We start from the raw sequence: 144,179 nt of genomic DNA, 5'->3' as shown, positions 1-144,179 counted from the left end.
CAATACAAATACACTTCAAACACAGATGTGTCTATTAAATACTTTATTATTTTGCTCTGTTGAGCTCAGTATCGTGCATTTTTTCTTTAGCGTTTCTTGTTGCCCTTTGTGACTTTGTGACTGGATTCTGGTTTCTCACTTTGCGATTTGGCTTCAGAAGTTCCAACAGAGGTGCCTGGAGTCTTGGGTGCTGCTGTATCATTCTTCTTGCTCACTGTAAAAAATACCAAAATAGTCAGAGATCAGGAAAAAGTTAGTTCATATGATATTTCTACATACATGTAAAGGTTAAGTGTGTACTATCTGTGACACTAGCAGCACCAAACGGAATTGCATACATTTTGTTTCTGAACATATAAAAGCATTGCATTATTGCATTATTCATTTTGTCAGTCTTATTTTCTTGAGATAATGAGAAAAATAAGCCATTCAGTGTTGCAGAAATTACAGTTTAATTTTAAAGATACTAAAAATAACTCCCAACAAATGTTAATATTATGTAACAAGCCCTTTTGACATTTAATCATGCGCAGGATATGAATTATAGTTATCTACAGTGTCATTAAATTTTCACTAGTTAAAATGCTAATTCTTAATATCAGCAATATAATTACTACTAGGGAAAATGCTCATTCTTTATATCAGTAATTCGGTTTGCACTAGTAAAAATCTTAATTCTTGATATAAAAAAAATTACATAATTTCTAGTGGAAATACCCATTGTTGATATCAAAAAGTGTTTCAACTAGTAAAAAAACATAATTTTGATATCTTTAACTTCATATTCACTAGTAGAATTTAACAATGATCTGTCATTCACTCCTATTAAAAATGCAAATACAGATATCTATAATTAATTTCTTACTAGAAAAAATTTCAAATACACATCAACTATGTACTTAACTAAAGTAACTAATGCTTTCTTCCTATTTATACACTGGGGGCCAAAAGTTTGGAATAATGTACAGATTTTGCTCTTATGGAAAGAAATTGGTACTTTTATTCACCAAAGTGGCATTCAACTGATCACAGTGTATAGTCAGGACATTAATAACGTGAAAAATTACTATTACAATTTGTAAACTCCTTCAAAGAGTTCTCATCAAAAAATTCTCCATGTGCAGCAATGACAGCTTTGCAGATCCTTGGCATTCTAGCTGTCAGTTTGTCCAGATACTCAGGTGACATTTCACCCCACGCTTCCTGTAGCACTTGCCATAGATGTGGCTGTCTTGTCGGGCACTTCTCACACACCTTACCGTCTAGCTGATCCCACAAAAGCTCAGTGGGGTCAATGGGTAGACAGTTGTCCTTTGTCTTTGAAGACTGTAGTGTACACCTTTGTATGAAATCTTCAGTTTTTTCGCAATTTCAAGCATTGTATAGTCTTCATTCCTCAAAAAAATGATTGACTGATGAGTTTCTAGAGAAAGCTGTTTCTTTTTTGCCATTTTTGACCTAATATTGACCTTAAGACATGCCAGTCTATTGCATACTGTGGCAACTCAAAAACAGACACAAAGACAACGTTAAGCTTCATTTAACGAACGAAATAGCTTTCATCTGTGTTTGATATAATGACAAGTGATTTTCTAGTACCAAATGATCAATTTAGCATGATTACTCAAGGATAAAGTGTTGGAGTGATGGCTGCTGGAAATAGGGCCTGTCTAGATTTGATCAAAAATGGCTTTTGTCAAATAGTGATGGTGCTGTTTTTTCATCAGTAATGTCCTGACTATACTTTGTGATCAGTTGAATGCCACTTTGGTGAATTAATGTATCAATTTCCTTCTGAAACAGCAAAATCTGTACATTATTCCAAACCTTTGGCCCCCAGTGTAATTACTTTACAGATAAAAAAAAAAATAGCATTTTTGATATTTATTTTGTATTTTTTAGCATTCTTCATTCTTTTACTAATTCAATTGTGGATGTTAGGAATGGGCATTTTCACTAGTAACAATGTTATTATTTATATATATATATTTTATTTTTACTAGGTAAGAAGTACATAGCTGATGTGTATATTTGGAATTCCAACAAGTACGAAATTAATTATAGATATGTAATTGTGTTTTGAACAGGACTGAAGAATATTGTGAAATTCTACTACTAAAAATGCAGTTACAAATATCAAGAATTATTATTCTTTACTAGTTGAAATTTCATTTTTTATATCAAGAATGGGTATTGCCACAAGTAATAACGTCATATTAATTATTTAAATCTATAATTCATATTCTGAACATGATTAAATATCAGTTCGGCTTGCCATAGTCTTATCTGTTTTATAAAGTTTAATGTGAGTGCTGTATCTGGCACACTTACCCTCGGTTTCCACACTGGGTCGAGCCTGTAGCTGCCTCTCCAGATCTTTGATCTTGTCTAAAGCTGCCTGCAAGTCTTCCTCAGCCTTTAAAGCCTGTATCTCTGCACTGATCGCACGAGCCTCAACCTCTCTGAAAAAATGCCATTTATATAGAGAAAGACTAAAGATCTAATTTAAGAGACCAATTCACAGTACTGATACTTACAGAAGTTCTTGCTGAAGCGTTCTGACTGTTTCTAAAGCACTGAAGGCCTCTTGGGCATTCTCAGTGTGAGGAGATACAACAAATTCTTCAGTCTAGAAAAGAGTATTGATGTTTAATTCACCATAAAATCATGATGGATTTTAATTTCACAAAAGACAGTAAAGATCAAATTTGATGCTTTGAGTGGACACCATGACTTGCACAGTTAACTGCAAATATTCCAGTGATAAAGAGCTAAAAAGTGTATTTGTCATAGGGACAAATTCTGTAACAATATGCCGCAAAATACAGTTTCGTTGCCGGTAGGAAATATTAACGGTCTGTAAATTTTCTGAAATCACACGCTATTGGCAGGTATGGCTAAAAGTTAATTTTGAACTGCTCATGTGGAGATGAAAACTGCTATACTCACCCCTGTGAGCTGGACTGTGTCCTCTCCCAACATCTGCTCAGTGATATTGCCATCATGGCCTATGAACTTGAGGACCGAACCTTCTTCCTTATCCCTGCTAGCTTCTACAACCTGGTCTTCCCCCTGCAAAGGTGATACGGCAACATTTAATAAAGCAAAGCATAAATGAATGGTTGAGTTAAATGTTATTTGGCACTAATTAGCAGTGTTTCTTTCAGATTTCACACATTTTTCACATCTATGTTCTATCTAGGTCTGTGGAGTAATTATGAAACTGGCCAATGGCAAGCTAGCAGCTTATATGAAAAAAAAAAAAAAAAAAAAATAATATATATATATATATATATATATATATATATATATATATATATATATATATATATATATAATTATTTACATATTCATCAGCTCTTTGGAAATAATAAGGTCCACTGACGTGTTCTATTTCCAACAGTTGTTCTTCATCCTCCTTTTGTTGAATAGGTAGCTCTGGTTGTTCCTCTATCTAAGAGCACATATACATTGGTATAGGTTTCACAGTCATCCATCCATCGGATTGACGTGAAACCAAACTCATTATGAATGGTTGGTTAAATGTCAGTATTATAGCTGTTGTGTTCTACCAGAGATTCAATGCTGCTGTCCTCTAATGGGACGTCACTAATAGACTGTGGCACCATTTTTCCAGATAGTTTCAGCTCCACAGGGCCTCCCTTCACATATGACAGTAGTATCCGACAGGCGTCCGTCCATTCACCACACTCCTTCTGAACACACAAAATGGCAGCAGAGGATGCCATGGCATGTCAGACGACATAGATGTTTGACTCATTGCAACCAGTGTTGGAAATGTTACTTTTAAAAGTAACATGTTACATTATTGCCGTATTTATAATAAAAAAGTAACTAATTACACTACATTGTTACCTTTTTAGAAAAACAGTCATTACTTTTGCATTAATGTGTATCAAAAAGTGTCTTTTACATAGTTTGCATGCACCAACTTTATCCTGTCTTTTACATTTAACTTCTTCAACTCTGCGACCCACCAGTGGGTCCAAAAGGGGGTGCTATGTCACGCTAAAAGTTTACGCTTAAAACGTTCAAGTCTCCGAATACATAAGTCGGGCATATGTTGTATCGTTTGAAAGCTTAGAATCTGACCTTTTCATAGATAACTATTACTTCTGCATTTATGTTACATAAAATAACAAAATAAGGCCTGAAAACATTTGCGTTGCAAATCAGCGCCACCTAGAGGTCATGTGGTAGGAATATAAATATGAATAAAAAATCCTTTCAAAAAGCACGTAAATAGACAAATCATATATAAAATCAAAGCTCTTATCCTCAGAAAAGCAACTGTTTAAGTTATTTTGTTGCCCTATTATCACAGTTCAAAGGATTTTCAAAAGAATCACAAAGTGAAATATGATTTCTGTAAGACATCAAATACAAACATCTCTTTTATGTGCCGATCACTGCAGCTGTAAGCCTCAAATAGCTAAAAATTTTATATCTCCTTTACCTTAGGCAGTTAAAAAAAAAATAGCCATTTATTACTTGTCTGTGAGCTTGCTTCTGTGAAATCCAATGTTATATCTTAGATGTTAAGAAACAAATTATGCAATCCAGCAGGAAAAGCATGCTAAACAAATCATCAGAAATATATATTATCAACGATTTGTGATAAAATGTTTTATATCATTGCAAAAGGGAGGATCTCCATGTTCTAATGACACCTAGATTGAGCTTCTAGTCCACTCAGAGGCCGAGATATTCTATAAAAAAAAACACTGGGAGTGGTGCATGAACTAAAAATTAGACTGAATATCTATGGAAAAGCACATCTGTGAGGGCCAAAATGCATTACAGCACTACCTATATTTCATATCGGCATTTTTATCGGAAGGTTATAGAAGAAAAAATATTTTTTGTAGTACTTGCTGCCAACTAGTGAAATAAAATAAGAGTTTTTGGAGGGAGATGGAGTGTACAGAACCAGAATTACATGCTTACACAGTTAGGAAAAAAAAACAAAAAAAAACAAAAATATATATATATATATATATATATATATATATATATATATATATATATATATTTCAGAAAAATATATTGGATTTCAGAAAAAATGTGACCAATTTTTGGCAATTAGTCCACAGTATGTGTAAATGGTTATCTTTTAAATTTGAGTGTGAAAAATTGCAGGCGGCAGCCCAAAAATATAGTTGAAAATTTGAAATTACGTGAATACTTACAACTGTGAAATGCAAGAGTTTGGCTCGCCATATCACTCTGACTGACCAGAGAAAGTTCATCTGCACTATGAAGGCCTGCATGACTATGTTATGGGAAAGAAAGTTTTCCATTGTATTCATCAATAAATAAATAAACAAAAGGGGCTGTTCATGCCGAAAATGCTTTTGTATCCGTATGCGCTGTTTTTCAGTTGTTTTTCTCTGTAAACATGTGATGTCTTTGACGATTGCGCTGTGTCTCGCACAAAAGCACCTCGTTTTTTGGACTCCATGTCAAGTTAAAAAGAACACCTGCGTTCTGTTATATTCCTTGCGCTGCGTCTACAGTAGCTTGTTTTAACGCAACAAAGAGGTTGGTCTGATCAGCCCTAGTACCTAACACTTCTTCTTTCGGCTGCTCCCGTTAGGGGTCTCCACAGCGGACCATCAGTGATCGGCATATTTGATTTGGCACAGGTTTTACTCCGGATGCCCTTCCTGACGCAACCCCCAGTGTCAGGGGGACTCTCATGCACACCTACGTGGCAATTTAGACTCTCCAATTCACTTAACCTGCATGTTTTAGGAACTGGAGCACCCGGAGGAAACCAACGCGAACATGGGGAGAACATGCAAGCTCCACACAGAAAGGCCCAGTTGAGCTGGGACTCGAACAAGGGAGCTTCTTGTTGTGAGGCCAGCGTGCCACCCCCCCCAACACCTAACACTATTATGTTGTAATTTCAAACAGTATCTTTAATTGTAACTTAAAAAAGTAATCTGATTACATAATGTGTGTCACTGCTACACAAGGAAGACTTGTTTGGTCGCATTAAGAATATGAGAGGGATTGCTTAGTACCTGAAGCTTAGCAAGGTGATACAGCTCATTCTCAGTGTCATTCTGAGTGGAACTCTTCCAGATTGCCTCCTCCACAATGGCCTGACAAGAGCTGCAGAACAGTTAGGCGTAATTAATTCCTGCTGTTTGATCTTCTGACAATACTGAGTTCAGTATTGTTACCTTATGATATATCTGGAAAAGTTGTCCAGTTTTACAGAGAGGTTCCTAGCATCTTCCTCTAACTTCTCAACAGACACATCCACTATGATGTTCAGTTCAGGCATGGAATGAGATGCAGCTTCCTGGTCATCCGAATGTACTGGAACCATTAGTAGCAGAAGGTCTACCATCCAGTGAATCAGCTGAGTGTGAATAGAACTAACCTGGCAACACAAGACAAGATCATCTGATATGACTCATGGTGTGGAGAATGCATGAAAAGTTACCCAGGCCTGTTCTGTACCTCTCCACGAAGCCTCATATTTTCACAGTCGAAAAAGTTTTCTTGTGAGAACAGGAATTGCTTCATTGTCTTGAAGACATCATTGATTTCAATCCTATCAGAGACAAACAGGGCAATTGGACATGACATCTTTTTAATATATAAGCTCTGCTCCAAAATCTAGTAAGCTTCCTACCTAGACAGCTTTTTTGCATATGTCCTTTGCAGAAAAGGCAATACCAAAATGCATTGCGACAAGCTCATTGAAAAACTTTAAAAATAGTTTTAATAGATAAAATAGTTTAATAGTTCAATGTAATTTAAAATGGACTATTTGTGTTTGTGTGTGCTACATGTATGTATTTCATGCTTATTTAAGTTTTGTGTAGTTAGCATAGCACCTTGCTAATGTCAAACCAGAGACTATTTAGCAGAGATGGGCCACTTCTATTAAAATGAATGGGAGAGATTGGAACGCCCAATGGATGTAGAAAGGAAGTCCCGCCTTACAGGTAAAATAGCCAGTCACCTTTTAGATACAATCATCGCCTGTCAATCAACTCGAGAACACGTGTGCAAATTAGCTATACAATCCGGGAAACTAGCATTTTTTAGCGTAATCTGAGATATAGAAGCACAATTTATGATACCAGTGTGGTCAGATTTTAGTGCTGATACAAATATGTTCTCTGATCGTAATCTTGACCAACTTTTTTGGAGATTTAGGTCTTTCCTTATTCAATTAGAACTGCACTTTCATGACTGGAAATAGCTTCCCAGTAGCATTCAAAAGATGGTTGCCAGTGGACTGACTTTCTAGAAAGACTTTAGTCAAACTCTATTGGAATCAATTGTGAGTCATGTCGATTCAAGTGAGTGGTGCTTTTTGTTTTGTGTGCATGCCACGCAGAGATGCTGCTTTTGTAGAGTGTTCCAAATCAGCCACTTATGTGGTTCCATTTCCATTAGAATGCTGCCTTAGGGGCTGTTCACACACCAAACGCATTTTTGCATCCATCTTTGACCCCAAAAAAAGTCTCAAGACACCTGCATTCTGTTCAGTTTGTTGTGCAGCATCTAGCTTTTTTTAGTGCAAGAACACATTTGGTTTAAACAGCCACAGAAGGTGACTGCCTATGAAGACAGTCAACAGCAAGACAGCACACTATGTTTTGGAACAAGGCTCTAATGCTCAAGGTTTTACCTGGTGTGGGGTATTTTCTTGGCTCTCTCACGTTCTGACTGTGTGTAATCCACTAGCAGTAGAGCCTCCTCAGACAGATTTATCAAGCTACATAGAGCTTCCTTCAACTTGATCCAGTCATCAGAGGGATGCCCTTCTGGCAGTCCACTCATGGACTTTAGTCTTCCGGACCAGAGCTCCATATTTGCAATAAGCAACATTAGTGTTGTATGGATCCCTGAATAAAAAAGCAATACCAGACATTGATATCCACTGGAGAAACCAAACAAGTGTTGGAAGACTATGTGAAACCAAAGACTCCTGGATCTCACCATTTTCTCCATTGATACGGATTCCCAGTTGCTTGTGGAGCTCAGTGATGGACTTTGCCAGTTCCCTCATGGACTCCTGACCTCTGGGTGGCCCTCCGTCTGAAGTAGGGTGTCTCCTAAAGAGCTGAAGACAAACCTCAATCCAGGACTCTTGTAGATCTGTTAGCATTTCAAGTGTTTTCTGAGCAGACACTAGGTCCTCCCCTCCGTAATGCTCACACTGCTCCATCAACACCTATATATGGATAGATATGATTTTCATTCATTTTTACATTTCAAAATTGGATGGTAGTTCAATTACAAAAAGACTGAAAATGAGAAAGATGAAGAAGACAAGAAAAGAGCTTTGCTAACCGTTGACCATTTCTTCAGGTCATGAGACAGCTCCTCTTCTGAAGACTTGTCAACTTTCCAATTAGGGTTCCTTTTGTAGAGTAAGAGAATAAAATTAATTTGAAATAAATATCTAAAAGTATCAAACAAAATCCACAGACTGAACCATTTTGGGGTTTTTTTAACGGCTGCAACAGAAACTGATATTTTGATGTTGGCTTCACAAGGCTTTGCCTGAAAGTTTAAACAAGTTTTAAAAAAGTTTGAAGGTTATAGATAGACTGATAGACAGACAGACAGTTGGAGTTTAAATGGCCCATTAAAAGATTACATCGATGTAAGTCTATGGGATTTCTGGGGATTTATGATTGTCTGCTACTCAAAAAAACATAAGCCAGGTCATTTAGAAATGACAAAGCAACCCAATTCAGAACAGGCTGAAGGACTGTGCCAAATTTGGTGGATGTACCTTGAAAGCTCTAAGAGGAGTTACAATAAGAAAATTTGGTCTTAGTTTAGGGATTTTGAAAAAAACCTTAACCAACTGTAGAATAACAGTATGTTGGCTTTGTCAAGCCAACATAATAATCATTAATCATAACATGCATTTTGAATTACAGTATATGCACTTTATTCAAGCAAAGCTTTAAAACGTTGAGTAATTTATGCCAACAATACATTAAATAAGTTACTTTACCACTGAGGGCGCACCATTTATCAGTATAAATCGATATTGAAGAACTTATAACCAATTCATCCGAAAACTGTGAATACTGGTATAAAATATCACTTAAATGGATTGTCAATCACTAATCAATTTCCTCACTGACCTTATCTTATCTTCACAGAACTTGTGCCACTTGATAATGTTAGCATGGAACGATTTAATGGTCTCGCATTGATTGTTTTCAGCCTTTCTAAGGTTCTCCATGAAGGTCGCTAGTTTTTCTTTCCATTGGTCAGTCAACTCCAAGATGTGGGATACATCCTCAGAATCCTAAGGAAAATGAACATGGATATAAATGTTGGTCAACCATCAAAGTTCCAGTGTCTTTGGCTAGATGAGGAAAGAGTTTGTACCTTCGCTGTTAGAAAGACAATGAAGTGATCGGCAATCTTGGCCCAGGTCTGCTCGCTAATATTTAGCCTTCTGACAAGCTGAAGTTGATTTATCTTTATTATCTGAGAGAAATATATGAGATATTTAGACAAAATAAGGTCTGTGGTTAACATTACTTGAAGAGACTTCAAAAAAAGAGGAGGTCTCCAAAAGTCACCTTGACGGAAAGACTGTAGGCGGCTTTTCTCCAAAGGTCCCTCTCATCGGACAGCTGGGACATTTGTCCCTCGAGTCTCCTCCGCTGCAACTCATAAAGATCATGGTACTCTGCTACAATACTGCAGAAAAGCAACTTTATTTAAATGTGGTAGCTAAAAAGTTACTATTTATCAGTGTGAAGTTGAATTAAACACTATTTGCACTGATAAACAGGTAATATTCTCTGATCTGACCATGTAAAAATTCAGTATTTTTATTTGTTTACACACTCTGCGTTGCACTGTGATTGCTCCAGAGCCTTAGCAAGCTCCTCTTTGGCTTCTTCCGCCTCTTTGGACACACACTCATCGTTTTCTTTAATCATACTCAGCTCCCTGTTACGGATAAAACAAAAACAGAGTTGTAAAAAAAAAAGACTGCACAATCAAACAAAATTTTTAAAATGTAAGTGGTGCTTGTTTAAACGCACAGAAAGTCATTTATGAGTGTACTGTAAATGAGTATCAAACTTGCGTATTAAGCTTTGCAATGGAGCTTTTGAAGTGAATGATCTCTTCTGTGAGTCGCCGGTCTAGCGCCCTCTGCGCTAAGGTTTCTGTGTGCAGGCCCTTCACCTGCCGAGGGATTCGGTCGAGTAGTGCCACATACCTCTGCCTGGGGAAAAAAAGAGGACTTGAGGTCACTTTCTATTGACAAGAAATTGGGAATAAAGAGATAAAACAGCGATAGAGACCTGAGGTTGGCGAGAAGCTGACCCCTTTCGGCACATTCGACGCTAACTTGTCGGATTAGCTCGTGGAACACTATGTTGTAGATGCTCTGCTCGGTTCTGACCAGCTCCAGTAAATTTTCCATCTGAAAAAGGATAAGAATTAGAAGAACTGATATTTGTATACTTTTATTAATTACATAGCTCATGAATACTTGATTGCAGTTGGTCCATCGCAGTATTCTGTGGTCAAATATTGTCATACTCAAGGGCGTAGATTTGGCTTGAAAACTGGGGGGTTGCAGCATGAAGCATTTACTGTTTTGATTACAAGGAAGTACAACCCCCCCATTATTTATTCCATGATCAATGAAGGCAAGGAATTTACACCCCTGCAAATAATGACGGTACTATTCACTGATGTTCCAGTCAACTGATTTCCGACAGTAACTATGCTAATTTCGATTTACACTGCAACTTCTTAATATCAACTTAAATCAATATTTGATTCCCATTTATTTGTCTGGTAAGTATAAAAATAAGCGGCATAATGTAGTCAGACAATCACTGTCACAAAATAAACCCCTTAAAGGGATAGAAACAGCATTAAAGTTATCCATACGACTCCAGTGGTTAAATCCATGTCTTCAGAAGCAATTTGATAAGTGTGGGTGAAAAAAGGATCAATATTTAAGTCATTTTTTACTATAAATCTCCACTTTCACTTCCACATTCTTCTTTTTTTTTTTTTTTTTGCCGATTCACATTTTTTGCGCATATCACCACCTACTGCGCAAGGAGGAGAATTTATAATAAAAAGGACTCAAATATTGATCAGTTTCTCGCCCACACCTATCATATCACATCTAAAGACATGGATTTAACCACTGGAGTCTTATGGATTACTTTTATGCTGCCTTTATGTGCTTTTTGGAGCTTCAAAGTTCTGATACCCATTCGCTTGCATTGTTAGGACCTACAGAGCTGAAATATTCTTCTAAAAATCGTCGTTTGTGTCCTGGCGAAGAAAGAAGGTCAAAATCATCTGGGATGGCATGAGGGTTAGTTAATAATGAGAACATTTTCATTTTTGGTTGAACTATCTATAAATGGTTGGTTATACACCCTGATCACCCTGTCAGGGTTTATTTTGCGATAATGACCATCTGACTAAACAGTATCTCTAACATATTGTATTTGGAAATATCTAATACTGTTATCTCACCTGTGAGATTTCGGTTAGCTCTTGAAATTCTTGATTGACACCTGCTTTTTCCAGCATGTCGTCCATCACCTTCATTAGCTGTATCACCTCAAGTCGACCACTTGGCTTCCTGGTGATCATACAGAAAACATGACATATTATTTTACATTAATCATGGGGCCTTTTAACTGTACGCAAGAGGAATGCGATATACAAAGACCATATACAGTATGTAAAGGCAACTATAACTTACATTGATGGAAAGATTCTTAGGTTCTTTTTCTCATCTTCTAAAAGAACTGTGAATTTGCTGTAAATCAAATCAAAAGTAAGTAAAGCAAAGAACTACTGTATATGTGCAGTAAAAGAATATATATTCTTAGTGGCCACTGACTCACTTACTCATCATAACACTGCAATCCCTTCAGACCTTTGTTTTTTATGATGTGATATTCTTCAGGGATTAAGGTGTCCAGTGAACTCATATCCTTTAATCAAAGACATAACATGAAGTTAAAAGGATAGTTCACCCAAAAATTTAATTAATGAAATCTCATAATTTACTCACCCTCATGCCATTCCAGATGTGTATGACTTTCTTTCTTCTCTGAACACAAATGAAGATTTTTTAGAAGAATATTTCAGCTCTGTAGGTCCATACAATGCAAGTGAATGGTGGCTAGAACTTTGAAGGTCCAAAAAGCACATAAAGGCAGCATAAGAGTAATCCATATGACTCCAGTGGATAAATCCATGTCTTCAGAAGCGATATGATAGGTGTGGTTGAGATACAGATCAATATCAAATAAGTCCTTTTTTACTATTAATCTCCACTTTCACTTTCATTGAACACTTTCTTTTATTTTTATTTTTATTTTTTTGCCGATTCGTTTTCTTCGTGCATATTGCCACCTACTGGGCAGGGAGGAGAATAGTACACTTTAACTTAAATATGGATCTGTTTCTCACCCACACCTATCATATCACTTCTGAAGACATGGATTTAACTACTGGAGTCGTATGGATTACTTTTATGCTGCCTTTATGTGCTTTTTGGTGCTTCAAAGTTTTGGACCCTTTCACTTGCATTGTATGGACCTACAGAGCTGAGATATTCTTCTAAAAATCTTCATTTGTGTTCTTCAGAAGAGAGAAAGTCATACACATCTGGAATGGCATGAGGTTGAGTAAATGATGAGATAATTCTCATTTTGGTGAACTATCCCTTTAAAGACAAAGAATTAAGCACTTTAAGCACTTGCTTTATGATCTCCTTGAAGTTGAACAGACCCTCGTTCAGACACTGGTGGTAGAGGCATCCGATCCCTCTGAGATACCAAGGCATCACATAGAAAGGAAATGTCCCTGTCCAGATTCAAACAAGAAGGGAGTGAGCAATAGGCTTGGCCTCTGTGTATTATGTATAAATATATGTTACGTGTCATTACTCATTCCAACCTTCCAGCTCCAGTTAAAGAGGTCGGTTGGTTGAGAAAGTATTGGTATTTCTTGCGAATGGATGAATGGTGCCACAATGGATCAGGCCGGTGTAGTAAACAAACCTGTTGCAAGAGGCAAACATCTGTTTTAAATATTGGTCCCTGGGTCACTGAGTGGGGACATTAAGGTGCAGGTCTTTGAAAAGTTAACAGGATATTTTTTGACTCAAGTGTCACAAACCTTGAAGTCCTTAGGAGTTTTGGTTAATTTGGGGGGTCCGAGTCTGTCTTGAGGACATCTAGTGGATGCGAGAGTTGCAAGGAGCTCATCTGGTATTAAATCATTATAAGCTGGGTGCACTTGCAGGCTACTGTTTTCTTTTATAGGTGTCCTCTCTCTTAACTGAGGTAGCTCTGCTACTGCTAGACAAACAAACATTATATAGACAAGCAAACAAATCAAATATGGATGGATGGATGGATGATGGAAAGAAAGAAGGAAGGAGGATAGGAAGATGGATGGATGGAAAGAGGGAGGATAGGATGATGGATGGAAGGAAGGAGGATAGGAGGATGGAAGGGAGGAAGGAAGGAAGGAAGGATGGAAAGAAAGAAGGATGGAAAGTAAGAATATGGATGGATGGATGGATGGATGGATGGATGGATGGATGGAAAGAAAAGCATGGATGGATGGATGGAAGGAGGATATGAGGATGGATGGAAGGAAGGAAGGAGGATAGGAGGATGGAAGGGAGGAAGGAAGGAAGGATGGAAAGAAAGAATATGGATGGATGGATGGATGGATGGAAAGAAAAAGAAGCATGGATGGATGGAAGGAAGGAAAGAAAGAAAGAAAGAAAGAATGAAAGAAAGAAAGGAAGGAAGGAAGGAAGGAAGGAAGGATGCATGGAATTTTTCACTGTTGGAGTTTGAATAGTCTTGGCCCATTTGAATATTACGTCACTGTAAGATTTTTCGTAGTCTGTTATGCGAAAATCGTAAGTTCGTTCAGTTAGAAAAGACAGAAACGGAAGTCAGAACAGGCTGAAGGACTGTGCAAAGTTTGGTGGATGTAGCTTGAAAGCTCTAGGAGTTACAGTAAGAAAATTTTGTCTTAGTTTACATGTATATATATATATATATATATATATATATATATATATATATATATATATACACCAATCAGCCACAACATTAAAACCACATGCCTAATATTGTGTAGGTCCCCCTCGTGTCGCCAAAACTGCGCCAACCTGTATCAGATGCTATTTTTATCACCATAATTGTACAGACACTTTGTCAGTTCGAACCAGTCTGGCCATTCTCCCTTGACCTCTCTCATCAATAAGGCAATTCCGTCCACAGAACTGCTGCTCACTGGATGTTTTTTGTTTTTGGCACCATTCTGAGTAAACTCTAGAGACTGTTGTGCGTTAAAATCCCAGGAGATTAGCAGTTACAGAAATACTCAAACCAGCCCATCTGGCACCAACAATCATGCCACGGTCCAAATCACTGAGATCACATTTTTTCCCCGTTCTGATGGTTGATGTGAACATTAACTGAAGCTCCTGACCCGTATCTGCATGATTTTATGCATTGCGCTGCTGCCACACGATTGGCTGATTAGATAATCGCATGGATGATTGTTGGTGCCAGACAGGCTGGTTTGAGTATTTCTGTAACTGCTGATCTCCTGGGATTTTCAACGGAGAATGGCCAGACTGGCTTGAGCTAATAGAAAGGCTACGGTAACTCAGATAACCGCTCTGTACAATTGTAGTGAGCAGAATAGCATCTAAGAATGCTAGACTGAGATGCGGGTTGGTGCTGTTTTGGCTGCACAAAGGGGACCTACACAATAAGTAAACTATGCCAACTCTGTAGAATAACAGTAATGTGTTGACTTTGTCAAGCCAACATAGTAGTCATTATACGTACGTGCATTTTGAATCGTATGCATTAGTATATTTACGCAAAGCTTTAAAAGTTGAGAAATGTATGCAATACATTAAATAAGTAGGTTACTTTACTATTGGTAAATAGAATATTTAGTCTTCTCACTGTATTTGACTGGAGAATGACTCCGTTTCTTCATCCTGCGACTTTCTGGTCGATCAGGAGAAGACTGTCTGGACTTTACGGACACCGACATGTCGAGGCACTTAAACTCGCTGGACACGATTCACATACGAATAATCCTGTAAAACATAGACGTTTCCACCGTTATCCATAATTCTGTGTCTCAAATAAGTGGGGAAAGGCGCACCCAAACACGACTGCCTAGTTCAATACAGTTGCTAATAAAAGTGTTTCCATGGACGCGTCGCGTCATGAAGCTAATTTCCCCTCAGAGTTACAAAATGGAAAAACGATACTATGATATGACAATAACAGGCTACATTGATATCATAGTTTTTGTTCTCTCGCTAACATTTTTACTATGTTACTGAAATAGACTAGACATATTTATAAGTCGTCTTATTAATAAATAATTTGGTGTGAAATGCCATGGCAGCCAAACAAACTAGTGTTTTGAAGGCATAGAAAAGGATACTAAGTGTTTAATGTGGGCAAAGTTCATTATAAAAAGTTAGAAAAGATACACTGTGGTCTAATTACAAAGTTTTATTTATTAACATTAACATCTGATGATTAGACAGTTGAATAAAACATAGGCCTACTAGATGCCATATCAACAAAAGCTGGGGCAAGACTTTCCCTGTTGAAAAGAATAAAATAACGCTAAAACCAGCCTAAGATGGTTTGCTGGTCTTGGCTGGTCTCCCAGGCTGGTCAGTTGTCTCCTTTTAGAGGGGTTTTGGGTTGAAGACCAGCTGGTCTACCAACAACCAGCTCAAACCAGCCAACCAGCTGGGATTTCTTCAGTAGCATTGAGTCTACATTTCCATTTGAGAAGAGATTTCAAGTTAAAACACCATTTTAACATTAGATAAATAATAATAATAAATTCCATAGCACATCCCCTACTCACCCCTAACTCTAACAACCACTAACCTCATCTTCAATAAAATCTACAACATTCAGTCTATATATTTTATTTTATACACATCGATCCCTGATGATAATCCCATACATATAGATTTTCGTCTAATATTCCTCAAGTGAAAGAGTTCACAGATTAAAAGTAAAACCATCTTGTCTTTTATTAACATTTACGACTGAGACAAATAACCACCCAAAACAGTTTTCCCAATATTGTTGGATTGAGGTAGCCAGGGCTCTTGGGAGCAGGTCACTCTGAGTGCACTTCAGTCTTATTGGAGGATTTTGTGGTAGGGGTGTAGGGTGAGGGAAGACGTGAACGCCCGGATGTCTGTTATCATGGTGGCTTTGGCGAGGATGGGTGAGGCAGGGAGAAAGGTCACCTCGGACACGTTCCCATATGAGGAATTCTTCATTCCTCCATCCTGAGTCTCTGCGGCTGATGAGGATCTCGAAGTCTGATCATGTCCATGAGTTTCTTTCTCCTCCACTCCAAATCCGACAACCTGCCCAGATCATTGAGTGATTTAATAAAATACTTTTGTAATTAGTAATGAACTAAAAAGACCTTGTAATAAATAGACCCAATTAAATAAAAAATGTTAGTTGTTGTGACTTTTAGTCAATGTCAGCTGGCCTTAAAAGCATAGTTCAACCAAAAATGAAAATTCTCTCATTAATTACTCACCCTCAAACCATCCCAGATATGTATGACTTTCTTTCTTCTGCTGAACTCAAATTAATTTTTTTAAAAGAATATTTCAGCTCTGTAGGTCCATACAATGTAAGTGAATGGTGGCCAGAACTTTGAAGCTCCAAAAAGCATATAAAGGCAGCATAAAAGTACTCAATATTACTCCAGTGGTTAAATCCATGTCTTCAAAAGCGATCTTATTGATTTTGGGTGAGAACAGACCAAAATGTAACAATTTTTCAGTGTACATCTTGCCACGATCATGATTTCAAGCTTGATTACACCTACTAGAGCTTGACGCATGGGCAGAGTGCTAGATGGTGCTAGGAAGTTTAATCAAGCTTGAAATAAGGATCGCCAAGGAAACTGCTGATGTCAAGATTTAAAGTGGAAATTGAGTTACATTTGGTCTGTTCTCACTCAAAACTGATTGGATTACTTCAGAAGACATGGATTAAACCATTGGAGTCATATGAAGTACTTTTATGCTGCCTTTATATGCTTTGTCAAAGTTCTGGTCACCATTCACTTGCATTGTATGGACCTACAGAGATATTCTTCTAAAAATCTTAATTTGTGTTCTGCAAAAGAAAGAAAGTCATATACATCTGGGATGGCATGAGGGTGAACTATTCCTTTAAGGTCATCTATAGAGTGGAGTGGTGGTGGCGTAGTGGACTAAAGCACTGAACTGGTAGGCAAAAGGTTGTTGGTTCAATCCCCACAACCACCACCATTGTGTCCTTGAGCAAGGCACTTAACTCCAGGTTGCTCCAGGGGGATTGTCCCTGTAATAAGGGCACTGTAAGTCGCTTTGGATAAAAGCATCTGCCAAATGCATAAAATGTAAAATGTAAATCTATATGCTAGTATAGTTGGCAAAATCGACTTTTAGCAGATATTTAAATGTTAAAACATTTTCTCTCCCGGTAAAACGGACCAAAAATATTAATAACTCAACTTGCACTCAGGGGCGTATACAAATAATAAAAGCTCACACGACCAGCAATTTCAAAGGGTCTTGCAGTTGTTTAGGTTACAAACTTATGGCTTAAAATTGTAAAAATAAATAACATACATGTATACTTAGTTTCCTACTGCTTTCATTTCTGTGCTCCATGAAAAAAGATACCAGTTCGTCTTTGGTGAAAGTTTTCAGTACTTCAATCTGTTGGTTAGAGGAACATGGTGACAGGTTTTCATGACCCTGGGAACTCTGTAAATCATAACTATGATCAAAATATATATATATGGACCAATTTCTCACTTCTTTATAGATTCTCTCAAAGACATATTCCTGAGTGACGACTTCAGTCCAGTTCCTGTCCATTTCATCTCCAAGTTGAGTGTCCTCACATTCTTTTTGCTTGATCAGAGCAGTCACTTGAGTTTGAAAAGCCTTGTCTGAAAGGTTGGTCAACATCTCCCCAAAGCGGACTAGAAATTGTTCGATTTTACCTTCTACAAAGTCAGACCTAAGAAGATAAATTGCGTAAAACGTTCGGATCACTCCATAAACAATAGATCAACAAAGTGGAAAAAAATCCACATGAAGAATATGAAACTTACCTGAACCTGGTTGCCTGAGTCTCAACAGTAACGGAGAAGCCAAGGACACCGGAGGTGTTTCGGCAGGTAGGGTACACCTGATACCTGAAGGAAGAGTGTAAATTAAGATCTCGTATTTTAAATATTTAGACAAGGACATTCAGTCTGAAGGACAGATGAATAAACTATGACTGACCCGAGAGTTTCCTTTGTTCTCAGGAAATCAAAGCAGGGCTCTTCCATGTGCATCTGACAGACATAATTAATGAGAACATGCACTTCTAAAGATGACTGATCAATTCAGCTTCAATGAAGGTACAGTAGAACTTACCACAAGCAGCTCCATAAGTGTGTGTTCTCGCAAGTTCTTCAGCCCCGTCTGGAAAACATCAAGACCCTTTCAACATTCAACGTTTATATTTGAGCTTTAAACTACAACAAGAATAAAAGAAACAGCTTGTGACATGTCCTGATCTCACTATGTTGGTGTAATAAACAGGCAAAAATATTACCCCAGTAAATATTACCTGATAGTATACGATGACCTCTGAGTTAGCGTCCTCTTTATTGAGGGACTGGACTTTACATAAGTGGGGCTTCTGTGGTAACTCCACCACTCGAAACATTACAGGAGGTTCAACTGGAGGAGGTTTATATTGCAGCTTCCTGTAAGATGCCAGGAAATGCATATGATTACTGTAGGATTCAGTTCATCACTGAAGATTTGTTATATATTGCAAATATCAATGTCATAATGTGTCATATGTGGTTATTAAAGGGATAGTTCATCCAAAAATTGCAATTCTGTCATTATTTACTCACCCTCATGTCGTTTCACACCTGTATGACTTTCTTTCTAATGCAGAACACAAAAGGAGATATTTTCAGTACAATGGCAGTGGAAAGTGCCTTATTTTAAAGCTTAAAAAAGGACCTAAATGTATCATAAAAGTAGTCCATGTGACTTGTGTTATATTCCAAGTCTTCTGAAGGCCTACGATAGGTTTTGATGAAAAACAACCTGAAATTTAAGCCATTTTTCATTGAAAATCGTAATGTTGCACATTCATGAGCGCTATGAGAGAAGCTTGTTCAGAGTGGCTTGTGTTTTCTGCGCGGGAACTTGCACTGTTTAGCACTAAAAACAACGCAAGTTCTCGCATGGACGCGTGGGGACGTTTAACAAACGCACAACTTTCACTGTAACATGGGGATGGGAATCATAAGGAATTTTACGATTCCGGTTCCGATTTCTTGTAATGATTCCGGGTTCTTAACGATTTTTTTAAACTATCCTTTAATACTTTTAATTGGATTTACTGCCCTTAGCAGTCTGTTACCATATGATGAGATCATTTCAGATTTTAACAGAACAGATTCTTGCCAATGGTTTTTACACACTTTAATTTAAGATATTTATTTCATTAATTCATTCTTTTATAAAAAATCCCTCTAATTTCAACAAATCTTTAATTACACATTGTCATGTTAACAACTATCCAGTAATTACTCTGAATTATTATCTGATTATTATTATTATTATTATCTGGGTTATTTCAAGTTGGACATGGCGGAATTAATGACTTGCGGTTCAGTCCACTTTTGATTCACTAAAAAAAAACCAGCTGATAAGAGTCATTCGTTTAGTAGGTAGCACTGTATGTTTTGCGGTGTAGATTTAAAAGAACCGGCTCATAAGAGTCCTTCATTCAGGAATCGGACTACACTAGTCACAATGTATGTGTCCTACTGTAGATTCAAAAGAACCAGCTCATAAGAGTCATTCATTCAGAAATCGGACTACACTGATCACGCTGTATGTTTTGCTCTGTAGATTCAAATGAACTGGCTCATAAGAGTCCTTCATTTGAGATTCAGACTACACTAGTTCTGCAGTAGATTCAAAAGAACCCATTCATGAGAGCCACTCATTCGGGAATCGGACTACACTGGTCGCGCTGTATGTTTCACGCTGTAGATTCAAATGAACCAACTAATAAGAGTCATTCATTTAGGAATTGGACTACACCAGTTGCTCTGTATGTTTTTGCGCTGTAAATTAAAGAAGAACCGGCTAATAAGAGTCATTCATTTAGGAATCGGACTACACTGAATGCGCTGTATGTATCGCGCTGTAGAGTTAAATGAACCATGAACTGACTCACAAGAGTCATTCATTCAGGAATCGCACTACACTAGTTGCGCTGTATGTTTTTGCGCTGTAAATTAAAGAAGAACCGGCTCATAAGAGTCATTCATTTAGGAATCGGACTACACTGAATGCGCTGTATGTATCGCGCTGTAGAGTTAAATGAACCATGAACTGACTCACAAGAGTCATTCATTCAGGAATTGGACTACACTGGTTGTGCTGTATGTTTCAAGCTGTAGATTCAAATGAACCGACTCATAAGAGTCATTCATTCAGGAATTGGACTACACTCGTTGCGCTGTATGTATCGCGCTGTAGAGTTAAATGAACTGGCTCATAAGATCCATTCATTCAAGAATCGCACTACACTGAGTACGCTGTATGTTTCGCGCTGTAGATTTAAATGAACCAACTCATATGAGTCATTCATTTAGGAATTGGACTACACTGGTTGTGCTGTATGTTTCACGCTGTAGATTCAAATTAACCGACTCATAGGAGTCATTTATTCAGGAATTGGACTACACTGGTTGTGCTGTATGTTTCACGCTGTAGATTCAAATGAACCGACTTAGAGTCATTAATTCAAGAATCAGACTATACCGGTTGCTCTGTATATATATATATATATATATATATATATATATATATATATATATATATATATATATATATATATATACACAGATGCAATATCGCGTTGTAGAGTTAAATTAACCGGCTCATAAGAGTCATTCATTCAGGAATCGCACTACACTAGTTGCGCTGTATGTATCGCGCTGTAGAGTTAAATGAACCATGAACTGACTCACAAGAGTCATTCATTCAGGAATTGGACTACACTGGTTGTGCTGTATGTTTCAAGCTGTAGATTCAAATGAACCGACTCATAAGAGTCATTCATTCAGGAATTGGACTACACTTGTTGCACTGTATGTATTGCGCTGTAGAGTTAAATGAACTGGCTCATTTGAGTCATTTATTCGGGAATTGGACTACACTGGTCTCACTGTAGATTTAAATGAACCGGCTCATTTGAGTCATTTATTCAGGAATTGGACTACACTGGTCGCACTGAAAGTTTTGCTGCTGATTCAACGGCGGTGTAGCAGTGCTGCTGAATGGTAGTGTAGTAAACACTGAGTATTTCAGCACAGTGTTAAGTCCATTTCGGTAGAAGAATGCATGTTAAAGAACAATTAACAGAACCGTAAATTATTTTAAATGTGATATTTAAAAAAAATGGAATGTGAATAAGAACCAATTCTCAGTTCCTAACCCTACAGTAAATTACTTAAATTTCAGGATGATTGTATGCCTTCAGAAGACTTGGAATATGACACACAAGTCGCATAGTATACTATGTTTTTTTATATTTTAGGGTCCATTTTTAAGCTTTAATGTAAGTCACAATTAATTGCCATTGTACAGTATTGCAAAGACATTCATTTTAAACATTTCCTTTTGTGTTCCACCTAAGAAAGAAAGCAATAAGGTTTTGGAATGACACCTTGGAGAGTAAATTATGACAGAATTTAAATTTTTTGGTGAACTATCCCTTTAATACAAAATAAAACCATACAAATTTGTTCATTTTATAAATACTGTAAGTATGGTGAAAAAAGGAACAGAAAAAGAAAAATATCTATACTTACTCTATAAAATATTGCAGAAATTCCTTGGCTTCCTGTGTGTATAGATATTGTACAGCGATTAGCATCTTTAGTGCCAATAATTGTTCATGAGTAAATAAGTTGTCAATAATACTTACAGCACTTGTAATGTTCCCTTGTATGAGACCTTCCACAAATAACTCAGCCTTGAAGTGATTCACGAAGTCCATGAGATCAGCCACACTGAGGTCTGTCATGATGGCCTGATACTTTTGCATCACAGACCAGCGATGGGGTTTCAGGATCTGCAGTCGAACATCTCTGAAACACAGGAAATCAGATTAAAGCTTCAGATATGAGGTCAAAACTTGTTAATGGAAATTGCAGGTGGTTTGAAATCTGTGGTTACCCACTTTCCAAGTCGATCAGGTTTTATGAGTATGTTGAAGTAGGTCTTCTTTAGCTGCTCAGCAAACATGCTAAGCACATCTGGAGTGACGGTAAAGTCAGCCAGGTAGTCTACAATCAGGTTTAACAGCAACTAAAAGATCAAAGAAATACAATAAATAAGTGTTTTAATAGCAATTTGCTCAAAAGAAACTCATTGTGTACATTTTCATCTAGAAGATGTCATTTCTAGAGTGCCAAACGTTCCCTGTCAAAAAGACATTTACGAATGTATGAATTTTGTAAGGACATTTTCAAAATAGGTCAAAGGTTACAATCCAAAACTGTATTTTATGTAAATATACTTTGGTGAATTGATAATTTGGTATGGATTTTGTGCAACTCACTGGCAGTTTCTGGTTGAAGCCTTTGAGTCTAATGAACAGGCTGTGGTCTCCAGGAATAAGTGTATACTCCAGCTGAGCCACATTTGCATCATATGCCGGCTCTGCTAGATTGTGAGCCAGAATGTTCACAAAGAGATCAAACAGGACCAGACTGGTAAGGGTCACAGTCATGAAGAAGAATAGAAAATACAGGTTAAATGTAGTAAAATGTGGTAGGTCTATTATTTTCCTTTTTTTATGAGATATGGCTACGGTGGCCCAGGGGCAGTGACACAAGAAGTAGGGGTGCAAATGTATTGATTAATTTATAAAAAAAAAAAAAATACATTTTACATTTTCCGTAAGTAATTTAAAGCTGGCTCAGTGTCATACTTGAACTGTAGCTAACCGAAGTTTGCTAATTTCAGTGCCCATCCAAATAAAAGTGTCCCAAACACAGCCTTGACAACTCGGTTTACAACATCCCCAGCATGAGCACCAACACGAGCAACAACCCCAGCCCTTATTTCCGTTGTTTTGTGGCTTCATTTTGTTGTGTTGTGGTTTATGTCCTTTGCGTTTTGAACTTGTGTTTGCTTTACTAATTTTGTTTTGTTGTGGTTTATTTCTGTTGTGTTGTCATTTATTTCTGTAGTGTTATAGCTTATTTCTGTTGTGTTGTGGTTTAACTTTGTCGTTGTGGCTTATTTTCATTGTGTTGTGGCTTATTTTCATTGTGGCTTATACTTTTGTTGTGGCTTATTTACGTTGTGGCTTATACTTGTGTTGTGGCTTATTTTCATTGTGTTGTGGCTTATACTTGTGTTGTGGCTTATTTTCATTGTGTTGTGGCTTATTTTCATTGTGTTGTGGCTTATACTTGTGTTGTGGCTTATTTTCATTGTGTTGTGGCTTATTTTCATTGTGGCTTATACTTGTGTTGTGGCTTATTTTCATTGTGTTGTGGCTTATTTTCATTGTGTTGTGGCTTATTTTCGTTGTGGCTTATTTTCATTGTGGCTTATACTTGTGTTGTGGCTTATTTTCATTGTGTTGTGGCTTATTTTCATTGTGTTGTGGCTTATTTTCGTTGTGGCTTATACTTGTGTTGTGGCTTATTTTCATTGTGTTGTGGCTTATATTTGTGTTGTGGCTTATGTTCGTTGTGGCTTATTTTCATTGTGTTGTGGCTTATTTTCATTGTGTTGTGGCTTATACTTGTGTTGTGGCTTATTTTCATTGTGTTGTGGCTTATTTTTATTGTGGCTTATACTTGTGTTGTGGCTTATTTTCATTGTGGCTTATTTTCATTGTGTTGTGGCTTATTTTCGTTGTGTTGTGGCTTATTTTCATTGTGTTGTGGCTTATTTTCATTGTGGCTTATACTTGTGTTGTGGCTTATATTTGTGTTGTGGCTTATTTTCATTGTGGTTTATACTTGTGTTGTGGCTTATTTTCATTGTGGCTTATTTTCGTTGTGGCTTATTTTTGTTGTGTTGTGGCTTATTTTCATTGTGTTGTAGCTTATTTTTGTTGTGTTGTGGCTTATTTTCGTTGTGTTGTGGCTTATTTTCATTGTGCTGTAGCTTATTTTCATTGTGTTGTGGCTTATTTTCATTGTGGCTTATACTTGTGTTGTGGCTTATTTTCATTGTGGTTTATACTTGTGTTGTGGCTTATTTTCATTGTTTTGTGGCTTATTTTCATTGTGGCTTATTTTCGTTGTGGCTTATTTTTGTTGTGTTGTGGCTAATTTTCGTTGTGTTGTGGCTAATTTTCGTTGTGCTGTAGCTTATTTTCATTGTGGCTTATTTTCATTGTGTTGTGGCTTATTTTCATTGTGGCTTATACTTGTGTTGTGGCTTATATTTGTGTTGTGGCTTATTTTCATTGTGGTTTATACTTGTGTTGTGGCTTATTTTCATTGTTTTGTGGCTTATTTTCATTGTGGCTTTTTTTCGTTGTGGCTTATTTTTGTTGTGTTGTGGCTTATTTTCATTGTGTTGTGGCTTATTTTCGTTGTGTTGTGGCTTATTTTCGTTGTGTTGTGGCTTATTTTCGTTGTGGCTTATTTTCATTGTGTTGTGGCTTATTTTCATTGTGGCTTATACTTGTGTTGTGGCTTATATTTGTGTTGTGGCTTATTTTCATTGTGGTTTATACTTGTGTTGTGGCTTATTTTCATTGTTTTGTGGCTTATTTTCATTGTGTTGTGGCTTATTTTCATTGTGTTGTGGCTTATTTTTGTTGTGTTGTGGCTTATTTTTGTTGTGTTGTGGCTTATTTTCATTGTGTTGTAGCTTATTTTTGTTGTGTTGTGGCTTATTTTCGTTGTGTTGTGGCTTATTTTCGTTGTGTTGTGGCTTATTTTCGTTGTGGCTTATACTTGTGTTGTGGCTTATTTTCATTGTGTTGTGGCTTATTTTCGTTGTGGCTTATACTTGTGTTGTGGCTTATTTTCATTGTGTTGTGGCTTATATTTGTGTTGTGGCTTATGTTCGTTGTGGCTTATTTTCATTGTGTTGTAGCTTATTTTCGTTGTGGCTTATACTTGTGTTGTGGCTTATTTTCATTGTGTTGTGGCTTATTTTCGTTGTGGCTTATTTTCATTGTGTTGTGGCTTATATTTGTGTTGTGGCTTATTTTCATTGTGTTGTGGCTTATTTTCGTTGTGTTGTGGCTTATTTTCGTTGTGTTGTGGCTTATTTTCGTTGTGTTGTGGCTTATTTTCGTTGTGGCTTATTTTCATTGTGTTGTGGCTTATTTTCATTGTGGCTTATACTTGTGTTGTGGCTTATATTTGTGTTGTGGCTTATTTTCATTGTGGTTTATACTTGTGTGGTGGCTTATTTTCATTGTTTTGTGGCTTATTTTCATTGTGGCTTATTTTCGTTGTGGCTTATTTTCATTGTGTTGTGGCTTATTTTCATTGTGTTGTAGCTTATTTTTGTTGTGTTGTGGCTTATTTTCGTTGTGGCTTATACTTGTGTTGTGGCTTATTTTCATTGTGGCTTATATTTGTGTTGTGGCTTATTTTCATTGTGTTGTGGCTTATTTTCGTTGTGGCTTATTTTCATTGTTTTGTGGCTTATTTTCATTGTGGCTTATTTTCGTTGTGGCTTATTTTCATTGTGTTGTGGCTTATTTTTGTTGTGTTGTGGCTTATTTTCATTGTGTTGTGGCTTATTTTCGTTGTGTTGTGGCTTATTTTCGTTGTGTTGTGGCTTATTTTCGTTGTGGCTTATACTTGTGTTGTGGCTTATTTTCATTGTGGCTTATATTTGTGTTGTGGCTTATTTTCATTGTGTTGTGGCTTATTTTCATTGTGGCTTATTTTCATTGTGTTGTGGCTTATATTTGTGTTGTGGCTTATATTCGTTGTGGCTTATTTTATTGTGTTGTAGCTTATTTTCGTTGTGTTGTGGCTTATTTTCATTGTGGCTTATACTTGTGTTGTGGCTTATTTTCATTGTGTTGTGGCTTATTTTCATTGTAGCTTATTTTCGTTGTGGCTTATTTGCATTGTGTTGTGGCTTATTTTCGTTGTGTTGTGGCTTATTTTCATTGTGTTGTAGCTTATTTTCGTTGTGGCTTATACTTGTGTTGTGGCTTATTTTCATTGTGTTGTGGTTTATACTTGTGTTGTGGCTTATTTTCGTTGTGTTGTGGCTTATTTCGTTGTGGCTTATACTTGTGTTCTGGCTTATTTTCATTGTGTTGTGGCTTATTTTCATTGTGGCTTATTTTCGTTGTGTTGTGGCTTATTTCGTTGTGGCTTATACTTGTGTTGTGGCTTATTTTCATTGTGTTGTGGCTTATTTTCATTGTGGCTTATATTTGTGTTGTGGCTTATGTTCGTTGTGGCTTATTTTCATTGTGTTGTAGCTTATTTTTGTTGTGGCTTATACTTGTGTTGTGGCTTATTTTCATTGTGTTGTGGCTTATTTTCATTGTAGCTTATTTTCATTGTGGCTTATTTGCATTGTGTTGTGGCGTGGCTTATTTTCGTTGTGTTGTGGCTTATTTTCATTGTGTTGTAGCTTATTTTCGTTGTGGCTTATACTTGTGTTGTGGCTTATTTTCATTGTGTTGTGGCTTATTTCGTTGTGGCTTATACTTGTGTTGTGGCTTATTTTTATTGTGCTGTGGCTTATTTTCATTGTGGCTTATATTTGTGTTGTGGCTTATTTTCATTGTGTTGTGGCTTATACTTGTGTTGTGGGTTATTTTCATTGTGGCTTATTTTCATTGTGGTTTATACTTGTGTTGTGGCTTATTTTCATTGTGGCTTATTTTCATTGTGGTTTATACTTGTGTTGTGGCTTATTTTCGTTGTGGCTTATATTTGTGTTGTGGCTTATTTTCGTTGTGGCTTATTTTCGTTGTGGCTTATACTTGTGTTTTGGCTTATTTTCGTTGTGGCTTATACTTGTGTTGTGGCTTATTTTCATTGTGTTGTGGTTTGTTTCCTTATTGTGGTTTTAAATTGTGGTTGATTTTTTTGTGCTAAAATTGTGGTTTTGTGGCTTAATTTTGTTGTTGTGGCTCATTTCTGTTGTTGCTTAATTTTGTTGTGTTGTAGTGTTTAATTTTGTCATCGTGGCTTATTTTCATTGTGTTGTGGCTTATTTCCTTTGCGTTTTCAGCTTTTGTTTCCTTTGCTAATTTTGATGTGATGTGGATTAATTTTATTGTTGTGACTTATTTCCGTTGTGTTGTGATTTATTTCTGTTGTGTTGTAGCTTATTTCTCATGATGTTGCTTAAGTTTGTCATCATTGCTTATTTTCATTGCGTTGTGGCTTATTTCCATTGTGTTGTGGCTTATGTCCTTTGCGTTTTTAACTTGTGTTTGCTTTGCTTATTTTGTTGTGTTGTGGGTTAATTTTGTTGTTGTGGCTCATTTCATTTGTTTTGTTGTTTATTTCTGTAGTGTTGTTGCTAAATCTTGTTGTGTTGTGGCTTATTTCCTTTGCGTTTTGAACTTGTGTTTGCTTTGCTAATTTTGTTGTGTTGTGGCTAATTTATGTTGTGTTGTGGCTTATTTCTGTTGTGTTGTGGCTTATTTCTGTAATGTTGTTGCTAAATCTTGTTGTGTTGTGGCTTATTTCCTTTGTGTTTTCAACTTTTCAGCTAAATTTGTTGTGCACCCCTTGGCCACTGTAGACAGCACAGTGGAAAGTGAAAAGTACACTTTATATAAATTTGTAGATTTCAAATTATAATTTACATTTGTGGGTAACAACTCACTTTTTAGGAGATTCCTGTATGATTGGAGTGAGCAGCTGGAAGTGTGCATAAACTGCAGAAAAATACAAAGAAACAACAATTATTAATATTATACTTTTTAACATTAAATCTGTTTTCTATATTATTTCTTTGTTATTAAGATACCTTTGGGTGTTTTGAACTTGTTATCCTTTCTGTACCACAGACGTCCTCTCTCATTGTCAATTATTTTGACTGGGAAGTCCTTGTCAGGGCAGTCTGATATTTTAAGGGGGAAATCCGTGGCTGTGAGAGGGTACAATCCGAATTAATGTGCATTTCTAAAGACAAAGTGAAAGCTGCCACATGCACTAAAGAAAGGGGTGTACAGTCAGTGAATGCAGTATTAATGGTTTGTGAAAACACAACAACTAACCTATAAATTTGTTCTCTGCTGGGAGGTGAAGATCAGGATTCAGTGGGAAATCTCCAGCCCAAAGATCCCGCCATTCTTGGGGAATATCTGTGTAGGTAGAAAAGTCCATGAGAAACCAATATTTTTCTTTGTAGATGTTTCCCTTGAATAAGCTCAAAATAAAGTACTGGCCAAGGATAAGATCTGACAAATCCTACAGCGAAGAACCCAAAACCTCAGCACAAAATAAGTTTCTAAAAACACTGTCCTAATTTCACCTACTGTGAGTTCACTGTCATAATGTCCTTTTCCATGTAACACATTACCTTCAACACTATATTGTGTTCCAAACCACTTCTCCTTTAAGGGACAGTGACCCTCATGTTTGGGTGACAGCAGTAACACATTGGCCGTCTCTGGGGTCAAGTGCATCAAAGCAGCTTTGATGACCTTCAACAACATTGATATCAGAAGAAAAATTAGGCGCCTTGTTACAGAAAAGTACTTTCTTCAGTCTTAGGTTAAAATCTCACAAGAGAATGAGATCCTAAACTAACTAAAATCGCCATGGTTTTGCCGATACCAATAACTAAGGTGCTGTAAAAAAGCAGAAACTGACTGATAGTTTTTAAAAACAATATATTGAATGTGTTAAAAATGCCCTTACTGTGATAGGGTGGCCCAGACATAAATAAATAAAATTTCAGATCAAGTTTATTGTGCCACCAAAATCCCAATAATAACCACAAAAAAATACAAAAAAATAAATACAAATTATGATTTGTTCCTGATGCGGGACTTTTAACTATGAACAAGTCACAGAGGACTCTTAAATACACTAGATTTTCTCCCCTTTTCTCCCCAATTTGGAATGCCCAATTCCCAATGCGCTCTAAGTCCTCATGGGGGCGTAGTGACTCACCTCAATCCGGGTGGCGGAGGACGAATCTCAGTTGCCTCCGTATCTGAGACCATCAATCCGCGCATCTTATCACATGGCTTGTTGAGTGCGTTACCGCGGAGACCGAGAGCGTGTGGAGGCTTCGCGCTATTCTCCGCGGCATCCACGCACAACTCAACACGTGCCCCCACTGAGAGCGAGAACCACACATTATAGCGACCACGAGGAGGTTACCCCATGTGACTCTACCCTCCCTAGCAACTGGGCCAATCTGGTTGCTTAGGAGACCTGGCTGGAGTCACTCAGCACTCCCTGGATTCGAACTCGCGACTCCAGGGGTGGTAGTCAGTGTCTTTACTCGCTGAGCTACCCAACCCCCCTAAAGACGTTTTTCTAGCGCATGTTGACACAGAAACGCATTTGAAAAACAGCACAGATTGATGCAAAAACAAATTTATACTCATAGCGTCCTTGCACTTAATAATTCTGGATGCAGCGTCATGAACGCAGGTGTTTTGAGATGCAATAAATAAGTCACATACCTCTGGGTTGTACTCAAACATAAGCTGGTCTCCACACAGGAAGTCCTCTTTGGGGTAAAGCTGCATGTTCTCACAGATGTTCTCCACAAACTCAATTGGGCTTGTCTGTTTAAAAAGAAATATAAATGCAAGTCTTGTGAAGAAATGTGAATAGTAGAACTAATTGAGAGTAAAACTGTTCCTGTTAATCGTACCTGTTCCTGATATTGAAACTCATTGGTTTCAATCTTCTGGATTTCCTCATAGATTCTGAGTAAAAAGCATAACCAGAACACAGTTGAGTTTTTGGAGGGGTAAAACCAACAGAAATCAAGAAAATGATCAAAAACAGGGATGTTTCAGTGAGAAGTGCCATACCCACCTCTTCTGAGGACCGACAGACTTAAGCATCTTCAAATACTGGAAGACTATATGAACGATCTACATGATAAAACAACTTGTTATTAATTACAGTAATTAATAAAATGACTCTTGCTACTGCCTTTATGCCCAAGGGTGAAGCATTTTCTAAATGAAGCATAACTAGACACTTTATCACAATCTAAATAAGTGGCAAAAAATGGCCGTTTTTGGTGCCACTGGGATTGAGTCCAACAAAAAGCCATTTTTTTTCTGACCTGGAAGAAGTTCTGGAAGCCCTTGTCAGTCATTGTGATAGAAACACTGAAGATGGAGTAGGTGGAGTTCTGATCGAAGCCTGTCTCACTGTTCCCTCCAAACAAAGCCAGAGCCCAGCACCTACACATTCACACGGACGTCATTAAAATCTCATTCAGTTTAAATGGATTCATTAGGGTGCAGTTGAACATGTAAGTCCAAATAGAAAATCATGACTCACTTCTTTCTGAGTAAAGACAATATACTGCCAGCACCTTCATGAGCAATCTGCCAGGAAATGTAGTGCAGGGGCTTTACTCTAAATAACACAACATACAAACATCAATTGTAAAACCATTTTTAAATTAACCTTAACAAATGCTTGCATTATAATTTGTCCGTAGCAAGTTAAGATACTTTAAAATGGTGGCTAAATGTTAGCAAGACCTTAACTGACCTGTAATGTTTGCCCTGAGGTGGAAGAGCCCAGCTGATGCTCAGAGCATGAAGCTTTTTCACAGGAACGACTGTAAAAGTAAAATGTAGCTACCATCCAAATCTCCATCCAAATTTACAAACACTACAATATGGACTTTTAAAGGGGTCATAGCTAAATATCACAGATAAATACTGATATGTACCATAGGAATTCAAGCTGTACCTCGGTAAAGTTTATTGAAAGCTGGTGTATCAAAAGGATCCTGAAGATCAGAAAAGTCTACACGTGGCTGGCCACTGTGAAAGTAACAGTAAAGAATTACATTAAAAAAGTCAGTGGATTACACTAGATGATGTGAGTGGCAAAAGTTGACTGTTTATTTACTTGTTTTGAATCTTAATGAAGATCTCTCTCACCCATTCTTCCAGGGTGTCAAGTTTCTCTATTTGGAAGGAAGGACAGAGACAATGTCCACAATTAGACTCATATATGAGCTAAATATGAGGACAGAATATTATTTTATTTACTGATACATTATTTATTCTCAGTACCTTTGGACTGCACAGTGAGGGTCATGTAATGAGCAGAGTAATATCTCCTCCAGAACTCTCTCAAACGCTCATAAGTGTTAATGTTTTTTTCTTTGGGCTCATACTTCAGTGTTTGAGCATTTCCTGATGAAAAAATCAAAAGACACTCAAGTATTTTAAGGGCCTGCTCAGACTGATGCACATTATTGAACTGGAAAAGCTAGATGCAGAACAACAAATGAAACAGAACACAGGTGTCTCGAGACATGTTTTAAAAAGTGCAAGTTTTTTTTAAAGAGTCTGCACCACAGAGTTTTCAACTGTTTTCCTAAACATGAGCTAGACGGACATCTTTGATCATTGTGCTATGTCTTGCTGTTTTTTCAACACCTCCTGGCAGGAGCATCACGTTTCTTAGATGCTGTGTCAAGTTAAAAAGAACTTCAACTGTAAAAAAAACGCATCTCAAAACATCTGTGTTTGTCGACACCTGCATTTTTAGTGCAAGAACACAGGTATTTTAAGGGGCTGTTCAGACCGATTGCATTCTTGCGCTAAAAAAGCTACACATAATGCAACGAATGAAACAGAACGCAGGTGTCTCGCGACGTGTTCTTTTGAGGCAGCGTTTACACTGAACATGTTTTTGAGTCTGCCCACGCAGTGTTTCAACTGATTTCCTAAACATGCCCAAGACGGACGTCTTTGACCACTGCACTGCGTCTCGCTGTTTTTTCAATGCCTCAAGCAGGAGCGCCATGTTTGACAAGTTAAGAAAATAACTTATTGAAACACCAGCATTTGTTGACACCTGCATTGTTTAGTGCAAGAACGCAGTTATTTAAACCGAACATCAACTGATAAAAATGCATCTCAAGACACCTGCATTTGCGGTGCTGCGTCTAGCTTTTTTTTTCTAGGTGCGAACGTGTTTTTGCATCTGTCTGTGCTGTTTTTCAATTGCGTTTCTGTGTAAACATGTGCTAGACTGATGTCTTTGTCTGTTGCGCCGCGTCATGCTGTCTTTTAGCATCTCATGCAGGACCGCCAGGTTTTATAGATGCAGTGTCAGGGTTAAAAAGAACATCAACTTTTAAAAGTGTGTCTTGAGACACTTGTATTCTGTTCTAGCTTTTGTTGCGCAAGGATGCATTTGGTGAGAACGGCCTCTAAAAGTTCAAGTACTTAAAGTTTAAGTTGTAATTTGTATTCATCTGCGCTGTTTTTTCAATTGCTTTTTTGTGGTGATGTGGGCGTCGCCGATTGACGTCTGTGGAGAGCGAGGCCAGGAGAGGAAGAACGGTAAGAATTGACACCTGTGGAAAATTATCTCTAACAGCTGTTCTGTGTTACAGTGAGAGCTAAAGAGGGATAAAAAGAGTGTCCAAACTGCCGGAGGGAGAGAGAGAGATGCACGCAGCCGATTTCTTATGTGTGTGCATTTGTTAAGCTGAAAAGCAATCCCGTTTGTGTTACACTGGAAAGTGTGTGAAATAAAGACTTGTGTTGAACATTTACCCAGCCCTCGCTTCCTCCTTGAGAAGAAAGTCAGTGACCTTGTCACAGTGGTACCAAAACCCAGGAATTTGGAGGAAGTTATGCCATCATGGAGTCCTCGCCGTGGCTTCCCCTGCCCTTAGAGGCTTCCCCTGCCCTTAGAGGATTCCCTGCAGGGGATTTCCCTCTGGAGCAGACGTGAGACGAGACCCTTAGGCACGCCTTTGACCAAGTGAAAGTGATTGATGTCAGCGCCTCCAGCCAGACATTGCACTCTCATAACTGTATTTTTTTATTATTAACGATCGGTTGTATCGAGTGATGCAGGACACTCAGACAAAAGAGGATACAACCCAACTGTTAATACCAAAGAGCCGTTGGGAAATGCTATTTCAGATGGCTCATCATAATCTGATGGCGGGTCACTAAGGGCAGGAAAAAACACAAAACCGTCTGATGGCCTGTTTCTATTGGCCGGGCATTCACGGAGATGTTCGCAGGTGGTGTGCGACATGCCGTGAATGTCAGCTGGTGAATCCCGTGGCCAACCCAAAAGCGCCATTGCGGCCCTTTCCATTGATCGAGGTCCCCTTCGAAAGAATTGCCATGGACCTCATCAGGCCATTAGAGTGGACGGCACATGGGCAACGCTTTGTATTGGTTCTTGTGGACTACGCAACAAGATATCCGGAAGCAGTGCCTCTGTGCAACATCTCAGCACAAAGTGTTGCGGAGACACTCTTTAGAATAATCTCCCAAGTGTGGATTTCAAAAGAAATCCTTAATGATCAGGCCACTACGTTTATGTCACATACACTACACAAACTGTACGAATTATTGGGGATTTAATCAATTTGGACCAGCGTTTACCACCCCCAAACGGACGGCTTGGTCGAACAATTTAATCAGACACTTAAGAATATGATTCATAAGTTTGTGCATGAAGATGCTCGAAATTGGGACAAGTGGCTCGAGCCCCTATTATTTGCAGTATGAGAGGTCAAGCACGCCGTGTGGTCTACGTCCTACGGGAAAATTGGGAGGAGGGACCTTCAAACAGCAAAAACAAAATTCAATACTTTCTTGACCTGAGAGCAAAACTCCACACACTGGGGCAATTACCACAGGAGAATTTGCTCCAGGCTCAAGAACGTCAAAGCTGGCTGTTTAATAGGGGAACTTGGCTACGTGAATTTGCACTGGGAGATAAAGTTCTTGTATTGCTCCCCACATCGAGCTCTAAATTACTCGTTAAATGGCAAGAACCCTTTGAGGTCACATGGTGAGTTGGGGAAATCGATTATGTGGTTAAACGAATGGATAGAGGCGGAGCACGTCAGATTTACCACCTCAATCTTCTAAAACCGTGGAGAGAGGCTGTCCCCGTGACTTTGGCAATGGTCTTTCCGGAGAGGAAATCTTTCCGGAACGGAGGTGAACTTAAAAGCCACCGATCGAGTCACCCTGGTCACTTGTGGAGACCACCTCTCACCGTCACAAGTCACGGAGGTTGCTAGGTTGCAAGGGGAATTCTCTGACGTGTTCTCGTCTCTTCCCGGTCGTACGAGCACCATATCGAAATGACCCATACCGATCGCCCATACCGATTACCCGAGCACAAAAAAGAAGTGGTTTGGGAAGAATTAAAGACCATGCTAGATATGGGGGTAATAGAAGAATTCCACAGTGACTGGGCCAGCCCGGTGGAGCTGGTTCTGAAGAGTGATGGCTCGGTCCGATTCTGTGTGGATTATAGAAAATAAAATACAGTGTCTAAATTTGATGCAAACCCAATGCCTCGGATTGATGAACTGCTTGATCAGTTAGGCATGGCTCACTTTTATTTGACACTGGATTTAACGAAGGGATATTAGCAGATCCCCTTAACTTCGGATTACCCCAATTCATGATGCTTCCGTTTGGTTCGTTCGGGGCCCTGGCTACATTTCAGCAGCTCATGGACCAAATCCACAGACTGCATGCTGCTTACGCCGTTGCTTATCTGGATGATATTATTATTTACAGTAATGATTGGAAGCGGCACCTGCAGCATCTGAGGGCTGTCCTGAGGTTGTTGAGATGAGTGGGACTCACAGCAAACTCAAAGAAATGTGCAATTGGGCGGGTGGAAGTATGGTATCTGAGCTTCCACTTGGTTCAAGTGCAGGTGCGGCCTCAAATTAATAAAACCGCAGCAATTGCAGCCTGCCTGAGATCAAAGACCAAAAAGGAGGTGAGACAGTTCCTGGGGCTGGCTGGCTATTATCGCAAGTTTGTGCCTAATTATTTGACCGTCACCATCCCACTGACTGATCTGACTAAAAGGGGGCACCAGATCCAGTCCAGTGGACGGAGCCGTGTCAGCAGGCGTTCACGCAGGTGAAAGCTGCACTTTACGGTGGGACGTTATTGGACTCTCCTGACTTCTCTCTCCCTTTTATATTGCAGACGGATGCATTGGACAGGGGGTTGGGAGTGGTACTGTCCCAGATGGTGGAGGGGGAGGAGTGCCCCGTGCTGTACATTAGTTGCAAACTCTCACTGAAGGAGACTAGGTACAGCACGATACAAGAGTGTTTGGCCATCAAGTGGGTGTTCCTCACACTCCGGTACTAACTGTTGGGGCGTTCTTTCACCCTCTGTTCGGACCACGGCCAGCTCCAGTGGCTCCATCGCATGAAGGATACCAAGGCGCGGATCACCCGTTGGTATCTAGCTCTCCAGCCTTTTAAGTTCGAGGTGGTCCACAGGCTGGGGGTGCAGATGGCTCTGGCAGATTTCCTCTCTAGAAATGGGGGGGGGGGGGTAGTATAACAGGCCGGATGGTCCCCAGCCTGAGTCAGGCGATGGGGGTATGTGATGATGTGGCCGTGGCCGAGCGACGTCTGAAAAGAGCAAGGCCAGGAGAGGAAGGACGGTAAGGACTGACACCTGTGGGAAATTATCTCTAACAGCTGCTCTGTGTTACAGTGAGAGCTGGAGAGGGATAAAAAGGGTGTCCAGACCGCCGGAGGGAAAGAGAGAGACACACACAGCACTACTGAGCGAGATGATGAAAACACAGCAAGATGCAGCACAGCGGTCAAACACATCTAGAGCATGTTTACATATAAAAACAATGTTTGCTATACAAATGCATGTTTGGTGTGAATGGCTCCTTAGAATCATTCACTTGTTTGGTAATTTAGAACATGTAGATGTGAGTATTGAGGACTGACCGCAAGAGAACTTGCTCATTGGATGACTGGTCTTAGCAAGACTTCCAAACAGCATCTCTTTACGATGATAGTCTGATGGCTTAGCTAGCTGGAACTCTGCTCATAAGAAGTTAAAGAGAGTTTTGTCAAAGCTGTGTTTGATTTTAAAAGGTGATGATTCATTTTAACTAGTATCAACACAAACACAATGGCTGCATGAACAACATATGTTTACTGACCGCTGTCCACGGCCTCCACCTCCCTATCAACAGCATCGGGATTCATTAGGGGGCCGATGAAAAACTGCGCCCACCTGTGGACAAATGATGCAAGCATATATCTGACATTGAAGCTTAGTATGTATTTATCTGTCAATTAATCAACTTAATTATCAATTCCTTGACTGATCAACTGAACTGAATATTCCAAAAACATGCAAAGTGCCTCACATATCCAGTGCTTCTCTGAAGTATTTTCTCTGAACAACAAACTGGAAGATGGTCCGCTCGCAGTCTGTGGACGCATTGTCACTTCCTCCATGTTGTTTCAGAAAAGCATCAAAGCCATTTTCAGCTGGGTACTTTTCACTGCCCATGAAGACCATTGGGATAGAGAGGTAAATGTGTTTAGAAAGATAAAATGTGTTATTTACAAACTTTGTAATGACCGGTTGCTGTCAATTAACTTACTGTGTTCAAGAAAATGGGCGAGACCAGGCAGATCCTCAGGATCACTGAAGCTTCCTACGCTGATACACAGAGCAGCAGCAGACTACGAAAAAAAATATAAGATATATTTTATTCATCAATATACAGTATACTTTTATAAGACTGACAATAAAAATAGTCCAGAAGGACTTTGCAGACCTGTTTTTCCGAGCAGCTTTTCTTCCTCTCCTCTTCACATGATTTTTTCATGGTCTTCCTGTCTTTATCATGCTGACTTTCATCTTCACCCTCATCACTGGAGTCTTCCTCCTCTTCATCACCCACCTCTCCATTACTCTCTGATATGAGCAGTGCTTTGAATCCATTACTCAGCTCAATGTACCTGAAGAAATGTTTAATGACTGCTTGTCAGAATATAAAGTTAACTTAGGTAACTTAACGTTTAAAAGGTATAGTTCACCAAAACGTGAAAACATGGTTCTTGCATGTATCATGAAAGTGCGAGCTTTGAACATGTAAAAATGTGAACGAGATTTCAGAGCAATTTTGAGTGAAAAACGAGACAGAAAACATATGGTTTCAGAAGACTTGAAATATAGCACAAAAGTAATTTCTTTTATTTGGTAGTTTTTTGTACTTTTTATAATTTAACAGGCGTAGTCACCATTCACTTGGAAATATGATGATGATGATTATTATATTAATAATAATACAACAAAATAAATGTTATTATTATATTAGAAAAATTATACATTAAATTAAAATTAAATGTTATAAATTATTATTAGTTTAACATTATTATTGAGCAAAAATGTCTTAGATTATCTGTATTTTTTCAGGTCGTTTGGTGATTTAATTATTTGCGGGTCATTTTGATCCCACTGAAATATTGTATGATTCATTATTATTATTGTTGTTGTTGTTGTTAATAATAATAGTAATAATAATAATACAATAATACAATATATTTTCATTATATTAGTAAAGTATATTAAAATATATAACAATGATAATTACTATAATTAGCTATATAATTGTTTTACTTATTATTATTACTATTTATATTAATTATTATAATAGAATAAAACATAACTTTTATTATATAAGTAAAATTGTATATTAAAATATAAATAAAATGTTATAAACTTATTAGTCCAACATTATTATTGAGCAAAAATGTCTTAGATTACCTGTATTTTTTCAGGTCATTTGGTGATTTAATTATTTGCGGGTCATTTGATCCCACTAAAATTATTATATTATTTATTTTATTATTATTTTTAATGTTGTTGTTAGTAATAATAATAAAACAATAATACAATACATTTTCATTATATTAATAAATTACATATGAAAATATAGAACAATTATAATTAGCTATATAATTGCTATATTTATGATTACTATTATTACATAACTAAAATTTACTAAAATATTATTACTTTTAGCATTATTATTAAGCAGTAAATTTGTTTGATTATCTGTATTTTTTTCCGGGTCGCTTGGTGATCTAATTATTTGCAGGTCATTTTGATAGTCCCACTGAAATTATCATACTATTAAATAGTATATATTATGATAATTGTTGTTAATATTAAATATTTTTATTATATTAGTAAATTATATGAAAATGTATCATTATAATAAGTGTTATCATTTATAAAATTAATAATTTATTCAGTTACTATACTTATGATTATTATTAATAATACACTAAAACAACATGTTATTATAAATGTAACATTTTATATTAAAATATGAATAACATTTTATAAACTATTATTACTTTTAGCATTATTATTAAGCAGTAAATGTGTTTGATTATCTGCATTTTACATTACTAAATAGTATATTATGATTATTGTTGTAAATAATAAAATATGTTTATTATATTGGTAAATTATATAAAAATATGATTATAATACGTGTTCTTATTTATATGAGTAATAATTTATACAATTACTATACTTATTATTATTAATAATAATTCATTAAAACAACATGTATATATGTAAAATTGTATATTAAAATATAATTAACATTTTATGAACTATTATTAATTTTAGCATTATTATATTGAGCAGAAAATGTGTTAGATTACCTGTATTTTTTCGGGTCACTTGGTGATTTAATGATCTGCGGGTCATTATGATCAGTCCCGTCTGCAGGAGGAAAGACCCGCGGATCGGTTCGCAGTGGCGGAGGCTCTCTGCTCTCTGGACCGGACTCCTCACCTACACTGAGAGTTTGAGCCTTATTCGTCTGTGGCATTCTGATTTCAACACAATGTGTTTAACAATGCATGCATGTTACACACAGAGAGAGAGAGAGTTCAAGCACAGACACCTTCACTAGACATGATTTACATTTGTCAAACAAATGCATTCCGCTTCCTCTGTTGTATTAAAGCGTCACCAGCCACTCTGATATCTATAGCCAGCGATAATGCATGACTACAAAGCGTTTTTGTCAACACAAACTACTTGCACACGTCACAGCTCTGAAAGTTTTTAATAGTAATGCACATTATTACATACCTCTCTTTCAGTTGATGATAGGATTACGGATGTTACTGGCTCATGTAAAGTAGATCTAATACAGTGAAATCCCATTGGCTGATACAAGGAGACGTAAAAACACGAGCAAATGTGATTGGTCGAGCCTTCAGGCGCATTAATATTTGGGATTTAAGCGTTGAATTTTGGAACAGCTTGATTTGGTTCTCATTCTACACAGTCGGGTGATATTCCTTTGTCATATGAGACAGCCATTTATGTAATAATTTTACAGCTGCTTTTATGATATTTTAAAGAAAGTAATCGTTATTAGAAATAGCGTAATCAAATCAGACTGCAACACCATAGACAGAATAGAGCTGTTCAGCCGTGACGTCAATTTGTAGGCAAACCCGGAAGTCTAATTCTCCATGGGTTCCCTCAGGATTTTCCTGTGGGTTTTTATAATGGGGTTTCTGAATTTATGAGTAAAATAAGATCTGTGGTAAACATTACTTGACGATAAGTGGACGTTTTGTTCTACAACATAAATTACACACAGTCATACCTCAAACGAAAATTTTGAAGGAGCCGTTTTTTATTGTTTTTTTTTTTTATTTATTTTTTTTTAAGTATGTGATTCAAAATTCACCTTTAATGTATGAAAGTGTGTAATTATATGTTATGTACCCTTTTCCAACACAACAAAATGCCATGGGGCTCACACAAATGCACTACCATGGTAACTTAATGTATAATATGGTACTGATTGACAGTGCTGGGTGTAATGCATTATTAAGTAATTAATTACTGTAATTAAATGAATTTTTCATTGAAAAAAAAAAGTAAGGTAAGGACAGTTACTTCTGATGTAATTGTGTTAAATACTGTATAGACTATAGAACAATTCTACATAAAACAATAGTGAATTTAAAATCGAAATTTAACATCTAATGTTAAAATGTATAATGTAGGGGGCCTGGGTATCTCAGCGAGTGTTGACGCTGACTACCACCCCTGGAATCCTGCGTTCGAATCCAGGTCTTGCTGAGTAACTCCAGCCAGGTCTCCTAAGCAACCAAATTGGCCTGGTTGCTAGGGAGGGTTCAGGACATTGGGTAACCTCCTTGAGATCGCGATTAGGGGTTCTCGCTCTCAATGGGGCGCGTGGTAAGTTGTGCGTGGATCGCAGAGAGTAGCAGGAGCCTCCACGTGCTGTGGCTCTCCATGGTGTCATGCACAGCGAGCCTCCTGATAAGATGCGCGGATTGATGGTCTCAGAAGCGGAGGCAACTGAGATTTGTTCTCTGCCACCCGGACTGAGGTGAGTAACCGTGTCACGAGGACCTACTAAGTAGTGGGAATTGGGCATTCCAAATTGGGAGAAAAAAGGGGATTAAAAAAAATATATATTTATAATATAAAATGTTTTCTCATTTAATGCTGCCCCTTTAAATTCTTTGGCCAGTTCATGAATAATTTATTTGATTTTATATGATTTATATGAAAGAATTAAAAGAACAGTTTCATGTCTATCCTTGTATTTTTAACCTGGTCAAGGTCGATAAGTGTAGAAAGTAATTAGTAACAAGTAATGCAGTTACTTTTCAGACAAGAGTAATTAGTACAGTAATCTAATTACAATGTAGAAGATGCAATTAGTAGTTAGTAATTAATTACTTTTTTAGAGTAACTTACCCAACACTGCTGGTGGATTACCATATTCATGTACCATAGTATTTAGATGTTACATCCAAGAATACCATGGTGCCTTCATGGTGCATGATTAAAAAACATGGTTTTGCTGTAGTACCATGTCCAAAATGACCAAAAACAAATTATGACCAAAAAGAGCTTATGCCATAATCGTTTTTTGTTTATTTGCCAATAAGTCATTATTATTATAATTATTATTAGTAGTAGTAATATTTTAAAAAGAATGAATTTTATTAATAGATTAATATTGCTATTGTTCTTTATAATAATTCAATAAACCAATACATTTTATTAGTAGTAAAATTATATACGAAAATATATTATTATTAATATTATTAAAACAATAATACAATTATTTAAAATAATAAAACAATAAAATAAATGTTTATTTTATTTGTAAAATCATATATAAAAACATCATAATAATATAAAACAATAATTTTTTTATTATACAGGACAACTATTTTATATATTATTTTTAGAAATTGTATATATATAATTTTATTTTGTCAAAGAATTAGACTGTACATAAATGTAACCTGTGATTTCATGTGATTTGTGCTTTTATTGTTACAAATTGCATCTAAAAGTAACATTCACAACAATCTGTACAATCACTTTACGCCCCAGTGCAAATTGTCTACAAATCAAAATACACTAACAGCAAATATACATCTATATATTCCCAGTATAAGCCAGCAGCATAAAAATAAATATCTACTCAGAGAAAAAATGTAGCCTATAACATCAGAATTAAAAATATCTAATTTAGAATAAATTCTACTATAGTTACATAAAACACTCATACGTAACAGCACTTGATAAAAATCCAAAGTAGTTTATACATACACCAATCCACAGGGATTTGCTACAATTATTTGAATTATAAACACATCCTGGCACAAATTCACAATATATTAATTTTCAACGTTCAGCTCGAGGATTTTAGTGAAGAATAAATATATTTTCATAACAAACTGAACATCACCTGACTATAGAATGTGTTAATTGAGTGTTCAGTCGATTATTACACATAACAATTATATGTGGTTCTGACAATACAAGCTTTAACATTAATAATTGAATGCTTTATTTTTGTGTAAGATGTGAATTTGTGTTTTATGGGATATCTGATTATGACATTATATGAGGATTGCTTAAACAAGTGCTCATATTCTTTAAAAGCATACTGTGCCAGCAGTTCAAAGATGGAATCCAATATACAATGTGCATTTTCTTCTGAATAAATAAATAACCAAAGCATTTCAACCACCCTGAAAACAAAACTCAAATTCTGCATAATTTTCAGTAATGGCCATTCTGCAAATGTCTGAGTTTTCTGTGCCTTTTAATAGAATAACCACCATTATTTGATTATGTTTGAACTATATACTGTATAAACGAATTATGTGACCACCATTAAACTACTGGTATATACTACACTTGATATATAATCCATGCATGATTGTGCCACAATAGATTGTGTTTTAAATCTAGTTTCAGCAGTGACCACTAAGGTTCTGAGAGCCACATGTTTTTGTGCTTTGCTCTATAGTCCCTGGTTTGAGTTTCCTATGGACTGTAGATTAGATTACTAAACTACTTGACGGCTACAAACTTACAGGTCAATTGTGATTTCCACATAACAGAACTTCAAACCAAAGAACATCAGATCCACTGCTAATAGGTTGGCATTCAAGGAAAGATTAAAATCAGCAACAATTCTGAGGTAGCTGCGGCGGCTTATCGGTTAGCCGGGTCGTTTTGGCACCGGTTACCATGGATGGATCCGTATCGACTCTTTCCGACATCTTCACACAGATAATTTCAACTAAGCGCTCGAACACTTGTCTGACGTTAATGTTCTCCTTGGCACTTGCTTCGTAGTAATCAAACCCTGCAAGAAATGTTGCATTTGTTTTGGTCAACTTTCATGGATACGGACATAAATAGTACAATTATTTTCACTTTATCTTAATCAGAGGTCTTCAACATTTTCCAGGCCAAGAATCCTTTGGGGTATTGTTTATTATATACAGTGGTGTGAAAAAGTGTTTGCCCCCTTCCTGATTTCTTATTTTTTTGCATGTTTGTCATACTTAAATGTTTCAGATCATCAAACAAGTCTAAATATTAGTCAAAGATAACACAAGTAAACACAAAATGCAGTTTTTAAATGAAGGTTGTTATTATTAAGCGAAAACAAAATCCAAACCTACGTGGCCCTGTGTGAAAAAGTGATTGCCCCCTAAACCTAATAACTGGTTGGGCCACCCTTAGCAGCAACAACTGCAATCAAGCGTTTGCGATAACTTGCAATGAGTCTTTTACAGCGCTGTGGAGGAATTCTGGCCCACTCATCTTTGCAGAATTGTTGTAATTCAGCCACATTGGAGGGTTATCGAGCATGAACTGCCTTTTTAAGGTCATGCCACAGCATCTCAATAGGATTCAGGTCAGGACTTTGACTAGGCCACTCCAAAGTCTTCATTTTGTTTTTCTTCAGCCATTCAGAGGTGGACTTGCTGGTGTGTTTTGGATCATTGTCCTGCTGCAGAACCCAAGTTTGCTTCAGTTTGAGGTCACGAACAGATGGCCGGACATTCTCCTTCAGGATTTTTTGGTAGACAGCAGAATTCGTGGTTCCATTTATCACAACAAGTCTTCCAGGTCCTGAAGCAGCAAAATAGCCCCAGACCATCACACTACCACCACCATATTTTACTGTTGGTATGATGTTCTTTTTCTGAAATGCGGTGTTACTTTTACGCCAGATGTAATGGGACACACACCTTCCAAAAAGTTCAACTTTTGTCTTGTCAGTCCACAGAGTATTTTCCCAAAATTCTTGAGGATCATCAAGATGTTTTCTGGCAAAAATGAGACGAGCCTTAATGTTCTTTTTGCTCAGCAGTGGTTTTCGTCTTGGAACTCTGCCATGCAGGCCATTTTTGCCCAGTCTCTTTCTTATGGTGGAGTCATGAACACTGACCTTAACTGAGGCAAGTGAGGCCTGCAGTTCTTTGGATGTTGTTGTGGGGTCTTTTGTGACCTCTTGGATGAGTCGTCGCTGCGCTCTTGGGGTAATTTTGGTCGAACGGCCACTCCTGGGAAGGTTCACCACTGTTCCATGTTTTCGCCATTTGTGGATAATGGCTCTCACTGTGGTTCTCTGGAGTCCCAAAGCTTTAGAAATGGCTTTATAACCTTTTCCAGACTGATAGATCTCAATTACTTTCTTTCTCATTTGTTCCTGAATTTCTTTGGATCTCGGCATGATGTCTAGCTTTTGAAGATCTTTTGGTCTACTTCACTTTGTCAGGCAGGTCCTATTTAAGTGATTTCTTGATTGAGAACAGGTGTGGCAGTAATCAGGCCTGGGTGTGGCTAGAGAAATTGAACTCAGGTGTGATAAACCACAGTTAAGTTATGTTTTAACAGGTGGGGCAAACACTTTTTCACACAGGGCCATGTAGGTTTGGATTTTGTTTTCCCTTAATAATAACAACCTTCATTTAAAAACTGCATTTTGTGTTTACTTGTGTTATCTTTGACTAATATTTAAACTTGTTTGATGATCTGAAACATTTACTTGTGACAAACATGCAAAAAAAATAAGAAATCAGGAAGGGGGCAAACACTTTTTCACACCACTGTAAATGGAATTGTGCATTCTAATCCTGGCCTAAAATAACATGCATATAGTCCCATATTATGTTTTTATATTCATATATCATGTATTTACATACTTTGTTACAATGCTTACATCGCAAAGCCATCAAAATAACCATCATATACTTGTAAATTACATTATTATTTTAATTGAAGTTACACCACAAAATTCTGGGCTCTCTATCGACATCTGTGGTAGAAACATAAAATTGCAAGTGAATTGCGGATAAACATTGTTTTATTTTTTCCATCGTTGTTATTATTTGTCACGCACACGGTCGAGTGCTCAGCCTTTCAAAGTATACTCTGACCATTAGCCCATGTGAATGCGTGCAACGCATGTGCACTATAACTGCTTTGTGGTATTCTTTTAGCACATGCGCCGAAGACACGCAAAGACGACAAAATTTGCATCACGCGGAAACGAAAGTATACTTTGTCCTTATGAAGAAAGATCCTACAAGACGAATATATGAAAAATATGGAGGCGGCGCAAGTAAGTAGCATATCTTCTTTTCTTTGTTTACTGACACGATGTAAACATGAAAGGGCGAGTGACGTAAGCTGGAAATTTCCCGCCAAAGCGAACTCAACAGCTCTGAATGTAAAATCATTCCCCACTCATTATTTCACATGCAAATGAGCTTTGCTGCAAACTATTCATTGTCACCAAAGGTTTGCTGCAGGTTCACCACTACTTGTGAAGAGCTGCAAATTTCTGGCAAACATTTGCAGCGAATTGCAAGCTCATTTGCAAGTGAAAACAATGAGTGGCACATCTGCAGCAAGTTTGTCAGAACTCTCTGTTTTTTTAAGGGCTAGTTTTGAATTCTGATTTTTTTATGTACTGGCTCAATTATGGTAGTGAGCTCGTTTCTAACCAAAAATTAAATGAGAAATCCTCTGTAGTGTACCTTTAGTAAATTTCAATGGTGGAGACACAATGAAACATTTAGCTGAACTTTGGCTTCATATTTAAGCTTTGGTTGAAATATTTCGTTGTATTTTTGTTTGACTAATCATTTTTCACAATAGTTAGTTTGAGATCCAACATTAGGGGTTTTCACACATTCAGTCTTTTCCGGAAAATGAACATCCTTTTTTCGTTAAGAGGTCATGTGTGAACAGCAACCATTGGAAAATGCCGATAAATCAGCGTCGGAAATTTCCCCGGAATGAGAAGACATAACATTACAGGTGTGACAAAGAGGAGGGCGTGGCCAGGCTGTAGCGATGGACGCCCGGTGCCGGGGACGCCAGTTCGAGAGAGAGAGAGATACACACGCGACCGCTGTGTGTGTTTATGTTTGTTTAAGTTCATTTATGTAATTTAAGTTATGTTGACTGTTCTGCTGGTTCCTGCCTCCTCCTTGCCTATCCTTTACCCATTACATTGGTGCCGAAACCCAGGAAGGAGGAGGGATGCGCTGTGGTGGAGTCGTCACCACTGCCGACCACCAGGGGAGGAGCCGCGGCCGTCCGCCAGGGGACAGAGGAGTCGCTGCCGGCCACCGGTAGTCAGATGAACCGCTGCCATCCTCAAGGGGAGGGGAGGAGCCATTCTGTCCGCCAGGGGTTGGAGGACTCACTGACATCTACCAGAGGGCGGAGGAGTGGCTGAGGACCAGGCGATGCTGTTTTTCTCTCTCCTCTCTCTCTCATTGTCTCTCCCCCTCGCTCTTTCCCTCTCCCCTCTCCCAGGGCACCAGAGAGGCGGGGAAGACCTGCCGGCAGTAGGACGGCCGGAAGGGCAACAGCTCCCCCCCAGGAAGGGAGGGGAGTACGTCATGCCGGAGTTTTCCCCAGCCTGAATCAGTGGCAGAGGAGTGTGACGAGGAGAAGGGCCTGGCCGGGCCGTAACGATGGACGCCAGGCGCTGAATCAGTCCAATCAGCGGGAGAGGGATAAAGAGGAGCCGGGGACGCCAGTTTGAGAGAGAGAGAGAGACACACACAGCCGCTGTGTTTGTTTGTGTGTTTATGTTTGTTTAGGTTAATTTATGTAATTCAAGTTAAGTTGACTGTTCTGCCAGTTCCAGCCTCCTCCTTGCCCATTTTTTACCCATTACAACAGGAAAAGTTCCATTTTGACGCTATGTGTGAACAAAGCTGTAATATTAACAGTTTAAGCACGTACAAGGTCAGGATGCGCTGACGAAAGAAGTCTGTTTTAGGGTCAGTTATAAAGTTCTGACGGAGATGACGCAATTACTCCATGCCATCTAAAGGAATGTTCTGTCAGACGCTTACAATGGAAGTGAATGGGGCCAATCCATAAACGATAAAATACATATTGTTTCAAAAGTATAGCTACAAGACGTAAACATTATATGTGTTGACATGATTTTAGTGTGATAAAATTACTTACTAATCTTATCTGTGTAAAGTTATATCCAAAATTACACCTTTGTTACCATGATGATGTAAAGTCGATAAACCCTGTAAGAGATTTTATCACACTAAAATAATGTAAGCATGTATAATGTTTACGTCTTGTAGCTATACTTCTGAAACGGTGTGAATTTTAATGTTTATGGACTGTCCCTATATACTTCCAGTGTAAGTGCTTTACTGTAACTGATATTTTTGCTTTTTTAAATGAACAAGGGATGAGTTGAAAATATTTTCTGTGGTAATCAACAAAATGGACAATTCAATTGGCCAGATAGTGAAACTAAAATGCTTCTTTTCATTGGAGCGGATGAAGAAAATTGTCGACAGCTTGAAGAGACAGTAATTGATTCTGTTAATTAAAATAAAATAACTAGCCTCCTTTGGGAATTATGTAAATACAGGACCAAAGCCTATTCGGCAAATTACATCAAAGAGTTTTTTGGTGCTGATGTGTGAATGGTAGCAAAACAGATAAAAGGCAGAAATAGCAGATGTGGTACAAAGGCAATTTGACTGAAATTTAAAGGGATAGTTCACCCAAAAATGAAAATTATCTCATCATGTATTCCACCTCATACCATCCCAGATGTGTATGACTTTCTTTCTTCTGCTGAACACGAACGAAGATTTTTAGAAGAATATCTCAGCTCTGTAGGTCCATACAATGCAAGTGAATGTTGACCAAAACTTTGAAGCTCAAAAAAGCACATAAAGTCAGCATAAAAGTAATCCATAAGACTCCAGTAGTTTAATCCATGTCTTCTGAAGCAATATGATAGGTGTGGGTGAGAAAAAGATCAATATTTAAGTCCTTTTTTACAATAAATCTCCACATTCACATTATTCTTTTGTTTTTGCCAATTCACATTATTTGTGCATATCGCCATCTACTGGGCAGAGAGGAGAATTTATGGTAAAAAAAAAAGGACTTAAATATTGATCTGTTTCTCAACCACACCTATCATATTGCTTCTGAAGACATGGATTAAACCACTGGAGTCATATGGATTACTTTTATGCTGCCTTTATATGCATTTTGGGCCTTCAATGTTTTGGTCACCATTCACTTGCATTGTATGGACCTACAGAGCTGAAATATTCTTTTACAAATCTTCGTTGGTGTCAGAAGAATCAGAAGAAAGAAAGTCATACACATCTGGGGGAGCATGAGAATGAGTAAATGATGAGAGAATTTTCATTTTTGGGTGAACTATCCCTTTAATGGGTTTTATGTGTAACATTAACTAGAAATTGGCGAGCCCTCTATGGATTGCGGACTCCCTGTTGAAGACTCTGAATGAAATGGTATCGGGTCATATAACTTACCTAACTGGTCTGCTAAATGTTTCCCCTTTTCAAAAGGCACCACTCTCTCCTCATCCATATCACACTTGTTTCCAACTAATATCACCTGAGCGTTATCCCAAGAATAGGTCTTAATCTGTGTTGCCCTGGAAGAAGACAATCATTTACAGCATAAAAGCTGAAACAGAATAACTTTATTATCTTATCTCTAGATCATTCCTACAAGAATCAACACATTATGGATGACAGCTAAAAGATTAACCTTTTTCTACTTACCAGTCCTGAACTGCATTGAAAGACTCTTCATTTGTGATGTCATACATGAGGATGAAGCCCATTGCTCCTCTATAGTAAGCTGTAGTAATAGTTCTATAACGCTCCTGTCCAGCTGTATCCTAAAGACAACATCAACAACACAGATTAACAAGATAATTTTGTCAAAACAAACTTGGATGTTAGCTTGACAAAGCCTTGTCTGAAAGATTAAAATAGTTTTAAAAGTACGAATGTTGAGTCAGGTCAACTGAGTGGTTGCTAGGTCATTTGCTAAGTTGTTCTGGCTGGTTGCTAGGCATTGTTAGGCTGTGTTAGCTTCTAAGGTATTTTTAGTCAATGTAAGTCTATTCGATTTTTGTGATTTTTCGATGGTCCGCTATGAGAAAACCGTATCTTCGAACAGTTAGAAAACATATAGCACTCTAAGTCAGATCAGTCTGCAGGTCTGTGCCAAGTTTGGTGGATGTAGTTTGAAAGCTCTAGGAGGAGATCCAACTGAAAATGTTGGTCTTTGTGACAAGGTCTCTGACTTTCTTCTCAAGGAGGAAACGAGGGCCGGGTAAATGTTCAACACAAGTCTTTTATTTTACACACTTTCTCGTCTAACACAACAAGTACTTGCTTTTTAGCACAACACAAAACACACAGAACACTGCTGCATGTGTCTCTCTCTCTCCTCCGGCAGTATGGACTCCTTTTTTATCCCTCTCCAGCTCTCACTGTAACACAGAACAGCTGTTAGAGATAATTTCCCACAGGTGTCAATCCTTACCGTTCTTCCTCTCCCGGCCTCGCTCTCCACAGACATCGCTTGGCCACGCCCACATCACCACAGTCTTGTTTTAAGATTTTTGGAAAAACCCTAAACCAAGTCTGTAAAATAACAGTACAGAATGTTGACTTTGTCAAGCCAACATAATTAGATATTTTGTGATATCTGGAGCAACAAAGATGGCATTAAAGTCATCAGCTCTTTTGGAAGTTCATCCATTTGAAGGTGAAAGGTCAGGAGAAGAAGTTTGTTTTTGTGCAGCTTATTGAGGAGAGGCATGCTTTTTTTTCTAAGCGATTTGATCTTGCAATCTAACAGACTTATTTTCACCTGGCGAGTGATAAAATGGGCAAAAAATCCCATTGACTAACATGGAACGAAGAACCCATATCTAGGGTACAGAATATTGTAAACTTGGGTATGGGTTTTTTCCAAAAACAGCCTAGTCCTTCAAGAGCAAGGATCATTCAAGATTTGCCAATTTGCCAACAGATGCTTCAGCAAATAATCCAGCACTTTGAGAACAATGTTCCCCAAAGACAAATTGGAAGGATTTTGGGCATTTCACCCTCTACAGTGCACAATATAGTTAAAAGATTCAAGGAATCTGGTCAAATCTTGGTGCGTAAAGGGCAAGACGAAAAACCATTTCTGAATGCGCATGATCTCTGATTCCGCAGATGTCACTGTCTTAAAAAACGTTCATCTATAATGGATATCATGAACATTGGCTTGGGGTAACTTTAGTAAACCTTTGTCAGTCAACATCATTCGCCGCTGCATCCACAGATGCAAGTTAAGACTTTACTATGCAAAGCAGAAGCCCTACATCAACACTGTTCAGAAGCGCTGCCGACTTCTCTGGACTCAGTCTCATCTTAGATGGAAAGTAGAACAGTGGAACTGTGTTTTTTGGTCCGATGAGTCCACATTTCAAATCGTTTTTGAAGCCGTCGTGTTCTCCGGGCCAAAGAGGAAAAGGACCATCCAAGCTGTTATCAGCGTCAGGTCCAAAAGCTAGTATCTGTATGGGCAAGGGGTGTGTCAGTGCAACGTCACATAGCAACGTCCTGGCACAGACAAGCAACAGGAAAGCCCCTCTCAGACTTTCTTCACAAAAAGAAAAAAAATCTAGTTATCTAGCTATCACCATCTCTCGCATTTATACATTATACGTTTGAACAGAGAGTGTGTATTTATGTCAAAAACCACCCGCCTGTTTGCAGCAACCCATATTGCAGCATTTCCGAGGTGAAATGTCCACTGAGTGGTGCTAAAAGCGAATAACATTTTCCCCAAAAAGATTAGGCTTTTAAGGTCTACCAAGTTATATAACAACAAATCCGACCTTCCTATCCTAAACCTAACCGATAGTAGGCTGAGTAAAAATATCGATTTTCCGATGCATTGCGATCTTCGTTTGAACGATCTCAATATCGATTTTTAAATCCCAAAATCAGTCTTTCACCCTATGTGGCACACCTCAATAATGCAAGGAAATCATTTGCATGTACCACCAAATCTCACACTATGCGACTAAAAATGTCTGTGATTAGTCACTGGCTAATAAATGTTCAGATTTCACTCACCAGTGATTGAGTAGTATAGTGAAGAAGAAGAGGTCCTTTTAGAGTAAAAGTTTGGTTTAACTAATTCTGTGTCCACAAATCCATATGTCATTAAATAATGTCTCTTTTAATACCCTTTCTTTTTTATTTTACAGTCAGTTGTTGATTAAAAACAACAACAAAAAAGAAACATTTAATTCTAATCACACATGGATGCGCAAAAAAACACACACCTCTTCTCTCAATATATGCGTTTACTGGCTGATGCCGGTAGTCTTAAAGAGACAGTACAGATTAAGAACGTGTTCTATATATCAATGTAAATACTTGTAAATAGTACACTATGATGAAGAGTAGGGCGTGGCCGGGCCATGAGGATGCACGCCTGGTGCTGAATTGTCCTAATCAGCCGGGAGGGGGATAAAAACAAGCCGGAGGTGCCAGTTCGAGAGAGAGAGAGAGACACACACGCAGCCGCTGTGTGTGTGTCTGTGTGTTTATGTTTGTGTCATTAAAGTTACGTTGACTGTCCTGCCGGTTCCCGCCTCCTTGCCCATCGTATGAACCCCGTTACATACACATTATGCGAGTAAACAATAAAAATGTTACAGAAGTATATATGCAACATAATACTGTATATGCAAATTTCAAGACATTAATTGATGGAATAGACTGAATTTGAAAAATTTTCACAAGCTAAAATGTGACCAATTTTATGAAAAAACTAATGATAATATTAGCTGAATTAATATTGTACCTAGAAGGGTTGCCTAGAAGGTTCCTTTACACCTAAGAGCATTAGCTGAGAGAGAATTTATTTTATATGTAAGCAAAATGGACATTGTAACAGAAATGTACCCATATGAATCGATATCGAATCGAGATCGGAATCAAAACAAGAGCTTGTGAATCTGTATCAATACCCAGCACTAACCGATAGTGTCATAAAAGCAAATGTGACGTGAAAAACGCAATTTCTGAAGCAACCATGTCATTTTGTGGTGTTCTTAATTACACTTTTGGCTCACATGACAAATTGCACAGTCTTCAGGACTCGTACCCCAACCTTTCACGTCGCCAGACAATTTGATTGTGCCTGTTGTTAGTTGTTTATGCAAATGTTAAAAAAGTCAAGCGCTCTAGTAAAAGTGTTTTAATGTCATAAGATAGCATTGTGTGAGAAACAGGCCAAAAAGTAAGTGTTTATGAACTGACAATGTGCCGTTTTACTCGTAATTTATATGAAAGGGAATAAAAGTCATTGTTGTTGTAGCGCCTCTAGTGGTCAATGCAAAGCCATGCAAAAAACATTTCACAAAAAGTAGGTACACTTTAATAACATGATTCTATGAGACCAGGTTAAAAACAACATTTACAGGCTCCATGGCTATGATGCTCATGTGAGAGACCAGGGTTCGAATCTGGCTCACATTTTGGCCCCAATCCCTCTGCTTTATCCCATAATTTTTGCAATCAAGAAAATTAAAAATGACCAAAAAAGTAAAAAGACTTTAATGTTGATTTCTATATACAGTTGTGCTCAAAAGTTTGCATACCCTTGGAGAATTGGTAATATATGTACCATTTTTAAAGAAAACATGAGTGAGCAGGCAAAACACATTTCTTTTATTTCTTATGGGATTCATATTCAACTGTAGGTTATAACAGAATGGCACAATCATAAAACAAAACATGGTAACAAAGAAAAAAATGAAATGACCCCTGTTCAGAAGTCTGCATACCCTTAGTTCTTAATACTGTGTATTGCCCCCTTTAGCATCAATGACAGCGCGCAGTCTTTTGTAATAGTTGTCTATGAGGCCCCAAATTCTTGCAGGTGGTATAGCTGCCCATGCGTCTTGGCAAAATGCCTCCAGGTCATGCAAAGTCTTTGGTTGTCTTGCATGAACCGCACATTTGAGATCTCCCCAGAGTGGCTCGATGATATTAAGGTCAAGAGACTGTGATGGCCACTCCAGAACCTTCTTCTGCTGTAACCACTGGAGGGTCAACTTGGCCTTGTGCTTAGGGTTATTGTCGTGCTGGAAAGTCCAAGAGCGTCCCATGCCCAGCTTTCGTGCAGAAGAATGCAAATTGTCTGCCAGTATTTTCTGATAATATGCTGCATTCATCTTGGCATCAATTTTCACAAGATTCCCCGTGCCTTTAGAACTCCCACACCCCCAAAACATCAGTGAGCCACCACCATGCTTCACAGTGGGGATGGTATTCTTTTCACTATAGGCCTTGTTGACCACTCTCCAAACATAGCGCTTATGGTTGTGACCATAAAGCTCTATTTTGGTCTCGTCACTTCAAATTACAGTGTGCCAGAAGCTGTGAGGCGTGTCAAGGTATTGTCGGGCATATTGTAACTGGACTTTTTTGTGGCATTGGTGCAGTAAAGGCTTTCTGGCAACTCGACCATGCAGCTAATTTTTGTTCAAGTATCGTCATATTGTGCTCCTTGAAACAACCACACAGTCTTTTTCCAGAGCAGCCTGTATTTCTCCCGAGGTTACCTGTGGGTTTTTCTTTATTTCCCGAACAATTCTTCTGGCAGTTGTGGCTGAAATCTTTTTTGGTCTTTCCTGACCTTGGCTTGGTATCAAGAGATACCAAGGAATTTTCCGCTTCTTAATAAGTGATTGAACAGTACTGACTGGCATTTTCAAGGCTTTGGATATCTTTTTATATCCTTTTCCATCTTTATAAAGTTCCATTACCTTGTTACGCAGGTCTTTTGACAGTTCTTTTCTGCTCCCCATGGCTCAGTATCTAGCCTGCTCAGTGCATCCACGTGAGAGCTAACAAACTCATTGACTATTTATACATAGACACTAATTATAATTTAAAAACCCACAGGTGTGGGAAATTAAACTTTAATTACCATTTAAACCTGTGTGTGTCACCTTGTGTGTCTGTAACAAGGCCAAACATTCAAGGGTATGTAAACTTTTGATCAGGGCCATTTGGGTGATTTCTGTTATCATTATGATTTAAAAAGGAGCCAAAATTTATTATGTGATAATAAATGGCTTCATATGATCACTATCCTTAAATAAAAGACAGTTTTTTTTTTTTTTGCATGATCAGTCATATTTTCAAAATCAATGCCAAAATTTAACAATTTCTGCCAGGGTATGCAAACTTTTGAGCACAACTGTAAAAAATCATGCTGAGTATATTTAGATATATACAGTATATAACAACAGCTCACCAGTGACATTTCCAAATCAGGAATGTCAAAGAGGCAATATAAACCTTCTTGATATTTCTATATATAGCTGTGTGACATATTGCGACCTTCAGTGCTGCACGAATGCAACACATAACAAATGTATGGAGGACACAAATAGGCCTGTCTGTACTCAAATGCCAGATCTTTCGTTTTGTTTTGCTCCTTCGGTCACCAGTTTCCCTGCAGCTATTTTGAATGAGAGTCTATTTTTAACCTCCGTCCTCTATCAAAAGATCAATCAATGTATATTATGAATTGCTGCTTATTACAAATTGCGTCTGTGTAACACTTCTCACCCCAGCGCTCTTCTGTGCCCGACGAACTCTCTGCCAACACCCCCCTTACCCTGAGGGGCCACTTTAATTGGCTATGAGGATCTCTCTGCCAGTGAGCAGTATTAAGTGCTGCTTCCATGACAACCAGCACTGATGATGCATGTGGGGAAAAAATGGAAGGCGCTTGCCTTCATTTTCACCTGGAAAAAGATGGCTCTCATTGACATCGGTGATTGTGGAACGCATTTGAGGCTAGTGAACTTGGATACATTCGGATACGGTATTAGATTAATGATCCCCATCACATTGAAACTAAAAACTATTTGGGACAAAAAAATAGCACAATTTTCAAAATGGGTAAACCCTTTCAGTTACCATAGGAACATAAACAACATCCAATTACACCAGGAAACCTGCTTTAGTAAAGCACTCACCCATATCTGGAGCTTCACTCTCTTGTCATTCCTATAAACTGTCTTCACCTTAAAGTCGATGCCGACAGTGCTGACGAAGGAGTTGCTGAAGGAGTCATCTGCATATCTGAATAAGAAGCTAGTCTTTCCCACACTGCTGTTGCCAATGATCAAGAGTTTGAACATGTAGTCAAAGTTTTGATCAGATCCATCTCGCTGCCCAAAGCGCTGGTCTGCTTTTGCCATCTGCCAAGAGTACACAGAACAAGGTTAGGAAAGAATGTAGACCAGTCTCAACCCTGGAACTACTAAGCAATAGTGTCTACACTAAAATATAAATTAATAAATAAATGTATGCATTTCAATTTCAAAACATATTTCCATCCAATTGAATTAAGTAGTCTTTAACAAAATAAATTATTTTTTTTTTTTTTACATTTTATTAATTTATTTTTCGTTAAATTGTACACAATTTCATTAGATTTGAAAATAAAGTGTGTATTTTTTTTTAAAACAGGCTACATATTTATTAACTGTATTGAAATTGGCTTACACAAAATAAAAAAATAATATAATGTATAAATATTAAAAACTATATAAAATATTAAATATAAAAAATAATATAATAAATGATGATAAATAATTACCTCATTGTCTTGTTGTGAATTAGTTGCTTAAATAATATTAGAGTGAGCTAATATATTATAGGCTATGTTTAAAATGTAATATTATAATAAAATATATAGATTTTTAAAACATCACCTTGTCATGAATGAGCCCTGGTCTATTTATCATTAAAACACATCTTCAATGATGCATAAATAAATGTATTTATTTATTAATATATAATGTAATATAATATAATATAATGATCACCTCATCTTACTGTGGTCTATTTATTACTAAAACATCTTAAATTACAAATAAATAAATAAATAAATAAATAAGTAAATAAATACTTTTAAATTACTATAAAATAAATAATTTTTAATATATAATAGGCTCTGTATAAAATCTAATATTATAATAAAAAATAAAAAATAAATGATCACCTTGTCATGAATGAGCTCTGGTCTATTTATCATTAAAACACATTTTCAATTATGCAAAAATAAACATTAAAATATTATATATATATATATATATATATATATATATATATATATATATATATATATATATATAAAAACTATTAAAAATAAAATAAATTATCACCTCCTTATCTTGCTATGATTTAGCTTTGGTCTATGTATTATCAAAACAAGTCTTGAATTATGCATGTGCCAATTCATAATTTCAACAGCCATGATGTTATATTACACATGTCGTCTGTTTGGCGTGACAACACAGTTAAAGCATCACAGAACATTACAGGTTGAGCTACAGATGACATTAGTCAGCTTCAATCATTTACAACCATAAATATCATCGCATAATCTGAGTGTGCTATTTTGAACAATCAGGTGGCTATGTAAACACATGAGCTCATTCACAAGACATTAACGACACCCTAAACGACGACAGTCGCCGACAAACATCCACAAATGACAAGGAGCCGTCAATTAATGGCCAGAGAATGGAGATTCTCACCTCGGATGTAAGCGCAGCTCCCTCGGTCCTTCTCTAGGTGGGCGTTTATGGACGGCTGCAGCAGCACCTGACGACGCGTGTACACTGAGGGGCCGTTCACACCAAATATGTTCTTGCGTCCATCAGCGCTGTTTTAAAATGGATTTCCTATGAAAACATGCGCTAGACGGGTATTTTGGGGGCTGTTCACACCGAACACGTTCTTGCGCTGAGCAGAGCATATATGTCTCGAGACGCGTTCTTAACAGTCGAAGTTATTTTTCACTTGACACGGCGAAATGCGGCGTTACGGTCAATTCGCCCGTCTAGCGCATATTTGTGTAGAAAAGCAATGGAAAAACAGCGTACAGACACAACAAGTTCGGTGCTAACGGTGTTTGACGTAGATGCCGTTTCGAGTTAAAAAGAACTTAAACTGTTAAAAACGCGTCTCGAGACATCAGAGTTCTGTTCGTTGTGCTACGTCTCGCTGTTTCAGCGCATGAACGTGTTCGATGTGAACGACCCCCAAAGCTGTTACCATGCTCAAAACGCCTTCATTTTAGTGGCTATTGATAGGGGAATTTAATAGCGAATTTATTGGAAGGCGCGCTGTGTACATTAGGGCGGGGCATCGGTGAAAAACGCGTTTATAACGTTGTCGGACATGATCTGAACTCTAAAAGGAATATTCCGGGCTCAATCGACAGTATTTGTGACATAAAGTTGATAACCACAAATAATAATATTAATATTAATAATAATAATAATAATAATAATAATAATAATATCTATTCCTACCTCCTTAAAAAAAAAAAAAAAAAAAAATCGAGGCTACAGTGCGGCACTTACAATGAAAGTTAATGGGGCCAATTTTTGAAAGGGTTTAACAGCAGAAATGTGGCGCTTTTATTTTATATGTTAAAACTCATGTATTATTTGAGCTGTAAAGTTGTTTAAATCGCCGTTTTACGGTGGTTTTAGGCTTTACGGCATTACATCGTCATGGCAACGAAGTTGTAAAATTGGATATAACTTTAAACAAAAAAGTTTAGTAAGCGATGTTATCACACTGAAATCATGTTAACACTCATATTGTTTACGTCTTGTAGCTATACTTTTAAAACGGTGAGTATTTTAGCGATTACATGTTGGCCTCCATTCACTTCCATTGTTAAAGTGCCTCACTGGAACTCAGACCTTTTCTTTACTTTTTAATGAAAAGGAGGGACAAGTTGAACTCATTTTTTGTGGTAATCAACATTATGTGACAAATGATGTCGATTGAGCTTAACTCTTACTTCTTTAATGTAATTCAGCACTGAATGTAAACACTTATGGATGATCGAAAAGTGAATAAAATCAAAATCTTGAAAAACACATGACTAAAAGTACAGAATTAGACACATCATCTAAAGTGTAAAGCTTCTCTTTATTATAAATTATACCACATTGGGAATAGGAACACAATTATTTCCCAGAAGTAAATTCAAATCCATTTATCAATCTCACTTTACAGGTCAAGGTTGTATTTACATCAGGGTTATACATGCTTACATCTAATGTTATCTGATTCACTTTCAGTAATGGGGATGTATTATGTGAACCTACAAACATATACAGAATACAAAATGCAACATACTTCTTCATAATACCTTCCTATTCACAATAAAATGCCTCCATCTTTGCATGTTAAACACAGAATTAACACATGATCAGGCAACCACAGTATTATAAGGCCTATCAGGCCTTTAGTACACACACAGAATGCATATCCAGGTATTGAAAGGTGTCATATGGGAAATTAAAAATTGAAGACGAATCTGCATACATGGTAGCAGATAAGCATGATTTACAGTACTGTATGAACCTCATGAGTATCAGTGTGAATTGCAAAAGGCATGTTTTTCCACTCAAGTTGTAGCCAAGAGATCCACTAATTAAGTGGATCCCCAAGGTCAAAAGTCCATACTGGGCAACAATATCAACAACATTATTGTCTTTTGAGTGGTTAATTTCTGATGACTCCTGATCCTATTCCACTCTGTTCTAGTTCTGCTATTACAGACATGTGTTTAAACTCTGCCGGTTTGTGGTTGAAGGTCTCCACCAATCGGAAAGTCTCATGCCGCTGCGATCCGTAAAACAGCTGCACCTGATTGGCCAAGTATTGTGCCTTGTGGACAGTCTGAAAAAGAGTTTCAGAAATGTAAATTAAAAACAGATTAGTGAAAATTGATAATTGTGATATCTAACATTTCTGTAGGTCCGTATAGTGGTATAAAATTAGCTGACTGGGTGCATTTTCTCCCATAGTCTGAAACTGAAACCATTTTCACTAAATTCTGAGCCAACATAAACCAATGGTTGATATTAAAGGGGGAGAATATAATACCTGAACATTGATCAAAGACGTGAAGTGCAGCTCATGGTTGGCCCATTGGCCAACAAAGAATTCATAGCCCTCTTCCTGGGGCAAGGCATACAGAAACTGTGGAAACATTGGCAAAATGCATTCATACAGAAGATGAATATCCACTCCAGTGTCAAGCAAGATACATACCTTGACAATTGACCATCATAAGCAGAGTGCAAGATTCAATATATTTTGCTCAAAGCAAAAGAGAAAAAGGTACATTATTTGTTCCTTCTCTTGAAAGGAACTAATGCCACCAAGTGACGGTTTACTGGTTTACAGCCCCACTTTTTTGGTGGTTTGACACAAATAAATGTAGTACAGCTTTTGATTTGCAATGTTTAAAAGATGTAATATTCTTACCTTCGGGCATGAATTGGCATGACCAAAAATAATTTCAAATGTTGAACCCTGAGTTAAAGAGAGTGTTACAAGATTGTTGAAAAACACTATTGTTCTTGATATTTACATTTCATTTACATGATTCAATTGCTTAAAAAATCTAAAGTTTCACAAGTCATCAAATCAAAGTTGAATTCATCTAAATATTTCACTAACATCCAGTTCATAAATAATTTGTGGAACAAAAACAGAACAGTTGATGACAAAAAAAGGAATAAAACAGAACTCACTGGTATGACTGCACTAATTGTGTCTTTCTTTGAGAAATACTGCATCCAAAGCTGCACAAAGAAGAAAAAGTGTTTGATCAACTCCAAAGTAACACAATTGGTGTGGTGGTCTATACTATTTTCTAAATTAATGTAATAGTTTATATTAAAGTATTTTGCCAATACCGGTACCTAAGGTGGTGGGAAAGGCCAATAACAGATTAATAGGCTGATAGTTTTTAAAATCTATTTATAGAATGTCAAAAAAATTCTTTCTATATTATGTCAGGCAAAGACAAAGAGTCCAAAATGAATAAAATCCCAGACGCAGTTTTTTGTTCAACCAAAATCCCAATAATAACCAGAAAAAATGAAGATTTGGTGCATTATGTGGGACATTTAAATATAAACAAGCCTGAAACACACCGGGGACTCTTATTTTGAAATGACGAAAAAAATATTGACAACCATCAACATAGATTTTTGCCGATAACGATAGTTCCAAAAAGCAACTATCGGCACCGATTAATCGGTAAAACTGATATATCGGTCTACCTCTAGTTCATATTACAGAATGTTTACATGCTAAGACTATGCTAAGTAGGGTTAATTGTCCAATTTCCTCTTAATAGAGCACAACAGTCAGGTTCTGGAAGTAAAATCCATGAATTTTCTGCATGTGCGAATCGATTTTAAATGCTAACTTATAAACCTTTAAAGACAGACCTATCATGAGCTCTAATGTTGTTAATCGATGGTATATGCTTCTGTTGAAGCCATCAGTCTGCGTTATTTCAACTTAATTTTTTCAAAAATTGTGTTTAATGGTGGAATTCCTGGTGAAGAACTACACTACCCATGATCCTGAAGAGAAACGCTCCACCAAAAAGAAAATTGTGGCAAAAAATGTACACCAAATAATCCATTCAAAACATTCAAAAGCAATTCTGTCATATTCACATACGTTCAACAAAAACAATATAAATACAGATTAAAAATAAAGAAAGGGCATCACAAACATATATCAAATTTATTATGCAATGACACAATCTTCCTGGTTTTCTTGTTTTCTGCAAATTATGTAGATTCTCAAAGTTTGTTGCTAGGAAAATATTATATTCATGACATGAGGAATCAAATTTTCCTTGATCTTTTGACATGTAAGATGTCATTGTACTATAAAAACATACTGTAAGTTTCAGAACTGAAAACTTCCTCAATAGAAAAAAAGAGCATTTATTTAAACCAAGCTGCAAAAACGGATCTTTGGAATTCATGGAACTTGTGACATCACAAGGACCAAATACATCTGAATATGCAACGCCTATTTTTCCGTCATTGCACTCTTGGCCCCGCCCACTGGTGCTCAGTCAGTCACACAGGTGAAGAGAAGAGAGATTGGGCCTGTCATGGGAGATTCATCCAAAGTGGACTTACACAGGACACCTTTATGTGCCTGTCTGGATTAAAAGGTTTTTCTTCCAAAACATGCACTGCTTTGACTTATCATAAATCTCGTGCCACATTTTAAAAGACACAATGTCAAGTTATAACTCTAAAAAGGATCCTCCATTGTGTTTTGAAGGCGTCCTGGACCGTTTTTGCACCTATCAGTGCTATTTTTAATTGTTGGTCTTTTGTAATCATCAAATCAAAATCAAATCAAATCTCGTTTATTGTCACACAACCATATACACAAGTGCAATAGTGTATGAAATGTATGTGTGCAGTTCCGAGCAACATAGCAGTCGTGACAGTGATGAGACATACCAATCTACAGTAAACATCAAATTTACACAACATATTTTAAAATCTAATATACACATAATTACACACAACACAATATACAAATAATAACATACAATGTACATTATAAAATGCACACAATATAGAATACACATTATACAATAAAAAAAAAAAATAGTATATATAGTATATATAAAATGTACAGTATGTTGTATTGTACTGTATTGACATTCAGGCTGTTGGTTGATAGTCAGTTGCCAGTGTGTTGTTAAGAGAATATAATTTATGACAGTGAGACAATAAGATTAATAAAGTGCAGTGCTGATGTATGTTGATCGTGAGAGATCAAGAGTTCAAAAGTCTGATTGCTTGGGGGAAGAAGCTATCATGAAGTCGGCTGGTGCAGGTCCTGATGCTGTGATACCGCCTGCCTGATGGTAGCAGTGAGAACAGCCCATGGCTCGGGTGGCTGGAGTCTCTGATGATCCTCCGAACTTATTTTACACACCGCCTGGTATATATGTCCTGGAGGGAGGGAAGCTCACCTCCGATGATGTGTCTGGCAGTTTGCACCACCCTTTGCAGGGCTTTCCGGTTGTGGGCAGTGCTATTGCCGTACCAGGTGGAGATGCAGCCAGTCAGGATGCTCTCTACAGTGCTTTTGTAGAACCATGTGAGGATGTGGTGGTTCATTCCAAACTTCCTCAGCCGTCTCAGGAAGAAGAGGCGCTGATGAGCCTTCTTCACAATGGCCTCAGTGTGGACGGACCATGTGAGTTCCTCATTGATGTGGACACCCAGGAACTTGAAGCTGTTGACTCTCTCCACTGGTGCTCCATTGATGGTGATGGGATTGTGTTCTCTGTCTTTTCTTCTGAAGTCCACCACAAGCTCCTTTGTCTTACTGATGTTGAGGGAGAGGTTGTGCTCCTGACACCAGTGTGTCAGAGTGTGCACTTCCTCTCTGTAGGCTGTTTCATCATTGTCAGTGATCAGACCTACCACCGTCGTGTCATCAGCAAACTTAATGATGGCATTGGAGCTATGTGTTGCCACACAATCATGTGTGTACAGGAATACAGGAGTGGGCTAAGAACACAGCCCTGCGGGGCTCCAGTGTTGAGGGTCAGTGATGAGGAGATGTTACTGCCCATTCTAACCACCTGGCGTCTGCTTGACAGGAAGTCCAGGATCCAACTGCACAGCGAGCTGTTTAAGCCCAGAGCCCGGAGTTTCACATCAAGCTTGGAGGGCACTATGGTGTTGAATGCTGAGCTGTAGTCTACAAACAGCATTCTTACATAAGTGTTCCTTTTTTCCAGGTGGGAGAGAGCAGTGTGTATTGTAGATGCAATGGCATCATCAGTGGAGCAGTTGTTGCGGTAAGCAAACTGCAATGGGTCCAGTGATGGAGGCAGCACAGAGCAGATGTAATCTCTGATTAGTCTCTCAAAGCATTTGCTGATGATGGGGGTCAGAGCAACAGGGCACCAGTCATTTAAGCAAGTGATTTTGGATTACTCTGGTACAGGCACAATGGTGGACGTTATAAATATTTTTCTTACCTCTCCAATTTCAAATCCAGATTTTTCCTATACCAAATCAAGATTCAGAATTTATCCTAATGTCTATACAATTGAAAACAGAAAAAGTAAAATAAAAAATAAGCAGGAGATACAAATGATAAACTTATTTATGTTTTGTTTTTAAATCTCCAATTTAGTATGCATGTAATTACAGGTGACAGATCAAATGTCATACCTTATATTTTGTGAAGCCCCCAGAACCTGCTTCACCTCATTGATCCAACTACAAATATGACAGAAAAATAAACAAACTCTCTGTGGTGCATCTGATATTCCTTAATAATGTAAGCGTTATGTAACATTTATAATAAAATGTATTTTTAGGTACAAAAAAGTGTTAGGTCTTGTCATCACCTCCTTCTCCATATACTTCATGAATTCTGCTTGTATGGAGTGTCCGAGCGGCTCCGTCTTCATCTCACTGCGCTTCTTCAGTCGGACTTTAGATTCTTGAGGTTTTAGACTGATTTTACATTAGTACACACATCAGATTAGTATTTAACACTCCCAACAGTATTGCATTACAAATAACCTACATCACCATTTGACAGCTCCTTACCCCCGTAGCTTCTTTATCTTTTCTTCATATTTACCATAATAGGGATTTTCCTCTAACTCTGGGTTTTGCTTTATTGAAAACGTCCTGAACTGAGACGGCACAAGTCCTGGAATAAGGGGTCGGATGCCAGTGGCCCTGACCGCCAACATCCCACGATACAAACATGACATTTGTACCATGGCCGCCGCAATCGTTTCCCCTTCCGGGGAGGAAACAGGCAGAACCAATTTTAAAGGAATATCCCATGTTCAAAACAAGTTAAGCTCAGTCGACAGAATATGTGGCATAATATTGATTACCACAATAATTAATTTGGACTTCCTCCTACTATTCTTAAAAAAAAAGAAGCAAAAATCTTGGTTCCAGTGAGGCACTTACAATAGAAGTGAATGGGGCCAATCAGTAAATGTTAAAATGCTCTCTCTTGCAAAAGCATAGCCATAAAACATAAACAACATGCATGTTAACATGATTTTAGTGTGATAAAATCGCTTACTAACCTTTTCTGTGTACAGTTATAGCCAATTTTACAACTTAGTTGCCATGACGATGTAATGTCAACAAACCCTAAAACCCTATAATGACTGTAAAAACGATGATTTAAACTTTACAGCTCTATCAATACTTCAGTTTTAACAGAAGAATTAATGAAGGTGCTTTTATAACATTATAAGCTTCACATTTCTGCCTTTAAACCCTCAAAAAATTGGCCCCATTCACTTCCATTGTAAGTGCCTCATGGAGCTATTTAACATTGTCATCAAATGTGAGAAGGCAAATCAAGTTAGCGCAGTTTTAAGAGTAGTAACAATAGATTTTGACAGGCGTGTAGACAATTCACAAATAAACAATTCTGTAGAGGTTATCTTTTTTTATTGTTATCAACATTATTGGATATTTATATTTTAATAACATCAAGAATGCATGCCATTGTGAATTAAAATGTAATTATTCAGCACACTAACTGCTAAATTTTTAATTTTTAATTGAAATCATTCAGAAGAAACAAAAACAATATTAAATATCATAACAAATTAAATATCTGCTTTAACTGATTTGTGCAGGCGCTGAACAAATGTATCTGTGCTCTGATCCTTCAATGCAGCTTTTTGGAATCCATATCTTCTGGTTCTGAGCCAAAACACATGAAGAACTAGCATGGTCCTGATGATCGGTCACCCTTTCCTTATTGAGTCTGGAGAAAGTCAGAGGCCTGCCATCAATCCAAGACCATTGTTCTGGACCACCAGTGAGACCTGTATAAAATCATAGCAGTTTTCTTATGTACAAAGAAAGCTTACATTCAGTTTTTAAAAAAAAGTACTGAAGTAAACCATATAGTACAGTGATGGTATCAGATCATAGTACTATGGTTATTTGAAATATACAATGGAACTGAATGATTACCATATTCATATACCATGGTATTTACATGGTCATCCACGGTACATGACCAAAAAACATGAAACTAAATAAACCTGGTATTACCATTGGACCATTTCCAAAAAAAGCATGGTAATTCCATGGTATTTTTTTGGTAATGACAATGTCTGTGCACTACTACTAATATGCATACCAATCCAGAATGCTTGCTTTCCAGCAAACCTCCACATCCACTTCATATCAGTCTTCGAGTGGACACTTGACAAGTCGCCTTCAAGCCTAATTTTGGAGACAGGACATCAATATTTAGGAGTAGAAAGGACAGATGTGTGTCTAATAAGTATGTGCGTATATGTTTCTTTGAGAGTAAATGGTGTTACACACAGCATGCAAGCATGTTGAGCGCTGCTCCAGCTTGCAACACCAGGACCCAAAATATAACAGTTCCTCCGGTAGTGAGACCAGCCATTAGGACAACCAATACTTACAGGCTTCTGAGACTGAAAGAGACAAAGCAAAGATGAAATGTGAGCCCATTTGCATTATAAAGTATCATTTAAGACAGTACACAAGATAGATAGACAGATAGATATATAGACTAAATAATACCATAGATAGATAGACAGACAGACAGACAGACAGACAGACAGACAGACAGACAGACTAAATAATACCATAGATAGATAGACAGACAGACAGACAGACAGATAGACTAAATAATACCATTGATAGATACATAGATAGACAGATAGACAGACAGACAGACAGACAGACAGACAGACAGACAGACAGATAGATAGATAGATAGACTAAATAATACCATAGATAGATAGACAGACAGACAGACAGACAGACAGATAGATAGACTAAATAATACCATTGATAGATACATAGATAGACAGATAGACAGACAGACAGACAGACAGACAGACAGACAGACAGACAGATAGATAGATAGATAGATTTTAGTCTCGTATTAGAGGAAATTCTGAAGTATACCTTGTGTTGTCGCACTCCTGAATCAATTACAGAAAAGGCTGAGTCTCTCTGGAGAGTCTCTACTGATCCGGACCAATTCCAGATTGGAGTGATCTCCAGTTCAGAGTGGACTCGAGGTTCTGACATCTTTTCCTGTGGTCTCATTGGGATAAATCCATGGAACTAATGGAGAAGATGATTATATGTCACACTTGTCACAACTTAACCTCAGCCTTAAAGGTGCACTCAGTAATTATTTACATTTATTATTATTATTTATTATTATTATTTACACTGACACCTAGGGGCGTGGATGCATCATTTAAACAAAATAGTTTTTAGTTACTGAAGCTATTGTAGAAATTCACTATTCATAGTCAACTATGATTAATTTAATTAGTGAGTGAAAGTGTACAATAACAGTGTGCCAGTATTCTAGTATTCGGCTAGTCATGTGATCCTAACATGGCAGCCCCCATGAGGGGACCCTCTCCATGTAGAATAAAACAGCTTTTATAAGGTTACCGATATGACTGGAGTCTTCATCTCATGTGAGTGCTTATGATTTTATAATTTTTTTTTTCAAAATTACTATTCATTACTTTGGGAGTAAAACTTTTTTAATGAGGAAAAAATTACTGAGTGCACCTTTAAGCAAATTATTATGCCAGACTGACTAAAAGGTATGAAATACATAATGAAAAACAGAATCATTATTGCCTGAATTAATTTTTTTAATTTTTTTTTATTTAGGTACTGTAAGCACAAAAGAAAAAAGAATAAAACCTACTCTCCAAACTCTTTCTTGATTTCTGTTGTCCATCTCTGACAGATATGTCTAAAAAAACATGATCATTTCTAAAGTGAATAGTGTTATAGTAATTATTCAGGTGTTAAATAAATAAATTAGGAAAAAAGGTGCTCTCACTCACTTTGTGTCTGTTTCGACCAAGGATCCGCAGTTGTCTCTGGCCTTGACTGCTAAAGGACTGATCCTGAGGTTTACCTTCACTGTAATGACTGAAGTGAGTGCGATATGGTACGTCCCCTCTCGGCGGATAGTTCTCCCAAAGGATTGCAGTCCTTGGGTCTGCAGTGTATTCCTCAACTTGTGGTGGATCAGGTTCGTGGATATTTGGAGGGCTTTGGAAAGGATGTTGCTTCTCATCTTCTTCAACAATAAGGTCATTTGGATTACACCAGCCTGGAGGGGAAACATTTTCTCAAATAATATAGAAATATGTGTAATATGGTGGGTATGTAGAGTTAGGCCAGAAACATAGTTTATGCATGTACAAGTACACAGATGCGAGCGCTTGGCCAACGTGCAATCTGGTTGGACATGCTTAACGTGCATTCTTGAATTACTGTGGCGGTAAAAAACACCAGTTTTATTATGAGTTTTGCCATGATAATTATTTCTAAACATAGAAGCGAACAGTTCACACTAATGTTCGCTATAGTGCCCCAGGCTGCAATGCTTACTTGCGTTGTGTTATAAGTTGCAGTCTATCACATTTTTGGAATGCAACAACACGCAAAATCGAGCTTGTATAGCTAGAAGCGCCTGCTTTAATGTATTTGCATAAAATAATGTTTTGGGCTTATACGTTTTCAGCGTGCCGTTATATCTTGTGCACAGTCGCGTGACATAGCGGCACATGGACAACCAAAATATTTTAGCCTTAGTTTTTCTAGACAGCCGTAGTGCGCATGTGTCGAACACGTCCATATGGGCTTGTGGTCAAAAGAGTATACTTTTAAAGGCTGAGCGCTCAACCCTATGCGAGACGGAACGGGACATGAAAAATTAAGCATACACTAGCCTCTGCAAGATAAGGGATACAGGTCAGACTTTACCATTTCTAGGATCCACAATCTCAACTACAGCCTTGTTCCGCTGTCCCAAAATAGCATTCTTCGGAGTCTTCAAAACCACCACAAATTTCTCATGGTTCTCTTCTAGCCCATCATCTTTGAGGTAAATGTTCCACATTTTGTTATGTATGCCTAAGACAAAGATAAATTGGTTATTTCGCATATTCTCAAACTAAGATAAAGAATCAAAGTAAATAAAAACAGACAAAGTTTGAGGTGATTTTTGAGCCACCTGCATCAAACTGTATAAGACTGGCAGAACTGTGAGTGAAGTCTCTCCCAACTTTGGCTGTTCCTTCTTCTACCTGAAAAACAAAAAAGCATTAATTGTCCCATCCATCCACCCCATCTGTATTCAAATATCATTCAGTTCAAATATGGCGCATCAAGACGAGATGCGAAGAATCAACGCGTCTGACACCATGTCAAACCTGGCTTGACATGGTGAGGGGAAGATTTTCTAGACTGATCACATTGTGCATTCGTCGACAGAAAGTCTAAAGTTCTTCAGCTGAAATCGATCCAAGCTTACCGAAATTCGAATCACTGACCCCAGTGGCCAAAGTTTGAAGTTCACATGAGCTACAGTTTCCGTGTGATTTGTCCACAGAGTGGCGCCAAAAGTGAGTTGTAAAGTAAATTGTCCTTTTAGTTGTAAATGAGGTGTTATTATTCAGGCATGTTGCTTTAAATATATTGACTTTAATGCACTTGCTCAGACATTTATCTTCAAACTGTTGCTCCGCTATGACAGAAGTTACTTCTAAACATAGAATCGAAACAGTTCAAACTAATGTTAGTTATAAATGAAATTTGTATCACTGCCCCCAGTGGCCAAAAATTGAAGTTCACGTGAGCTCCAGTTTCTGTGTGATTTGTCCACAGAGTGCCGCCAAAAGTGAGTTGTAAAGTGATTTCTCCTTTTAGTTGTAAATGAGGTGTTATTATTCTGGTATGTTGCTTAAAATAAACTGACTTTAATTCACTTGCTCAGTCATTTCTCTTCAAACTTTTGCTCCGCCATACCTTACAAAAAAATTTAAACTAGCCGCAAACTTCCCACAAATTTGCAGCAAATTTGACGTTCGTTATTTTCACATGAAAATGAGCTTTTGATTCGCTGCAAATGTTTGCCAGAAGTTTGCAGCTCTTTGTCAGTAGTAGTGAACCTCTGGCAAACCTTTGGCAACAATGGACAATTTGCTGCAAGTTTGCCGCAAAGCGCATTTGCATCTGAAAATGATCAGTGCGAATTTGCTGCAAGTTTGCCATGAACTCTCGATTTTTGTAAGGGATGACAGAGTTACTTCTAAACATAGAATTTAAACATTTCACACTAATGTTCTCTATAATCAGTCTGAGCTTACTGAAATTCGAATCGCTGCCCCCAGTGGCAAAAGTTTGAAGTTCATGTGAGCTTCAGTTTCTGTGTGATTTGTCCACAGAAAGGTGCCAAAAGTGAGTTGTAAAGCACATTATACTTTTAATTGTAAATGATGTAATATATTAAACAGAAATGCATATTGTATGAGCCATATGGCCTAACCCCAACCCTAAGCCTAACCGTCAGTGGAATAAACTGAATTGCGCTCACTATTGTTTATGTGAACATGATTACTTCCTGATTTCCATGGGACCAGAACTGTGTCTATGGGGTTTGTTAGCACAACATGCTATCAGTAGCGCCACATGAAAAGGTAAACACATGTGAATTGATGCAAAAATGTCTGATGGGGATACTGTAAGTAAACCACACCTGTATGCTGATGTATGCTGGATCTTTGCTATTCCCACTGCGGACCACCTGCACTGCTAGAGTTCCTGCATTCTCACAAACACGGTAACAGGAAGCAGACATCTCCACGCGAGACCACCTGAATTCCATCCTGTGTTGGCAGTTGAAAAATCCAAAATCACATTGGGTCTGAAATCATAATGTCCAGAATTCCAATAGAATCCATATAACTTTTGGAAAGCATGTAGCTATTTCATGTGCGGAAGCAACTTGCCTTATTTGCACTGAAAATTGCAAAATGTAAAGCTGATTACTAGAGAAAATTGAATATTTATCCATGATATATATTTAAGTGTTCAACTAAAATTATTAGTATTGTTAAATGTGCCCTATGAAGAATAAAATAGCTTACTCTTGGCAACTGAAATGACTGGAGTCGTCATGCAGGCCTACATCAATTTAGAGATAAAGTTGTGCTCAAAAGTTTGCATTCCCTGGCAGAAATTATAACATTTTGGCATTGATTTTGAAAATAATCAATCTTAAATAAAAATAAGTCTTTTATTTAAGGATAGTGATCATATGAAGCCATTTATTATCACATAATAAATTTTGGCTCCTTTTTTAATCATATTGATAACAGAAATCACCCAAATGGCCCTGATTAAAAGTTTACATACCCTTGAATGTTTGGCCTTGTTACAGACACATAAGGTGACACACACAGATTTAAATGGCAATTAAAGGTTAATTTTCCACACCTGTGGCTTTTAAAATTGCAATTAGTGTATGTGTATAAATAGTCAATGAATTTGTTAGCTCTCATGTGGGTGCACTGAGCAGGCTAGATACTGAGCCATGGGGAGCAGAAAAGAACTGTAAAAAGACCTGCGTAACAAGGTAATGGAACTTTATAAAGATGGAAAAGGATATAAAAAAATATCCAAAGCCTTGAAAATGCCAGTCAGTACTGTTCAATCACTTATTAAGAAGTGGAAAATTGGGGATCTCTTGATACCAAGCCAAGGTCAGGTAGACCAAGAAAGATTTCAGCCACAACTGCCAGAAGAATTGTTCGGGATACAAAGAAAAACCCACAGGTAACCTCAGGAGAAATACAGACTGCTCTGGAAAAAGACGGTGTGGTTGTTTCAAGGAGCACAATACGATGATACTTGAAAAAAAATGAGCTGCATCGTTGAGTTGCCAGAAAGCCTTTACTGCACCAATGCCACAAAAAAGCCCGGTTACAATATGCCCGACAACACCTTGACACGCCTCACAGCTCCTGGCACACTGTAATGGAGTGACGAGACCAAAATAGAGCTTTATGGTTACAACCATAAGCGCTATGTTGGAAAGGGGTCAACAAGGCCTATAGTGAAAAGAATACCATCCCCACTGTGAAGCATGGTGGTGGCTCACTGATGTTTGGGGGTGTGTGAGCTCTAAAGGCATGGGGAATCTTGTGAAAATTGATGGCATGATGAATGCAGCATGTTATGAATATGAATCCCATAAGAAATAAAAGAAATGTGTTTTGCCTACTCACTCATGTTTTCTTTAAAAATGGTACATACAGTATATTACCAATTCTCCAAGGGTATGCTAACTTTTGAGCACAACAATATTTGTAAAAAGTACTTTACATTTAGTTAAACTTACAGTAGTGCACCTTTAATATTCAGTAGCTGCATTTGTGCATATGTTGGTTTAGACTCTGTATTGGAATCAAAACAAAGGATAAAAGTACACATACACCTCTGGAAGCATGGTGTTTCCTGCAGGATCTATGACTTGGAACTCAAAGCTGTCTGCTGTCACTTCCATATCTGCAGGTATGACATAGCGTACTGCTTTCTGGTCCAGATCCTTCTGGGTAAAGCGCCCTTTGATATAGGCACCTAAAAATGGCCAAGAAATTACATTATAATTGGGACACAATCTGTGCATAATAAAGACAGTCCAGACCATTGGTGAACCATGCACCTGCCTGTGAGGGCATTCTCAAGGTAACCAAAATGTGGAGGCCTTGTGATTGTGAATTCGAGTGTGTCGACTGGGCTGTCTGGATCTGAGGCTTGCAGCTCTTTGGAGGTGATGTAGATAACCTGTTTGCCATCCGAAAGATTCTCCACAGTACTTGGAATCTGTTTATTTACAAGATTGGGAGGTGTTTTGTCCAATATCTCTATCTGTAAAGGGAAATTAGATCAATTCAAGCTACAGTGAACAGTCATTCAACCTGCATTACATTTACATTACCACTAGAGGGAACCATTACATAATCACATACAAGAAAAGCTTGCATTTCATTGTCTTTGCTTACTTTAGCAAAAAAAAAAAAAAAAAAAAAAAAAATTATAATAAAAATAATTATATATATATATATATATATATATATATATATATATATATATATATATATATATATATATATATATAGTTTGTTTACATATTTTTTGTTTAATTATGTATTACATTTAAATAGTTGTATTTTATTTTATTAACAGTAAAATGAGATTTCAGATTGAGAGTTTGGGTGTTTTTCTAAGATTAAAAAGCAAGTGCTTTGAATTTGTGTATCTTCAAATGTTATTTTTAAAAGAAAAGTGCATTTTAATTAAATACAATTAATATAAATATAATATATCACGAAATATGCAAATAATAAATTATACAATAAACATAAATTATAATAATACATTACAATATACTGTATTATGTTTATTTTTATTTTTTTAATATGATATATTTTATGATTAAAATGGTGCAGAATACATTTATTGAATAGCCTACATTATATATATATATATATATATATATATATATATATATATATATATATATATATAGTAACAATCTGCGCTGTAAACAGGAGATAGGTAGATATTATTTATGACCACCCGGGCCTCAGAGGTCGCGCGTTTAGACAAGCACGAGTTTTTGGCTCACGTCGCAGTGTGCAAGTTCAGCCAAGCTCCCACAGGGCGCGAACAAAGTTTTCATCTGGTTCACCTGTGCTGGCGGGAGTGGGTTTTTTTTTCTCGGTGGCTTAAGGCTGGATGTGCTGGCCAGCGCGTTTGCCGCCTCGCTGACCGTTTACAGAATATTAAATTGTGTCGCAGGCCTCGAGAGTACGACGCTTTGACATGGTGAAAGGCACCGGACCTGCACGCGCACCTGGCCAGTTAAGCCTCGCTGTTTAACATGCAATACAACCGGGAGCGCTTTGTTAACTCGTTAATCTGTGCCCACTGTTTAGTATGTAAGTCCTTTTTCTTGAGAGTTACCTGAACAAGGCTAAAATTAAACAGTGAATATGGTAAAGTCCCCTTGCAAAAGTTGATCGTGGTAACCATAGCGATATATTACTAAAATAAAACTATGCTAACTTGGTTTTAGCCTCCAAAGTCATTAAAAAAAGATAATAACAAAAGATTCTGAAAGATTCTTACAAAAGGAGATACTGAATTCATTTATAATGATTTTATTTAGTAAAAATAGCCTAATTGCTGTAACCATGGCATTTATTCTAATATTTTGTGAGGACATCAAATAGGCCCATTGATCTTTTATAAATAAAATCTGCATAATATAATTAACAATAACTTTAGTATCTACAGCATTATGACTGAAACCATGTTTACCATGGTAAATTATTTTAAGGGTCTGCTGAAAATCAGTATTTTGTGGGTGAGTTGTTGTATGTTTACATTTTAAAGGAATATTCCCGGGTTCAATACAAGTTAGGCCACGTCCACACTAATATGTTTTCGTTTAAAAACGTATTAATTTAGCTAGTTTTTTTTTTTTTTTGGCCTTCTGTCCACACTGAGACAGCATATTTGTCCAGCGATAACTGAGCTTTTCGAAAACGCTCTACCAAGACCCAAGTGGATACATTTGAAAATGCAGTCTTCGCATTGTAGTGTGAACAGGGAAAACTGAGATATCTGAAAACAATGACTTATTTGATGTCATGTGATGCAGTCATGTGATCCATTCAACCCAAAACAATCAAGATGGCGGCCCATGCTGTAGCATAGCTGTTGTGCCCATTATTCACTTTGATAGCACTGTCATGGTGGCGGAACATGAGGAGAATTGCGTTTCAGACCATACTTGGAAATGATGCAGGGCAAAGTTTCTTACGTTTTTTCGTATGCGCAGTAAGGAAATTTAAGCATTTTCATACATTTCAGTGTGGACGAGCAACTTTTGGAAAACGTTTGAAAACGGCGGTGTGGACGGAGAGCGTTTCGAAAACGAAAACAGCATTTTCAAATTTATCCGGATTAATGTGGACACAGACTTAAGCTCAATCGACAGCATTTGTTGCATAATAATGATTACCACAGAAAATTATTTCAGCATCCCAAAAATTTTTATAATAAATATAACATAACATGATTTAGTGTAGTGAAATTGCTTACTGTCCTTATCTGCGTAAAGTTATATCCAATTTTACAACTTTATTGTCATGACAGTGTAACGCCAATAAACCCTGTTTTCCTGGAAAGTGATTTTATCACACTAAAATCATGTTATCACATATACTTTTTACGTCTAGTGGCTATACTTTTGAAACCATAAAATTTATGGACTGGCCCCATTCGTGGAACATTCCTTTAAGAAGAAATATAATTTATGTTCATTGGTTGTGGTTAAATGTTCTTAGTGAGATTTCAGCAGTCTACCTGTATAGTGAACACCGCAGGCTCAGTCTTCAGCTGTCCGTACTCCAAATAACCTGTGTTAGTTCCATCAGTGGGCTGGAAGGTGAACCTGTCGATCTTAGCTCGCCCATTCAGATGGTGGTAAATCAGATCCATGTTGTTGATGTCCAATTGTGTGAAACGGGGCTTAGAAAGTGGCAATCCTTTCAAGAGCAACTTGCCATATTGTGGGCTTTGAATAACATTATAGGTGAGATTCTCCAGAGCTGTGTCTGGATCAGTCAGTTTCACGTCATCAGTGGAAATTATCTTTACTGTTCCCTCTGTGAGCTGAAGGCCTTTGTTGATGCTCAGGGTGGGTGGGATACGGTCACTATGTTCCACAGTGAATAGAATCGTCCCACTTTTGGATGTCACACCATTGCTGACAACAAAGCTGTATGAGAAAGCAGATTTTCTGTCAGAATTTTGTGTTTCTAGGATTCACAAACATATTGCTATACATAAATTTTTGCAAAATTATTTTTACATGGCTCATGGCAGTTTCCTGGTGAAATGAACACTAGAGGCGCTGAAACAAAAATGACTTTTAATGCCTTTCACACAAACCAGTGGTCGATAAAACAGCAGATTATCAGTTCAGAAACACGTACTTTTCGCCATGTTCCTCACACAATGCTATCTTATGACATCTAAACACTTTTACTGTAGTGCATGACTTAAAAGGTGATACACATTTTAACGTTTGGATTAAATAACCAACTACATTTACAAGCTTGTTCAAGAGCATTTAAACTGTGTGGTAGCTCAACTGATAGAGTGTTACACGTGCGATGCGAAGAACCGAGGTATGAGTCTTTTGAGTGGACATTTCACCTCGCAATTGTCATGACGTGTTGGGGCTCTTCAATTTTAGAGCAAGTTCTTAGTTGCTATCCTCACCCAACATGGTTGATGTGTCGGAGCAGAAAGATCGGACTGGGAGGGGTATGAGACAAGCCAAGTCCCCATTCCACCCTCTGCCAAGCCAATCTGCCTCCCGACACATATTGCCCTGCAGCTGAAAATTGCCAGCCATGGTAAACAACATGACTGCCACCTTGCACTAGACTCGCAACCAACACACAGGTCCAGTCTCACAGCCAAACTGGTGCAACATCTGGCATTGCCATTGTCCCATATTAGCTTGGTAATTGTGCCCAGGGATTCCTGTCACTGGACTACATCTCTTAGAGCCGTATAACCAATGCCAGGGTTATTACTCTCTTAATAATGGCCATTTATCATGAGTTGTCAAGGCAGAGCAGAGGGAGATGCAAGACCCTGTCGGCCTGGATTTTGACACACAGGTGTTTGCTCAGGTGTCTTTCCTGATCAGGGAGATCTTTTGTCGCAAGCTGCCTCTTTTGCCTGGCATTTACACAAATACAAGCTGTAAAGACACAGAATCTAGTTTGACCATTGTATTTTAAATGAGTCATGCATCATGCCAATGCCGCCTCAAGTTTTCAAGATGGACTTTGAACGCAACTTTAATAATTGTTGGCAAAATAAAATTTACTTGACTGCATTTACATGCACATTCTTAAACCTACTAGGCCTATACATATTACATTTAAAAAGGTTTTCCTTTATCAGGGTAAGGTTAGGGCTGGGCGATAAAACTATATCGATATTTATTGAAAGAAAATCCGATATCAATGATAAACTTTAAAATTTTCGATATTTAGCTTATGTTCTAAATCTAGACGATCAGATCAGGTACGTCTTGCTAAAAACGCAAGCAGTTCGGCAAAATTATTCACACAATTAGCTAACTGAATCACAGTCATGAAATCAGCATGTTAGGAAGTATTAGCAGGATAGCGGCTTCATAACCCTGCTGTAATTGAAACCGGTAATGAGGCTCGGTAACTGCTAGCTAGCTATTTAACTAATATGATAGTGTTGTGTACCGAACAAGACTGCACTGACAATGCAATACAGCTATTGACTAAACACAACAGCAACTGTTGCTCTTTATTTAAATACTATTTAGTTAAAAAAAATAAAAAATAATGATCCATAGCGCTGTCACAGGCAAGAAAATGTTTCTTCTTCTTGTGATGTTTATTGGAGATTTGCAATCCAGCTTATAGTACATTACCACCACCTACTGAGCTGGAGTGTGGAGCGTCACAAAGTATTTTAATGGAGTCAAACGTCCGCTGAAGAAGATGAAATTGGCAAATTTAATCTAAAAGAGGACAGACAAACCTCATGTTGGAAGTTTATGGTATGGAATGTATATCGTAATAAATGTCAATATCGGACGACAAGAAAAAAATATTGTGATTATATTTTTGGCCATATCACCCAGCCCTATGTAAGGTCATAAAAGGTTTAAGCAAAAACCAGTCAGCACATGTATATTGTTTGAAACTGAAGCCCATTACCCTAATTTTGCTTGTAGGCCTAAACACCTTTACTGGCATTCTTACAGGCTTATCCAGTAGGTGCAAGTGTTGTGCGCATGCCTGTTGATGTTTTGACATCAAACATCGGTTTTGGTAAGAAGCTTGCTGATTTTTGGTTGTTATCCATGTATTTCTGTGCATGTAAACATGCATATTCAGTTACAAATAAAGTGCTTCTATCACATCCTCACAGCATAATCTAAAACACAACATTAGAGTTATTTTGTTTTTTTATATGGCCTAGTATGATTGTGAAACTGCGATTTAATAAAAAAAAAATATATACAGGTGCATCTCAATAAATTAGAATGTCGTGGAAAAGTTCATTTATTTCAGTAATTCAACTCAAATTGTGAAACTCGTGTATTAAATAAATTCAGTGCACACAGACTGAAGTAGTTTAAGTCTTTGGTTCTTTTAATTGTGATGATTTTGGCTCACATTTAACAAAAACCCACCAATTCACTATCTCAAAAAATTAGAATATGGTGACATGCCAATCAGCTAATCAACTCAAAACACCTGCAAAGGTCTCCTGAGCCTTCAAAATGGTCTCTCAGTTTGGTTCACTAGGCTACACAATCATGGGGAAGACTGCTGATCTGACAGTTGTCCAGAAGACAATCATTGACACCCTTCACAAGGAGGGTAAGCCACAAACATTCATTGCCAAAGAAGCTGGCTGTTCACAGAGTGCTGTATCCAAGCATGTTAACAGAAAGTTGAGTGGAAGGAAAAAGTGTGGAAGAAAAAGATGCACAACCAACCAAGAGAACCGCAGCCTTATGATTGTCAAGCAAAATCGATTCAAGAATTTGGGTGAACTTCACAAGGAATAGACTGAGGCTGGGGTCAAGGCATCAAGAGTCACCACACACAGACATGTCAAGGAATTTGGCTACAGTTGTTGTATTCCTCTTGTTAAGCCACTCCTGAACCACAGACTACGTCAGAGGCGTCTTACCTGGGCTAAGGAGAAGAAGAACTGGACTGTTGCCCAGTGTTCCAAAGTCCTCTTTTCAGATGAGAGCAAGTTTTGTATTTCATTTGGAAACCAAAGTCCAATTAGTCTGGAGGAAGGGTGGAGAAGCTCATAGCCCAAGTTGCTTGAAGTCCAGTGTTAAGTTTCCACAGTCTGTGATGATTTGGGGTGCAATGTCATCTGCTGGTGTTGGTCCATAGTGTTTTTTGAAAACCAAAGTCACTGCACCCGTTTACCAAGAAATTTTGGAGCACTTCATGCTTCCTTCTGCTGACCAGCTTTTTAAAGATGCTGATTTCATTTTCCAGCAGGATTTGGCACCTGCCCACACTGCCAAAAGCACCAAAAGTTGGTTAAATGACCATGGTGTTGGTGTGCTTGACTGGCCAGCAAACTCACCAGACCTGAACCCCATAGAGAATCTATGGGGTATTGTCAAGAGGAAAATGAGAAACAAGAGACCAAAAAAATGCAGATGAGCTGAAGGCCACTGTCAAAGAAACCTGGGCTTCCATACCACCTCAGCAGTGCCACAAACTGATTACCTACATGCCACGCCAAATTGAGGCAGTAATTAAAGCAAAAGGAGCCCCTACCAAGTATTGAGTACATATACAGTAAATGAACATACTTTCCAGACGGCCAACAATTCACTAAAAATGTTTTTTTTATTGGTCTTATGATGTATTCTAATTTTTTGAGATAGTGAATTGGTGGGTTTTTGTTAAATGTGAGCCAAAATCATCACAATTAAAAGAACCAAAGACTTAAACTACTTCAGTCTGTGTGCACTGAATTTATTTAATACACGAGTTTCACAATTTGAGTTGAATTACTGAAATAAATGAACTTTTCCACGACATTCTAATTTATTGAGATGCACCTGTATAGTCTGCATGTGCTGCGTGCTTCAAAGTCAACTACTACACACATGCAGAGGACGCGTAATGCTGATGATGCTGTGTTTTCAGTGTATGAACGGCTTCGCACATTTACTTTGAAGCGCACAGCACATGCAGACTATATATTTATTTAATTAAAATGCATTTTTTTTTGTGGTATAATAATCACACTTGGACATATCAGGCTTTTAATTTGATTAATTGTGCATTCATATGTTCATTTTATCCCTCATGTCAAGTTCCATGAAATTCCGTGTTTTATAGCACTACAGAAATCATAGGGCCCAAGTCGTACACTTAGTTGAAAGAACTTAAGTGTTTTTTTTTTTCTTCGGTCATGTCTTTTCTTGTTTAGGGCACCAAGTGAGCCAGGACTGCCACTGGCGCCCCTCCAAAAATTGGGTGTATAACACCCCTGCCCTGGTTGATCCATAAGAGATCATGACCAGCCACTCCTTTTTCAATAGTCTCTTGCAATTGTGTTAGAATTGCTTATTGAAAGCGCACCACCCCCCACATGAACAACGCCATAGTGTCTGTGTGCTGTGGTTGGACCCCATACTGCCCCATGCTGTGCTGACTGAACACATTGGCACAGAGTGCTTTGTAGTCTCTTTGAAGAGCCACCCGCCCCTTGTCAGGCTTGGCTCGGGAAGGTTTGTTTGCTCCCAGATGACCCAGTGGTGAAACCAAGCCAGAGTTTTGGGTGGCAAACCCAGTTATATATTCGCATGAGAAAGGCGGCACAGGTCAGCTGTACACCCTGACTGAAGTCAGCCTACTGCCAAATCTATGCAAACGAAGCAAATATGATCATTTTCTTTTTGCCTGTCTCTTTGTTTTACATAATCTCTAATCTTATTTTGAGATGACTGAGGTGTTGCCATCTTTGGGCTGATCATTATTGGTTTTATTTCACTTTGTTACACCTGTTGTGTTCCCAGTCAAAATGACCGACCACTGGATATGAATGGCAGGGTCTTCAAAAAAGAAAAAAGAAATAGAAAAAATTGGTGACATGTGATGAGCACATATGCGCATGTGTACACACCCTTTGATATACCAGCTGAACTATTGTTGACCCCACAAGAAAAAAAGGAACAAATGAAAAATACAGTATTATGACAATGTGTTTTGGGAACTTTCACATTCTCACAAAGAGTAAGAATGTACAGTTATGTGCCATTTTTGAGAAAATAAAAGTGTGTCAAAGCAAACTTCTTTTAATATTGAACAAAGAACATTCAAATAATAATTGTGTGATAAATAGCACAGAAAGTTAAAAATAATAAATAATGCTATTTTAACTATTGACCTGAAGTTGTAAAAGGTCAGGTCAATAAAGCCTACTATCAATAAGTTCTAAGTACTAGAATTCAAGTTAACAAAAAGATCTAATGCAATATCTAGTGAAAATATATTCATAATGAGAGATTTATATACATTTTATGGGGCCAGTCAGTTTTGACCGGGAACACCACAAGTGTGACTTTCTGTGTTTTTTTGGGTTTTGTTTTACAAAACAAAAGAGTTAAAAAAAAAAACAATTCTGGTTAAACATTGAAAGAAAGTAGTGTTTTAAACAGGACAGTATGGTATTTAATATAGTAAAAATATCCATAACATTTTTTTGCTTTTTTAATGCAAAAATGTTGTTGCATTACCTCGGTTAATTTAGGCCTTGTCAATAAATTCCAAAAAGAGGTACAAAACCTCTTCTAGTTACTAGAAATGGAGTTGAAAAAAGATCTAATGCAATATTTAATAATAATATATGGATTATGTGAGAAACAAAATGGGTCTGTCATTTTGACCTGGGAACACAAGTAGTAGCCAGAACAAGGGTTAAGATATTTCTAAGAACAGGTGCATGCAAAATAATTAGTACAAACGGTACATAATGATAATAAAAATATTGGTCTCATTCATGTTGAACACGACAGCAGTACTGCTAAAAATCTAATTAGTTACACTAGCCTAAATATTGCAGCCTGATGTACCCTGGTGGAGTGTTAATGTAAACATCGTCGGTTATGCATGTCCCATAAACAGGATGTGCATCAAAATATTGGATCTGTGCATTTGGTCTTACAGTGAAAAATGCAGCCTATTATAATCTAAAAAGAATAATAAAACCACTGACCTGAAGGAATCACGGTCAGCAAAACGGCTGTTGTCATGAGTGTAGCATACCCGGTTGGCAGCCACATCCATCTGGGAGAAGGAGAACACAGGAACCCCTGGACTTTGAACCATGTGCAGGTGTCCATGTTCAGGTGGGGTGGACACAGTGTATATGAGTTCATCTGACTTGCTTCCACTGTCTGTTGCCATCAGAATGTCAGTAGTAAGAATGACTCTCTCTCCCTCCATCAAGGTCACAGGTTTAGTGATGAGAGCAATGTCCCCTGTATGCGGTAAGCAGGTCAACTGGGTTACAGAGGCGTTATATTGTGTTTAGATATCAGGGCACAGATAAAAAAATATTTTTGTTGAGGAGCACTCTCACCCCCAGGTTAAAATTTGTTAGGAGCACGTCAAAGACGAGGAGGAGGGTGTGGCCAGGCCGTGATGGAGCACGGCCAGCGCTGAATCAGCTGATCAGGGGGAGAGCGAGATAAGGGGCAGCTGGAGATGCCGGTTTGAGAGAGAGAGAGAGAGAGACACACACACGGCTGCGTTGCATGTGTGTCTGTGTCCTTATGTTTTATGTTGTTTTAAGTTCATTTATATCATTAAAGTTTATGATTACTGTTCAGCCGGTTCCCGCCTCCTCCTTGCCCGTCCTTTATCTGTTTCAGTGGTGCCGAAACCCAGGAGGGAGGAGGGATGCGCTGTCGCGGAGTCCTCGCCGCAGCCATCTGCCAGGGGAGCAGCCACGGCCCTCTGCCTGGGGACGGAGGGGTCTCTGCCGGCCGCCGACAGCCGGAGGAACCGCGGCTGTCTACCGAGAAGGGGAGGAGCGGTTCTGTCCTGCAGGGGCCGGAGGACTCGCTGCCGTCCGCCGGGGGAGGAGTGAGCTGGCGTCTGCCAGAGGGCAGAGGAGCGGTTGAGGACCTGGCGACAGAGTGTCCGGGAGCCGGCGAGCAAGTTCTTCTCTCTCTTTCTCCTCTCTCTCTCTCTCTGTGTCTCCGCTCGCCCTTTCCCTCTCCCCACGCCTCCCCTTGTCTCTCCCCCAGGTTCGCAGGAGGCAGGGTGGACCACCGGCTGACAGAACGGCTGGAAGGGCAGCGAGTCAGACCGGTGGCACCCCGGCATGAATCGGGCGGGGGAGGAGTGTGACGAGGAGGAGGGCGTGGCCGGGCAGTGATGGAGCACGGCCAGCTCCTAATCAGCTGATCAGCGGGAGAGCGAAATATGACATCACTACTACACATTTTATTAGTGATGTTTCTTTGCTGTGATTTGATTCTATTAAGGTGAAGGCTTTTCTTATGAATATCAATTATGTTACATTATATAGGTTTATTATTTCTAGTATGGATGTGCAAAACTATTTAGTTCAAAATCGACTAGTCGGTTTAGGCAGCCATGTATAATTACACTGCATGTCAACCAGACCCCGATCAAATGCTTTTCTCTGGTACAGTATATATGGCTACCAAGTGCAGCCCTCCAATAAAATAACTGACAGATATTCAACAAATAGGCTATATAATTATAACCTTTTATAGCACAAAACTGTTAGTCCTCATGTAAGACTCTCCAATACAGAGCGGCACAAAAGCACTAGTGTGGATCCCGGATGCAGAATGATATGCTTAGCAAATGCGAGTGTAATGCTCACACTGTAGAGCCCTGAATATACTTCAAAGAAACATTTAAAAAACATTGAAGTAATAATTAAATAATAATAAATACATTATTTCTTCTGGTACAAAAACTTTAATTTATGAGGCTAAATGCAAATATACAGTATGAAGAACGCAAAACTGTTAGGCCCAAAGCAAGTTGCGTGCAAGTAAGCTTGTTGATGTGTGAGATTTGGTTGTGACAGAAGGGACAGTACTGGGATCTTGGGGCAGGACTACAGATGTTTGGCGTCTGCTCTGTTAATAATTCAAGCTGGGCGTTTAAAGGTGGCTCATCCTTGGTGCCAGAACGTTCTCACCTTTGTTCCTCCAGGATAAGCAGAACAGAGCCAAGAGGACAAAGGCTGTCATGCCTTCCATGTTCACCCAACTGGCAAAATCATTCTGGCCATAGGGGGTGCCAGTGTTTTAAATTATACATGCACCGATTTAATCTGTCACCAAAGTTTTTTCCTTGGACTTTGATTGAGAGAAAAAGAAAAACTGATCATTCACTGGACAAAAATTGGCCTGTCCCTATTCCAATACTATAACGTCACTGGACAAAATTTGGTGTGTAATAATATTTCATGACATTTTGTTGGACTGTCATAAGCCTGGTGCGGTAACAAGACTGATACCTAGAGTTTCTACTAGGTTTCTAGATATTCTGTGTTGTTCATAATTAAACTCACCCTTTTGAATGGTGCGAACCAAGATGAAAAAACTCTGTGGAGGTGTCTTGTTGTCTCCATCGCTGAGAACAAAGTTAAATCTGTCGTGACCTTTGAAACCGCTAATTTTGGTGTGAGTGTACCACAGACGGTTCATCTCCACATCCTCCTGGGTGAAATTCTGACCTGGACTCAGGTCAATCCATCCAGCTTCTGTCTGCAGAAATTAACAAAACATGGCTCATCACTTGCACATTACCTTCTCTTCAATGTGCATATCACACATGTTTGAAGACGACCCATCCTTACTAACCCTGAGTTGAATAAGGCCAAATCTGGGACCTGCATTGAGAATGTAGAGAAGTTGATTGCTGGGGGTGTCGTGATCCCCTGCCTCAAGTACTACACTGGAGATGACTCTCCTCTCCAGGGCCTCGACCTCAACACCAGCATTTCTGAGCACAAAGAGCAAGATGCTTTGGACACCAGAGGTACAGATGCCAAGTTTGCATGCTAAAATGAATTCTAAATAAATAAATACACAAACAGCCAAAGCCAGATGCTTCTAAAGGAAAGGAAGGCAAGCAGAACTGGCCTGTCATCATAATCCATGAGGATACTACAACAAGGAAGCAGGCATCTGCCAAAAAGACACATTATTTATGCTGTTGTGGAGTTTACATGCAAACCCTCAGCCAACACAGGGATGTGCTAATCTTAGAGGAAAAGGGTGGAATTAAAATTAGCAATTTACTCAAGGATGTAACTTAATTCCCAGTCACTCAGTCACACAGATTCCCCAGCCACATGTGCAGTACAGGTTTGGTTGACCCCCCTTCTCTAAAAACCCATTCAATATCGTCCTCCCCCTTCTGTTCCTGTCCAATCTCTGCTACTAAAATCCCTCTCCCATTCCGCTTTCATCCGCCTTTTTGGCTTTGAATTTGTCCCAGGGCATCCTTACTTTAGTAGCCATGGCTTTTCATCATTGACTGGTATAATGCGGACACACGCAGTCCCCTGGACTGTGTGCCCACCATCTGTCAGCTGTATGGTGAAAACGTCCTTGAGGGTTTCCGTGTCATCATGCAAATACATGATCTTCATTCCTATGGATTAGCACAAGAAAGAAATATTTCAGTAGGAGTATTTTAGAGAGTCGATTAAGTGGTTTTGTTACATTTAGATGAGGCCATTAAGGCCAAATGTATTCTTGCACTAAAAAAGCTAGATGCAGCACAAGGAATAGAACAGAATGCAAATGTTCATCTTGCGCATGTTTTCATAGAAAAAATAATCGAAAAATACAGTTGATGGATGCAAAATGAGTGGTATGAATGGCTCCTTAGGAGCTGTCCAGACCGAATGTGTTCTTGGGCTAAAAAAAAGCTAGACTCAGCACAACAAATATGACAGAATGCAGGTGTCACTAGACACTTTAGGCATCTAAAAAAAATTGGCACTCCTACTCGTGACACTGTAAAAACAGCGAGACAATGGTCAAAATTTTCCATTCAGTGCATGCTTGCATAGAAAAACAATTTAACAACACCACAGATGGATGCAAAATTGCTTTTGTGTAAGTGGCCCCAAGCTCCTTGATATTTGCAATTGCTAATCTTGTAACCCTAATCTTTTGACTAATACCGCTAGCTCTCAAAACTTTAGCCTCTATCTAAAATTATCGAGAATAACACCAATGAACATTATCCCTTTTGTCAGTGACCTGGTCACCTATGTTTGTACAGCTCTTTATCACTCACTAACAAGCAAAGCTGTGCAGTCACCAAGTACCTCATGCACAGTGGCTGTGACTTAATTGCACAGAGAGCAGTTGGAAAGACTTTGCAGATGAATCAGAAGCACCACAGGCGCTCAGTGACCTTTGTGTCCTGCAACATCTGTTCTGCAAGCCTGGATACCCACAGTGATAACAAACCAGTGCCCTATGGAAGGCACAGAGGGGTGGCTTGACCAAGGAAAGAGCCACTGTCCTCGACAAGCAGAGAGTGGTACCCTAGAATCTCACTAAAACAGAGTCAAGGGGAAAAGCTCCTGGCTCACCTTGCTGTAGCTCCTGGACAGTAAAAGACTGGATTACTAAGGTTCTTTGGAGGACCTCTGGGCTCATGTTTTTATAACGACTCATCTCAAGACCGTATATTGCATTGAGTAAGGTTCCATGGGCTGGGGGAACTAGGATGTTAATGGTAAGAGTATCCGATGGAATATCGATGTCCATTGCATTTAGAATATCTGGACTGAGATCCTTCATCCCTCCTTCCATGACCTATTTAGAGCAGAGTAGAAAAGACAATAGGAAAGTTGTCTGGAAAACGTTTGTGGAATGTTTGCTTACTGGTTAATTTTGTGTCCAAAAAGAATAGCTTACTGTGAAGTTGCCAAGCAGCAGTGATGGAATCTCATCATTGGTAGGGTTAATGATGATGTAGAAGGGCAATGGTGCTGATCTCTGAATCCCATCACTGACACTGATGGTAAAGTAATCCGCTGTAGGTTCCACACCCTGGTGCACAGACTGGACATAATTGATGAACCCCGAGCTGAGGTGGAGCTGGCTGAAAGAAACTTTATTTATACAATATGACTTAGCAGTCTGAAAGGGAAGGTCTTATACTTGCATAGGACTGAGATGACACAACAGAAATAAAGGCCAAAGTATACTTTGGTTGTCTACATTCCTGGTCGGCTGAGCATGATCTGATCCAAAACGCAGAAAAACAAAGTATACCCGGTCCTTTAATTGTATCAAAGTTGAGATCTTAGATTCAAGTGGACAATAGTGTATCAGGATAGGCACATTTGTTTGCTGTGATTTCAGCAAGTAGCACATCTGTTAGTCCAGGACAAAAATTCTTATTAACCAATCAGGGTAAGGTTAAGGGATTAGGTTTAGGTTCAGTGCTGTTGGGGTTTCAAAAATATTTTTATTAACCTAGCATATCTTTTTGATTTTAGGCATATCTAATTTTTAAAGTTAAGTTAAACATAAAGATATGATGGTCACTGTGATTTTGCACATGCTCCTGGATCAACATTTTGTTGGTCTTGGAATAACATTCCCATCAATGAAACAGTCCTATTCCTAACATCTGACCTTAATCATAACCTACGCCTAGAGTTAATCAGGCATGGTGTACAAGCCCCTAAACCTAGCCTTAAGTGTAACCCTACATATACCCGAAATCTAAACCTAAAATCTTTGTTGATAGAAATGTTGGACAACAAGGATGTTTGAAAAAATGTTGTTCCATGACCAACAAAAGATCCAGGAACACATTCTACTTGGCAAAATCAGTCACCCGGTACATTTACAGAGCCATGAGAATACTACTGACCCACTCTTAGTCCAGCATTGCTCTTCTCAAAGCCAGGGGAAGGAAGGGTATTCTCTAGGAACCCATACTGAGGTGGTGTCACCAAGTGAAAGATGAGCTGGTCTTGATATGTGTCTAGATCAGTGGCCTCCATCACCCCACCACACAAACACGCACTGGAGCCCTCATTTACCACAAACATGCCACCTGATGGAAAAATATTCAGCTTAAAGCAAGTAGTAATATTGCCGTTTGTCATGGAGTGTTCATTATTAGTAGACACATCTAATTATAGAATAGAACTCCTATAGAATAGAAATTGCTCCTTGTCAGGTAATCTGTCAGTGAGAGGTGAAAGTGTCTTGACAGGTGTCTGCTGATTAATTTGTTTTCTTCTCAAGAACACGTCCCAATATTTTTCTCACTCTCATTTGCAGGCACTTCCCTTTTCTCTTCTCTTTCCTCACGCCTGCTATGCCACCCCACTAACACACCATCTCTTCCTTTGCTCTCTCTCTCGGCTCTCGGCCAGCCCACTGCCACCTGGGTGTTGATAAAGCCATCATGCCAATGCTTACTGGCATCTACTTCCATTTACAGCACTGAAAAATAATGAATTGAGAATGGGCACTGATGAGGTTGTGCTTGGATAAAGCTCTGAAACAACGTTGGGAATTAATTATTAATTTACGGCAGTCTGCAGTAAAAGTGATAAAACTCATTCCGGATCAAGGGAAATGGGAGAGCTGGATTCCCCTCGTTTTCTGTTGCTAATGCTCTTACACCAGCCTGGCTTTAGTCAATGCAGATTAATTAAATGAATACATTTTCTCGCAAACCAGACCAGATCTGGCACAAGGTGGCAATATCGGAGAATTCCTTTTTTTTTGCTAATGGGAATTAACCGAATTAGGAGATTGTAACTGAGATTGAATGAAAGAAATATCTTGGCAGGGAAAGAAGTTACATGTCATCTTTTCCAAATGCAGGACTATCTATTGTCTTCTCTTCTGTATCCCTATTGTCCAGCTGTCCTCTTGGGAACGTGAGTATTTTCTCCACACGCTTTCCTCTTTCTATATAATCCCAACCAGCTGTGTGTACGTCTGCTGCCCTGCATGCACCATCGACAAGCATGCTGGGATTTCCTGTGGACGTCTCACCAGCACCTAGCTGCTGTCTTTCACTCATTGTCTTGCTCTGGTCACTGTTCTCCATTGATAACTGTAAAGTTTCTTTTTAGGTCTGGGATTTAGCGTTAAATCGCCTTCTTGGCTGCAGCGCTTACACAATTTGGGATTAAACAAGAGCATCTTGTTTAATCCATTCAGTCCCTCAACACAATGCAGTGCCAGTGTTTAAAATGCACTACAGTTTGTTCCCAATGAGAGATTATGAACACATTTATTCAGCAGAGAACTATCAGTGCTGAAATTGCATTGCGTTTTCAGTATTTAAATGAAGTCATTATCATTCCTCTCCACACAGAGGTGCCTCCTTTCTATGTAAATTAGGCTTATTATAGATTGTGCTTCATTCACAAAAATGGGCTTGTACAATGTTTACCCAGTGTTATCGTTGGGGCCTGGTTGTTGACAGGCACCAGGGTGATGTTGAGGTCATAGACCGGAAGTGTGCCATGCAGGGGGACCGGTGGGGGTAGAGCATCCTCTGGGCAGCAGCCATCCATTGTTCCGGCCTCTCCATCTGATACTATTAGAGTGACCGTGTCTGAGACAGAATCTGGTCCAATCTCACCACCTAATGGGAAAGTGTATTGGACCACAGTAATTATAGACAGAACATTTCATAATCATAATGCTTTAGTGATTTTCAACTGGTGAACAAAAATTTGTTGCAGGTCTGTTCTGATTGGGTTATGGAGAGTAGGGAAAAAACAAATATTAAATGTATTTAATGTTATAATCATGCATAGTTAGAATAGCAAAAAGAAATAGGTTTATAATCTTTTAAAAAAGGGAGGATAAGTATCCATATATTAACACCAGATGAAAGCAGGCGGTAAAATGAATTTTATTTTAAAAAGATGTTTGTGTAAAAAATATTTATCGATCATATCAGCAGTAATTCATCAAATAATGATCAGATACACGGTGTAGTCAAGTGCACTTTTGGCATGGTATTCATAAAAATGACTGTTATAGTTTGTACTTACAGTCATAAGACACTATAACAATAAGTGACACTTAAATTTTGGTATTGTTGCCATTATATTGCACAACAAGCCTCTTGTCTCAATTATAACCTGTGTGCAGGTAGAAGATGAGTCCATTGAGCACATCCAGCTGGGAGAACTTGTCCACTGTGACCCCATTTCGCCGTAGTACCCCACGTGCAGGTGTTCTGGCAAGCATGTATGTTAGCCGAGTATCCTCGCTGTCAGCATCTGTAGCAGACAGATACTCCACAGTAATCTGGACTTGACCTCCCTCTTTGCAGGAGAGTTCAGCCTTCAGAACTGAGCCTAACTGTGGAGGTTCATCGTTTATGGGTAGGATCTAAAAACATGCAAATAGGGAGCTTAAGCAATGCATTTTAATAAGGGCTGTAATGAAATGCAGTATGACGGTATGAAGTGTTGGTGTGTCAAATGTGTTTACTATTTTTTTTTTTTTTTTTTTTATTGGCAGAAAACTAAGAAAGTTACCTGAACTAAAAGTGTTCCATGGGCAGAGTTGATTCCATCTGTGATAGTAAGTCCAATGCTATCCTTCAGGGTCTCAGAATCATCATGAATGTATCTATGATTGGAGAAGATGACATTATAATTCTTAATAGGTCATAAAGTGACCTCTAGCAATTCTTCATAGAACATGATAAAGTACTAATTACAAACCTTTAAACCACTACACCACCATGAATAACCTTGTCTTTCAGTTTTATCTTTTCCCTTTCCTACCTGACCCTCAGGGCTTTGAGGTCCTGCAGACTGAAGCTGTCTCCCTCTCGCAGTTCTGTGCCCTGCAGCTCCAGTCTTCCATGTCTGGGCTGAGTCTTCAAGTGTACCCTGAGCTGCTCTTTTGAGCTGTCCATATCCTGCACCAACAGGTGCTCCTCCATGAAGAAACTACCACCACCTTCCTCCACCCTCAGCAAGTTAGTGAACATCTATGAATGGAGGTTTGAGAAATAGATCAGATTATTTATAATTATGTTAGAAAAATTGATTACCACAAGCTTCTATTGCAGTAAATACAGTTTTTCTTCAGTTTAGACTTGGGACACTGGATTATTGATATACCCTTCAATTAGTATGTTTACATGCACTTTAAATGTTTGATTTCAGTCAGACTTGAACAAGAATTCGTGTTCATTAAAGTTGTCATGTAAACGCTTAAGTCCGAATGAAGTCAGATTTTTGCAAAGTCAGACTAAAAGCCTGGTCACATTTACCTTTTCACAGCGAAATTCTGCGGACGTTGAGCACGTGTGAAACCAGCAGACAAAAAATTGCCAAGCAGCCTCTTTTTAATGCTGCACTTTAAAATCTGTGACAGTGATGTTAAAAGGAAACTCGCCGCTAAAATTATATCCTTGTCCATTGTGAATATTCTGTATAGCTGTGGACAAAGGACTGCCAACACGGAGGTCACTGTCAAACCAAGCAACTTTTGTTCAACGTGACAAATTCGCCTGTCAAAGTTCCATGCAAAATCTTTTCCACCAAAAGTCAATCGCGTGAAATTCACGATCATGTGGATTCCAATTGAAATTAATGTATTTTGCCCGTGGAATTTTGCCTTGCGATGGAAAATGTGATAGCGCCTTAACAGGCCAAGATAATGCTCGGCTTCATCCAGCATGTACACATGTTAATTGGACCACAATTGGCCTCAGCGTTGTGCACATGCTCTGGAAAAAAGAGGTGACGTGCTCACTCACTTCTGGGGCCTGGTTGTCAACAGGAGTAACTGTAATGTTGAAGGTGAGCCCAGTGAGAGTGCCGCCTTGGTGGTCACTCACAGAAAAGACAAACTGCACAAAGAGTGGGTCAGGGCCAATATCTTCAATTGGAGGCATGTAACCTATTTTGTGGTGGTTTACTGCATGCTGTGGAAAACAGAAAACCAAAAATCAATGTTATACACATCAAATTTTCTAACTTTTGTAATGTTTAAATACATTATAGTGCTAAGGTGCATTTAAGTACATGTTTCAGACCTGGGTGAAAGACTTGAGCACTGGTACAATTGCATCTTTTTTCATAGAGCTGATGCTGTCTGTATAAAACATCCTGCCTGCATCTGATAGCCTGCAGGGATTTACAATTGAAAGAAAGTGATTTGACTCTTTAGAGCAAATGACACAAATTCTTTATACACTCACTGAGCACTTTATTTGGAACGTTATGGTCCTAATAAAGTGCCGAACATTGTCTTCTGCTGTTGTAGCCCATTCGCCTCAAGGTTCGACGTGTTGTGCATTCTGAGATGCCATTCTGCTCACTACAAGAGTGGTTATCTGAGTTACTGTAGCCTTTCTGTCAGCTCGAACCAGTCTGGCCATTCTCCGTTGACATCTCTCATGAACAAGACATTTCCGTCCACAGAACTGCCACTTACTGGATGTTTTTTTGTTTTTGGCACCATTCTGAGTAAACTCTAGAGACTGTTGTGCGTGAAAATCCCAGGAGATCAGCAGTTACAGAAATACTCAATCCAGCCCATCTGGCACCAAAATTCATGCCACGGTCAAAATAACTAAGATCACATTTCCCCCCCATTATGATGGTTGATGTGAACATTAATTGAAGGTCCTGACCCGTATCTGCATGATTTTATGCATTGCACTGCTGCCACACGATTGGCTGATTAGATAATCGCATTAATAAGTAGATTTAGAGGTGTTCCTAATAAAGTGCGTAGTGAGTGTATATCAACAAATTAAAATGATTATATTGGATCTATATTTAACTTTACTGTCATATCTAATTAAAACATTATCAAGGTCTATGTTTTATTGTCTTGCTGTAATTTCGAGGAAAAGCATGTACTGTACCTGCTGTTTCCTGGGCTAAAACAGGGATGAGTGATGACATACATAAGGTCAGTATCCGGATGCTCTGTGTCTCTGAAATGCAGATTTCTCTGAGTAATGTAAACAACCTCTGTCTCTTTCACAGTGATGGAGCGAACTGTACCGGAAACTTCTACTGGCAACTGGTCCTTCACTGGGAACACATGGATCACTACAGTCTATAGATGCAGAGGCACAGAACAGACATTTGCACACAGCAGAATTCTGCTTTAAAAAATTCACACTGAAATGTAATTTAGTATGAAAATAGATACAAAATATTGGCAGAATTTTAATTAACAGTAAGATTATAATTTCCTAAAATGAGAACAGGTTTCCCACCATCATAGAACACCTGGGAATATCAGGAAATTTCAGAATTGTATCTTACATTCTTAGGTACGTATTGGAAATGAATAAAACTGTAAAGATATTTTGGAAACAATATCATGCAATAAGGTTTTATTTGTTAACAATAGTAAGTGTTAACATAAAGTATAATGAATTAACAATAAACAATATTTTATAGCATTTATTTATCTTGGCTAATATTGATTTATGAAAATAGAATTGTTAATTTTTAGTTTATGCTCTCATGATCCAAATCCCATGTTTGTTCATAAACCATTAAGAATGTCTATGTAAACTTTTAATGTTTAAAATCTATTAGTATATGTTGAAATTTACATTATCCAAGATTAATAGGTGCTGTAAAACTACTCTTTACTTTTTGTTCATGTTAACTAATGTAGTTAACTAATACAACCTTATTCTGAAGTGTTAAAGGATATTCCGGGTTCAGTAGAAGTTAAATTCAATCAACAGCATTTGTGGCATAATGTTGACTTCCACAAAAATAAAAAAAGTAAAAATTGAGGTTACAGTGAGGCACTTACAATGGAAGTGAATGGGGGAAGTGTGAAGCTTATAATTTTATAAAAGCACTTACATTAATTCTTCTGTTAAAATGTATGTATTATTTGAGCTGTAAAGTTGTTTAAATCACAATTTTTACAGTCATTTTAGGGTTTGTTGACATAACATCTTCATGGCAACGAAGTTGTAAAATTGGCTATAACTTTACACAGAAAAGGTTAATAAGCAATTTTATCACACTCAAATCATGTTAACACACATTGTTTATGTCTTGTGGCTATACTTTTGAAACAGTGAGTATTTTTACATTTACTGATTGGCCCCATTCACTTCTTTTGTAAGTGTGTCACTGGAACCCAGATTTTTCCCATTCTTATTTTTTAAAGAAAAGGAGAGACAAGTCAAAATACATTTTTGTGGTAGTCAACATTATGCCACAAATGCTGTCGATTGAGCTTAACTTGTATCGAACCCGTAATATTCCTTTAAGCTGTGATCTAAAATATTAATTGGCTAAATTTTACTCTTGGGTAGAGTAAAACTGTCTTGCAAGCCACAGTGATGTCTGATTTGTGTGCAAAATGTTATTTTAAGTCAGTTCTTTTCAGTGAATTGCTTGAAATAGTTCACATATTGATCTGAACGATTCATTAGCAAATCGCTCTAAAAATTCAAAAAAATCACAAACAACTGGAAAGGTCATGGAAATCCATTGGTCAAAAAGTGTGGGAACACTGTGGGACGTACATGTCTGTCTGAGAGATTTGGAGGCTGATGGAGATCTGAGAGTATGAAATCAAACGAGTCTTCAAACAATTCTTCCCCTGAGTGTCTGTAGTAGATTAGGCCCTGAAACAGGTCCCTCTGCAGGAAACTCTTCACTGGCACACCTGAATGACATGACATCATCTAACATCTGTTAATGTAAGTCACCTCAGACACATCAATAGGGGTTAGGTTAATTCCTTTCAAATTGATAAAATTCAGAAGTTATTTTTATTGTACTGATACATTTTCTTCTTGCATTGACAAAAATACAACCCACTTTGTCATTAAAGCCCACTGACCTGGTTCATGTGGAGAAGTTTTTTTGACCAGCTCTCCAGCTCTGGGAAAAGTAAGCAGTTGATACTGAATGTAGTCATCACTGGAATCCAGGTCTGAGGCCATTAGCATATACTCCTCCACCCTAACAGAGCTACCCTCTTGGACCTCAAAGGCAACATTATTGATTAAAAAAGGAGGGGTGTCATCTTTTGGAAGAATGTAGATGGGGAATTTGTGTCTGATGCTGTGGCGACCATCCGTGATTCGGAAGACGATGTTATCCCTGGTGGTGTCGCTGTCAGAGTGGTGATAGATCACAACTCCCTCTCTGAGATCCTTTACCTTGAACATGAAACCTTTGCCACCTTGGGATAAATGACAATGAACATTTGTTAGACCAGTGGTTCTCAACCTGAGGGCCTCAGCATACTTCTAAGGAACTGTTCACACAGAATGTGTTTTGCATCTGCTTACACTGTTTTGTTATATGCTAAAGCCAACATTAGTGTGAATTATCTGCTTCTACAGTGGATATTTTCTTTCAAGTCAACTACTATCAGCAACAGTTTGAAGCGAATATTGCAGAAGAAGTAAGGTTAAGTCAATGCATTTACAGCAACTTGTCTGAATAATAACAAATCCAGTTTAATGGCACAGACGTTTGAAGGTAAATCTACTGACCCTTTGTGTACTGAGTTTTGTAACTATCAAAGTAACGCAAGAATGCACGTTATGTACTGTATGTTCAACCAGACTGCGTGTTGGCAATGTGTTGGCCAAGCACTCATATCTGTATATGCATATTTGCTTATAGAAGCATGTTTCTGGCCTGAACAGCCCTTAATAAGGCCAAAAGATGCCTTAAAATTATTAAAAAATTAGTTAGTGACCAAAAGGTTGAAAACCACAGTTATCTACTATATTCAGAGCTCCAAACATATTTGAATGTTTGATGAATGGCATTCCAGGTTAAGGAATGTCATTAATTCCAGTTCAGGTCAAGCCAGCATAATTTATCTAATTATTTTCACATGTATCTATAATACAATTTACAATATCATTACTTTGACTGGATGCAAATGTGAAAAATAAGTTTTACTTTTGCCATAGGCACACACCCCTTGTGAAAAAAGAAAGAAAGAAAGATGATGTCCTTCCCAGTGAATGGCTGCCGTTCACCGTGAAGCTGGGCTCTGCCTGCTTGCCAGGGAGACAGAAGGGCAAGGCCACCAGACAGATTGAATGATTACTGGTTGCACAGCAAACCTAATTAGCAACGTTATCAGGGAGAAAATGGCCACAAGTCCAGTGGAGAAACAACTAAGTAATTGGGCCCAAAGGTGGCTGTGGGCATCAGGCCCAAAAAAGGAGGCATCATATCAACACTCAATGCAAGAGGACATTGGGCGGAAACAGAGGCAGCTGGCCATTTGGCCAAAGGCATTGGACTAACTCAGTGAGGACTTTCCCAAGGGTCGGGAGTCCCTGAGTTAGAGGCACAGGTGAGCAATTCCCAATCCCCATCTAAGTTCTCAAGAGAAACCAGTCCGTTATGCACCAGAACTCACTACTCTGCTCAATCATGCTGAACTAACAGGTGCTTTTGGATTGGGCGGAGTGGAATTGGAGCCAAAGTTATGAAATGATTCTGTTCTCAGCCAGAGGAATCACAGATCCATACGTAAACCTCAAAAACATAAACAGCAATTAAAGGAAGGGTTTGGCTTAAAGTGGGAGCAGTTGTTTGAGTAAGCTGGAGGCTGATGCTGATCAGGTGGTCTTCTGTCAGGGAATGACACAAGGCACAGGGTCTGGAAATCCTCCAAACCAGGAATCGCAAAACAACCTACCACGGCTTCTATGGGAGAACGCATTCAGCAAAACATCGCATTCAGTCCATAATTAAAATCCAAATTTGGCCTGTTCCTTACTACAAACCACAGACTGAATTTCATACAGTGTTATCGAATTTGAACCCAATTACTAACGAGACGGTTCACCCCAAAAATTAATTTAATTGCCCTAAACTCAAGCTGTTCCAACCCATATTATTATTATTATTATTTTTTTACAATTTTTTTATTGATTCGTACATATAACAAAGAAAAGCAAAACATATTTACACAGAATCAGCATTTAACCCCCACTATTACCCCTCCCACTCCCAAGTCCCCAATCCCCAACCCCACCCTGACACTCATCAAACAACCCTGTGGTCACATATAAGTACAAATATATATATATATATATATATATATATATATATATATATATATATATATATATATATATATATATATATACTGTATATATATATCACACACATTTAAAAATATGCTTCTTTCTCCACTGCCTTTCCCCGAGAGCCCTCCAAAAACGCCAAATAGCTGCCCAATTTTCCATCGAACGAATCCCAGATCCCCAGCCTTCTACATGACACTTCATCAAAAGCCGCCACCCTCCCCATCTCTGTGCACCACTCTTGAAATGAGGGCACTCCAGCCGACTTCCATCCCCTTAAAACAATTTGTCTGCCAATCATAACACATTTTTTATGTGTTTATCCCCTATATTGATGACCGCCCCATCGTCTAAAATACAAAGTCTGGGGCAAAATGAAATTTGAATGCCCAATATGTCACACATAAAACTCTAAACCTTCAACCAAAATTCTTGGATCTTAACACACCACCAAAAAACATGGGTTGTGTCTGCATCTTCTGATTGTCATTGCCAGCAGGTGGGTGTGTCTTTAAGACCAAGCCTATACAATCTAGAGGGGGTCCAATAGAATCTATGTAAAATCTTGAATTGCATAAGGCGCACCCTTGCATCTCTAGATACAGACTTAGCCCACACTCCCTCCTCAAATACCAAGTTTAAATCTTAATCTCTTGATAGAAGTTAAAGCTCCATCCCCAGACACTGAATTAGCAGGGAGTAATTCACTGATGCCTAATGACCTTTTCCAAAAGCAGTAATCACCACTCCCAGAGTATCTGCCGCTTTAGGGGGGTGTATGCTACTCCCAAAAATAGTACAGAGCAGGTGACACAGCTGTAAATACCTAAAGAACAGATCTGGGAATCCCAAAATGTTGAACCAAATTTTCAAAAGATCTCAACACGCCACTCATATAGGTCACCGAGTGTATTAACCTCCCTCACAATCCACTCTGACCAGCAGAAAGGGGACTTATTAATACATAATTTTGGGTTCGGCCATATGCTCGAGGCAACATTTAAATAAATGTCAGAATTAAACACTCTGGACACTTTTGTCCATACTGAGTGCAAATGCGAGATAATGGGGTGTAACTTAATTTCTCCGATTAGTTTGATAGAAAGGCTTTACAATGGTGAAATAGGGGCAAGAACTTCCTATTCAATACAGAACCAGGGAGGGGCTCTCTCAGGTGGAAGTGACCAATGAGCCAAATGTCTGAGACCGAATGCATAATAATAAAACAAAATCTTGGGTAGGACTAGCCCACCTTTGTCAATCGGCCTATGCAATTTGCTGAAATGTAATCTGGGATGTTTACCATTCCAAATGAAGGACTTTGCTATGCTATCAAATTGCTTGAAATAAGAGAGGGGGACATCTATAGGGAGAGACTGTAGCAGGTAGTTGAATTTTGGAATACAATTCATTTTAATAACATTAACCTTCCCAATCATAGATAAATGTAATGAAGCCCACCTACCCACATCGCTCGAAAACGAAACTCTAACTAAATCACTCAAATTTGCTGGGAATAAAATACCCAAATACTTAATGCCCTGTTTGGGCCACTGGAAGGCACCCAGCCGAAAAGCCGTTACCGGGCAGTGCGCTGTCAGAGCCAATGCTTCGGATTTAGACCAATTAACTCTGTATCCCGAGAACTTAGAAAAGGAATTAATAATTCTGTCGAGGCAAAGCATAGATCTAGTAGGGTCGGAGATGAATAATAAAATATCATCTGTGTAAAGCAAAAGCTTATGCGCCACACCTCCCACCACCTCTGGAAAATCATCCTCCTTACTTATCGCGGCTGCTAATGGTTCCAGGGCAAGACAGAACAATAATGGGGAAAGAAGGCAAACCTGCCCGTTGCCTTTATCCAGAGTAAAATAATCTGAAATTAATCCATTCGTTTGTACCGCCGCTACCTGGTGTCTATAAAGTAACTTAATCCAACCAATAAAAGTATTCCGGAACCCGTACATTTCCAAGATCTTAAAAAGATAATCCCATTCTACCATATCAAACAACTTTTCGATGTCATTTGAGATGGCAGCGACCGGAGTCTGATCATTTGCCACTGACCACATGATATTGATGCAACGCCTAATGTTATCAGAAGAGCTACGGCCCCGAATAAACCCCACCTGATCTATATGTATAAGAGGTGTAATAAGTTTACTTAATCGGTTAGCCCAAATTTTTGACAATATTTTAATGTCTAGCTGGATCAGGGAAATTGGATGGTAACTCTTACAATCGCTTGGGTCTTTGTCCTTTTTAAGAATCAGACTGATCTGGGCTTGCATCATATTTGGCGGAACCTTTCCATTCTTTAATGATTCTGTATAAATTCTAGCAAAAGTGGAGCAAATTCTGTAGCATAAGATCTAAAAAACTCAGCGGCAAAGCCATCTGTAGGCAAGGCCTTAATTACCTCACCAAGCTCATCCAAGGTTATCTCAGAATCAAGAGAATTTTTTTGCTCAACCGTCACTTTAGGAAGTTCTAATGGTTCCACAAAGTTTCTAATATCCTCATCAGTAGACGAAGACGTGGAACTATAGAGATCAAGATAGAATTCTTTAAAAGCATTATTAATATCAATGGCTGAGTTAAATATTTCACCACCAGCAGATTTCACAGAGGGAATGGTAGAAAAAGACTCTCTTTGTTTTATATATCTAGCCAGAAGTTTTCCTGCCTTGTTTCCTGACTGTCTTGCCCTGAATAGCCAAAACTCCACCTTCTGTGACAAAATAGTATTATATCTATTTCAGTCGGGTCAATTCTCTGAGGCCATCAAATGGCATTCGGCACTTCAGCTCTGCCTCGGCACTTTTAATATTCCCTTCCAACTCCACGAGTTTTCGTGCTTTGGATTTTTTGGTGAATGAGGCATACTGTATGATTCGGCCCTTAAGAACCGCCTTGAGTGCCTCCAAAGCCACGCCCACAGAGGATACTGAGGACCAATTGGTCTCCATATAAACATTGATTTCAGCCTTTAACATTTGTTGGAATTCAGGATTTTGCAAAAGGGATACATTAAAGCACCAACTATATGATTTCCTTTTCTCCATATGTGGCAACACCTCTAAACACACCAGGGCATGATCTGAGACTAAAATATTTCCAATTGAGCAGTCAACAACAGATGAAATGAGGGACTTCTAGAATAAATCTTATGGACTGATTAAAAAAATGTATAGTCCCTACCAGATGGGTTCAAAAGTCTCCAAATATCTGTAAGACCAAGATTTTTACATATCCTGTGAAGCGTCAGTGTTGCTCTAGGGGGCACTTTTACTTCACTATGATCAAGGACTGAGTCCATCAAAAGATTAAAGTCTCCTCCCAGTACTATATCACGAGGGGTGCCAGTGGCTTGCAACATCCCTTCAAGATCTATAAAAAAGCCCTGATCATCAACGTTAGGTGCATAAATATTAGCTAAAATAAGACTTTGCCCCTGAATTTCTGCTAAAACAACCATGAATCTTCCTAATTTATCTTTAATCTGTTTGAGACATTTGAATTGTAGATGCTTACTTACCAGTGTAATGACTCCCCTGCTCTTACTTGAGCCAGCACTAAAGAAAACATGTCCACCTCATATCTTCCCAAATTTTTCAGCTTCCTGCAGGGAAAGATTCGTTTCTTGAAGAAACATTATATCATATTTCTTACGCTTAAGAAGAGAAATAACCTTCCTTTCACATTCCACATGGAGAGAGACAATCCGCTCATATTAACACTTGACATTTTGACATATGAGAAAAAATAGATTGTGTGTCAAAAACAAAATTATAAAGACCACATTCCAACATTAGTTAACAATCAAACCCCGAACTTCTCCCAGAAAAAAAAAAAAAAAAAAAACAGAAAAAAGAAAAACGTGCACATTAACCCCATGCATCCCTCCAAACTCAAACAGTCCACGCCTACGAGAGCTCCCGCGACAACTTTGCCTTCGGATTGCTCAAGTCCGGTGTTTCTACACATATTTTGTGAGACAGATTTACACAACAAAACATAATCTATAAAACAAACTCCAGCTAATAGGCGGAATAAACACAAAGAACGTGTAGATTCATCCACATAACTGTTCCAAAGGTGTGTTATTCCACAAAACAAACTCCAGCCACTAGGCGGAACCAGTACATAAACAAAACAAAAAAAGAAAAGGCACTTAGTTTCCTCGGACAGTCAAACTGCATGAGTGCAACAGATGACCTAATCACTCCAATGTCTTGCAAGAAATACTCCACACAAAAAACTCTAGCCAATAGGAGGCATAAGCACAAAGAATGTGCAGATTCATCCACACAACTGTCCCGAAGGAGTGTTACTCCACAAAACAAACTCCAGCCAAAAGGAAGCATAAGCACAAAGAACATGCAGATTCATCCACAAAACAGTTCTGAAGGAGTGTTACTCCAAAACAAACTCCAGCCGTCACTCCATTGACTTTATGAAAGACATCACTCGCTGGGGACAAGTGAATGTTTTACGGCCTTCCTTCCTTCCTGCCTTTACGGCATTGTAAAAGGGGGTAAAAAAACCAAACTATTTGTTCCGATGTCGGATTCCAATAGAATGGCCCCTTGAAGGTCTCTGTGTTGTTCTGTCTTTTCTGAGCGCTGAAGTAAAGCAATTATTGTTAATTTACACTTTACAAATTGATTCCGTTATTCATTTTATCTGACTCCAATTTTATATTAATCTGACTCCAATTTTAAGTTGACCTCTAATTTATATTTAAGCTCTAATTAATTTCTGATCATTCTTTTAATTTAACATTTTTAGGTTATTGATTACTCTAAATCCTCTTCTATTCATTGTCCTTTAGATCAGTACTCAGTTGTTGATTTGGAGTCTTACGCCGGCCATTATTAAATTACGTAGATCTCCCTCTCATAAGATAGCCAGTTTCATTCTTAGTCAGCGGTTGTAGGGTTAACTAATATCGTCTGGTTTGGCTTGTACTGAGAGTCTTTATATGGCTTTCTCCTACCTGGTTGTCCTGGGTGGTTTTTCCTATATTAAAGCTCCAGTTTGGTCTACACCCTGGTCTAATACATTACGGTATCAAAGGTACCCTATAGCGATCTACCGGTCACAATGATTCCAGAGAAATTCAGAATAAATCTATTATTTAAATAAATTTATTTGTCAGGTAGGATATAAAACATCGTTACAGAAATTCAAATCAAAGCCAATTTCACACATGATCAGAATAAACAAGCATTACTAAAAATAAGATAAGAATCAATAGGCATACTTGACAAATAGGAAAACTACATGTGACGGCAAAGCATGGGAGATCTGGCTTACAGATTCCGCGAGCTTCTTGCCAACTTTCCTTACATACCCAGACAGAATAAACATTGCGTATCAAATGGTATTATCCTTTGAACAATGAAAATTTGGGGGTGAATGGGTTCTTGACTACCTGGGGTTTAACCTTGTTAACATACAGAAGATCATTTAAATTGTAGGTCAAGTAGGGGGATAGACCTCCAGAATTATGCAGTATTTGGCAAAGACCTTTTAACTTAGTTACCATTAGTTTTATCAACATGGGAAAGAGACCATTATACCACTCGCACAGAGACCTCTTAAATGATATCAAACACATACAGTTGCATTCTTTGTTTTCATGGCGTTTGTTTGTTACATTTTCACATATACATCTTGTGTGTGGACCTTGTGTGGGAGACAAGGGGCAGAGAGAACAGCTGGAGTTTGTGGGGGTAAGCTGGGTTTTTCACACAGTGATGCATTTGTTTTCTCAGTTGCAGATCCTATTTGTGAGAGTTTGAGCGTAGTTTTTCCCAGAAGTCTTTCGTTGTTCCATGTGGGCATGTGCTGGATTACAGTTCTCTTGGCATCTAGCCTTACAGCATTCCTTAGCAAAAGCAACCTTCCATTGATGTAAGAGTTTCTTGCATTCCTTGAATAAATCACATTTCTCTCTTGTCGAATTCGCAAAGTCTGGGAACAGGAAAATGCTGTGGTTCTTCCAGAAAAGCCTTCCTTTACTCCTCACCTCACGTAACACCAGATCTTTATCGGATGATCTCAGAAATTTGGCCAGAACTGATCAGGGCCTGTCTCCCTCCCAACCCTGAGCTCGCTCGATTTCCAGCTTATGGCCTGTTATGTCAAGCAGATTCGGAAAGAGCCTGTCCAGGAATTTCACCATATCCTGACCCTCTTTAGCTTCAGGAATTCCGACAATTCGGACGTTATTCCACCGGCTACGGTTCTCCAAGTCCTCCAACTTCTCCCAGACATGCTCCAAATCCACCTTGGTCGCTAGTGGATTAGCAGCTAATTCCCTCTCTGATGACTCCAGATAATCGATCTGTTTCTCGACATCTCCCACTCTTGTAACCACCTCAGAGAACTTTGTCTCCATGGCAGTGATCGATCGATATATTACAGCAAGATCCTCCAAGTCAGCAACGACCTTCGCCAGCATTGCCGACATGTTCAATATATCTCGCGAATTTCCCTCATTTCTCCGACCAAATCGAGTCCCTGGCTTGGGGCCTTGTCAGGGGTGTCAGCTTGAGCACGTAAGTGTCTTTTAATGTTTCCAGAGTCTGAGGATTTTGAATTCTTTGACATATTGTCCTCCTAGAACAGTTATGGAACAGAGTGTATCGAATCTCACCGGTTTATGTCATTAATAGTGATAAAACTAGCAAAGTGAGCAGAGCTCGCCGTCCACACGTCCGAACCTCGCATGGCGTCACGTGACTCCCCATATGACTTTTTTCTTCTTCTGCGAAACACAAAATGTCATATAAGGCATAATGTTGTCCTTAAACATCCTTTACTTTCATTGCATCATTTTACTGTGCAATAAAAGTGAATGGAGACTGAAACTAAGTCTAGGCACAAGGTTTGGCAAAATTGTGCGCACAAAGCGCTAATGGGCTAGGTCAAGTGCAATTTAATTCTGAGGTTCTTCTCCGGCACATCTGCATCCTATTATATAGTCCATTTCCTGTTAAGCAACAGCGATATAAACAAAGACAGAACATTCATAAGAAGCTGGTAGAGCCCATTCATCCATTCATTGCATAAATGGACTTTATGCAATGAATTAGAAGAATAGAAATATGGCCTTACATTCTTTTCTGCAATAACTGCATACCTGTTGAATGTCAGGCATATTTCTATGACAGTGACATGCTCCTTTTGTATGTAACCCCTTCTTTTGTGGTCTCTTATAAATGATGAAAGAAGATGTGGTTTTTGTCTGGATTTGAATTTATGCTCTGTTAAATTATAGAGAATGTATGTATACTGTAAGTATTTTAATTATTATTTTCACCCAATTTGGAATGCCCAATTCCCAGTGCGCTTTTTAAGTCCTCGTGGTCACGTAGTGATTCGCCTCAATCCGGGTGGCGGAAGATGAATCCCAGTTACCTCCGTGTCTGAGACCATCAACCCGTGCATCTTATCACGTGGCTTGTTGAGCGCATTGCCACGGAGACATAGCACGTGTGGAGGCTTCACGCCATCCACCGCGGCATCTGCGCTCAACTCACCATGCGTCCCACCGAGAACGAACCACATTATAGCGACCACGAGGAGGTTACCCCATGTGACTCTACACTCCCTAGCAACCGGGCCAATTTGGTTGCTTAGGAGACCTGGCTGGAGTCACACAGCATGCCCTGGGATTCGAACTAGCGAACTCCAGGGGTGGTAGTCAGTGTATTTTACCACTGAGCATGATTGTATTGGCACACACTTCACTTCTACCAGTTGATTTTTAATTTTGAAAAATTAAATTTATTGAAATGTAATAATCAAACCAAAAATATTTCTAAATTTAAATTACACTTCAAACGAAATGAAAATACAGTATAATCAAAACAACGAAGTGGTAAAAAAATAATAATACCAAATCCAAACATTTTACTCTGTCCAACTTCTTCCAAAGGCTGCTTTTGTAGACTTAAAAATCACTCTATGACAACAGGTGGAAAAACAACACCTACAGGTGCATCTCAAATTAGAATGTCGTGGAAAAGTTCATTTATTTCAGTAATTCAACTCAAATTGTGAAACTCGTGTATTAAATAAATTCAATGCACACAGACTGAAGTAGTTTAAGTCTTTGGTTCTTTTAATTGTGATGATTTGGGCTCACATTTAACAAAAACCCACCAATTCACTATCTCAAAAAATTAGAATACATCATAAGACCAATAAAAAAAACAGTGAATTGTTGGCCTTCTGGAAAGTATGTTCATTTACTGTATATGTACTCAATACTTGGTAGGGGCTCCTTTTGCTTTAATTACTGCCTCAATTTGGCGTGGCATGGAGGTGATCAGTTTGTGGCACTGCTGAGATGGTATGGAAGCCCAGGTTTCTTTAACAGTGGCCGTCAGCTCATCTGCATTTTTTGGTCTCTTGTTTCTCATTTTCCTCTTGACAATACCCCATAGATTCTCTATGGGGTTCAGGTCTGGTGAGTTTACTGGCCAGTCAAGCACACCAACACCATGGTCATTTAACCAACTTTTGGTGCTTTTGGCAGTGTGGGCAGGTGCCAAACCCTGCTGGAAAATGAAATCAGCATCTTTAAAAAGCTGGTCAGCAGAAGGAAGCATGAAGTGCTCCAAAATATCTTGGTAAACGGGTGCAGTGACTTTGGTTTTCAAAAAACACAGTGAACCTACACCAGCAGATGACATTGCACCCCAAATCATCACAGACTGTGGAAACTTAACACTGGACTTCAAGCAACTTGGGCTATGAGCTTCTCCACCCTTCCTCCAGACTGAAATACAAAACTTGCTCTCATTTGAAAAGAGGACTTTGGACCACTGGGCAACAGTCCAGTTCTTCTTCTCCTTAGCCCAGGTAAGACGCCTTTGACGTTGTCTGTGGTTCAGGAGTGGCTTAACAAGAGGAATACGACAACTGTAGCCAAATTCCCTGACATGTCTGTGTGTGGTGGCTCTTGATGCCTTGACCCTAGCCTCAGTCCATTCCTTGTGAAGTTCACCCAACTTCTTGAATCGATTTTGCTTGACAATCATAAGGCTGCGGTTCTCTCGGTTGGTTGTGCATCTTTTTCTTCCACACTTTTTCCTTCCACTCAACTTTCTGTTAACATGCTTGGATACAGCACTCTGTGAACAGCCAGTTTCTTTGGCAATGAATGTTTGTGGCTTACCCTCCTTGTGAAGGGTGTCAATGATTGTCTTCTGGACAACTGTCAGATCAGCAGTCTTCCCCATGATTGTGTAGCCTAGTGAACCAAACTGAGAGGCCATTTTGAAGGCTCAGGAAACCTTTGCAGGTGTTTTGAGTTGATTAGCTGATTGGCATGTCACCATATTCTAATTTTTTGAGATAGTGAATTGGTGGGTTTTTGTTAAATGTGAGCTAAAATCATCACAATTAAAAGAACCAAAGACTTAAACTACTTCAGTCTGTGTGCACTGAATTTATTTAATACACGAGTTTCACAATTTGAGTTGAATTACTGAAATAAATGAACTTTTCCACGACATTCTAATTTATTGAGATGCACCTGTATATATTAGATAATAAATACAATTGTTAATATAAACATAATAATAATAAAAACATGACCTAAAGATAGTTTAACACATCTAATATTTTTTTTTAATAAAACGTCTATAACAGTGATCGTCATGGACATAATTTGGTGTTTCTACGTTATTTTCAGAGTTTGGACATGAACTTTATTACCACCTGCTAGTGCAATATCCAAACTGCAAATGCAGGAACTGAGTTTAGACTTTGCTCTGCTCTGACGTGCTTTTGCAACATCTTAGCATAATGACCTATTTTTTTTTAGGAAAATAACAATTTGTGCTTTCCTCAATTCATTTACACACAATACACCCCTAGTTTGCACGCATGGACCCACAGATAGCACAAATACTCCCACCTATGGCCACTTGCGCTTTGCACTGGCACGAAAATTGCGCTTAGAATTAGCACTCTCATGAAAATTGGATAAGATGTTATGCACAGTCATGCATGTAGCACTTCACTTTGCGCACTCATGAAAACAGAACCTTACACTTTATGAGACTTACTATGACATATCCGTGCGGTAAAAGACCATGGTAATTGCATTTGGATGTAAACAGAGATGTCACAATTTTCATTTTTGGGCAATCTATCCCTTTAAGTGCTGTGATTCTGTGAATAATTTAGTCCTATCTGCTGTACTTGGTTAGTGATATTGGAATTCTGTGGTAAGAGGCACTGAGTAATGGTAAACATCCTTTACCTCTAACACTTAAGTGTCCATTATAGGGGCCATCCACAGCTATTAAGGTGACAGCATGTATGTTGTCATTATCAACAATCTGTAAGTGCTCCCAAGTGATTGGTCTGGATTGGCCTTCCAGTAGATCCAACCCTGTAAGTATGCAGATGTTTAGTGTCAGTCTCCCATTTAAATGATAATTATGTTTAGTATCAGATTTATTCATTTAGTTAATATGCTGATTTACCCATATTCCAAGACACTCGAGGGGCATTGGTCTCTGCGGTGCGGATAGAGATGTGCACTAAGATAGGAAAACTCTCTGCAAATGAGCCATCAATGGCCTGAAACTCAACCTGCACAACATATAAGGTTAAATTAATGGACATGGATAATAGGCAGTATATAGTGGGATGAACATTGAAATGAACTTCATTGGAAATTTGTGGCTTTTAGTCCATGTCTATTAGCTATAAATCCATCTATATGCTAGTGTACTCATAAACGCTGACAAATAGATCTTTTATCAGAAATTTTGCATTTAATATGTAGTCTTTCTCTTAGAAAACAGACCAAAAGTACTGATGGCTCATCCTGCACTACACAGATTTTGTCCAATTAAATGCTCCCTAAAATGAGAATGTCCCTACCCCTAATATTACATCCAACCGACAAGCAAACCATAATTCATGACTGTGACATAAACGAAAGGCTATTGGCTATTTAAACAAAAGGGACAAGCATTTTTAAATGTCCCACCAATATAAAATACATCAACACAGGAAAGAAAGCTGCACTTGTCAAGTAATTTTATGAGGACTTCAATATACGTAGCTTCCCATATTTTTTTAATCATCTTGAAAGGCTAAACTAATAGAAGTTTTTGATCTCATGGTTTGATTGCAATTTATTTGGTGTAGGTAAAAAGGTACAAATTTCCTGTCTACTTCCCTGTCAAATGTTGTACAGCAATCCTTTGCTGTCAACTAACCTCATAGTTCCTTCTAGATGTGTGGCTGCTGTTTGGGGGCTGATAGGCAATTTTAATCTCATTTAGATCTTCCCATGAGAAGGAGGAAGCAATTTTGGTGTGATCATCCAGGTGAGTTATGTATCCCTCTGCTGGAGGTTTGGTTACATTGAAAATCAGCTGGGCCTGAGGGGTCTCATCATCTTTTGCATCCAGTGCCGCAGTCGTCATGGGGGTCAAGATGAATTGATCTACCTCCAAGATGAACGTGGACATGAAGGCAGCATGGGGAGCTTGATTCTGCATGGCCCCTTGGATCAGTACTGGTAGCCAGATACTCTCGGTCTAACCAAGAGAAAGGAAAGGGAGGACAGGAAAGTGAAATGGATTGTATGGAAATGGATACCCAACAATTGGGTACTTGTTTTATGTTTTTATATGATCATGATTGTCATGTTTACCTCCACCAAGGCTCGAGAGGTCTGATCCCTAAACTCCACCCTAATTGGAATATAATCAATCTCAGGTGATGGAGGACTGAGGTGCTGGTACTTCAGACCTGAAGTAAGGAACTCAGTGCAGTCAGTCTTCAAGAACTCTACTTCCCTTGTGTTGTAGTCACAGGCTTTGTTTCCTGGACAGGTGATTCCAGTATGGCGTCCTTGAAAGTTTGAAGACAAAGATTAAAGATTTAAAGGGATAATTCACCCAAAAATTACAATTCTGTCATAATTTGTTTTCAATGTAATGTTGTTCCAAAGCCATTTGTCAGCTGAGGAAGTGCCGGTAATACATGGTCGCACGCCACCTCTGTCTTTGGAGCATGTGCACAACACAAAGGCCAATTGCAGTCCGATTAATGTGTATACATTCCGGACAAAGCCGGGCTACCATCGCATTATCTAAATCTGTTAGTCTGATTTTGCAAGAATCATCTAAAATGTTTACATGACATTTAAAAAAAAATTTTTTTTAGTCCGACTGAAATCAGACTTTTGAAATTGCATGTTCAGGTAGTGTACTTAGCTTTCTCATGTTCTTGGAATACCTTTTCTTGGTCCAGGCTCAGTGGACTGCATTGTTTCAAGATTGTCTTCAACGACCAGTTGACCAAGCATGGAGACTTTGATCTCAGAGCTTAGGAGACGGACAGTGCAGCTCATGCCAGGCTGGGTTTTGAAGGTAAGGACACTGCTATTGATGACATTGGAGAGACCATAGAATTCTGGAACCACCAGAGGAATGCTTCCAAGCTCTGTTAGGCTTCTCTGAGGTTCCACCACCTTTACCCTTAGAAGGACAGACTCAACGAATGTCTCAGAGTCTGTAAACCTGAGTAAATGTATAGAAAAATGTGTTCGTAAACATTTTGGTATGGAAATTACTTTAGGCCTCAATGGCTTTTGCAGTCAGTGATGGAAAATGAATAATCATGACCACTCAAAGTCTCACCTATATACCCTCAACATGACAGTATCCTCATCTAGAAGTGGGCTGCCATTGTGGATGTACTTGACCTCATCAGGCAAGAACTGGCAGTCAAATACCTGGAAAACAAACTTTAACTCAACTCAATCTGCATATCCTGAAGTAAATAACTGCTTGCAAGGCCACAAAAAAGAAACTTTTAGACAAGCATACATTTTAGGCTATGGTTTTACATAATTGAAGTGCTGCATCAGAACTATTTTGCCATTGCTGTGATAATAAGTGTGTTTTCTGTTGTCTATATATGACAATAAACACACTATGTGTTAGACTTGCAGTATAAAAGCATCTATATGGTTAAATATATGCAAGAAAAGACTGATCGGATTTCAGTATGCAAATATTACGATTTATTATTTTATTAGAATTTATATTTGTAAGCATTCTTTAATTGTAATCAGTGGGAGACTTTCAAACTTGAATCCTAAATTTCTTAAAAATAATAAGGTTTACTCTCTCTCTCTCTCTCTCTCTCTCTCTCTCTCTCTCTCTCTCTCTCTCTATATATATATATATATAAAACAGAAGGAATGTAACAGAACATGTTTTCTTGCGACAAGGTTCCCGCTGTTATCTTGATATGGCATCTAAAAAAACATATTTGCTCTGCACAAGATGAGATGTGGACAAAAACCAGTGAGATGTGGCCCATCGGTCTAAAATGGCCATCTAGTACGTTTATATAGAAAAACAATTGAAATGCAGCACAGATGGATGCAAAACACGTTTGGTGTGAACGGCTCCTAAGGCTGAAATTCTCACCGAACACAGCTGGAATGGAGTCAGTAAGTTAAATGGTTTAGGAATTCAGTGCAAAAGTATAATACTTGGTGTTAGAGGTTTTAGTTTGCAGAAAAAGTATTTGTTCGGTTACCTGAGGAGTGAGCTTTCCCACTCTTTGCGTGATGGGCTCAGTGACCACCACTTCCACCTTACAGGCTTCAGATATCCCATCTGTGTGGAACTGAAGTTCTTCATCTGTTACAAACACAGACTGGCCCCTGGCTACCCAAAGACCGGCATTTAACCGAACCATACTCGAACTTTGTACATGTGGCCAAAGTTGACACAAGGTGAACAATGTCAAACCGAGGAAGGCCACCCCCATCTTTTCAGGCAGTTCAATTGCTTTAGCAGGACAAAAGACAGGTTCAGTTTGGATTTCAATACATTTGAGATTCAAGAAAATCTTCTTTAGATGATCTGCCTTGCTGTCATTTCAAACTGTACGCAGTATTGATATGAATACTTGAGGGAAAACAAACCAAACAAATGAGTGTTAAATAATACAAATATTTTTAGATCCATTAGTAAGTATTTAAATCTGTACCTGGAGGCACCACGTGGCCTATTTATCTATTGTATAAGCAACAAAACTTTTTAATGATTTTGCTCTGAACTACAACAGCATGGGAACGAATGGGTTAATCAGCCTGCCACTGACTCATTGCTGGAAATTTAATCAGGACAAGCATCAAAGGAGCATGTGAAACACAGTCCTGTTATTTCCTATGCAGCCAAACTCTAAAGAAACCCAGAGCTCACAGGTGCTATTGCACTAAGAGAGAAGCCTGACGTCTGTTGCACATTCATAAACGCTATGAAAGAAGCTTGTTCCCAGTGGCATGCATGTTCACGCTAGAACTTGTGATTTTTTATTGCTAAAAAAATGTTACCAAGTGAACTGTGAATTAGCTTCTCTCATAGCGCTCATGAACATGCAACAGATGTTCACTAAGAAATTACTTATATTTCGGGTTGTTTCTCACCAGAACCTATCGTATGCCTTCAGAAGAATATGACGCGTACAGGATGCGTGACGCAAATTTCGTCATCAGCAGAGTGCTCGAGCACTCAAGTGCAGCCCGATTTTTCTAACAGGGTGCCATGGATTTATATTAACTAATTAGTGGTTCTACAAGGTGGCAACACTCACATTTGATCCATTGCTGTCACAAAGAGGAAGATTTAATTGCCGCTAAACAAAAGGAGATGAAGGTTAAGACAAAAACAGTGGATGTGTTCTTAAAAATTATTAAAACAGCGACAGTTACAGTTCAGTATAAGTACTTTGTAACTTTCCTGCTCGATGAGTGACTTGCAGTTGATCAAACAAGTTTCACACCAAATTAATACAGTCTTAACTCATGGTGCAAACATCATGTCTCAATACTGTTTTGTTAACAATTTGACATTTGAGAAAATGAGCCATACTTTAGAATCTAAAACATCAATAATCATTCATCAAGAAGACTTAAATTAAGACCCTGCATGTTTAAACATGATTCAGCATCAACTACATGTGCACTACTGACGATAGAAACATTTGCTAACGTGTTCAAACAAATGAAAAAGCCTGCAGCCCTGTAACTTTACGAATAGACAATAAAACGCTTTCAGGGAAAGTTGCTAACTCATAAACCTCAACTCTTCTTGTTAAAAGAAGCCAATAAACCTTCGAGAAAAGGGATGTGAGATTTGCACTCAAATGTCCTTTTTTTACAATGCTTTATCAGTCTAAAACAGAACAGAGGATGGAGAGAGATAATATAGAAGCATTGTTAACATACCTACAGATGAATCTACGCTTGGCCTTTAGTTCCCCCAGTCTGTGCAAACTAACAGAGCAGGAATCCTGTCAGTTCAGCCCTCCTCATAGAGCTGAGAAGGTCTACCCTCAACTGCCCCCCTTGCTGAATAAGACCACAAAGAACAATTACCAAAAAACAAGCAGACACAGAAAGAGAGAGAAGGAGTGAAAGATAAGAACAAAAGAGGACTGTTACGTCTGTTTGCATTTGCCCTCTTGTCCTAACTTTAAACAGAGCAAAACCCAGCAGGAGGAAAAGGAAAACACTCGACAAAATGGGAGGAAAAATTAGATCTGCAAACACAGGAAATGTGCAGAGCAGTTCCAAAGGTTTATACTTCTCTGTTCACCCGTTCTCACAAACCCAGATGTTGTTATTCCCTAAAGATGGCAAACTTCAGACCTCACTGCTTTACAAAAGAGCTCTAAAAAGGAAGAAGGTAAGGAAACAAGAGGCTGGTGTATGAGTGAACAGCTACTTTAAACGAATGAGATTAGTAACAGCTTTGAGAAAGTTTTCAACTTTTTAAATGTTCGAAAGGCAAACCTGTTAGCAGGAGCTTTGATGTTTGATTGCCCTGCAGCCTTCATGAAAGGAAATAGAAGTTGAGTTGTGTTAGGTTGGGGCAACAGAAGTACTATTAACACAAAGGTGTTTTGAAAAACTGCAGCCTGTAGACAACCACACTCACATCATTCTCAAACACCCTTTAGTATGCCTACACACACCTTCCTCTTGCCCTAGGCTGACCCGAGGGACAAAGGCATGCCTCTCCCCTGCTGAGCAGCTCCAGTCAGACTGAGACTGATAAATGTGGGCTGGTCACTCCTGTCTACCCCCTGCTGCCTCTGCATGGGGCTGAGAAAAACTCTTGACGTCTGTGCCACTTGGTTAGTTTGTTTCTGTTTTTTCAAAGAAGGAGAGCTAATGGACCGATTACAGAAAGAGAGGTTGGAATCATACATGATGAAATAGCAAGAATGAAATTTATAATAATATAAATAATCAACATAAATATTTTAATTAACAAGTATCTACAGAAATAAATGTAATAAATTATTAAAATAAAATGGAAAAAAATTAAGAAAATTAATACAAAAGTTAATAACTATGATTTTTTAATACATTATTTTACAACATTTTAAACAATTACAATATGCCATCCATTAAAGTTTTAGCTCAAATGGGCAATATATAAAGGAATAAAAAATAAGTACATTTCACAGGTAAATAAATTAAGTAAATTTGACATACAGTTGAAGTCAGAAGTTTACATACACCTTAGCCAAATACATTAAAACTCAGTTTTTCACAAGTCCTGACATTTTCTACAATCGTAGAAAACATTCCCTGTATTAGGTCAGTTAGGATCACTACTGTATTTTAAGAATGTGAAATGTCAGAATAATAGTAGAGAGAATTATTTATTTCAGCTTTTATTTCTTTCAGCACATTCCCAGTGGGTCAGAGGTTTACATACACTTTGTTAGTATTTGGTAGCATTGCCTTTAAATTATTTAACTTGGGTCAAACTTTTTGGGTAGCCTTCCACAAGCTTCTCACAATAAGTTGCTGGAATTTTAGCCCATTCCTCCAGACAGAACTAGTGTAACTGAGTCAGGTTTGTAGGCCTCCTTGCTCGCAATATATATATATATGTTCTCATAGTCAACGTGTTGAATGCAGAAGAAATGGGCAGGAGTAAAGACCTGATTGACTTTGAGAAGGGCTAAATTGTTATGGCTAGACAACATGGTAAGAGCATCTCTGAAACGGCAAGACTTGTGGGTTGCTCCCAGTCAGCAGTGGTGAGTACCTACCGACAGTGGTCTGAGGAGGGACAAAAGACATACCAGCGACAGGGTGTTGGGCGACTAAGGCTCATCGATGCATGAGGGCAATGAAGGCTATCACGTCTGGTCCGAACCGACAGAAGGTCTACTGTGGCACAAGTCACAGAAAATTTTAATGATGGTTACGGTAGGAATGTGTCACAACATGCTGCGTATGGGGCTGCGTAGCCACAGACCCAGTCAGAGTGCCCATGATGACCCCTGTCCACCATCAAAAGTGCCTACAATGGGCACGAGAGCTTCGGAACTGAACCTTGGAGCAGTGGAAGAAGGTCGTCTGGTCTTTTACATTATGTGGACGGCCGTGTACATGTGGGCCATTTACCTGGGAAAGTGATGGCACCAGGATGCACTGTGGGAAGACGACAAGCAAGTGACGAGAGTGTGATGCTCTGGGCAATGTTCTGCTGGGAAACCCTGGGTCTGGCCATTCATGTGGATGTCAATTTGACACATGCCACCTACATAAACATCATTGCAGACCAGGAACACTCCTTCATGGCAGTGGTATTCCCTGATGGCAGTGGCCTCTATCAGCAAGATAATGTGCCCTGCCACACTGCACACATTGTTCGGGAATGGTTTGAGGAACAAGATTAGTTCAGGGTGTTTGCCTGCCCTGCAAATTCCCCAGATCTCAATCCAATTGAGCATCTGTGGGATGTGCTTGACTAATAAGTCCGATCCACGGCGTCTTCACCTCGCAACTTACAGGACTTGAAGAATCTGCTGCTAATGTCTTGGTCTCAGATACCACAGGACAACTTCAGAGGTCTTGTTGTGTCCATGCCTCGGCTGTTTTGGCGGAACACGGAGGACCAACAGCATATTAGGCAGGTTTTCATAATGTTTTGGCTCATCAGCGTGTATATGTATATATATGTGTGTGTATATATATATATATATATATATATATACATCTCAGTAATTTGGACTGTGGCATGATTGTTGGTGCCAGATGGGCTGGTTTGAGTATTTCTGTAACTCCTGGGATTTTCACACAGAACAGTCTCTAGAATTTAATCTGAATGGTGCCAAAAACAAAAAACATCCAGTGAGAGGCAGTTCTGCGGATGGAAATGCCTTGTTGATGAGAGAGGTCAACAGAGAATGGCCAGACTGGTTTGAACTGACAAAGTCTACGGGAACTCGGGTAACCGCTCTGTACAATTTGTGAGAAGAATATCACCTCAGAATGTAATTCCACCAATGTGGTTTGGTGCTGTTTTGGTGGCACGAGGGGGAATTACACAATTTTAGGCAGGTGGTTTTATTATTGTGGCTGTATATATTCATTCATTGTAAATTTTTATACAATATATTGTTTTTTTTGTTTGTTTTTTTTTTGCTTCATTTTCAAGATTCCAAAGAAGAGCTATAGACCAATTACAAAAATACAGGATTGGAGCCATCCATTAAACTTTTAGCTCGAATGTGAAATATATAAAATACAGAAATAAATTAAGTAAAAAATTTTTATATAAATAATCATTATGGAATTAAATTCAAGAGTAAATACAGAAATAAATTAATGGAAAAAATAAAAAAAAGTATATGTAAAGTATTCATGTATTACAATGAAATGAATTCATGTATTACAATTAAATGAATTAGTTCAGGGGCCCTATTGTAAGGCCGCTACATTTTAAGCACAGTGCTATACGATACGCCATACGCACGAAATCTGTGAACATGGCCAAGTCTTTATATTATTTTTAACAAAGATTGCAAATTAGGCCTTGCACCATTTCATTTACATGGACCTGCCATATATTTTTGTGAAAACAGCCACTGTCACAGATTTAAGTTGCAAGATATTTATCCTTTTGTGTCATTCATTCATTTTTTTTTTATTATTCATTTTGCCGCTTTGGTCCCTATGGAGGGAATATTATTTAGATCTACAGCAATCACTCGAATCACTCAAAATGTCACTGAAAAATTTTCATTCCAAATAAGTGCTTTTCTCAAAGTCTGTTTCAGACCCTCTTGAACAGCTAAACTTGATAAGTGACACTATCTGTCCTGCCCCAGACACAAGAAGCAAACGCAAAACTACATGTAACAGGAAATTGCCAATAACGAAAGCACGCTGATACCAGATTGGTCTAACAAGTTTGATAAACTTCTTTCAGGCTGATTGCTCACAGCGCTTCTTAACCTACTTATCCTGTTTTCTTTTAATGCTTAAGAGACCCAACAGTGACTGGTGGAGTGCTTATATTCTCATACACATGTCAAAAGTCTCCTGAGAGCTGAAGTGTTATAACACATGCTCTAATGAAAATACAACTTGTTGACCTGCCCTAGTCTGAATCTCGCATTTCCTACTTAGTGACAGCAACTCTTACTTGCTGGATGACTTGGAGCTTGTGTAAACCTGCTATTTTAAGGCATTTTTGCGGAAAACTCTCTGTAACAGTTCAATGATGGCAAAGGAGGAAGCTGGGACTGGCTTGACAATCCACGTAAGACTTTAATTACACACAACGGTACTACACTTTTCAGTGTCACACATAACACACAGCTTTTCAGCAATACGAAACCATATATACAGAAGGCTTGTGTAAGGTGGTTCAGTGGAAAGGAGGAGGCGAGAACCGGTTTGAGGACGTAAATAATAATTTAATGAATAAAGTTAAGCAAAAACACACAAGCATAAACACACACAGCACAGCTGCCTGTAATTCTCTCTCTCTCAAACTGTCATCCCCGGCCGCCTTTATCCCTCACGCGCCCCTTCAGGCTGATTGGGGACCAGGCGTGCTTCATTCCAGCCCGGCCCGCCCTCCTCGGCTCTACAGCTTGCTTTTCAGCAGTCACTTTATACTGACACAAACACACACACACACACACAGTCAGCTCCATGCGACTCTCTCTCGTCTGCTGCTGTCTCCTCTCCTCAAATACACACACTGGTTTCCATGTTTTATGGGGACTTTCCATAGACATAATGATTTTTATACTGTATGAACTATAGATTCTATCCCCTAACCCTAACCTTACCCCTAAACCTAACCCTCACAGAAAACTTTCTGCATTTTTAAATTTTCAAAAAAACATTGTTTAGTGTGATTTATAAGCTGTTTTCCTCATGGGGACCGACAAAATGTCCCCACAATATAAAACATTTCGGGTTTTTCTATCCTTATGGGGACATTTGGTCCCCACAAAGTGATAAATACCCGCACTGGAACGTGAGACCGGTGTGGCACACAGGTGGACCTCATTCACCACTTATTCTTCCAGTGAGCAGATCTGGGGCTGCACACAGACAGAGCTGATGGTGCCGACTTGTCAGTTCTAATTAATCCACCACTGCATACAATCAAGAATGTGCAGAGGCATGTTTAATGAGACCCTGACACAAAACACGGTCACTTGTTTCTAGCTCAGACTGGGCTGTTTGGTGAAAATAGTTTCCACTCTGTCTTTTGCTTAAACACAACTTTTAAGGTGTTTCTTGTTGAACTTTCTGATTGACAATGTTTAACCGTTTAAGTCCTGAGGGTGTTTTTAAAGATTTCCTGTTTCAGTGGCATACCCAAAATTAAAGGCTTATAACTCTTTAATTTAATTTTTATTTAACGTATGATTTATTTATTTATTTTTTTGGATTTTTCCCCTTTTTCACCCAATTTGTAATGCCCAATTCCCAGTGTGCTTTTTAAGTCCTCGTGGTCGCGTAGTGATTCGACCTCAATCCGGGTGGCGGAGGATGAATCCCAGTTGCCTCCGTGTCTGAGACCATCAACCTGCGCATCTTATCACGTGGCTTGTTGAGCGCATTGCCACGGAGACATAGCATGTGTGGAGGCTTCACACCATCCACCGCGGTATCCGCGCTCAACTCACCATGGGCCCCACTGAGAACGAACCACATTATAGCGACCACGAGGAGGTTACTGGGACATGTCCTAAGGATAGCGAGGAGTTAATAATATTAAGAGGAAGTTCTGAGATTACTGGAAATACCTCTTTTAAGAGCTTAGTTGGTATTGGATCTAACGTAATGTTGTGGCTTTTGATTTTTTGATAAGTTTTGTTAGCTCTTCATGACCTATGACAGCGAAGGATTGAAGTTGCTTGTGAGCAAAATTATGAGACACTGTTTCCTGAGGTGCTGTGACAGTTGATTGTATAATTCCAATTTTATCAGTAAAGAAATTCATGAAGTCATTACTATTGTGCTGCGACGGAATATCTGGTTCAGTCGATGCCTTACTCCTAACCAAATTAGCTACAGTACTGAATAAACACCTAGGATTGTTGAGCTTATTTTCTATGAGTTTGCTAAAATATGCTGACCTAACAGCTTTTAGTGCCTGTCTGTAGCTACAGACACTATCGTTCCATGCACCGCGAAATACCTCTAATTTTGTATTCTTCCACTTGCGCTCCATTTTCCGAGCTGCTCTCTTGTTACAATACTATAGTAAAATCAAGGTTACTATATGGAAACTACAGTATGACTGTTGTAAAACAATGGTTAATTGTATCAAAACTATGATTTCTGCCAAGAAAACAATGGTGACAGAAGTCATTGTTACTTCAGTCATGGCTACTACAGTATTACTATAGTGATACCATGATTACTATATGGCTACTACAGTATTACTACATAAAACCATGGTTAATTCTATCAAAACCATGATTTCTGCTAAGAAAACCATGGGGACAACAGTCCTTGTTATTAGTCATGGTTACTACAATATTACTATAGTAAAATCATGGTTAATTTTCGTTAGTGTCCTTAACAAAAAAAAAAAAAAAAAAAACATTTCTCTGATTACTAACTCAACATTAATTTAAATTAATTAACAGGTATTTAAATTAATACCTGCATTATTACGTGACATGCATCAACACAAAGTGCATTTCAAACTCAACTCAACGTATATTCAATATTCAGAATCTGTACATCACTATTGAAGAAATAAACTTGCTATTAAAATGAATACGATAATGGATGTCGTAACGCGACTCGAGTATTTTAATCATACGTGGAAATCATCAACGGAGTAAGGGCAACATAACTTTGACTATGAACACCCCAAGTGCTTTAGTTCTTGTTTCATGTCTGTCCGAACTAGCACCAGGTGCCTGCTTAAAGACGGAAGGGAGTGTGTCTATGTGCAGTTTCAGGCTCACCCTGTGCTATATATCCTCGGGTGATGTCGGCGTAAATAGCTAATCAAATATTGATGTATTACCAGTATACGGCATTCGCTTCTAGCAATGTCTGCAAACAGTGCCTGTTTTGTAAATGTTTTTTGACCGTCGCTGTTGTAATTGACTTCATAAAAAAAAGTTCCCAGACAGGAGACTTAAATGACACAGGGGCTTTTTTTCTCCGCTTGCCATTTTGCCAACTAACGCGTGAAGAACTGTGATGTCATCAACTGATTTAACATACTAACAGTTAATAGGACAGCTTTTCTCTGTAGAAAGTTGACCCACGTGAAACACAGGTGGAGTGTGTCCATCTACTGAGCCATACAGGTGCATTAGCGGAGGTTACAACTGCGTATGTCTATTTGACACTTTATTTTCTTCGCCAAACTGTATGATCCAGATGCGTTATTAAACTAGAGACCGCTGACACATGCCAAACACCCATTTTGAACAATACACTTATACACATACAAATCTACAGCAAAGACAATGAAACTTTTGTACAGCACTCCTTCTCTTGACAATAAAGCTCACTTGACTTGACTTCTCTTGTAAACAATGACATGCTTCCTACCTCCTCCTCCATGTGATGCGTGACCTTACCAACCATCATCCCTCTCATGAGCACACATCACAGAGATGCACGGAAGCGAACATTTGTAGTTCAAAAGTATATAAGTATTGTTTTGTTTCTGAAAATAATCAATTGTTTGGGTTCAGAAGAACTTTATTTGTAGACTGGAGTCATGTGGATTATTTTGATTCACCCTAAATATGGATTTTGGACCGTCAAATAATGGAGGACATTCACTTGCATTGTTTAGAGGAGGAGGCTTGAAATGAAATCATAAAAATCTTAAATTCTGATTTGATGAAGAAAGAAACTCAGATACATCTTGGATGGTCTGAGGGTGAGTAAATTATCAGCAAATTTTCATTTTTGGGTGAAATATTCCTTTAAATTCACAGGGCTCTGAGCAGAAATGTCATGGGTGGGCCACCCTCATCAGAGGGCCCTGGCATACAAGTGCCAGTACCTAACCCCCCTTTTTTAATTTTAAATTGCCCAACTAAAAAAACAAAACAAAAAAAATATATACCATGGTATTGCCATTTTTTGCTTTTTTTTTTTTTTTTTTTTACATTTACCATGGTTTTCGGACATGTGTCATGGAAATACCATTGAACTCTTTGTAGTACTTTGAAGAATGTCAATACAGTGGTGTCACTGATGATGACATATGGTAATATGAATATGGTAATCATTCAATACCATAATATTTAACAAAATATTTAGGTCAGAAGGAACTGTTGGCTAAAATTTGTCACTCCTCTTACATTGTTTTAAGTTTCTGATTGAAAGCTTGAAGTTCTGAAGTTGAAATTGAAGTTTTACAATGTTTAAGTTCATAATTGCTTTTTCTAAATTTTACACTGAGTGTTGCATAAAATTACATTTGGTGTGTTGCACAAATTAGTGCCATGACTTGCAGAAAGTGGATCCTGGTAGTTCCTAGAATTGCCCTAGATCTAAAAATGAGTCTTCAGCATAAACCCATTCAAGAACTGAATCTCAATGTATTTGCAGAACTTTCTGTAGTCTATATTGCACAATAAATATAGTGCCTTTTATTTTAAATTTGTATATTTGCAAATATGTTTGACACTGTCATGAAGTTGAGAGGTTGCCAGCAACTTCTGTATGCTTTCGTTTTAATCCCATTTGAAGTGTCCACTCACTCTTGATATGTTCTGACTGCTACCCTTTCGCATTAGCGGCACTGGCCGAGTGCCCACCTTGGCCTTGGGCATCTGTCATGCTTGGGCCTTGACTTTTTGTATGGAACCAAGTTAATCTAGCTTCTCGACCGTTGATTCGGGCAAGCCAAGTGAGCCGCAAAAAAACAACAACATTTGGTTAGTATGCACAGGGCAAGAATTTTATAGACAAATGGCTTACAATAGACATTGCTATGCATGGAAATGTACATGTATGTTCTATATAATGCTACATGTGACAATATCTGTGTCCGAAAACTGAAAACAAAAATGTATATTTAGATTAACTTATGACCCCATTTCCATTTGCTTGGTTTTTCTTAAAGCTAACCTGAATTTGTTTTAGGTCATGAGACATGATGTAACAGATCCTTGAAAGGAAACAAGTTTCCTGACGAGGTAACTTCATAAACAAAATGCTGCCAGTGAAATCACTGATTGGCTGGACAGCGAAGCAACTGCCTTTAAGGGGCCATTCAGACTGAGTATGTTCTTGTGTTAAAAAAGAACACATTTGTCTCAAGATATGTTTTTAATGGTTGAAGTTCTTTTTAACTCCACACTTCCTGCGCGAGATAAAGAAAAAGCAGCAAGATGCGGCAGAACGGACAAAGATGTCCATCTAGTGCATGTTTACATAGGAAAACAAATGAAAAACGGCAGATGTAAGAAAAATTACCTATAATTGGCATTTTAGTGAGTTATGATTATTGTGTTTCAGGAGAATTTGGCATTAAGGGGTTTCTTAGTTTTGAAATCAAGTCCCAGCAGTTTTAGAAAAGTTGAAAGTTTGATGGCACAAAAGGCAAGCTATCACTCTCATCATCACATTGAAGGAAGAGCTCCTTTAATTAACAGGTATTACTTTATATATCACCATAGACTGGGAGGATGTCGATTTAACACCTCACTATCACAGGATCAAATGAGGTGATATTTCTTATTTGCTGAGCTAATCAACAGTAGTTGGATTGGTGATGCTGGCATGATATCTGACCCTGAAGCCCAAATGGCAGCTGATTCATTGCACCGACTTTTCCAGCTGTGAACAGAAAATGCTTTCTTTGTGTTTTTCCTCACTTCCTATCAGTTCATTTTATTTCTAATTGGAACTAAATTTAATCAGTAGTGAGAAGAACTTAAAGTTTTAATCAAAGCTTATAAAGTTTACTCTGTTTTTTCAGATGTGTCTATGAGATGTGATGGAAATGCCTGGAGATTTATTAGCATGCTAGTTCCAGTACAATGTTTTTATTCAGAGTAAACTGAACTCTGTCTCCTCTCGCTGCAATTATATTGTAACAACTCTTATAAAGTGCTCAGTGAGTAATCATTCAGTACCTTTGGACCATGTACCATGGTAAAACCGTAGTTTTTGGATATGTACCGTGGTATACTTTTAAGTACCTTGGAGTACCATGTAAATAGCATAATAATAATAATAATAATACCTTACATTTATATGGTGCTTTTATAGGCACTCAAAGCTCTTTACATAGTATAGGGGGAATCTCCTCAACCACCACCAGTGTGCAGCATCCACCTGGATGATGCGACGGCAGCCATAGTGCGCCAGAATGCCCACCACACACCAGCTATTGGTGGAGAGGAGAGAGTAGAGTTATATATATATTTTTTATCAATAAAATTCACGTTGGATCATAATTTATTTTTTCTAGTAAGACCTTTGATATTAGGGCAAAAATTGTATTCTTGATAATAATTTTTGTATTGTTTTCCTGTAAAAATATCAAAAATCCTTAAAATAAGATACATTTGATTTATCTAGATTTAGAAACAACACTGCATAAGATATTTAGGTTTTTCAGAGGATGTATTTTTAATGTGTATATTGTCTTACTGTACTGGCAGAGTTTTTATAGTCAAAACAAGTGAAAAAATCTACCAGTGCTGAAGAAGTAATCCAAAGTATTTAGAATACGTTACTGATCTTGAGTAATCTAACAGAATACGTTACAAATGACATTTTACAGCATGTATCCTGTAATCTGTAATTGAATACATTTCAAAAGTAACCCTCCCAACCCTGCGTATGGTAATATCCAATTTGGGAGTATGGGATCCTACTCGGTGCCCCCAAACAGGCCCAGAGTGTGAGCTACAGTACTCTTGATGCCACTAAAGGATAACTGACAAGCTCCTGCAGAGAGGACCTGTCAAATGTAATGAACACTGATGAGTCATATGTGATTTCATCATGTGAGGATGGAGGGCCTTGGGATAAACGAAGAGTACATTTATGGAGGGATTGCCAACAACCTTCCCTGGGGTATCAGGTAAGGGATTCTAATGCTTGTTGGGTGTATATGTATTAGGAGAGCTGTTTGAGATTTTTATATCGGGGGGTCGGGGGTGGTGATCTCCTCAAGAGGAATCATGGGAGATGTAGACCCTCACTGGCAGTCTAAAGGGAGTAATCCCACGATTATGTAAATGTGCCTGACTTTGATGCAAAAAGCCCCAGACTGGTTACTAATGTTCATGGCTCGTGAAAGGGCAACATTCCCTAGGAGAAATAATGCATGTTAGCTGAGTGGATGAAGAGAGAGAGGAAGGATTAGAGCAAGGGAACAAGTGAGGTTGCATGAACTCTTAATGAGAGTCGTAGGCGACTCCTCCAGCACAATACATTATCATATTTCCACGTAATTAGTTTGTTTTTCCACTTGAAATGAAAAAGCGGGTCGACGGTGCATTCAGTTAGGAAGGGGTAGCCACCCTACATCCACCTCTTACATTCGAGATGAACTCTAACCCCACCAGATAACAACAACCCCCCCACCTTAATTTCCTGGCCAGACTTGACACATTTATGTTTGGATAAATGTAATTACTATACAGGGAGATTAGGTTTTCTCTGTTATGGATCTCATGAATAGTGTATGCAATCAGTAGGGTTGAGGGGCGTTTGAGAAGGTGAGAGGATATGTTAAAGTGAGACACAAGCAGATGATTGCTGGCACTACGGCTCTATATCAAGGTCTATGAGATGCCCCAGGGTTCTGTATCAGGACCTTTTTGCTTTGAGGAAACTTGCTTAAACATTTTAGTTGCACATAATCAAGAATCAGTGGTTGGATCAATTTAGTGTTCACTCTGAAAAAGCTGACATTGTATAGTTGTAGAAAGGTTAAAATAATGTGTGATAAATTGGTATTACGGCCATATGTCCATCAGTGATTGATTTCATGTGTTCCATTCAACCCAGAAAGTCAGAGTTTGCATTTTTCTACTTGGAAAAGTGCATTATAATATCACTTGAAGTCAGACTTCCAACTTTGAAACTATTTTGGAAATCTAGAACTCTGATTTAGCACAAGGATGTGCATGGTTCATGGTAAACATTCACTTTCAAGGAAATAAATGCATAAATTAGTCATTACATTATGAAACTTTTACATTACATGATAATAAAACAAGTTTTGGTGTGTAATCTCTGTTAATAGTACACCTGCACAACAAATGCTAGCATTGCACTACATTATTTATTCTCCACAGTTAGGTTGCTAGGACACTTCTTTACCATCAACCAAACATCTGCAAAGCTAACCGTAGCGCTGCTATTTTGTTAAGTTTAGTGTTGGGCAATGGAAAGCCTTTATGAGATATTAAGCAGTAATATCCCACATTTCAGCTAACAAATATAGGTTCTTCAAACTTTTCCAAATGTTACATTGTGGTTGTGGGAAAATGTCCAGTTTTCTTAACCCGAGTAGAATGTTATTTAAAGGTTATCATAAGATTCCTAAAAATGTGAAAACGCCCTGAAAACTTTATTCTACAACTTATTTATCAGTTCTTACTCTCAGAAAAAATATGGACATATATGAATAATGTCATACTAAGAACATTTATTCCTAACACCCTTTCTATGTAATGCTTCCCGTTAAAAGCAATTTGCTCCCATTATCAGCGATGCTCTCTACACTGGATGCAATTGTTGCATTACACCGAAAGTTCTATTTCTGACAAGCTGCATGCACTTAGGGCTAGAGCTTACATCTGACTGTCCATGCCGTCATCTTTTTAGAATGCTCGCATCTTCACGTCCATTGTAGACAGCCTCAAGCCACTGTACGACATGTTCAGTTAACATTATTTTACTGGTTGTTCCTAACCTTTACATAATGTTAGTTCAAGTTGTTGGAATGTTCAAAAGTAAAGCTCAAAGTATACTTCAGTAAGACTCGAACGCTAGGCTTCTGAATACAGGACATGTTATGCAACTTTTGTCATTATCAGAGTGCTCGAGCACTGAATGCATGTGGTCCGATTTTTCTAAGGTCCACAAGGTGGCAACACTCGCAACTGAGCCATTGCTGTCATGAAGAACCACTAGAAGAAGATGTAATAGAGGATGTGCACGTCAAAAGGTGTGTTTGAGGAGGTCAGGCGGTACCTGCATTTGTTTAAATCGAGTCTAAAGGAATTTAAGACATCTCTATGGTTGTAAACTCTTGAAGATAAATAGTCCAGTATCTCATAGCCGTTGTAGCGTGCATGCGCCAACCGCCTGTGTTTGCGTACACAGTAAAATTAAGTATACTTTGAAAGGCTACTGTTTGACTTTACGCAGACGCTAAGCGTTCATGTCAAAACTGAAGTATACTTTTGTCTTTAGATGCGATCCAGCTTTGGATAGAATGAACTTTTACAATAAAATCTGGCTGAATACCCAGTAAAAATGGGAATGTTACTTTTTTTCTTGTATGAACAGTAGATTTGTCATGGACAACATGCATAAATTCTCTTTGTTCACTTCACTGTTCACATTAATTTGGAGGCAGTCCCATTCTTGGACACCTTTGTACTCAGTGATATGTTCAATTGGTAAAGATGCAGCATGAAAGTTTGTTTGTTGTGTTCTGGATAGAGGTCTGATGTGACAGCCATGTGCAGATTTACCAGCGGCTACGTTAGCCGCGTGTCTCCTCTGGTGCGCGCTGAAGCAGCAGCACAGTAACTTTGCATTAGAGAGAATGGCTGGAGCAAACTTGGCCACCGTCCTAGCGTCATGCCTCATCGCTTACCGCCTGAAGAGGATGGAAGATTTTGCCTTTGTTTTTCTAAACTTGTTTGAAGAAATCTTAGAGGAAATGTATGAAACTTTGACTCTGTGTTTTCCGATCTACAGTTAAGGCCTGCAAGGTCTGATAGCCATTCACCAATGGTATGCAGACCCACACTGTGAGAATCTAGATAAAACTGATGTCATAGAGCATTACTTTAAGTTACAGTACATCAACCTACAGTATAAATAGATTGCAGTAAGTAGAACAAAAGAAAATAGGTGAGAGAATAATAAATACTAAAGTATATATATACTGAATATGAACTGTCTGCTTCTACGGTGAGTTTTTCTCTTCCAAGTCATCTACTGTCATGGTGGAGCAACAGTTTGAAGAGAATATTGCTGAGCAAGTAAGATGAAGTCAGTATATTTGTAGCAACTTGCCTGAATAATTAAAAATCCAGTTTAATGGCACAGACCTTTGAAGGTAACTCTTTCGCTCCCTTGAGTACTGAAGTTTGTTATGCAACCAGTAGCACAAGAACACACTTTATGCATGTTCAGCTGGACCATGCGTATGCATACTTGCGTAAGAGACCTTCAACTTTTAAAAATGTGTCTGGAGACACCTGCGTTCTGTTTGATTCGCTGCGCTGTGTCTATTTTTTAGCAGAAGAATGTATTCAGTCTGAATGGCCCCTCAGCCGTTTGTTGGGGTAATGTGAACCAGCCTACAGTGTGCAAATGGGTCAGATATAACCTCAACCATGAATGTGACAGACGTACATTGTAATGGGTATCTTACATCATGCAATACTACCACCATGAAATTCATTCCAAAGAAAGGGGGAGTTCTAAGCAATTAGCCACAAGTAACAAATCTACCGTTTATACATAACCCACACACACCCACACCAAGCAGAACTAATGTCTTGTTTGTGTACTATGCACCTCTGTCTCATTATTGTTTTGCAGCAGACTTGGTCTCACCAGGGCTGCAGAATCTTGGCGGGATGGCTTGCACAGACAAGGGTAGCGTGGCGTGGGTCCAGAGCTCTGGCCACAACCCAGTTCAAGCTTAATCACAGTCTCTGGTCAGCACAAGGCCCCTCGCCTTTCACAGCCAGCTGACATCTGAGCGGTCTGGGACAAGGGAGCAGGGCTGGCTGCCATTTGTGCGGCTCTGCCTCCCTTTCTGGCTGCTTATGCATGCCAGACAGGTGTGTAATCTCAAATTGTAGACGATGGAGGATGGTAGGCACTTCAGATCAGCACACATTGCCCTGCCAGGGGGGGGGGGTCCATCTGGGGAGGGGTGAGGAGGGGAGGAAGAGAGGGTGGACCTGCCAAGACCACAAGCACAGATTGTGGGCCTGCCAAGGCTGGGTGACCAAGTCCCTGTCTCCCGCCAGACACTGGGTGTCTCAAGGTGTCAATTGGCTAAGGTACGTATCATCAGTATGTAAATTCTGGTTATGCTGGGCATGTAAAGAAAGAAAGCTGACTCATTCTGATTATAATAACGTTATCCAGACAATACTTCATGACGATGGTTGCCAACTGAATACGTCAAAGCTCGAAAATTGAAGTTTTTTTGAGGTGTAGCAATCACTATAACTCCTGTCATATTTCAGCATTTTTATGTTTGTCTTCCCACTTTTTGGAAGATGCATGATAAGATGTTGTAAATTAGAATATTTTGTGAATTCTGTCCTCCAAACTTCCAGGACTGTCCAAAAGTTTTGTAATAACTCTTGGATAAAAATAATTTACACGGTAAAACCACTTTGGTGTACAATAAGGCAAGGGTTAAATAGACAATGAATATAGATTTTACCAAAAGTCTGAACAGTTTTCTCAGGGAAATTGTTTTTCATAATAATAATAATAATAATACTAATTATTATTATTATTATTACTATTATTCTTATTAGTAGTAGTAGTGGTACTACTACTACTACTACTACTACTACTACTACTACTAATTATTATTATTATTAGTACTAATACTAATAAATAATAATAACAATTATTGTTATTAATACAAACTTTTCATTGTTGTTCTTAATAATAATATAATAATAATAATAACAATTATTGTTATTAATACCACAATTGTTATTGTTGTTTTTATTATTATTTATAATAATAATTCATACTTATTATTATTATTAATTTCATTATATTTATCCATGTCAGGTTGGGGCAGGTTGTCACATGTTTTAAATGTTATAATTTTATACAATTTATAAATTACAGTAATTCTTTGTAACAAAGACTTTATATTTTTGTATTGGGGCATGTTTCACAAAAGGTCCTATTTTTTTTTCTGCAATTAACATGTTCAGTAGCTGGAAATTGGAAATGTTCAATAGCTTTTTTGGTAGCAAAGACTTTAAGGTATTTACCTATATAGAAATGTACTCACAAAACTTATCCTACTCCAACAAATGACAATTAGCCCCTATATAACTCATTATAATTCACTTGTTTATAATTGTTTGATACAATATTCTCAGGAAACAATTTCAAGATAACTGGACTCTGTTGGCATGTACTGATTTTAGGAAATGTTAATTGTTTGTTGTTATCCTTCATGTATCTCTTCAAAGCACAGGATGAGATGTAAGAGGACAGTTACATTTCACCATCGCCCTCATATGCTCAAAATAATACATGTCATGTCCAACTCTAATTATGATTATGCCTATGAACACTGGGAGTAAATAAATAAATAAACATGAAGGCCATGTATGCAAATGAGTGAAGAAATGTCAAATTTGCATACATTTTCAGTGACCCCCAATGCCGTTTTCCTCCCAGCGAACGCTGCCATCTACTCTGACAGCTCGGGCCGTTGTCCAGACGCCCTGTTTTGAATACCGCCTGTCAGACAGAGTGAGTCTGATGTGAGGTGACAGCAGATATAGCCCCGAATGACTGACCGGCCCCTGACATGCACATACACACACACACGGATGTGCTCTGGGCCTAGCTGAACTCCTAGGAAGTACAGAATAAAAACCACTCGATTATGCAAATATTTCTGTTAATTTAATCAATTACATGTTGAGTGTACATCAAAAAATATATAAGTAACCTGGAGGTCTTATATGCAAAGAAGCTTTCATTTGTTTGAGTGAAAGCTAGAACAAGGGGACAGCAGTATGATCTTATGAGATGTGTGAGTATGTGTACGGACAAGCTGTCTTAGTGACACGTTTCAATCTCATGTTTTTAATAGAAAACATTTTACACACATATACAGTAATAATATAAATGCATTTAATTGTGGATATATATGTTAGACCCTGTATCATTTCTTGTATTGTTTACTAACTTATTCATATTTCAACATTATTGTGGATGCCTTTGCCACTGTTTTTTATGTGCCTGTCATGTTAATTTTGTTGAAGTCTGTTTTTGTACACCTACTTATTCATGCGATTATCTAGACAGACAATGGTGTGGCAGCAGCGCAATGCATAAAATCATGCAGATACGGGTCAGGAGCTTCAGTTAATGTTCACATCAACCATCAGAATGGGGGAAAAATGTGATCACAGTGATTTAGACCGAGGCATGATTGTTGGTGCCAGGTGGGATGGTTTGAGTATTTCTGTAACTGCTGATCTCCTGGGATTTTCAGGCACAACAGTCTCTAGAGTTTACTCAGAATGGCGCCTAAAACAAAAAACATCCAGTGGGTGAAAGTCCTGTGGACGGAAACCCCTTGTTGATGAAAGAGGTCAACGGAGAATGGCCAGACTGGTTTGAGCTTATAGAACAGCTACAGTAACTCAGATAACCACTCTGTACAATTGTAGTGAGCAGAATAGCATCTCAGAATATACAACATGTCGAACCTTGAGGCAGATGGGCTACAACAGCAGAAGACCACATTGGGCACTTAATTAAGTCCATAGTGTTCCTAATAAAGTGCTCAGTGAGTGTACATAATGGAAACCAATTATAAACGTCAATAAAAGCTTGTTCTCATGTACAAGTTTATTTTAGTTTTTAGTCTGCTTTTAGTTTACTCTATAAGTTATTTTTTTGTGACATATTTCGACCTTATTATGTCCGCCTGTGCCCCTGTTTTTATAGTTTATATTATATTATTTTTGTATTGTGTTTTATTTTTCACTGTCCTGTGCCTGCCCTGTTAATTTCTATTTCTATATTTCAACCTTATTGTGTTTGCCTGTGCCCTTGCTTTTTATTGTTTACATTGTTATTTTGTTTTGTGTTTTATTTTTTATTTTTTTGTTACACAGTCCTGTGCATTTCATGTTAATTTCTGTTTTGCATGAGTCTGTTTTTTCATATATAATGGAAACCACTTAAAACTTGTGTCATCAGGGAAACTTTAATGGCTATTGTATTTTGCTGTAGATTATTCTAAAAGTGCTATGTTTTTTTTTTCATGGTTTCCTGAAACTGCCATTTATAAAGTTTATTTTTCCAATAAATCTTTACAATAAGGTTTTGTACGTTAACATTAGTTAACGCAATAGTAAAATTAACTTAAACGAACAAAATTATTTATGTCAATAAATTAACATTAACCAAGATTTATAAATGCTGTAAAATGTTATTGTTAATTTTTAGTTTATGACACCGAATGCATTAATTAATGTTAATGTTTAGAACCTCATTGTGCAATTTTACCTTTTTGCTCCTGCAAGCACTAAATAGAGGATTATAGGAATACCTGGCCAATACATGAACACACCTCAATTAAAGTGTTTTGCATTTGGATTCCCTCTGCTGGACTTCAATGGGAATGCAGCAGAATGAATCTGTGCAATTGTTCTTTATTTTTTCAAACTTTGTATTATTGTCTGAGTGACCCTGATTACATACCCTGATTAAATGAGAAAGCTATTCGGTTCACAGCTATGTTCTTTAAAATGCAAAAAGATTTGGTATTTATGGTATTTGTAATTTAAATCTGCTTAAAGTAGTGTAGAATTTCAGAAAATGCTAATTAGAGGAAAGTTATTTTATCTGTACAATTTATTTATTTATGTCTCAAGGTCCCCCACCTTTCTTACACTTGCCCAGAGGTGACGAATTTTATTAGCCAAATATATCAACGATAAATGTCAAATGTCTGGTGGGTTGGTTGCTAAAAAAGAGAAAAGAAACAAAGCAAAACAGACAAACCTCTTTTGTTTTGTGCACTTTCAAGTGCGAAGCTTTTTCCTTTTAACAGACAAAACAAAACCGTTATTTTTATATAATTAAATATTGTGGACAAATCATTTGCATGTGTCATCTTTAAATTATTATCATTTAGAAAACTGATTATTCATTAAATTAACTTAAATGATCAACTGATACAATGTCAATACAAATACATTCCTGTTTCATATTTCATATAATATTTTATGCATTTTTGGTGATAACATATAGTGGTAGTGGTAGACACACAACATGTCAGTGAATGTTTGTTTTTTTCCAATATCAGTATTTTAGGTTAAAAGTTATGTAAGGGAACGTATGTGTGTATAGGTCATGTAACTGGTCATCATTTCCTGTTTTTCTTTTCTTTTTCTTTTTCTTTTTTTTTTTTTTTTTTTACTATTTTTAAACACCTTTTCATTGTAAATGTAGCATGTCACACCACAGGACAAGACAACTTCCCAGAATGAGTTCAGCAACTCATAGAAAACACTGTTTGCATAAATACTGAGTCTTGACATTTAATGTCAATTTAAGATTTAGCCTGCTTGATTGTGGCTAATATTGAGAGGGACCTCTCACTGTCTACAGGACATCTTGCGGACTTCTGCCAAGTGCCTTGTTCTCTGTGCTCTTCGGTGCATTAGTCTGCAGAGGTGTGTGGAGCGGATATAATCGTTTTTGACTGCTGCAATGTTCACCTGAGGCTTCAGCTGCTGCCTGACATACTGAGCATTTAGGGAGCTAACACATCTATTATATATACATGAAACCTAACTTGGGGATGAACAGCAGATGTTGCCAAAGATGCAAGTTTTGTTGTCGGCTTAGTGCAGGGAATTGTATAAATAGGACATGCTGTAGTCTTGATTGTGCAAGTTAAGTTGTGAATACACATTTAAAGATATGTTGGATAAACACACCCATGCAGTGTTGGGGAAGCTACTTTTAAACTGTAACTTGTCAAGCTACAAGCTATTTATAATTTAAAGTAGTTAAACTACAGTCAAGTTCATCTTTTTAAGAAGTAGTTGCTACACTATAAGCTACTAGCAAAAAGTTGCTAACTATATTGTTGCTACTTAAAGGGATAGTTCACCCAAAAATGAAAATTCTTTCATCATTTTCTCACCCTCATGCCATCCCAGATGTATATGAATTTCTTTCTTCTGCTGAACAGAAACAAAGTAAAATATCCATTCAATGCAAATAAATGATGGCCAGAACTTTGAAGGTCCAAAAAGCATACAAAGGACTCCAGTGGTTAAATCCATGTCTTCAGAAGTGATTTGATAGGTGTGGGTGAGAAACAGATCAATATTTAAGTCCTTTTTTACTATAAATTCTCCTCCCTGCCCAGTAGGTGGCGACATGCACGACGAATGCAAATCACCAAAAACAAAAGAAGAAAAACATGAAAGCGGAGATTTATGGTAAAAAAAGGACTTAAATATTGATCTATTTCTCACCCACTCTTATCATATCGCTTCTGAAGACATGGATTTAACCACTGGAGTCGTTTGGATTACTTTTATGCTGCCTTTATGTGCTTTTTGGACCTTCAAAGTTCTATCCACCATTTACTTGCATTGTATGGGCCCACAGAGCTGAGATATTATTCTAAAATCTTTGTTTGTGTTCAGCAGAAGAAAAAAAGTCATACACATCTGGGATGGCATGAGGGTGAGTAAATGATGACTTAATGACTACAGACCTGTCGCTCTCAAGTCTGTTGTCATGAAGTCGTTTGAGAGACTGGTTTTGGCCTAACTGAAGGACATAACTGGACCTCTGCTGGACCACCTTATCGAGCAAACAGTTCTGTGGATGATGCTGTCAGCATGTGACTGCATTATATCCTACAGCACCTTGACAGACCTAGGACTTATGTAAGGATCCTATTTATGGACTTCAGTTCAGCCTTCAATATCATCATGCCAGATCTTCTCTCAACCAAACTGACCCAGCTCTCCATGCCCACCCCAATCAGTCAATGGATCACCAGCTTTCTGATAGATAGGCAGCAGCTAGTGAGACTGGGGAAACTCACATTATTAGCACTGGTGCTCCTTAGGGATGCGTTCTCTCTCCACTGCTCTTCTCCCTGTACACAAATGACTGCACTACAAAGGACCCCACTGTCAAGCTCTGGAAGTTTGCAGATGACACCATGGTCATCGGCCTCATCCGCGATGGTGACGAGCCTGCATACAGACGGGAGGTTGAACAGCTGGCTGTCTGGTGCAGTCACAACAACCTTGAGCTGAACATGCTCAAAACAGTGGAGATGATAGTGGACTTCAGGAGAAATCCCCCCACAATATAAATAAATATCTCATGTACATATGTAAATTCACATATTTAATTCAATAACTGTTCATTCCTCTACCTAGCAAATACATTACCACTTGCACATGTACATGCGCCATTCTGTTATATGTCCTATTATTTGTATGTCTATTTATACTCTTACCTTGTTTTATATTCTGTATCTCACTGTAATGTTCTGTGTGCACTTGCTTGCTTGTTTCTCCTATCAACAAGAACAATTCCTTGTGTACGTGAGAACACTTGGCAATAAAGCTCATTCTGATTCTGATGATTAGAGAATTTTCATTTTGGGTGAACTATCCCTTTAAGGGGGTTACACTGTATCTTTTTAATAACCATCCAATTATATCATTTACAATTTAATCAGAACAGTTCCCTATTAGCTAGGACATCTCGTTCTTTGGCCGAAATTACGACGTTTTAAAATTACTCGTCCTGTATTTCAGTGGCGAAACAGTGCTGTCCTGTATTTAATCAAATCACCCCAACCAGTCACAATAGTGAAAAATACTGGCCGGGACATCTTGTATTTTGGCCAGAATTATGACATCACTTATGGGACACCTACTGTCTCAGATTTTTGCGACGAAATGCTCAAAATGAGAAAACCCTCCATACTGAACAACACCATTCCTTATTGAAGCACGTAAAATGCTCAAAATGTTCCGTATTGAAGGCATCGTGTCCGTATTGTAGCAGAAAAATGCTCTGGGGCATTTTTCATGATGGACAATGGAACACTCAAAGGGGGACACTTCAACCACAAGTTGTTGGTTGTAGAACTGGACTCTGCAGCAATGGTGCATACAGAGATGTTGGCTGCAGTTGAAGACCTGGGTGTGAGCTGTGTGGACAGGGAACAGATTTCACTCCTCAAACACAAGCTTCTTCAGCCAGACACAGGCTGTGAGTACGCTGCCAGCCACTCGTCACAAGCAGGTTGGCCACAATCACTGTGAAAATCAATTCTGTTTGTTGTGTCAATGTGCTGCACCACGAAAAAAAAAAAGAGTAAATAAAAAAACTTGGGATGATTGAACAACAAAGCAGTGTAAAGTGAGATAGCTAAGGGGGTTGAGTTGCCCACATGGGACAGGAGCCATCACAAGCTGGACAGGTTCCCCATCATATGGCAGTCTTACACGCAGCACATGGTTCTTGCTGAACATGACAGCCACAACAACTCTAAAGCCAAAAACACCACAATAGCTCTCTATGCCATTTTGGAACACGTGGATGGCTTGTCGTCCGTTTATGACTAGAGATAGCATGCAGGGCTCAAGTGTGGATCCATTCTGTCTGAATGTTTGATGACAGACACTGAGTCTTGAGTGTAGCCTAAGGTGTCTTTTCATACAACAAAAAATAACAAAGATGTTTCTGTCATAACTTGGGGTTTATAAATAATAATTTGTGCTGTGTGTAGTCAGAATTTGAGAGTAAAAGAATACAAGGCACATATTACTGGCCCTCCAGTGATTCTAAATTGTTGCAATAATCCTACTATTATCAGGAAGCTTGATCTTTAATTACTCTTTATGAACAAATCAATAATTCAGTGGAACTGCAGGAGAAATGAACAAAAGTTCATATAATTTATCGTGACAGAGATGCCGAACCTCTTTCAAATCACTTTCAAAGAGGCCATACAAGGACAAAGGACTAAGATTGGTACCTTTCACATTTTTTAAAAATGTACCCTCTACATTTAAGATTAGAGATCACCTAGTATGCAAATAAAATAAATGTTTCTTGTTTATTAATTTTTACCACAGCCAAGGGCCAGTTTATGTACTTCTGTTAGCTTGAATTAAAGGTTTTTGCTCCCATTTCTGCTATAAACAACAATCCACTATAAAATAAAAGATCATTTTTAATTATTCGTAAAGAATAAATCCAGTTTTTTTTCTCACATTTTTACCACAGCCAAACGGGCAATTTATGTTCTTCTGTTGGATCGCATACACTTTGTTTTACACTATTTATATTCTATATTCTCATTTTTGCTATAAACTACAAACACTATAAAAAATTAAATAATGATTTGAACAAATAACCTTAGCATTACAGCAAGTATAAATACAATAAGACGCAATAAACATAAATGAATAAATAAATAAAAATCCATATGGGACTCGAACCGGCATCTCCGGCATGGGAGGTGGGTGCGCTAACAAGGAGGCTAGAGGCTACAGCCTCTAGCGTCAGTTGCTAGTGCACCTCTTGAGGTCAGGAGAGTGAGGTTTATACACATTGCACAGCTATCTATCAGCTGGCTCCCATTACACTCACCCCCCATAAACCTCACTCCCATCTGGGTCACGGCACCATTGTGACGCTCCTTTTCTACCCACTCCATATGGGATTCGAACCGGCATCTCTGGCATGGGAGGTAGGTGCGCTAACAAGGAGGCTAAAGGCTACAGCCTCTAGCATCAGTTGCTAGTGCACCTCTTGAGGTCAGGAGAGTGAGGTTTATACACATTGCACAGCTATCTATTAGCTGGCTCCCATTACACACATAAGCTAGGGGCTTAGACTGGTGCCGGTCCACCGACCTCTTAACACGAGCACCAGTCTGTATGAGGGCTTCTCTGGTGGCTTTCCAGGTGCACCGACACCTCTGAATGAACATATGGCCGGACGGGACCTGAAGGTCAGGCTCTTGTGTGGGGAACAGAGGGGCTAATAACTGAGGCAGCACTGGAAGGGTGATAACCCTGTAGACGACGACTGCAAGGAGTTGTAGGCATACTCTACCCAGACTAAATGATCACTCCAAGAATACGGATTACTGGAGGCCACACAGGGTTTTTTCAAGTTACTGATTCACCCGCTCTGCTTGCCCATTTGTCTGGGGATGGAACCCAGAGAACAAACTCACCGTAGCCCCCAGCTGTTGACAGAATTCTGCCCAAAAACGACTGGGAGACCATGAATGCGGAAGATGTGGTTGATGACTGCCACCGCTGTCTCCTTCGTTGTGGATAATTTGGGGAGGGGAATGAAATGAGCACCCTTCGAGAACCAGTCCACAACAGTCAAAATGACTGTGTTGCCATGGGAGGGGGGAGACCAGTTACAAATTCCATGGCTATGTGCGACCAGGGTCTAGAAGGGACAGACAGCGGTTGGAGGAGCATGGCCGGGGGGGTTACAGGAGGTCTTATTTGTCGCGCAAACAGGGAAAGCGGCTATGAACCGGCGTACGTCCTTCGCAAGCGATGGCCACCAGAATCACTGTCTAATGAGCGTTTGGGTGCGAGCTGCCCCTGGATGACAAGCAACGTTGGATGAGTGACCCCACAGCAAGTATGGAAACAAGAAGGAACAATAAAATAAAATAAAATAAAAATAAAGAATGGAACAAATATCTTTATCATTGCAGCAAGTTAGAAAACAACACGATTCTTTAACATTTAATAAAAAGTAAAATAAAATAAAAATTGGAACAAATATTCTTAGCATTGCAGCTAAGGAAAACAACAAGAAGTCAGGAGAAAAAATAAAAATAAAATAAAAAATGCAGTTGTTTACGAATTTTTACCAGGGCCAAGGGCCAATTTCTAGCTCAAATGCCAGACCTAGAGGTAGGAGGATGATAGCAATGGAGCAGCGGTCAATTTGAAAGCTACATTCATGTAGAGCTGCAGAATCCTGATAGCACTCTAGCCAGAGTGACCAGTGCCAAACACAAACCTTCAAAGGTAACAACATGTTCTTGTGATTTTTTTAAAAAAAGGAAGATTATATTGATGCTGATGGCTGGTTGGATTGTCTACGAACCCAAATCATTTTCTATCTGCCTACCCAGACGCTCCACCATTCTGCACCAGATTGCCAGGCCCCCTCTCTCCGCCACACATCAGTACCCTGCCTGCTGCCTACTCCCTAAAGGATGGACCAACACCTGCTGTTGGCAGGCACTGCCTCCCCCTTCCTTGGATCCCCATGCACTGTCTTTGTGAGCTCCAGCACTTCAGAGTGAGACACCATGGGGGAAGAAAAGGGGTTTTGGGAAGGAGGGGGGCTTTGCTAAGATCCTACCCCAATCCCAGACCTCTGCTTGCTCCGTTCAGTTGAACTGGCTCAAGGATCTTCCTCTTCATTGCCCGAAGCCCCTAGTGCTTTGTCCATATGGTTGTTGCCTCTTTCTTTTTGGTATTGTTTTTTCTCTCTGATTTTTTGGTCTCTTTGGTGGAATTACAGGATGGTTGACCTGACCTGAATACATTTCGGATGAAGGGGTGAAACTAACCAGAAAAAAAAGAAAGAGGGAATAAATATAGCATGTGGTGAATACTCACTCGTGCGCAAGAGTCAATGAGCCCTCATATTCATTGACTAATGGGTCATATTATGGTGTAATAATCCCAGGTGTAATAAGGGTGAAATTGTCCGGCCCATAAACATTAAAATACACACTGTTTCAAAAGTATAGACACAAGATGTAAAAATGTATGTGTTCACATGCATGTAATCACAAATTTAGCTTTTTATTTTATTTAAAAAAATTAGGCATGAATGGAAATTAGTTTTAATTAGTAGTATTCAAAATTATGCCACAAATGCTGTTGATTGAGCTTAACTTGTAGTGAACCTGGAATATTTCTTTAATCAGTTTTTACTGATTAAAGGGATAGTTCACACAAAAATGAAAATTCTCTCATCATTTACTCACCGTCATGCCATCCCAGATGTGTATGACTTTCTTTCTTCTGCTGAATGCAAACAAAGATTTTTAGAAATATTTCTCAGCTCTGTTGGTTGCCATGTGATGCATGTATATCTACTGTTGGACCATGATTAGTTTTATAAGTCAATTAAACAAATTACTGACGAGTGTAAAAAGTGTGTTTTGAGAGAGTTATTTAAAAAAAAAAAGACTATCACCCTCATTAATAAAAGTTAATCTTGGAGAACTGCTCACAAATATAGTGCCTCTCATTTACACTTTATCTCCAATGCATCTTAAATAATTCATAATCATCATGGCTTCAACATATTGGATCTTAAAGTGAGATTCCCTACTAATTTTTCTACAAGTGGCCCATCTCCTTCTTATACTGCCTTCACCTGTCATTATTTACATACCCTCATGTTATTCCAAACTCATATGACTTTCTATCTTCTGTGAAACACAAAAGGAGATGTTGGGCAGAATGTTAGTCTTAGTAACCATTTACTTCCATTGCATCTTTTTTCCATACAATGAGAGTGAATGGTGAATGAGGCTAACTTTTATAGAATAGATAAAATATTAATTGTTGGATGAACTATTCCTTTAACCTTGGCTCACAATAGCATTGTTAAAACAATGAATAAGAAACTAAATTATATTTATGGGACAAAAAGAAGAAGAAAAAAAGATCATTTGTACTTGTTCCTGAGGCAATACCTTAGAAAGGCCAATGAGCTCTTGCTAAGAGCATCTGCTGGCCTATGCTAATTTCAGGCCTGAAATTTTGATGCTCAGTATGGGAGACTCCTTTGGCTATGTTTCCTGCACACATCTAGGTTAAAGGACAAGGGGAGGTTGAAATGACAAAGTGGACAAAAAGGCCAATAGTTGCCCTGATCTTTAAACTTCACGCAGAGGGAACTAGGGTATAGAATGAAGCTATAACAAGACTCGCACTTTGAGTTTCGCGTTTGATTTACTCACATTAAAAGGATATTTTGTTAAAAAATGAACATTCTGTCATCATTAGTCTCCCTTATGTTGTTCAAAACAAATCCTGCAAAGTAGGATAGGTAAACATCTGAGCTTTTACAACAACATAAGTTAATAGAGTTAACTCATCTCTACTGACAGCTCTACTTAATCATCTCATTTAACCACTTATTACCCAACATCTGTCTGCACACAACGTGGAACAGCAGGAAAATCAGAACGAAAATATATGACGTCAGCCAGAGCTGCTTTAGCTTGATAAATCTTCTCCCAGTAGTGATCCTCACACATTTAAAGAATACTTGCTATTGAGAAAACAAGCGTGTTTTCAATTAGTGACTATGGCTACGTCAGACTGATCCCACTGTGGATTCGACAATGGTAGGTTGAAAGTTTTTCTTTTAAATTTGGTCTCACAATTCGAATCACTGCCCCCAGTGGCCGAAACTGGAAGTGTTGTTGAATGAATGGGCACGTGTGAAATGTCCACAGAGTGGCACCAAAAGCAAGTTGTATTTTTAGCGGTAAATGATGTAATACAGTCAACAGGAATGCATATTTTGTTAACTCTACCCCCTAACCCAAATCCCAAACCTAACCATCAGTGGAGTAAAAATGTAATTGTACAGCAAAAATGCAACCTCTGAATCCTGAACACTATTGTTTATGTGAACACAATTACTTCCTGGTTTCCATGGGAACACAACCAATGTCTCTGAGGCTGATCGCATATTGCAGTAGTCGACGCAAAAGTTGAAAGTGTTTTGTATTGATGTGGTTGTTTCAGCTATTGCATTTTTCATCTCAAATTTGTCTTTATAAAACTATTGGTTAGGTTTAGGTTAAAGGTTCAGGTTAGGGAGGTAGGCTTTGTTCATTTAAAACACAGAGCATTAACTTCATCTTTTTGGGAGAACATTTAACTTGCTTTTACTGCCCCTCAGTGGACATTTCACCTCAAAACTGCAGCGATTCATGTAATTTATTTTTAGCAAAAATGTTGCCACAATCACGTAATTTTCATGAGATCAGACTGTGTTTTCCCATGTGATCATGTTGGCTATATTCGGAATGGCATATTACCATACAACCAGGGCCATCGCTAGTAAAGGGTGCGGCTCATGGCGATGTCGAATGCGTGGGGCCTCTTGCTGTCCAAAGGGGGGTGGTTGTGTACATTGCTGTCCTCGTCAGTAGTGATCGCGTTCCGGGTACATAAAATGTAAGCTCATGTGACAAAGGGGCCTGGGTAGCTCAGCGAGTAAAGATGCTGACTACCACCCCTGGAGTTGCGAGTTTGAATCCAGGGTGTGCTGAATGACTCCAGCCAGGTCTCCTAAGCAACCAAATTGGCCCGGTTGTAGAGTCACATGGGGTAACTTCCTCGTAGTCGCTATAATGTGTGGTTCTCACTCTCGGTGGGGCGCGTGGTGAGTTGTGTGTGGATGCCGTGGAGAATAGCGTGAAGCTTCCGAACTCAACAAGCCACGTGATAAGATGCACGGATTGATGGTCTCAGACACGGAGGCAACTGAGATTCGTCCTCAACCACCCAGATTGAGGCAAGTCACTACACCACCATAAGGACTTAGAGCGCATTGGAAATTGGGCATTCCAAAATGGGGGGGGAATCATGTGACAAAGGTGGTGGTCACATGACAAAAATGTTCCAAACTACTTTTTAAAACATTTATCATGAAATAATGTCTACTGTTTTACTTACTACAGGGTGGCCCAAAAAAAACAGAGGCCACATGGTGAAAGAGAGCACCTAAGTTTGCTGCCATTAAAAAATTAGCTAAACGATTTATTTATTTGTAGCAAGTTGTTGCTCATGATGACATCACAGTGACGTCATTTTGTTGTTAACAAAAAATCGTAGAAGTACGATAAAAATCATGCAAACACCTTAATGCATTTTCAACATATGAGCAATCAAACATAGTGGCCCAATTTTTTTTTGGGCCACCCTGTATTATGCAAAAATAGTTTGCAGTATACGGTATATATAGCGTAGTATTCTGTAGTTGGCTAGTATTCCATTCCGAACATAGCCTATGCTGAACCATGAGAGCAGAGGGAGCGGTTTTGACGCATAATTGAACATTTAAAGAGGACAAGCTTGGGGTAATTACACTAATTAAGAGCAGTAACTAATGAAGCCATCCCTCCTGCGACAGTCACAGTCCCTTGTACCATTGCTCATCATTAATCTTCCATAATCACCCATGTCTTAGTGTTAGGGACAACAAGGCATGCAGCGAAGCATTATATGACAGCCAACCAATAGAAGGCACAATTTATTCTTTACAATGACTTGTGATTTAGTACAGTAAAGGAATACAATCCTTTCCAACTAGACTAAAATGATTAAACAAAATAGCTTTTAAGAGTATCATTCATTGACCATGCATACTAATTCAGTGCTGAGACATCTCATTTTGGTATTGTAGCGCTCAGTGCCAAATAAACGGTCTCTTTCCAAAGTGATTTGAACTGTTTTACTGCAGGGCACTCTGGGCATGGACCACCACTCCAAAACAACCCTCAGTGTCTGCCTTCCAGCTTCCACAACTATTTTTTTTATTTTACAGTGTAGAGCATATAAACGACAGCAATGAGCCAAGAGTGTTTAACATAATAATGGACAGTGAGTGATTGGATGATGACCTCACAATTATATTTTCTTTCTGACCCGATTAGGAATGTTGACCTTGTACGTTATGCATATGGTTGCAAGTAGGACAGAACTATTACAGTATAGTAAAATAAAATTCGGAATTCTAGTTCTTTTCATTGCTAGCATTTTGATGTATAAATGTATTCTTTCTAAAACATTAATGTAAAGCAAAATAGTAGTTAAAAAGATATTACATGTGGCTTTAGATGTGATATTAGATTGCGTATTCTTTATACAACTAACAGTCCCTGACATTCAAATGATCATATTTTATGATGCAGACAACTATAAGTAAGCCTTTTGTAGGTTTATTTCCCCCAAAATTATAAAGAATGGCTAGGTGGCACTATGAAAATATAATATACCAGCCTTACATCCTACCCTGGTGTCATAGAAACACATAACTGTGCCTACATTTTGGCAAAATGATTTTTAAATGTACGTATCAGGGCAGTTTCCTAATAAAATGAACACTTAGAGGTGCTAAAACGACTTTTATTTACTTTTACACAAATCAAGAGTAAAAGGGCAGATAAACAATTTTTAAACATTTACTTTTCAGCCTGTTCCTCTCACAGTGCTATCACTTGTAAACATTTTAATGTTTGCATTACTTTCAATTACAAGCTTGTTTGCATACAATCAAATTGCATGGTAGCTCAACTGATAGAGCGTTGCACCTGCGATGCAAAGGACGGGGGTACAAGTCCTGAAGAGCATGCGACACGTGTGTAGAAAGTGTCATAGAAGCACCACAGAATGACGTGGTTGCTTAGCAATTGCATTTTTCATGTCACATTTGCTTTTTATGACACTATTAGTTATGTTAAGGTTCAAGGTTTAAGGTAGAGAGGTTGTTTTATGTTGATTTAGATTTTGTTCGATGATATCTTTTTGGGAGACAACTCAATTCGCTTTTAGCGCGGACATTTCACCTTGGAAATGTTGCGATACGTGTAAGGGACCATGTAATATCATTTCGCAAAAACGTCTCTACAGTCACGTAATTTAACAACATTGGCTCAACCAATGGTGTAAGTTTGGGGCCGTAATGGATTTGGACTCAAGATGGCGCCGAGTATGGCTGTTGCGTTGCGAGCTCTGACACAACATTGTAGTGTTTTGTTTGTTTTGTTTACAATTCTTATGTTTTTTGTATTGGATTTTGTCTGCCTTATTGTCTACAACAGACAAACACTTTTGGACATTGGTTCAGCAATTACACACCGTAAACCGGACTTCAAATTCCTCAATGCCGACCCGCTGTTTACAAACACACCAGCGGAGCCCTTTGTCTGGGCTGCCCGGCCGCGGAAACACAGGAGGAAAAGGGTAAATAGAGCCGGCGTTCTCACCGCTGCATTATCTGCCTAACAGAAACTTGGATGTCTGCTGAGATTTCAGATTCAGATATTTGAACCCGCGGGGTTCTCCGTGCGCCGAGCGGACAGAGTGAAAAACCTCTCAGGTAAAAGCAGAGGTGGTGGTGTATGTTTTATGATCAACAAATCCTGTGTGATCAGAGGAACGTACATTCTATCAAGTCTTTCTGCTCTCCTGATCTAGAATTTCTCATGCTTCTGTGTCGACCACTCTGGCTACCGAGGGAATTCACAGCGGTCATTATCACTGCTGTGTACATCCCGCCACAAGCCGACACAGACTGGGCACTCAAGGAACTGTACAGGATTATAAGCATGCAGGAAACCGCGCACCCTGAGGCCGCGTTCATTGTGACCGGGGACTTTAATAAAGCCAGTTTTAAATCAGTCGCACCAAAATACCACCAACACATTAGTTTTAACACACAAGGGGACCAGGTTTTGGACCATTGCTACTCTCCCTTCCGGGACGGCTACAAATCCCTCCCCCACCCACCATTTGGCAAATCGGACCACTCTTCCATTCTGCTTCTGCCCGCTTACAGGCAGAAACTGAAACAGGAATCACCCACCCTCAGTACGATCCAGTGCTGGTCGGACCAATCAGACTCTACGCTACAAGACTGTTTTGATCACACGGACTGGGAGATGTTCCGGTCCGCCTCTGATGACGACATCGAGCTTTACGCTGATAGCGTAACGTGTTTCATCAGAAAGTGCATAGAGGGCGGCGTTCCGACCAGAACAATAAGGATCTATCCGAACCAGACACCTTGGATTAATAGCGATGTTCGTGTGGCACTTGATACGTGGACCTCAGCTTTTAATTCCGGGAACGCGGAGAAGCATAAACAAGCCAGTTATGCCGTTATCAGATCAGCAAAACGTCAGTACAGGAACAAGATTGAAGGACAGTTTAACACCACCAACTCTAGAAGCATGTGGCAGGGAATAAACATCATCACGGACTTTAAAGGGAATAAAAACTCCGCTGTGAACACTGCTGCCTCTCTCCCAGATGAGCTAAATACTTTTTATGCTCGTTTTGAGGGAAATAACACCGCCCTCGTGGAGAGAGCTCTCGCGGCCGAAGCTACAGAGGTTAGTTCACTCTCTGTAGCGGATGTAACCCGATCCTTCTGACAGGTGAATATCCGCAAAGCTGCGGGTCCAGACGGCATTCCGGGCCGCGTCATCAGAGTGTTCGCAAACCAACTGGCTGGTGTTTTTACGGACATTTTCAATCTTTCCCTCTCTTTGTCTGTAGTCCCCACATGCTTTAAAATGTCCACCATTGTGCCTGTTCCAAAGCAATCCAAAATCACTTGCTTAAATGACTGGCGTCCTGTTGCTCTGACCCCCATCATCAGCAAATGCTTTGAGAGACTAATCAGAGATTACATCTGCTCTGTGCTGCCTCCCTCACTAGACCCATTACAGTTTGCTTACCGCAACAACCGCTCCACTGATGATGCCATTGCATCTACAATACACACTGCTCTCTCCCACCTGGAAAAAAAGAACACTTATGTGAGAATGTTGTTTGTAGACTACAGCTCAGCATTCAACACCATAGTGCCCTCCAAGCTTGATGAGAAACTCCGGGCTCTGGGCTTAAACAGCTCGCTGTGCTGCTGGATCCTGGACTTCCTGTCAAGCAGACACCAGGTGGTTAGAATAGGCAGCAACATCTCCTCATCACTGACCCTCAACACTGGAGCCCCACAGGGCTGTGTTCTCAGCCCACTCCTGTATTCCCTGTACACACATGACTGTGTGGCAACACACAGCTCCAATGCCATCATTAAGTTTGCTGATGATACGACGGTGGAAGGTCTGATCACTGACAATGATGAAACAGCCTACAGAGAGGAGGTGCACACTCTGACACACTGGTGTCAGGAGAACAACCTCTCCCTCAATGTGTGTTAGATAAAGGTGCTTGTGGTGGACTTCAGGAGAAGAGATAGAGAACACAGTCCCATCACCATCAATGGAGCACCAGTGGAGAGAGTCAGCAGCTTCAAGTTCCTGGGTGTCCACATCACTGAGGAACTAACATGGTCCATCCACACTGAAGCCGTTGTGAAGAAGGCTCATCAGCGCCTCTTCTTCCTGAGACGGCTGAGGAAGTTTGGAATGAACCGCCACATCCTCACACGGTTCTACACCTGCACTGTAGAGAGCATCCTGACTGGCTGCATCTCCACCTGGTACGGCAATAGCACCGCCCACAACCGCAAAGCACTGCAAAGGGTGGTGCGAACTGCCAGACACATCATCGGAGGTGAGCTTCCCTCCCTCCAGGACATATATACCAGGCAGTGTGTGAAAAAAGCTCGGAGGATCATCAGAGACTCCAGCCACCCGAGCCATGGGCTGTTCTCACTGCTACCATCAGGCAGGCGGTATCGCAGCATCAGGACCC

The 144,179-nt window shown here is 38.6% G+C and overlaps 4 protein-coding genes and 1 pseudogene across 8 annotated transcripts; all 5 read right to left on the bottom strand.

Annotated features, from left to right (window-relative positions):
• Nucleotides 1-28: 28 nt before the first annotated feature.
• Nucleotides 29-15,108, bottom strand: axdnd1 (axonemal dynein light chain domain containing 1). Its single transcript, XM_051693353.1, has 25 exons — nucleotides 15,018-15,108; nucleotides 13,195-13,376; nucleotides 12,973-13,076; nucleotides 12,777-12,879; nucleotides 11,917-12,002; nucleotides 11,768-11,824; nucleotides 11,536-11,644; nucleotides 10,335-10,456; nucleotides 10,111-10,255; nucleotides 9,871-9,971; nucleotides 9,600-9,720; nucleotides 9,403-9,504; nucleotides 9,153-9,319; nucleotides 8,344-8,413; nucleotides 7,990-8,224; nucleotides 7,679-7,895; nucleotides 6,496-6,589; nucleotides 6,213-6,415; nucleotides 6,051-6,141; nucleotides 3,573-3,716; nucleotides 3,386-3,454; nucleotides 2,950-3,072; nucleotides 2,538-2,629; nucleotides 2,332-2,462; nucleotides 29-214 (listed from the first exon to the last, which is right to left on the bottom strand). Exons 1-25 carry the CDS (start codon nucleotides 15,106-15,108, stop codon nucleotides 87-89), a joined length of 3,087 nt encoding a protein of 1,028 aa, XP_051549313.1. The 3' UTR covers nucleotides 29-86.
• A 465-nt stretch (nucleotides 15,109-15,573) lies between these two features.
• On the bottom strand, nucleotides 15,574-39,319 carry nrd1b (nardilysin b (N-arginine dibasic convertase)). Of its 2 annotated transcripts, XM_051693195.1 has the most exons (31): nucleotides 39,270-39,319; nucleotides 38,834-39,004; nucleotides 36,931-37,114; nucleotides 36,755-36,835; nucleotides 36,514-36,668; nucleotides 36,304-36,377; nucleotides 36,086-36,181; nucleotides 31,392-31,514; nucleotides 31,225-31,282; nucleotides 31,063-31,136; nucleotides 30,859-30,928; nucleotides 30,643-30,720; nucleotides 30,422-30,542; nucleotides 30,166-30,224; nucleotides 29,999-30,053; nucleotides 29,805-29,909; nucleotides 28,688-28,811; nucleotides 28,383-28,469; nucleotides 28,133-28,252; nucleotides 27,989-28,040; nucleotides 22,761-22,911; nucleotides 22,380-22,507; nucleotides 22,125-22,287; nucleotides 22,009-22,040; nucleotides 18,729-18,867; nucleotides 18,533-18,580; nucleotides 18,398-18,450; nucleotides 18,223-18,306; nucleotides 17,921-18,128; nucleotides 17,732-17,821; nucleotides 15,574-16,465 (listed from the first exon to the last, which is right to left on the bottom strand). In XM_051693195.1, exons 2-31 carry the CDS (start codon nucleotides 39,001-39,003, stop codon nucleotides 16,232-16,234), a joined length of 3,216 nt encoding a protein of 1,071 aa, XP_051549155.1. In that variant the 5' UTR covers nucleotide 39,004; nucleotides 39,270-39,319; the 3' UTR covers nucleotides 15,574-16,231. The 2 variants fall into 2 exon arrangements, with proteins under 2 accessions (XP_051549155.1, XP_051549156.1); XM_051693196.1 differs by lacking the exon at nucleotides 39,270-39,319 and having other exon boundaries at nucleotides 38,834-39,134.
• A 2,168-nt stretch (nucleotides 39,320-41,487) lies between these two features.
• rab3b (RAB3B, member RAS oncogene family) lies at nucleotides 41,488-56,884 on the bottom strand. Its single transcript, XM_051693203.1, has 5 exons — nucleotides 56,449-56,884; nucleotides 54,880-55,104; nucleotides 48,590-48,708; nucleotides 48,335-48,459; nucleotides 41,488-42,840 (listed from the first exon to the last, which is right to left on the bottom strand). The coding sequence occupies exons 2-5, from the start codon at nucleotides 55,102-55,104 to the stop codon at nucleotides 42,656-42,658; spliced, it is 654 nt and encodes a 217-aa protein (XP_051549163.1). The 5' UTR covers nucleotides 56,449-56,884; the 3' UTR covers nucleotides 41,488-42,655.
• Nucleotides 56,885-57,954: 1,070 nt separating this feature from the next.
• LOC127437998 (ATP synthase mitochondrial F1 complex assembly factor 1-like) lies at nucleotides 57,955-63,542 on the bottom strand (annotated as a pseudogene).
• Nucleotides 63,543-64,208: 666 nt separating this feature from the next.
• frem1b (Fras1 related extracellular matrix 1b) lies at nucleotides 64,209-111,328 on the bottom strand. 4 transcript variants are annotated; one of them, XM_051693190.1, is made up of 38 exons: nucleotides 111,205-111,328; nucleotides 110,638-111,082; nucleotides 110,004-110,045; nucleotides 108,942-109,195; nucleotides 108,032-108,126; nucleotides 107,628-107,911; nucleotides 107,041-107,240; nucleotides 106,601-106,924; nucleotides 105,857-105,965; nucleotides 105,631-105,762; nucleotides 93,122-93,466; nucleotides 92,802-92,944; nucleotides 91,161-91,357; nucleotides 90,324-90,414; nucleotides 90,045-90,212; nucleotides 89,062-89,270; nucleotides 88,810-88,903; nucleotides 88,408-88,660; nucleotides 87,708-87,902; nucleotides 86,163-86,348; nucleotides 85,196-85,392; nucleotides 84,868-85,093; nucleotides 83,768-83,912; nucleotides 83,117-83,258; nucleotides 82,825-83,020; nucleotides 80,482-80,746; nucleotides 74,020-74,434; nucleotides 71,313-71,514; nucleotides 71,081-71,223; nucleotides 69,341-69,508; nucleotides 67,817-67,889; nucleotides 67,567-67,716; nucleotides 66,639-66,910; nucleotides 66,497-66,544; nucleotides 65,728-65,889; nucleotides 65,113-65,228; nucleotides 64,922-65,007; nucleotides 64,209-64,601 (listed from the first exon to the last, which is right to left on the bottom strand). In XM_051693190.1, exons 4-38 carry the CDS (start codon nucleotides 109,173-109,175, stop codon nucleotides 64,393-64,395), a joined length of 6,474 nt encoding a protein of 2,157 aa, XP_051549150.1. In that variant the 5' UTR covers nucleotides 109,176-109,195; nucleotides 110,004-110,045; nucleotides 110,638-111,082; nucleotides 111,205-111,328; the 3' UTR covers nucleotides 64,209-64,392. The 4 variants fall into 4 exon arrangements, 3 of the variants coding, with proteins under 3 accessions (XP_051549150.1, XP_051549151.1, XP_051549153.1); XM_051693191.1 differs by lacking the exon at nucleotides 110,004-110,045 and having other exon boundaries at nucleotides 69,341-69,470; nucleotides 71,079-71,223; XR_007896646.1 differs by lacking the exons at nucleotides 64,209-64,601; nucleotides 64,922-65,007; nucleotides 65,113-65,228; ... (3 more) ...; nucleotides 67,567-67,716; nucleotides 110,004-110,045 and having other exon boundaries at nucleotides 69,341-69,470.
• Between the last annotated feature and the right edge of the window lie 32,851 nt (nucleotides 111,329-144,179).

This window comes from Myxocyprinus asiaticus, chromosome 49, assembly GCF_019703515.2.
Source record: "Myxocyprinus asiaticus isolate MX2 ecotype Aquarium Trade chromosome 49, UBuf_Myxa_2, whole genome shotgun sequence".
Taxonomy (NCBI): Eukaryota; Metazoa; Chordata; class Actinopteri; order Cypriniformes; family Catostomidae; genus Myxocyprinus; species Myxocyprinus asiaticus.
Note: the sequence above shows the minus strand (reverse complement) of the source record. Positions and strands in the feature narration are given on the sequence as shown.

What these genes read in the sequence shown, in the direction of transcription:
- axdnd1 (XM_051693353.1), bottom strand. Translation starts at nt 15,108, where the DNA reads ATGTCGGTGTCCGTAAAGTCCAGACAGTCTTCTCCTGATCGACCAGAA. An exon ending in TCATTCTCCAGTCAAATACA is followed by an intron (nt 13,377 to 15,017) that starts GTGAGAAGACTA and finishes TTGTTTGTCTAG; the next exon opens with CAGTAGCAGAGCTACCTCAG. An exon ending in ACGCTTCAGCAAGAACTTCT is followed by an intron (nt 2,463 to 2,537) that starts GTAAGTATCAGT and finishes GCATTTTTTCAG; the next exon opens with AGAGGTTGAGGCTCGTGCGA.
- nrd1b (XM_051693195.1), bottom strand. Translation starts at nt 39,003, where the DNA reads ATGCCACAGACGAATAAGGCTCAAACTCTCAGTGTAGGTGAGGAGTCC. An exon ending in TTCATTAAGATTCAAAACAA is followed by an intron (nt 31,137 to 31,224) that starts GTAAATAAACAG and finishes TTACTTTCACAG; the next exon opens with TGGCCAGCCACGTGTAGACT. An exon ending in TTGAGAGAATCTATAAAGAA is followed by an intron (nt 17,822 to 17,920) that starts GTGAGAAATTGG and finishes TCTAACCAACAG; the next exon opens with ATTGAAGTACTGAAAACTTT.
- rab3b (XM_051693203.1), bottom strand. Translation starts at nt 55,104, where the DNA reads ATGGCAAAAGCAGACCAGCGCTTTGGGCAGCGAGATGGATCTGATCAA. An exon ending in TTCAATGCAGTTCAGGACTG is followed by an intron (nt 48,460 to 48,589) that starts GTAAGTAGAAAA and finishes GTCTTCTTCCAG; the next exon opens with GGCAACACAGATTAAGACCT. An exon ending in ACATTTAGCAGACCAGTTAG is followed by an intron (nt 42,841 to 48,334) that starts GTAAGTTATATG and finishes CATTTCTTGCAG; the next exon opens with GGTTTGATTACTACGAAGCA.
- frem1b (XM_051693190.1), bottom strand. Translation starts at nt 109,175, where the DNA reads ATGGGGGTGGCCTTCCTCGGTTTGACATTGTTCACCTTGTGTCAACTT. An exon ending in CATCTTCTACCTGCACACAG is followed by an intron (nt 87,903 to 88,407) that starts GTTATAATTGAG and finishes CTTTCCCATTAG; the next exon opens with GTGGTGAGATTGGACCAGAT. An exon ending in ATCAAGAAAGAGTTTGGAGA is followed by an intron (nt 65,890 to 66,496) that starts GTAGGTTTTATT and finishes CTTCTCCATTAG; the next exon opens with TTCCATGGATTTATCCCAAT.